The sequence below is a fragment of the Acomys russatus genome, chromosome 31 (assembly GCF_903995435.1).
Source record: "Acomys russatus chromosome 31, mAcoRus1.1, whole genome shotgun sequence".
In the NCBI taxonomy this organism is placed as follows: Eukaryota; Metazoa; Chordata; class Mammalia; order Rodentia; family Muridae; genus Acomys; species Acomys russatus.
The window spans coordinates 31,646,346-31,776,800 of record NC_067167.1 but is presented as its reverse complement, the minus strand read 5'-3'; the positions used below and the strand labels follow the sequence as shown (position 1 = coordinate 31,776,800).

Sequence of the window (130,455 nt, the reverse complement as noted above, 5' to 3'; positions counted from 1 at the left end):
TTGCCAGCTCCGAGTCCATTTTAATATATAGTTGGGAAGGGTACCTGAAGCACAAGATGGGGTGAAGGGAACATGACAGTGCCTCGACTTAAGGAAGACGTCTAAAGGTTAAAGGAGTCAGAATGGTGGGAGAAAGTCGAATATAAGGTCTACACCCCACCACCTCGCTGCGTTAGAGGACATATTCACCCCTAAGGCAGAAATTCCCCAATGAAGGCACCAGAGGCCTCTCTGAGATATTCAGTGGTGGCTGTCTACTGTGCTTGAGGCTCTGCCATAGAACTGGACTTCATCAAATGAATCAATAAGCATCCAAAACAGCGGAGGCCAGATGGCAGCCTTTGACAGACAGAAAGTGGACATAATTACAGTAATGAGCTGCAAGGCCAGAGGAGCAAGCCGAGCGCCTTGCCCACGGGCTTCTGAGATAATGGCTAACAGAGCAGTGTTCCTTGGGGAAAGTCGAACGAACATCCAGTAGATAGCGTGCTATCTGACCTACATACGTAACTGAAAAAGTGGACCGCCAGAGAGCCCAAGGCCCAGTGCCGTTCGTCTCCACGGAGAATTGCAGCCCCTTCCCCATCCCACGTCTAGCTTAGCTCTGGACCCGGAGCTCATCATGTGAAGGAAAAGCTGAGGAAGTGTCTTGCAGTCGTAGCATAAATATATATCCTGCGGATTCTTCCAACAATCCTCCAAATGACGTATGTCTATTTATAGAGACGGTGTGTTGAGAAAAGGAAAGCGCGCAGACATTTCAAGGCTTGCTGAGCTGCCAGCATACCGGAACGGAGCGTTAGAGGCACCTCTCATAGCCTCCAGGTTAGAGAGGGAATTCATGGAGACCAGCTGGCCTAGGCGCACTTCACAGCGGTCCAGGCGAGTGAGAGTCTTCCCACATTTCTTCTTCTTCTTCTCCTCCTCCTCCTCCTCCTTTTTTTGGTTTTTCGACGCAGGGTTTCTCTGTGTAGCCTTGGCTGTCCTGGACTCACTTCGTAGACCAGGCTGGCCTCGAACTCACAGCGATCCACCTGCTTCTGCCTCCCGAATGCTGGGATTAAAGGTGTGCGCCACCACCGCCTGGCACATGTTTATACTTCTAAATGTCCAGTTGAAATGTGTATGTATAGCACCTGCCAGAATTCTTGTATTGTTTTCCCTATTGTGTAACAAAGAATTATTATTATGGGGGGGGAGGGGGGGTTGGCGGGCCATAGGAAACCTTTAAAACAGCATACCTTTCCTGGGTAAGACAGTTTGTCAGAGTGACTACAACAGCCCAAGGGGAGACAGAGAAATTCGTATCCCTGTGGAAGACTTACAGCACGTGGGTTTGTCAGTAATCAGCATATTCTTGCTCAAGCTAATTATTTAGCCTGCTCAGGCACCTCAAAACGCAAGCTCCCGTCAGAGAAAGTCATGGCGGACTTCTGGAATTTATCCAAAGGGCAACTCCAATCTCTGCTGCTCATCTGGGTGTGGACTCCTTACAAGAAAATAACAGTCTGGCCTTTTGTTGCCCAGCATGTGGTTAATGCCTTAGGGGGAACAGATTCTTCTCAACCCTGTCAATAAAGAGGGACAGACGCTGCCTTTCACGTAGGAGGGAGAGCCCTATATGTGCACTTCAGTGTCGCGGAAGTTGGCTAAGGTTCCTGTCCTCTGCCACCATATAAATAGTTCCCAGGACTTGGAGCAACATGGGATTTTGTAGATTTTCCTGTGACTACAACAACATGATGCTAATTGGGCCTCTCAGTATGACTGTGCTGAAGGCAAGAAGCGCTTCTCAGGAAGGCTAATTGCTCCATACCCTCCAAGGCAAAGGACAACCTAGCAGGCCGTGCTGAGGAGGGGATACACACCAAGCCCTAAGTGCAAACCGCGTCAAAGGTTGTGCTTACCCCTCCAATACTACTATACTCAACTCTTTCCACTGACATTTTCAACCACAACCTTGAAGGCCCCGTGACAGACTAGCAAAGGATACAAGCGGATTGAATAGTACACGGTGTGGAACAGACCAGAAACCTCATATCCATTTTGTATCCATAGTTACAAGTTGAGCCAAGATGACACAACAGGTGATCACTGCAGTAGGCATCTTTTGTTCTGTTTTTTATTATTTTTATTTATTTATTTATTTTTTACCCTAAGGCTTCTTTTGTATGTAAACATCAAAGCCTAAGAGCTTAAGATAAAGAGAGCACTGAATGATCTCTTGTTGGGGGATGGTCTCATGTATTTTGATGGTAATTACTGTTTGCTGTATAAAAAGCCATCCTGCCTGGGCAGGACAAAGGAGATAGGTGGGGCTAGGAGAGAGAGGGATTCTAGGAAGAAAAAAAAGAGGGCCACGAGGAGAAAGGAGAGAAACCTGAAGTGAAGAGAGGAAGGCCACCATGGGTTAGCTGGAGGAGAAGCACATGGCCAGCGGCGTGGATGGAGAATCCGGCCCAGATGAAGAACATGAGCAAGTATTTGGGATTATGGATGGGAGGTAGCTTGATAGAAGTTATTGGAAGCAGATGGCATGGGATTGAGGCAGGAATCCCATGCCTGCCCCACTATGGGAGGTAGTTTAGAGAACTGATATCTGCTCTGTCCCAGGTTAGCTAAGGCTATTTTAAAATATAACAAGTGTCTGTGTCTTGATTGATTGCTAGCCGGGCCTATAGATAATACAGATAAAAAAACAAAACAAAACAATAATCTCTCTTCTTTGAGAAAATCATCCAGAGTTCTGGATCCGTTGACTCTCCAGGAGGATGGAGTCCTCTTACATAGACAGGCGTATAGGTTCTGTAATATGCTGCCCATTTCGTTTTCTTTTTATGGATTTTTACCCTTAATCTCCCATCCCTGATTTGTGTTCCCTGAAATAGTGTCACAAAGCAAATAAATGTGAGGAAGCCTTTGTTCTGGCTTCCTTCCCACCCCAAGGAGTCCTTGCACAGATAGCAAAGTAAGGTAGAACATAAGGGGGTGTTCCACACGGTGTTTCAAGGGCAACAACGTGTGAGTTAGGCCTTAGAGTTTCACCTAAGAAGTTGGTCAGGTAGGCAAGAGGGAAAGGTGTTCCAGGCAGAAGCAGTAACATGAGCAAAGGTCAGGAAGAGTCCTGGTGGGATGCAAAGTGGAAGGAGCATCATGGGTCCTGTGGTTGAGATGTAAGGAGATGCTAAAAAGGTAAGCAGGGATTAGGTGCAAGCGCCTGTGCATACAGTGCCGCCGTGAGGGACTTTCTCTCTTGCCAACGTGGCATACCTTGTCCTGGAAGTGAAGCCATGTGAGCCAACTCTTTCCAGCGGCAAGACATCGAGAATTGGTTCTTCACCGATTGAAGATTCCAGAGAAAATGTGTGGCAACATAAACACACATCCCATTACTGACTCCTGTCCGATTCATTTAGCTCTCCTTCCCAGTCTTGCTGGGAAGAGCTCAATTTTGTTTGTCCCTAATGACCACATAGCTTTGTGCGGGAACATTCTGTGTCCCTGATTGATACTGCAGATGAGGATGAGTAACCACTTCCTGTGAGTAACCAGACTAGTAAATACTTCAGGTTTGTGAGCCCCATGGTTTTCCACTGTAACTATTCACCTCTGCCACTACTGTGTGAAAGCATCCTTTAAGAACACCTACGCAGTACCTATGGACACTGAACTTTGCATTTTGTATCATTTTCCTATGTCCCAGCACATTACACTGGTGGCTCTAAGACTCCTATGGATGAAACTATGAAGACTCAAGGAAAATGGCATAGTGTCTGCCTGTAACCTGCACACAGCCTTCAATAAATGTTGTCACCTCTAAATTGCTTGCAATGCCCAGTGCAATGTCAACTCTACATAAGTAGGTTTTTTTTAAAAAAAAAGATTTATTTATTTTACTTATTGCATATGAGTGCTTTACAGAAGAGGGCAGCAGATTGCATTATAGATGGTTGTGAGCCACCATGTTGCTGGGAATTGAACTCAGGACCTCTTAAAGAGCAGGTGGTGCTCTTAACCACTGAGCCATCTCTCCAGCCCCCTCCACATAGGTAGTTATACAGTGTTGTTTCAGGAGTGCCAAGAAGGGTGTACACATGTTTAGCACAGATGTAATTTTTTTCCTTGGTAAATATTTCCAGGGCCGGGCATGGAGCCGTACATCTTTAATTCCAGCAGTCGGGAGGCAGAGGCAGGTGGACCATTGTGAATTCGAGGCCACCCTAGTCTACAAAGTGAGTCCAGGACAGCCAAGGCCACACAGAGAAACCCTGTCTCAGAAAAACAAAAAAACAAAACAAAACAAAAAATTCCAATAGTTGAGGCCACAGATAGAAAACCTATGGTCCTGGTCCAGTGTGGTGGCACATGCCTTACATGTATGCAGGTAAGATTTATATATACACACACACACACACAAAAATAAGTTAAAAAAAAAAAAAAAAAAAGAACCACACACACAAGGAGACAGATGCAGCCCATAAACCCGTCTGCTGATCTCCTGTGTATTCAATGTGGTTTCAGTTCCTTTGCCAAAGATTGGCTTAGCATACACCTGTATTTAGACCTTGAGCAATTAGATCTGGCTCAAAAAAGAGGCATATGAGAAGGAACAGCCGTTTTATTGCCTGTGTATGCTGCTATGGGATGAATAATACCTACAGCTGCTGTAGTCATGTTGAGAACAGGAAAATTCTCACTTATCTGAGAAGAGCAAAGCAGAGAAAGGAATTGCACAGAATCTTCATGGCCTTTCTGAGCTACTGATCTAGCCTGAAAAAAACACTTGGGTTGTTAAATGTCATCAGACTGTTGCACTACACCGACTCTAGACTGCTAAGCAAGAAATAATAAAGGTTTGCCAGGTATGTGTGCCTTTAATCCCAGCACTTGGGATGCAGAAACAGGTGGATCTCTGTGAGTTTGAGGCCATCCTGGTCTACAAAGTGAGTCGAGGACAGCCCAGGCTACACAGAGAAACTTTGTCTCGAAAAGCCAATAGGGGAAGGGAGTAAGGGGAGTAAGGGGAAAATGGGAGCAGGAGGAATGGGAGGATACAAGGGATGGAATAACAATTGAGATGTAATATGAACAAATTAATAAAATATATTTAAAAAAACTATTTGGAAGAAATTAAGGAATCAAGTGTAGCCCACGGGAGATGCACGAGACAGCTGATGGTGTCACTTGGCATGCTGTTTCAGTCCTTTTCCTTGTAAGCGTTATGAGTACGTTCTACAGAGTTAGAGAGATGGCTTGATGGTTCAGAGCCTGCCTTTAGATCCCTTTCCTCTAGCTGGACAGCTTTGTCTAGCCTCAGTAGAAGACGCGCCGGGTCCTACTTGATATGCCGAGGGGAGGCGGGCTGATATCCGCGGGAGGTCGCCCGTTCTCTGAGGAGAAGGGGGGAAGGGTAGGGGGAGGAGAGGGGGGGGGAGGGGAGGGGAGTGAGAGAGTGTAGGTGTGTATTTTTAAAATCTATTTTATTTTATTGGGGTTTCTTATATCTGTTTCTTCTCCACCCCAAATCTTTCCTAATACCCTCCAACTCCCCAACACCAGCAGAGAAGGGAAGTTAGTGGGGAGAGGGGGCAGAGTTCTCTTTTGCTACTTGCTCCTGGTTAGGGTCATTGGGTTCCTTGGGGAGAAGTCCAATCCTTGTCTCAGGAGATCTCCAACTTCCTGTCAAACTGAATCAACAGCAACCAGGAGCAGCAGGAGGAGCACTGGGGGTGGGGGCGGGGAGTAACAACAGCCTTCTTTCTTTCTCGGAGCCCCTCTTCTCTTTCTGGGCTCGGGCATTTATTCCCTCTCTAGAGTCCTCGGAATTAAACTACCTGCAGCTGGCAAAGCCCTTACACGGCAAGTAGTTTGCTGCTGTGGACAATCTGAATCAGCGCCATATCCCACACATGGGATTAAAACAAAAACATGTTTACATAATGTAACTGAGTTTTTATTTATTTATTTATTTATTTTATTTTATTTTATTTTGGTTTTTTGAGACAGGGTTTCTCTGTGTAGCCTTGGCCATCCTGGACTCACTTTGTAGACCAGGCTGGCCTCGAACTCACAGCGATCCGCCTGCCGATCCGGCTGTAACTGAGTTTTTAAAGGCACTAAACTTCCCACTACCACTACAAGGGAGAAACTGGGAGGAGAAAAGGAAGAGAAAGTTCTGATCCAGATGTAAAGTAAATAAATAAATTAGTGAATGAAAAAAAATGGTAAGCCGGGCGGTGGTGGTGCACGCCTTTAATCCCAGCACTTGGGAGGCAGAGGCAGGTGGATCGTGTGAGTTCGAGGCCAGCCTGGTCTACAAAGCGAGTCCAGGACAGCCAAGGCTACACAGAGAAACCCTGTTTCGAAAAACTAAAAAAAAGAAAGAAAGAAAAAGAAAAAAATGGTAAAAGAATGTCCATTAAAACAAAGAAAGAAAGAATAAATTCAGCTGAAGTAATTTTAAAATCTTCTGCTCAAAAAAATTACAAGCAATTGATGAAAGAAATTAAGAAAGACAATATTAAATAGAAAGACATTTATGCATTTACTTTGGAAAAATTAATACTGCTAAAATATCCATACTAGTAAAAATGATGCACAGATTCAATGCATTTCTTCCAAAGCCAATGACTTTCTTAACAAAGTAGATGAGTAAAAAAATCCTAAAATTCATAATTCATATGGGACCCCAAAAATCTCTACATTGTCAAAAAACCTATGAGGAGAGAGAGAGAGAGAGAGAAGAGAAGAGTGGGAACAAAAATGATTTTGGGAAAAGGATATTCCATGTTCAAGAAGAATGAAATTAGGTTCACATTTTGTACAAAAATCAATGCAAAATGAGACGGACACACACTACCCGGAACTCCCCAAACTCTTCCAAGAAAGCAAATGAGACCCTCACTACATCTGGCTTGGTGACAACTCAAATATAGCTTCAAAGCATAAGTAACAAAGGCAAAACTAAACAAGAGGGATTGCATTGAGCTATAAACCATCTACTCACAAAAGTGGTCAGTGAGCAAAGGGGAAAACTAACCTGCAGACTGGCAGAAAACATTTGCAAATCATACTTAAGGGGCCGATATCCAAAACAGCCAGTGAGTTCCCACAACTCAATGTAGAAACCCCAGATGATCCAGGAAAGACTGGCGAAAACATTTTGCTAAAGATACACTAATGACCAACAGTTTTATGAAAGAGGCCCTAAACTGCTAATTATTAGGGATATTAAAATGAAAGGCACACATTGGGTAGGATGGACACCATCAAGCATCAAGAAGGAGCTCGGTATAGTGGCAGTTGTGCATGATCCCAATGTTAGGATTGATGCAACAGAACTGATATGGGGAGAGAGGAGAGATGGAAGAGGGAGGGATGCCCCAGGGGGACAGACAGAGACAGACACAGTAAGAGAGACAAAGTAAGAGAGAGACAAGGTAGCTGGGCGTGGTGGCACATGGCTTTAATCTGAGCACTCAGGAGGCAGAGGCCTAAAAACCAAAAAAAAAAAAAAAAAAAAGAGGGGGGGGAGAGAGAGAGAGAGGAAGGAAGGAGAGAGGACAAAGAAGAGAGGAGGGAGAGAGAGTAGAGAGAGGAGAGAAGATCTATCTATCTATCTATCTATCTATCTATCTATCTATCTATTGAGAAGATGGCAGGTTGGCCCCTTTATAGTCTTACACACCTGGCAGCGGTAGGCCATGATGTCATAGGTTGCTAAGCAACCTAGAGGCAGGCCACTTATATTCTAAAGAGTGAATCTGAGGACACTCTTGGCTACATGAGACTCTGCCTCAAAAACAAACAAACAAACAAACAAAACCCAACTGTAAGTGAGCGAAGTCACTGATCAGCATGGAAGCTTCTCATAAAACTACCATATGACCCAATTAAAGCACCCTGAGCCTATACTCAAAAAGCACTATACAATACCACAGACACCGCACATCCAGGCTTATTGCTGCTCTAGTCACAAAGCAAGGGAACGGAGGCAGCTTAGATATATAAAACGAATGAACGAATAATGAAAATGTATTTATATGCAATGGAATTTAGATGTAGCCATTAAGAAAAATCAAAATTAAGAGACTTGAGGAAAGAAAATGAATGGAACTGGAAACCATCTTAGTAAGGTAGTCTAGGATCAGAAAGACAGATAATGTATGTTTTCTACCATATGTGAATCCCATAACAGCTTCTCATGGTTAAAAATGAATATGTAGGTGGGAATGTGGGTAGAGGCCAGGAAACTAGAAAATGACCCAAGATGTTAAAAAAAAAAAAAAAAAAAAAAAGGGCGGCTTTAGTGGGAGGAGGTGGGGAAAGCAATAGAGCACTTGGGATATAAAAATGGAAAGAAGACCACGGGAGAGGAACGGTGCACCAGGGAGGCAGCAACCAGGAGATGGGGGAGAGAGGGGGCCGGAGGGAAACTGTGTGTGAAAATGCTAGAAGAAAACTTACAACTTTGTAACCTAATAGATAAATAAAAGACTAGCAAAGTAAAAAACCAACCAACCTACCAGACATAGAAGTTGAAAATGTGACGGATGTTTGCAAGGCTCTGGAGAAACGGGAAACCCCTACTAGGGCTCTTCTTGTTTCTATACTCGGTTAAAGCTGGAATTACCAAAAATCCAAGCAGCTGCGTACAGTGGTGGGGAATTTTTTGTTTTTGTTTTTTTGATTTTTGGAGACAGGGTTTCTCTGTGTAGATTTAGCTGTCCTAGACTTGCTCTGTAGACCAGGGGGGCCTTGAACTCAGAGAGATCTGTCTGCCTCTCTCTCCTGAGTGCTGTGATTAAAGGAGAGCAACGGGGTTTAATCTGGAGCTTTAGGTGTGGAAAGATTCATCTTTAACCTGGGACACACCTTCTGTGGGCAACCTAAAGGACATGGGAGAAGGAACCTGGCTCTCTCTGCCTGCTGGCTCTTGCTCTCCCTGGCAAGCCCACTCCTTCACTGCCATTAGAACCTTTTTCTTAGGAATTCTGGTGTATACTGAAGACCAGCTTAGACATCTGGTCTTGTGGACTGAACAACTGCTGTATTCTTGTACCTTCCATTGGTAGATAGCTGGACCACAGTCTGTATGCTATTTTAATAAATCTTGTGTGTGTGTGTATATAAAATTACACACATGTATATGGAAAACAAAATATTTCTGTACCATTTTGCATTTCAACCAACATTGTTTACAATAGAGAGGATATGAAGAACAAGTGAACAGTCTCTGAGGGCCAAATGGATAATGGAAATGTGCTGTAGAAATACAGTAGAATGGGCCGGGTGTGGTGAACACACCTTTAATCCCAGCATTTGGGAGGGAGAAGTAGACGTATCTCTGTGAGTTTGAGGCCAGCCTGGTCTACAAAGAGAGTCCAGACCAACCAAGGCTACACAGAAAAACCCTGTCTCAAAAAAGAAAAAAAAATACAGTGGAATATTGTTCAGTTTTATTTTGTTAAAAAAAAAAGATTTATTTATCATGTACACAGTGCTCTGCCTGCATGTGCAACTTCAAGCTAGCAGAGGGCACCAGATCTCATTTTAGATGGTTATGAGCCACTGTGTGGTTGCTGGGAATTTTTTTTCCCCCAAGACAGGGTTTCTCTGTGTAGCCTTGGCTGTCCTGGACTCACTTTGTAGACCAGGCTGGCCTTGAATTCACAGCAATCCGCCTGCCTCTGCCTCCCGAGTGCTGGGATTAAAGGCGTGCGTGCGCCACCACTGTTCAGTTCTTAAAAAGAAGGAATTGCTATCATATGCAACAACACAGATAAACCTTGGGATTACATTCTGTTACATGAAATAAGTCAGTCATAGAAAGACTGCATGCTTCTACTTATATAAGGGATATGAAGACAGTCAAACTGATAGAAGAGGACTAGTGTGGTGGTCAGTAGGTGCTGGGGTAGGCTAAAGGGGGGTTGCTGTTCAGTGGGTACAAAGTGTATTCCCTGCAGGATGAGATCTAGGGGTGTGCTGCACAACATTGGGCCTATAGTTAACAGTGCCCTGCCGTGCAGCTAACAGCGCAGCTCTCCAGTTAAATGCTCTTAACATAATTGGGGAAACAAAGCAAAACACTGAATAGGGGCTCAGTGGTTAAGAACATCTTCTGCTCTTCCAGAGGACAGCCTTCTGTAATTCTAGTGCCAGGGGCTTCGGTGCCTCTGGCCCTTATGGGGCCACTCACATGCACATACCCATGTATAGACATACATACCTACACCTAATTAAAAAAAAAATCACTTAATAAACCAAATAGTTCATTGCAGATAATTACAACAGAAGAAATAAGGGATGGCGGTGAAGTCGTAGACCGCGATGCTCAGGCGGCTTCCTGAGGTGATTCCGTTACAGCCTGGTTCTGTGACTTAGGGTTAGGGTTTCTAAACTCCCCATCCTTTGGCCATTTGTAAAACTGGACTAGCATCAGATGGCGGCTAAAGTTGTCTTCAGCGTGAGTTGTCTCTCAGGTTGCCTAGAAACCATATCCACACCACTGGAGCCTGATTGTTCCAACCTCCCTGTCCCTAGTCCCACTTCACTGTTCTGTTTGTTTGTTTGTTTGTTTGTTTGTTTGTTTAAGACAGGGTTTCTCTGTGTATCCCTGGCTCTCCTGGACTCATCTTGTAGACCAGGCTGGCCTCGAACTCACAGCAATCCGCTTGCCTCTGCCTCCCGAGTGCTGGGATAAAGAGGCGTGCTGTTCTTTCCCTAACAAGCACTTGAACTTTGTCCTTCTTTCTTTATCTGGGAATGCCATTCTTCCGTCATCTACGCCATCAGTACCCTTACTGTTGTATTTACTGTTCCTTAAAAATGTTATCTCAGATCTAGGATGCATAGATAAGAACCCTGCAGTTAACAAGGTGGAGTCTGATTAGAGGCGACAGTTTGCTTCATTTTGGCCCTTACTAAACCTAGTCCAATTTGACATGCTTCCCCAAGACCAGCTGCGCTCTTTCCTTTTTGTTTCTGCTGCTGTGTGAGACCGTCATGCAGCCAAGTCCAGGCTGGAGTGTGCCACTGTGTGGAGTGAGAGTACCTGCTGGATGGCCAGTTGGCCCTTTAGGAATGATTTATTTCAGCCTTACTTTGGCGAGGAGGGAAGACACAGATTTTTTTTTTAGTGTTGGTATTTTCCTCTAGAAGGAGATTTCTCAGAAGTTACAAATAGAAATGTCTGCAAATAGCCAGTCAGACAATGAGAACAGGTAAAGCACGTCCGTGTCAGGCAGTGGCGGAGCAAGAAGGCTCGGGTGCCCCCTGATTTCCAGGTAGAGAGTTGGACTTTTTATTTCCCCAGAGGAGGAAGTATTTATTATTTTGGGGGTTTATGTCAGTATTCTTTGTCTTCATTGATTCTGGGGCTGAGTCAAGCGGAGTCAGGGTTGTGGGAGCAATGTGGAGGTCGGTCAACTCCTGGTGGACAGAAAGGAGGAGGAGCCCCCAAATCTACAGTCTTAACAATGGAAATCTCTTGATTTACTTAGTCTTGGTATTTAGTTAAACTACATGTTGAAAATTACCCAACTACCATGTGGGCTACATGGTAGATTTTGATGACTCAGTTTGACTTTGACCCTTCTACCAAAGCCCTCTCTGTGAGCCCAAGGTTCCCAGGCTCAACAACTCTTTTGTGAAAATTCTCCCACAGACCTGCAGTAACACTTTCAATCTATGGCCACTCTCGGGGAAAAAAAAAATGTTTTTGTTCTCCATGCCTAGTTTCCTCATTCACCTCATTCAATGTGAGGTTTTGTTTGTTTTAATGCCACAACCTCTTAACTGTTTCTTTCACCCGACTTCCTTTCTTTACTCTTTTCTCTAGATTTAAATAACTGCAAAAAGCAAAGAGATTGCAGCCCGGAAAATTCCAATAAAAGAGAGTTTGTCCATGTTGACATGTGATTGAAGACAATTTTGGCGCTGTAAACGGAGAACTCTAAATTCCGTTTAGGTTTGCATGATTCCTGGTTTCTGCCAGGACTAAAAAAATGAAAATCAGACCGTTCCGGAAGGAAAAGCCGTGCTGAGAGGATACACACTGAGACTGCCGCTCCAAAAACGAATACAGATCGTCTTTTTTCCCCACCAGAAACAGCTAAAAAATAGCATAGTTATGCTTTTCTGAGCGATTACTGCTCTTTACCAACGACTAGGTCACTGTCATTTACATGTTACTGGGAGAGCCCAGTTATTGAATTGTCCTAGCCTCATGACCGCATCCAATGACTTGTTACTCCCCGTTTTTCCTCACCTCTTCAGAACCGATGTCCAATCCAGAACCGATCCAGGCTCTCCCTAGACCCTCCTCATTCTTTTGGCGGGAACCGAAACCTTACAAAGGGGTTTCCTACCTTCTCCCCCCATTATTTTTTTCCTCTGGCGTGCCTTCCGATTTACCTACAGTTCAATCTGGTGTTGTCCGATATCATGTTTTTTTCCTGGTGATCTTTAGCTGATCTGGCTTTAATAGGAGACTGGTTAGTGCCAGGATCCCTAATTAGTCGCGTTTCATGATTGCTCTCAGCTAAGTGTGCCCCAGCGCTGTAGAGATTTCCAATCTCTAGTAGCCCAAACCAGAAACAAATCTTTTCTACAACTGGTCCATCAGTCCGGTCCCGGCCCTAATATCCTCTTAAAGATGGCTTTAGTCATTTTTAATCTAGGTCACTCTAGTGCTTTCGGTTTAAAAGCTTTCAGTTCTGAAATTCCTGGGTCATATTAAAATGTAGCAGACGAGAACGTGTGTGTGTGTGTGTGTGTGGGCTCTGACCTTGTAAGACAATTATTTAAAAAAATGTACTAGCTCAATCGCCAATACGGCAAGGGCGGGATCACGCAACAAAAGCTTTCCGAGGAAGCCAGGTTTTGTCCTTGTTTCTCCGGGCGTCCCGGAGACGAGGGGGCAGGAGGCATCTTTGTATCTCGGGGGTCCGGGTCGTGCACCGCGCAGCCCGGGGACTCGCTCCTAGCTCCAGATCCTCCTCCTTTCTCGGGTGGCCGGTGCCTAGCAGCTCGCTCGCAGGACCCGCTCCCGGGTCCGCGACGCCCACGCCCAGCGCGGTCCGCTGCTGCCCCAGCGCAGTGCAGCAAGCGGGCCGGGACCGCGCACGCGCACCGGGACCCGCGCCCTCGGCGGCGGGAGGGGCTGAGAGGGGCGTCCCGGGGGCTCGGTGGGGGGAGGAGGAGGAGGAGGAGGAGGGAGAGAAAGAGGAGGCGGCGGCGGCCGCGTCGCCCTCGTCCCGGCTCGCGCTCGCCGAGCCCCGCGAGGCTGAAACGCTTTCTCCCAGCATGCAGCGGGAGGAGGGATTTAACACCAAGATGGCGGACGGCCCGGATGAGTACGATACCGAAACGGGCTGCGTGCCCCTTCTCCACCCCGAGGTGAGGCACCGCGCCGAACCCCTCTCCGGGCCCTGCGGCCCCGGGGTCCCGCTCCCTCAGCCTCACCGAGGGGCGGCAGCCGAGGAGAGGCGTCCTCGCGGAGGGAAGGCGGTGCGGAACCCCCGGGGAGGCTGAAGGAGCGGGTCCAGGCCCGGGCGCAGCGGCGAGCGGATAACGGGGGAGGAGATAGCGGGGCGGGCCCGGCCGGGGCGGGCTCAGGGACGCCGTCCCTGGCGGTGCCTGGAGGGCAGAGGTGGGGATGTGGTTGGTCCCGTTTTGTCGCTCCGCTGCTTGGCGGGTTGCAGAAGCGACGGGGCCCTGCTGACACTTTGGAACCTCAGCTGTTAGCCCCTTGGTCTCGCTCCAAGCCTCTCCAGGGAGGGGAGGAAGCGTATCTGTTCTTGTTTATTTTATTTTTTTCCTCCTTTCGTCGTGGTGAATGGACACTGCCACCTTTTCCAGTAGTCCACTAGTGGCGGGGGTGGGAGGGAGAAGGAATAGTAGGTTCTTGGGCAGAGGGATGTCCTTCCAGGACCTGCCATAGCAACCAACTCGCCGCTCAGGACGTCGAATTTCGGTGTTTGAGTATTTGTCTTTAAGCCATTCAGGGGGAGAAAGTGGCGGGGTGGGTGGGTGTCAGAACTTGCGGGAATAAACCCACGCACACACTAGCTTGCCACAAAGTTACCGCTGTTTTAGGAACCGGGGTGTGCGTTGGGGAGGGTAGCCAGGGCAACACGTTTCCCACCATTTCTTTTGTATCTTGTCATGAAAGTGAACAGTTTTCTGTTCCAGATCAGTCACATTCTGTAGTTGTTTACCATCCGGTTTGTGGCTGAGTTTGTGTTTTGTTCAGGCCTGGAAGCGCTTCTTCATGCGTTCAGGTTTTTAACGGTGCACGGCGAGATGCAGCGAGGGGAGGAAAGAGCAGCGCAGCTTCCTGCAGAACTCAGGTCGTGTTTTGAGATTTGAGTGTGCTGTGCAAATCTGTAGTGTTCACTACAGGGTGACCAAACGTGGTTACTTTACGTTTGATTGATTTTCTTTCTTTCTTTTTTTTTTTTTTTTTTTCCTTCTGGTTTTTCGAGACAGGGTTTCTCTGTGTAGCCTTCGCCATCCTGGACTCACTTTGTAGACCAGGCTGGCCTCGAACTCACAGCGATCCGCCTGCCTCTGCTTCCAGAGTGCTGGGATTATAGGCGTGCGCCACCACGCCCGGCTCTTGATTTTATTTTTTTCTGGAGTTTGTATCTTGCGTTTTTTAAAGGACCACTTTTTCATATGTTAATACTCTGTCATCATCTCATTCATAACTTGGTCACATATACATAAACAAAACTAGACGGTTTTTTAGAAATATATGCCAGGACAAGTCTCATTAGGAAAGGCTATTTTGGGCTGGGCGTGGTGGCACACGCCTGTAATCCCAGCACTCAGGAGGCAGAGGCAGGCAGATCGCTGTGAGTTCGAGGCCAGCCTGGTCTACAAAGGAAATCCAGGACTAACACAGGCTAACACAGAGACCCTGTCTGGAAAAACCAAAAAAGAAAAAGAAAAGAAAAAAAAAAAAAAAAAAAAAAGGCTATTTTGGGTTTCTTACAGAACTCTAGTAAGAATAATTCTTGGGGGCTGGGGCGGTTCTGAGACATGGTTTCTCTTACACAGAACCCTGGTTGTCCTGGACTCTCTTTGTAGACCAGTCTGGCCTCGAACTCAGAGATCCATCTGCCTCTGCCTCTGCCTATCGTGTGCTAGGATTAAAAGTGTGCACATGCCCGGTTAAGAGTAAACTTAAAAAAAAAAAATGAAGTGGTAACCGTCTTAGAATTGGTATTAGAGATATTTAAGATTTATTTATTATGTATACAACGTTGTGCCTGCATGTACACCTCCACGCCATAAGAGGGTGCTAGCTCTCATTATAGACGGTTGTTTTTTTTTTTTTTTTTTTTTTTTTTTTTCGAGACAGGGTTTCTCTGTGTACCCTTGGCTGTCCTGGACTCACTTTGTAGACCAGGCTGGCTTCGAACTCACAGTGATCCGCCTGCCTCTGCCTCCCAAGTGCTGGGATTAAAGGCGTGCGCCACCACGCCCGGCTCTATAGACGGTTGTTAGCCACCATGTGCTTGCTGGGAACTGAACTCAGGACTAGAGATATTTCTTTTAGTTTACACTTAGGCCCTAAAGATGTCCAGGAAAATTTCAGATTTTTCTGAAGTTGTAATTGGGGCTAAGGAATCTTTCTATGCATCTGTACCTGTGGGTATATTTCAAGCACTTAAAAGTATTATGTATTTTAATGTACTGTGACAGTCAGTGGCAGGCAGTTTGGAGGTGGAGGGAGGGGGATTAGGAATTCAAAGCTCTCCTTAACAGCTTGACGAGTTGAAGGTCAGTTTGGCCTAAATAAGACCCTATCTCATTGAACTTGGAGGCATATGCCTTTAATCCCAGTAAAAAACCAGACCAAACTATAAACAACACAAAAAACATTTTGCTTTGTAAACGTGTATGTTGTTTGTTACCCTAAACATAATGTTGCAGGGTGTGGCAGTCCCAGTTCTGGGAAGGCAGAGTCAGTAGTGTCTCCTGAGTTTGGAGCAGACTGCTCTACGCAGCAGGTTCTGGGCCAGCTAATAAATCTAGCGATCGCTCTGTGTAATAGAGAGCTTGAGGTTTAGGTGTCCCTTGCCCGTTATTTAATATATGGTATATTACTAGAAAATCAACTTCCTATTTTTCAGAGTTGAAATTGGGGAGGTAAGTATTCCTTTTACCAAGTAAGCACAAGGTCTAGTAAGGCTAATTCTGGAACTTCGGGGACTGACTGAAGTCACTGTTTTCTGTCCTTAGTTTCCTTTTATTTTTTTAGTTTTTTGAGACAGGGTTTCTCTGTGTAGCCTTGGCTATCCTGGACTCGCTTTGTAGACCAGACTGGCCTCGAACTCACAGGGATCCGCCTGCCTCTGCCTCCCGAGTGCTGGGATTAAAGGCGTGCGCCACCACGCCCGTGTCTGTGGTTAGTTTTTTGCACCTGCTGTAGACCTACTGTTGTGTTCCATACAGTGTGTTAAGTGTTGAGCAGGGCTTTACTGTTTCTCTAGAGTTTGCGAAATTGGGATGTTGATGATGATACTCAATTAATGGTTCATTAAAGAGATTAACGGAGATAAAGGAGAATACAGGTTTTGACTTACACTGACTAGGATTACCATTCTCCTGTTGCTCCTATTTTATCTTCTTCCTCTTCTTCCCCTTCTTCCTCTTCCAGGCTGGATGTCTTATGGCTCACCCCCAACTCCCTTTGTTCCCCCCCCTTCCCCCCACAGGGTTTCTATGTGTGTAGCCTTGGCTGTCCAGGACTCCCTTTGTAGACCAGGCCGGCCTTGAACTCACAAGCAATCCACCTGCCTCTGCCTCCTGAGTGCTGGGATTAAAGGTTTACACCACCACGCCCGGGCTTCCGGCTCCCTTTGTAATCGAGAATGACCTTGAAGTTCGGATCCTCACCTGGGCCATAGTGGTGTGCCTCAGTGCCTTGTGCATGCTAGGTGAGGGCGCTCCACCACCAGAGCCTCATTCCCAGCCATCCGTTCCAACCTGGAATCCTCAGTAATTAAATATGAAATAAAAACCTCTCAGCTTTGTTAATCAGAAAATATTGATGTCCAACTGTCAGGCAGTATAGGTCTTTCCACTCTCACTACCAGAAGAAGTGATGCTTTCTTTTTGAGTTATTTAAAAATTTGTGTTTTGTTTTTTGGGTTTTAGACAGGGTTTCTCCGTGTAACCCGGGTTGTCCTGGAACTGGCTTTGTAGACCAGGTTGCCTCGAATTCTGATCAAACCGCCTGCCTCCGCCTCCCAAGTGCTTGGGATTAAATTGACCTGGTTTAGTGAAATTTTAATTTATTGGATTTACATTTTGTAGAAATGTTTCATTTCACTTTTTCTTTAGATTTAATGTCACAAAAATAGTTTCTAAGTATTTGTAAATTGGTAAATAATTTGTAGGAGATAGAGTGTAACTGGTGCCAAATGCGGTAGAACACAACTTAGTACAAATGCTTGAGCAACTGAAACAGGAGGGGTGTGAGCTCCGAGCTATTGAGAGGCGCAGCAAGACTGTCCCTCCAGAGTACATGGATGGAAGGCCTCGAGATGGGTAGATGGAATCAGCTGTTGCCAAACCACCATTTGTATGTAAACTGTCCACCATTAAAACTCCTTTTAGGGGGCTGGAGAGATGGCTGCTCTTCCAAAGGTCATGAGTTCAATTCCCAGCAACCTTATGGTGCCTCACAACCATCTACAATGCGATCTAGTGCCGTCTTCTGGCCTGCAGGTATTAGATGCAGGCAGAACTCTGTATATATAATAAATCTTTAAACAACAACAACAACAACAAACCACTACATCAGGAAATGTCACTTAAAAAAAAAACTCCTTTTAGACATATAAAACAGTTCTGGACAATGAAATGTTTTTAGAGGTATTTCTGGTAAGAAAACATTACTTTTAAAATGAAATGCCATTCACTTAGTGAGTCATGTAGATACTTGTTTATCAGAGTTGGCCCAGGTATGGTACTGAATTCAGTGTGTGTGTACGTGTGTGTACGTGTGCGTGCGTGCTTAAAGTGAAGAAGCACCAAAGGATACCTTTTAAGTGTGGGTTCTGCAGTTTACTGTCATTTAGGTCAAATTATGTTTCCTTCTATTGTAAAGTTGGGTTGCTATTACCTACTTTCTATAGTGGTTGAGTGTTAGCATTAGAAAAGCTACTATTTGTAAGTCAGCCAGCCTGCGTTTGGGCTGACAAACACGAAAGCCTTGGCATATCATATAGTGAGTGCTGAAAGGAAGTTGATGTTACCATTGCTCTGTTGAAATAGTTCATTTTTTCACGGAAGAGGAATTAGAGGCTATCTGGGAATAGATAGACTGGCCATCAGGAGGTTAGGGTGCTGGTCCTGGATCTGTACCCCTGAGTTAGTAGATGCTTAGCTGCTCTTAGTTTCTTTGCTTTTCAGTTAAAGGCTAAACTAGATGATCTGTCCCCAAGATTTGTTTGAACTTTGATACTCTGACTGAAGTTGTGATTTTTTTTTTTTTTTTTTTGGTCATGATAATCACCTTGAACATCTAACTGGTATGCACACAATAATATTTTAGATTGTATGAGTTAAAATAAAGTGAAATGAGTAGTATGTTTTCAGAAAGTAATAATCTAGTTGGAAACTAAATGTCTGAAAAACCCGATGGAGTCCAAGTCAGTGCTGAATGGAGTCGTTGCCTGTTAGCAGTGTCAGGTTCCCGTTGCTCTGAATAACCGGCCAGAAGACTAGAGGAGGGACAAAGGCCATGTGCTCACAGATGAGCTCAGCCCTTCAGGAGAAGATGACAGACCCCCTCTGCCAGCTGTCAAAGGAGGGAGGAGCTCCTGGTTCACAAATCTGGCAGCGTTGGATTGGCTTGCCTGCATTATCTGGGCTTTCACTTACTGCTTTCTTCCCTTCCCTCATTTTCAGAACCTGATACTGCCTGCACTTTCCCCCCACCCCGTGTGTGTGTGTGTGTGTGTGTGTGTGTGTGCGCGCGCGCGCGCGCGCGCTTGCTTTAAACAGTGACACTTTTACATTTATCTATACCCATTTTCTTTTCACGGTTTGTCTTGGTTGAATGTTGAAATAAAACATTACTATACCTGTTGTCTCACAGGCTTTCTTCATAGTCTTTCTTTTCAGACTTTAGTAGTGATGACTTTGTCTTTTTTCCATTTGTACTTTACATCCTATTAAAGATACATTTATTTATGTGTATAAATTAATGTTTGCAGACAGGAAATTTCTTTCAAACTTGTTTTCTTCTGTTAGGCTACTGGCAACTCCCTCAGACTTGCGTTTGCATGTGTTAGTATGCCTTAGGATGCCTTTTCTTTTTAGTTTTTTTTTTTTTTTTCAATTGGGTGTGGTGGCCCACACCTTTAATCCCAGCCCTGGAGGTAGAGATACACAGATCTCTTAAGTTTGAGGCCAGCTTGGTCTACAAAGTGAGTTCCAGGATAGCTGTGGGTTATGCAGAGAAACCCTGTTTCAAAAAACAAACACAGATGTATTTTCATTGTTTATTTGTGTGAATGTGTGAGTGTGTGTACATGCTTATGGAGGCCAGATGAGGGAGGCAGGGCCTCCTTGAACTGGGCAGTTGTGAGCTGCCCCATGTAGGTGCTTGGGACTGACTGTGGGTCCTCTGGAAGACCAGCAAGTCCTCTCAACTGAGCTGTCTTTCCAGCCTCTTTTCCTTTTTTGTTTTGTTTTGTTTTTTCGAGACAGGGTTTCTCTTGTAGTTCTGGCTGTTTTGGACTTGTAGACCAGGCTAGCCTTGGACCCAGTAGAGATCTGCCTGCTTCTGCTTCCCAGTGTGAGGATAAAAGGGCTGCGCCACCACTTCAGCTTCTTTTTCCTTTTTAATTGAAGCAAACATGCTCTAAATTATGTAATTGTAACTTAGATTTGAAAGGCATAATAACTACTGAGTCTCTATAAAATGAAGATAAGACCTTATGGAGACTAATAAATCCAAAGTTGAAAAATACTAGCCCAAAGCCTTACTTTATTTGATGGGAGAAATGCCATTTTTCTTTTTCATTTCTTTTCAGTTTTTTGAGACAGGGTTTCTCTGTATAGCCTTGGCTGTCCTGGACCCGCTTTGTAGACTGGGCTGGCCTTGAACTCACAGCAATCCACCTGCCTCTGCCTCCTGAGTGCTGGTATTAAAGGCATGCACCACCAAGCCTGGCGAAAATGCCATTTTTCTGTCCCCCCCCCCCCCCCAAGATAAGGTTTCTCTGTGTAGCCTTGGCTGTCCTGGACTCACTTTGTAGACCAGGCTGGCCTTGAACTCAACAGATGTCTGCCTCCCAGAGTGCTGGGATTACAGGCATGTGCTACTACACCTGGCATTTTTTTTCCTTTTTCAATTTTAATTTCATTTGTTTTTAAGACAGGGTCTCATATAGTCCAAGATGGCCTCTGATTCACTGTGTAGTTTAGGGTGAGTGATCTTGAGTTCTGGATTCTTTAGACTCCACCTCCTACAGTGCCTGGATCACAGGTGTAGGCCCCCATGCCCAGGGCCAACTTGACACAAGGCAGACTCACCTGAAAAGAGAGTCTCATGGAGGGACTGTCTAGCTTCGAGTGGCTTTGGAGGGTTGTCCTGACCACAGTAATAGATGTAGGAAGACCCAGGCTGAATGTGGATGGTGTCTTCCTGGGGTCCTGGACCAAAGAAGCTGAGCAGTACACCTGCAGTCCCAGCACTTGGAGGCAGAGGCGGGCAGATCTCTGAGTTGGAGGCCAGCCTGGTCTACAAAGTGAGTCCAGGACAGCCAGGGATACACAGAGAAAACCTTGTCTTGAAAAACAAAAACAAACAAAAAAGTATTAAGAGTGAACCCTGGAGTGTGTGGATAGAAAAACATTAAGCATGAGCAGTGAGTGATGTTAGGATACTTGTATTCAAATCCTAGGTCCCTTACTCACTAGATGTGTGAGCCTGGTAAAATTTGAACTCTGTGTTTCAGCTGTGTAAGCTAACACCAAGTTGTAATAGGAGGTTATTGTAATAACTAAACGGGATAATTTACGCAAAGTTCTGTGTCTGGTAGGTTTTAGCTATTAATGTAATAATAGATAATATCTTAAGTTGACAGTTTGAGCAGTAGTGGCGAGTGTGTGTGTTTGTGTACATGTGTACGCACGTGTTGTCTTAGAGATAACAGACTGACTGAGTGACTACAGTAAGTAACACAGTCAGTACTGAGTTGTCTCAAGGGTGGCAGAAGATTTTTATGATAAGCCCCTTTGTTCTTACTTTATTGTCTTAGACAGTGTTTGTAGAACTTCTGAATATGATTTTGACCCTTTGGTAAGCACAAAATGGTGAAGTTTGCAAAGTAACACATGATTGGGCTGGAGAGATGGCTCAGAGGTTAAGAGCACTGTCTGTTCTTCCAAAGGTCCTGAGTTCAATTCTCAGCAACCACATGGTGGCCCCCAACCATCTATAGTGAGATCTGGTGCCCTCTTCTGGTGTGCCGGCACACATTGGGGCAGAATACTGTATAAATAAATAAAACTTAAAAAATAAAAATAAAAAGAAACAGAAGAGTGTAGGTTTTCAGATATTTCAGGGTAGATGAGGAGTGAGATTGTGTGTTTGTGTGTGTGTTAAATTCAAAACTATGGATTGTAGGCTGTTAACGTTTGTTGAGGGTGCTGTGGTGGGACAGGTAAGGCATCTTAAAAATACAAGGTGGCTCAGCAAGTAAAGACACTCACTCAAGTCTGCTGACCTGAGTTTGACACCAGGGACCCATATGGTAGAAGGAAAGAGCTAAGTCCTGAAATTGTGCCCCACGTGAGGGCTGTGGCGCACACACACACACACACACACACTCAAACACACACACACACACACACACACACACACACACACACACACCTCCACAAAATAATAAATGTAATAAAAAATGTAAAACACACTAAATATAAAGTGCTCTGTACAGAGCTTCGAATGATGTCAGTGCCAGTCACAAAGGGGTTGTGCTGTTCAGATGCCTACGTTCTCTTTAAAAGGGTCACACCGTGGTGTTACTGTTGTAGATGGAGATTTTAAGAGTAAATAATCAAGTATCTTTGATGGTCATGCTTCAGGATGGCATGTTTATACATTATATGAATGAGAATTTACAGCCAGTGGCTTATTTATCCAGTTTTAGGACAGTGCCTTCTTTTAGGGTTTTGTTAAAAGAGAATTATATTAGTAGTGACTGAGTTGAAAAAAGGTGCAGTGAAACCTCAGCCTTCTGCGAAAGGAAATAACTGCAAAGAAGATAATACTGTGACTTGCAAAGACTTAAACGGTGTTTTTTTTCCGAACGTGGAGAAGTTGCCAAAGGAATCTCTAGTACCACCGAAGAGTAAATGTGAAGAAAACCAGAGAACTTTCCAAATGAATTAATCTGCTTTCTATAGAGTTAACACACGCCAACTAGAGTGTTTCTTTGATGGTCAGAATGTACCTCACAGTGGGCTCCTGAGTATCACTGAGTGTTGATATGCAAATGAGATAGCTGAGTGGACTGGAGCGTTTATGCAGTTGCCTTACTCTAGGGAAAAACAAGTGAAGAATATTCTGATTATGAGCACTTCCAAATTTATGAAGGATTTAATGAAAGATAACAGAACTAATGTGATTATCTTAATTTTCAAAGGGGAAAAACCCTGTTTATATACTGATTATGGAGTTACTCGAACTTTGTTAGAAACTTCTGGTTACAGATGCCAACAATTCAATGTTAGTTGTGTAAAAAGGAGTATTTAATTTCCTTTCCCAGATACCTGGAAAGGCCATGTCAGGGTGCAGCCATAGTCCGGCCAGAGCTGCTTTTCTCTTTGCCTTCTTTCAGCTGTGTTCTCTCCGAAGTCTGTGTGATGCAGACATGGATGCCAGGTTTATTTATTTGTATATTTTGGCCACACTGCTCAGACCATCTCAGTAGAGACAGACTGCACGTTGTCCACTCTACACTGAGTGGTAGTGTTGGACGGCTCAGATTTAATTCTGGGTCTGTGTAAGAGCACAGCACAGCAGTTGCTGGTCAGGATGACTGATGGGGCTGGGGAAGGAGGAGCTGGGCAGACAGGCCTGCTGCTGACTTAGCACTCTGTGGTTCTGTCATTTCCAGCTGTCACTTGTCTTTCACACGCATACTCTAAGAGGTCTTATTATAACTTAGTTGTGCTGCATAGTACAGTGTCCAGTGAGCTGCTGAGTGGCATTTGTTATGAATTACCTAGACACGGAATTGGTAAACCTTTTTGTTTAATGCCACATAGTTAAAATATTTTTAAAATTTCAGGCTGTACAGTTACCCTAGCAGTTTCTGGACCGTTGCTGCTGTGTAAAAAGTGGCTGTAAACAACAGGCATGCTGGCTAAGCATTGTTCTTCACATTTTACACGTTTATTTAACTTCACTGCTTTCAGTGTCTTTTTCAAATGAGATCGTTGATATATATGGAAATCAGACTTGCTGGAAAATGGCAGAGCTATATATAAACCCAGGTTGCCCCTGTATTTATATCAAACTTTAGTGTGATAGAAATGATAGGTACAAAGTTGTTATTTGGTAGACTCTGGACAGTTGTGGTTGCAAATGTCTTCATCTATGTTGTTTTTAATCTTCTACAAGTTTTTTTTTTTTTAGGTTTAGTTTAAGTTATATTCTATAAAATTGGCCAGGAAGTACAGTGAATTCCCATAATTCCTTTTCCCCACTTTATAATTTTCCTCATTATTAGCATATAGCAACAGAGAGGTATATTTGACAGTATTTCTGCTTATATTTATGTGTCACTGCCACTGAAAAATACATATTTTATATTTAAGGCTTACTCTTGGGGTTGTACAGCCTATGGATTTTAACAGGTCTGTGTTTGCCATAATAGAAGACTCCATAGCATTTCATTTTTACTTACTGTGGAGTAAAAGTCACATACATTTAGTAGAAACCACACTTCACGTTTTGTTCCTCGGGTAACGATATACAGATACTCTGTCGTGGTGCTGTTTGTAGTCATGAGCCCAGTCAGTCACACAGTCACTATGGCAAAGCAGCTCCTGTGCTGTAAGCCCAGAACTTAGGAGGATATGGCAAGTGGGTGTTGGAAGTTCGAGGCCAGCCTGAGTTATGTCCCAAGCTAGCTTGGGTTCCGTAAGATCCTGTCTCTGTTCTTTTTTTTTTCTTCCCCCTTTTGTTTTTCTTTGTTTTTTGAGACAGGGTTTCTCTGTATAACAGCTCTGGCTGTCCTGGAACTCCCTCTGTAGACCAGGTTGGCCTCAAACGCATGGAGATCCACCTACCTCTGCCTCCCAAGTGCTGGGATTAAAGGCCTGTGCCACCACTGTCCAGCCCTGTCTGTTCTTAAAAATGTGGAAGACTATTCAGCGCTAAAGAAAAATGCGGTCACAATATTTGCAGGACAATTCATAGACTTAAAACGTACGATACTAAGTGAGCTCACACAATGTCAGAAAAAAAAAGTATGATCTCTCCCATATGTAGGATCTAACCAACAATATAGATATGTTATGTAGACAAATGTGCATGTTGGTACAGTCTGCCTGTCTCTGCCTCCTGAGTGCTGGCTCATGATGTTTGTTTTTTACAATAAAGTTTATAGAAGTCTGTTAAAAAGCAACCAGTATGCTCAATTTGTGTGTGTGTGTGTGTGTGTGTGTGTGTGTGTGTGCACACATACATGTGTTGTATGTGGAGACCAGAGGACTGCAAGGTTGTTCCTCAGGAACTGTCCACCCCCCCCCCCCCCCTTTTTTTTTTTTGGAGAAAAGGTCTCAACGCCATGGAGCTCAGTGATTAGGCTAGGCTGCCTGGCCAGAGCACCCCCAGAAATGAACTCTCCTATCTGTGTCTCCCCAGTTTTAGGCTTACAAGTACATTCATGGTTCTTAACTTTGTTAGGTTGGGCCTGAGGATCTGAACCCTGGATTTTATGACTGATGGCTTGTATTTAACAACTGAGCATGTCCCAGCCCTAGTCGCAGTTTTAAATTTGGTGGTGTTGAGATTTAAAAAAGCCATGGATGCTGATGATTGAAATTTAGGTCCCTTTGCTCATGTAGCAAACCCTGACCAACCGAGCAGTCCTCCAGCCCCTGATAACACAGCTACAGTAACAAAATTACAGAAATGGAGAAGAAGCCATGGCTACCAGGGCCGAATCAGGAGGCTAGGTGCTGCTGCTGCTGCTGCTGCTGCTGCTGCTGCTTAATTTATGGGTGCTTAAGGCTTGGTCACTTTGAAGAGTTCCCTGAGTTGTCATGTGCACGAGTGATATAAAGATTTGTTGTCAGACTACATTCTTGTATGTAAGAGAGTGTTGACTTCAAGACTTCCAAATGCCACATCCATCACTAGGAACTCTGTTCTTGGGCACATCGCTTTTACCTTGGGTGTCTTCATTTTCTTTCCTGAAAAATGAAGATAATAGGAAACCTACATTTTTTTAATGTTTTTTTTAATTGAAAAATAAAATCATTCATATTACATCTCAATTGCTATCCCATCCCGTGCATCCTCCCATCCCTCCCTCCCTCCCACTTTCACCCCATTTCCCTTCCCTATGACTGTGACTGATGGGGACCTCCTGCCCCTGAATATGATGCTAGGGTATCAGGTTTCTTCTTGGTAGTCTGCTGTCCTTCCTCCGAGTGCCATCGGGCCTCCCCATCAAGGGGACATGGCCAAATAAGGGGCACCAGAGTTCGTGTGAAAGTCAGTCCCCAGTCTCCACTTAACTGTGGAGAATATTCTATCCCTTGGCTAGGTCTGGGTAGGGGTTTTATGATGACTGCACATATTGCCCTTGGTTGGTGCCATAGATCGAGCAGAACCCGTGGGCCCAGATCTGCCCATCATAGTGTGGAAACCTACATCTTAAGGGCTCCTTATAAAATTGAATGTGTTAACGTTTCCAAACTTTGAAATTGAGATCTGTGTTTTGCAGTGAATGGTGCCTTTTGCTTTGGCCAAGTAGTAGTAAATGTCTAGTCACCACTAGGCCATGGGCTTTCTTTGATTGCTGCTGACGGCATAGTTGTACATCTGCAGCCCGTCAGAGCCATGCTTTTCTTAAGGCTGAGCCCCTTCTAGCCTGTAAATTGTTTCCCTATGTATTTCAAGATGAGTACACTGCACATAGATGCCTTGTTAATATTAATTTTCTGTTGTTTTCTAGTTGGAGATTTTGTTTGTCCATGTACCTTCTCTGAGATTGTAAATATCACTCTTCTGTGTTTTGTGGGTATAATTATGACTTATGTATGTATAATTGTAAACACTGATTTATTTGGAACATTTGAATACCATAGTATAGATATACAAACTCTTGTTTATTTAAAAAGCAACTTGATTTCAAAAGTTCCAATTATTAAAATTTTTGTGTATATGGGAGGCAAAATCTCATTTAGTTTGGGCTGGCTTTGAATTTGTGAAATAATCATGGATGATCTTGAACCTTTGATTCTTGTGCCTTAAAGTGCTGAGATTACAGGTGCTCAGTACCCAGGATGTGTTGGGGATTGAACCCAGGCTTCAGTGCATCAGGCAAGCACTCTGCCAGCTGAGCTGCATTCCCAGTCCTGTGTGTAACCGAGTTAGTCTAGTCCAAGGAAAGAAGTACCCGTGGGAGGAGAATGGAGAGCCTAGAACCCAGCTTAGCATAGCTGACTAGATATGAACTTAAACATTTTTATTGGATAACATATGAATTTTCAGAAGATGAAAATTTAAGCCACAGAACTTTTTGGCCTTTCGAGACAAGATTTCTCTGTGTAGCCTTTGCTGTCCTAGACTCACTTTGTAGACCAGGCTGGCCTCGAACTCACAGCGATCTGCCTGCCTCTGCCTCCCGAGTGCTGGGATTAAAGGCGTGGACCACCACTGCACAGCTAAGCCACAGAACCTTTTAAGCCCTAAGAATTAATGATCCGGGCAGTGTTTTTCTAACCCTCTATAGTTAATCCTATGGTGCAGTAGCTACCAGTGGCATGAGGCTGTTTGTATAAGTAGATAAAATAAAAATTCAGATGTCAGTCATAAAACAGAAATCTTGAGTGTGTGTTAGTTTTATGTGGCTAGCAACTATTGCTCCTGACAGCACAAAATTTAGGGCTGTGTCTTCATATTGCACAAATTCAGCTGGACAACATTTTCCTACGCATATCTGCGTCTCTCACAGACATCTATTGGGGCTGGAGACATTGCTTAGTTGGTAAAAGCTGTGTGTGCAAGGATGAAGACCTGACTGAGATTGATTCCCTAGCACCCGTGGGTGCTAAAAGTTGGGCTGAGCAGTAGGCAAGTGTAATAGTGGAGCAGGGGAAGCAGGAACAAGTTGATTCCCAGAGCTTGCTAGCCAGCCAGTGTAACCAGTAGTGAGCGCCAGGCTCAGAGAGAGTAATGTGGTTAAGAGCGTTCACTGCTCTTCCAGAAGACCAGCGTTCAGCTCCCACCGTCTACATTGGGTGGTTCACACTGCGTGTAACTCCAGTTCCAGGGCATTTAGTGCCCTCTTTTGGCCTCTGAGGATGCCATACATAAAAATAATAAATTTTTAAAAAAGAAAAAAAAGATGGAGAGCAATTGAGGCAGACACCCCATGCCAACTTTTGTTCTCCAAACCCATACATACATCTGCATGCATACCCACGCATGCACACATGTGATCATATATACACAGGTGAGCATTACATGAATGGAATCATTTAGTATAAGCCATACAGGATTGATTTGATTTTTTTTTTTCCCACTCAGCATAATTCCTTGGAGATTTGTCAGCCATTTGTGGTAGTTCAATCCCTTTTGTTACTGATTGCTGGTCCCTAGTATGAAACCTCCATTTTATACATACATTGTACATGTACCTGACTTGTTTCCAGTATTTAGTTATTATAACGAAGGTGGCTTTAAATATTGTACACAGATACTTATGTAAACATAAGCCTTTAATTCTCTGGGGAAATGCTCACGAATGCAGTTAGTGGGGTCACATGGCAGTTGCATATTAATGTTTTTAAGAAATCAAGCTGTTGGCTGGGCATAGTGGCACACACCTTTAATCCCAGCACTTAGGAGGCAGAGGCAGAGGCAGGTGCATCTCTGTGAGAGGCCAGCCTGGTCTGCAGTAAGTCCAGGACAGCCAAGGTTACACAGAGAAACTGTCTTGGGAGGAGGGGGAAGAAAGAAAAAGAAAGCAAGCTGTTTCCAGAGTGGCTGCGCTCTTTATTTTACGGCAGCTGAGTGTGAATGATGTAACCCGCATGCTCACTGGGTCTGATGCTGCTGTATCACTTCATCGCTCTCCCTTCTTCAATCTGAATTGTTTGTTTGTTTGTTTTCTGGGACAGGGTTTCTCTGTGTAGCCCTGGCTGTCCTGGACTTGCTTTGTAGACCAGGCTGGCCTCAAACTCACATCAATCGGCCTGCCTCTGCCTCCCAAATGCTGGGATTAAAGGTGTGTGCCACCACCGCCCAGTTTCCAATCTGATTTTAAGGTTACTTTTGTGATTAGATTGCCACTCAGTAGGAGAGCCTTCGCTCTGGTGGGGTGCAGGGGCGAGGAATTAGGGTCATGTATGTATTAGGTGAGACATAAATGCATGAAACAGAAGAAAATTGTAATAAGTAGGAGAGGTTAAAAATGAATTGGAAGTAGAGGAGACCGTTTCGAGGATCATGAATATGATAGCCTTGTACATTGCTGGGGAAGGGCAAAGTTGTGGATTTGCTAGTTAAAATTTCTTTTTAAGGCCGGGCGTGGTGGCGCACGCCTTTAATCCCAGCACTCGGGAGGCAGAGGCAGGCGGATCGCTGTGAGTTCGAAGCCAGCCTGGTCTACAAAGTGAGTCCAGGATGGCCAAGGTTACACAGAGAAACCCTGTCTCGAAAAACCAAAAAAAAAAAAAAAAAAAAATTTCTTTTTAAATTATTGAATGTGTGTACATGATGTGTGTGTGAGCAGCTTAGTAGAGCTGAGTCCCCACCGTACTGGAGGTTCCAGCAGCTCAGCTCAGGCTCCCTGGCTTACCCAGCAAGCACCTCTATCTGTGCAGCCATCTACTGGTCCCCATTCATGAGGATGGATGAGGAGCTTACTTACATGGTACTGAAAACTGACCATTAGGCTGTATCATGGTTAACAGCTGTGGGATTGTTTGGTTTGGGATTAGGGAATAAGGAACAAGCTATATTGCAGTCACTCAAGTAGGGGAGGTTTTAACGGGGCCGAAGATGACAAGGCGTGACTTGGTTTCAGATATTTTATGTCAAGCCTAAAAATAGATGTGGAGGCAGCAATTCTCTTAAATTATGACTTTCTTCTTTTTCCGTGTGGTGTGTGTGTGTGGTGTGTGTGTGTGGTGTGTGTGTGTGTGTCATTGATAATAGCTTTCTTGATTGCTTTCACTTTATATGTTGAGGTAGTTCCTTGCTGAACCAGAGCTCACCCATTCACCTAGCTTAGCCTAGCTAGCTTGCTGGAGAACCTGCCCCTACTTCCCAAGGGTTGGGGAGTAAAGGCAAGTTACCATGCCCTTCTGGCTTTATCTACGGGGCCACCTTCTCAGCCTGATCCCTACCCCCTTCTCTTAGACAACACCGGCCTATGCAGCTAGTCCATGGTGGCCAGGAACTTGTGATGCTCCTCCCTCAGTGCCCTGAGTGATGGAGTTACCGGACTGGTGTGGGCAACCACACCTTTGACACTTTTAGCCTATCCTAACGGCTTGTGTTGATAAAGCCACCACCTGCTAGCCACTTTTTGAGTGGCTAATATTAAGTATCCATTCTCTTGTATATTTTCACTCCTGTATTTTTGGTGAACTACCTCTTGTTTGTACGTTTACTGAGGCTGCTGCTGTAAAATAACAGACTAGATGGTTTAAGCATAGAGAACCTTCTCTTCAGTTTTGGAAGTTAGAAAACAGGTCCAGATGCAGCTGTTGACAGGTATGCTTTCTCCTGAGGGATCAGCAGCTTTTAGGTGTCTGGTCTCACTGCTTTTTTAAAGTCTATACTTTTAACATTTGTTTTGTAGTAATTTGAGTTAATTTTTGTATAATTTGAGTTTCGAAAGTTGGGTTGATTTTTTTTTTTTTTTTTTTAATCTTAGTTTTTGTCTATAGATGCCCATTTATTAACAAAAACCCTTTCCTTGAATTGGTTAAAAATTGTTAAGCAAATATATGGGCTTTAATTTCTGGTGTTTTTTTGTTTTGTTGTTGTTGTTCTGTTTCTCTGGTTTCTATGTGTCTAAAACCAAGTCAGTCCTGTGCAATGTTGATAACTTTTGCTATGTAATAGTTCTGAAAATTGACTTTTAGAAAATAACAAGTGCCTTACCATATAAATTTAGAATAACCTTGTCTGTAGCTACAAAGAATCTTGTGGGATTTTGATAGAAATTTGCAATAAACTTGTATATAAATTTGGGGAGAATGGACATCTTTATGATTATGTTTGTTTATCCAGATTTTTATTTCTTCCATTAGCATTTAACAGAAAATGTTGCATGTGTCTGGCAACACTGACTTGTGTCCCTCATTCACTGGAATTTCTGTTCACTTGTGCATCATTAATTCTTGGCTTTACCACACTGTCTCTATTAGTGAAAAAAAAATTCCCAATTTTGAAACCAAACCAAACACTATTTTTTTCCTTAGGTCTCTTTTCTGTTCTGACTTCTGCTCTTATTTTTAACAAAAGTCCTTAGAGTTGCATGTGTTCTTTGTCTATAACTCCCTTCCGCCCAGCCTTTCTTAAACCATCTTCAATCAAGCACATGACCTCACCTTGTCAGAATAATCAGTGTTGTTAAGACCTAGGGCCAGATTGCTGTCCCCACTCTTCCTGCAGCTTTGATGGAGTTGTTTGCTTGATAAGCTTTCATTTTTTTTGCAGGGAAATAGGAACCAAAGTGTTTAGTGTTTCTCAGTTCTCCCCAAAGATGTCTGATGAATCCATATGTATTAATAACTGAGAAAACTACAGACAGTGCCAGGTCTGCCACTTGGACTCCCAGAACCAGTAGCTGTTTCCTCTCAAGGAAAGTCTTTGCAGAGATGACTAAGGATCTAAGATGGGGAGCTGTTCTTGCCTTTAGCAAGCAAGAACAATGGTTTTGGGTTTCTGGTCCAGAAGCCTAGATAGTAAGTTTGTGTTGCCTTAAGCCACTAGGTTTGTTCCAGTAGAAGAAAACAAACTAACGTAATTCCTTCACGTGATGCCTAATGTTGTGTTTGCATAGTAAGAGGAGCCTGGGGCTAGTGCGGCCAGCTGAGTGTCTGCGGGAAACGACGCTGGTGCTGGACCTGTGCCTTGAAAAGGTTCGCCTAAGCCTGAGCACACCTTCTAAGTCGGATGACTTTCAGGAGCTAGTTTTAAAGTACACAGCTTGCAGATGTAGAGGACGGTTGGAGGAGAATGGTAGATAGATACGAAGTTACAAAAGGAAGCTGGGACAGGCCCGCGGAGAGTTTGCATGATTGCTGAAATAGTCTCGTTTTCTTAATAAACCTGATCATAAAAAATTGAAGAGAACAATAGGGGCAGTAGGTATGTAGTGTTGTTACAAGGGGCACACAGAGAAAGGAGCCAGTACAGCTTTATTTAGAGAAAATAATTCGTGACGTTTTGGGATCAAGAGTCAAGGTTGAATGAGTTTCCTAGCTAGAACGTTTTGACACAGGGTTCTCTGTGTAGCACTGGCTGTCCTGGAGCTCACTTTGTAGACTAGTCTGGCCTTAAACTCAGAGATCCACCTGCCTCTGCCTCCCAAGTGCTGGGAGGCACCAACTGGCTGCTAGGACATTTTAGTAGATAGATTTAGCAAACAAGAAAGGCTAGGAATGTAGCTCCGCGATATTTGCTCAACACAAATGGGGTGCCATTAGTCCTTGCCCTGCAGGACAGGAAGGAAAACTAGACTGTGGAGGGTGCCAGAATCAGATGCCTTCTCACTAGCTGGAAGGATTAGCTGCTAGTTCCTTCTTAAGCCTTGCTGATTGAATGCTGTGGCATATTGAGTTAGTGACGGCTTTGTTTATTTTCAAAGATTTGAGTTTTACTTTCTCCTAAGAAATTACTTAATGCTTCTTAGGACCTTTCACCCTGTTTCTGCACCACTCAGGTTATTTTTGTTGTGTGTATGTAACTCTTACATTTGAAAAGGAAAGACAACTTAAAATGTTTATCCTTTTTTTTTTTTTAACTTAAAATGTTTAAAGGGCACTTTCTCAGCATCATTTTGTGTCTGACCCAGTGTTTTGGGACTGATTGGAAATGTTTTGAGGACTTGAGTTTAGGATGCTGGTAAGTGCTGCTGGTCCAGAGGGAGGAAAGGAAATGTCCAAGATTAATTTCAGTCCAACAGGGAAATGTATTATAAGGATGCTTTTCAGAATCTTGAGTTAAAAGATAAAATGATAATCACTCTAAGTGAAAAGCCAAAAACGTAGTTCTCACTCAAAAAGGAGTAAGAAATAATTTATTTTAGATCCAAGCACGAGTGACTGTAGCTGGGAAATACAGATTTAGGTTACCCCAAGTACCCAGGTGTTCTAAAGTTGTAACAGACCTCATGAGTTGTTACAGGAATAGAGCAAAGAGAATCATAAATGAAGACACTGTTTCAGTACACTGTGGGTTCAGCAGGGCCATCTTCCCCTTAGGCCTCAGATACTGTTTAATGTCACTGATGGAAAGAAACCAGGATTCTGCTAGTACATTCCAGAAAGATTTACCTATGTTGAAAGGTGTTAGTGCTGTAAGGAGCCATTGAGAGAGCTAAGCTAAGATAATTTGTCTCAGGACACACAGCAATCCAGTTCCACACAATCATTGATTAGAATTAGTCTTGTAAAATGTTTGATGTAGATATTTAATATTTTTTGCTAATGCAATGGGCATAAAAATGAGAAAATAATACCACCTATTTTTTGTTTTTTGTTTTTTTTTGGTACCAAGAACACTCTGGTTTGTTTTTGTTTTTTTGAGACAGGGTTTCTTGGTGTAGCCTTGGCTGTCCTGGACTTACTTTGTAGACCAGGCTGGCCTCGAACTCACAGCAATCCACCTGCCTCTGCCTCCTGAGTGCTGGGATTAAAGGCGTGTGCTACCATGCCCGACACCAATTTTTTTTAAAAAAAGGAAATTAGATTGTACTTTACACTATTCAAAGAGATAGTTTAAAATAATTTATTGAGGGCCACATATAAGAAATCTGTGAACATAAATTAGCAAAACAATATAGTAGTTACAGTCATCTCTAAAATAAATATGATTTCTAGAGCTCTGTCTGTATAGTACTTCCCAAAATATATGGCTCTTATGATTATATTAGAATAGATAGGTTTCTGCTGGAGTCTCAGCCCTGAAGCGTTAGCGGCTTCACGTTATCAGTTCCTGCTACACATGTGTTATGGGGCAAGCAATGGCAACTTTTGGACCCAGAATCACCATTTTTACTCTTTAAAAGGATTGCCAATCTCTGTGACACAGAGAAAGTAAGAGTGAGGAACCATATTTTCTGGCGTATAAGATGACCCCCAACTTTAACTTTAACTTTTCCAGTTAAAAAATAGAGATTGGAATATACTTGCTGTATAAGACTACCCCTCTTCCGGGGCACACCTGTGCTGCAGACTTGGACTGCAAAATCTATATTTTAACTTGAAAACTTAAAGTTAAAGTTGGGGGTTGTCTTATATGCCGGAAAATACGGTATATATTTGTTGTTCACATTCAGTCAAAAATAAAAACCCATGACGTACGCATACTATTTTCAAATGGCTGGGGTTGGACAGTCTTCCTATGTGCCTGAGAAGTGGGAATATTTGATAAATAGCATTAATGACTGCACTTACATTTAAATATAAGTCAGAGAAGCCCAAGGAAAAGATTAATGCATGTGACTACTAATGTCAGTAATACATTAGAGCCACAAATCAGCAATTCAAGAAATGAGACAGATGTTTTTAAGAAAATGGGTAATATCTAGTCTTGCATACACAAATCTAATTCAGACAAGTCAGATGAATCTCAGGATTCCAGTAAAGTTCTTATACAAAGTATGGGAACAGGAACCACCTCCCCCATACAGTAGGGAAATACTTTATTTTAAATTAATTAATTAATTATTTATTTTGTAGACAGTCTCTATGTAGTATTGGCTGTCCTAGAACTGACTTTGTTGACAGATTGGCTCAGACTCACAGAGAAGATCCACCTGCCTCTGCCTCAAAGTGCTGGGACGAAAAACATGTGCCACCAGCTCATCATAAATGTTATCTTGGGGGCTGGAGAGATGGCTCAGAGGTTAAGAGCACTGACCACTCTTCCAAAGGCCATGAGTTCAATTCCCAGCAACCACATATTGGCTCACAACCATCTATAACAAGATCTGTATCCATAATAAATAAATACATCTTTAAAAAAATATAAATGAAAGTTTTTTTAAATAGGGGAGGTTTTAAAAATAATGCCCAGTGTCATGGGAAAATAGTTAATAATATATTGTTGATTTGTTGATGGGATTACAAATACAGTCTGTTAGCTAGAAATACTTATGCCCTCTTGATGAAATGAAGAAGTGTTAACTGAGTTAAAGTTTTTGTTTTGGTTTTTTCGAGACAAGGTTTCTCTGTGTAGCCTTGGCTGTCCTGGACTCACTTTGTAGACCAGGCTGGCCTAGAATTTACAGCGATCCACCTGCCTCTGCCTGCTAAGTGCTGGGATTAAAGGTGTGCACCACCAGTCCCAGCTAAAGTTTTGGTTTTTTTGTTTTTGTTTTTGTTTTTGTTTTGCTTGTTTTTTTCGAGACAGAGTTTCTCTGTATAACAGCTCTGGCTGTCCTGGAACTCGCTCTGTAGTCCAGCCTGGCCTTGAACCTGCGGAGATCCACCTGCCTCTGTCTCCCAAGTGCTGGGATTAAAGGCATGAGCCACCACCACCTGGTTTGTTTGCTTTTTTAAGACATGGCCTCTCTAATGTGTAACTCTGGCTGTCCTGGAACTTGTTATGTAAACTAGGCTGGCTTCACGTTCACAGATGTTGCCTTTGTTTCCCTGGTGTTGGGATTAAAGTGTTTTTCAATATGAGAAAAAAAAATCCCACCCATGCTTTTATTTCCTTTAAGGGCGCCAGTACAGATGCACACGGTGGCACGTGTCTAATACTAGCACTTGGGAGGTTGAGATAGGAAGATTGTGAGTTTGGGGTCAGTCTGGGCTACCTAGTGAGACCCTGTCTTAAAAAGAGGGCACTAGTGTCATGCTAGGCTCTGCTGTGCTGTAGATACTTGGCAGATAGTGTTCTTATCCTGTCATATTTTAAAGTCTAGTGGGGAGAATTTAGTGGAGTATGTGGAAAAGGAGCTCAGTGCAGAACATCAAGTTTAGGTTAGCAGGGCTAGCCTGAAGGTTCAGCCATCAGAGAGACAGTGCTGCAGGGTGTCAGTGTATGGAGTGTCTATAAGACATAGGATAGTTTTATGGGGTACAGGTTTGTGTGGTCTGTTGTTGACTGAAGTGTTAGGGGTTGCATGGCTGTGTTCAGGCAGATAGACATTCTGCTAGTGGTGTTTATTTACCTAGAAAGGTTTAGGAGAAGCTAGTATCTGAGAGTAGAAGATTTTTGTCTTTTGTTTTGAGACTGGGTCTCTCTATGTAGCTCTGGTAGTGTTCACTATGGAGCTCACTATGTAGACCACTGGCCTTGAACTCATGGAGATCCACCGGCCTTGGATTAAAGGAGTGTTGTGCCACCAGGCTTACATGTATTCCTCTAAGAGACCATGTGAGGCCTTCCCTTTGTTAGTGTATTATAGTTTGTCTGGGACATAGTGTTTGTTGGTGCTCAGGTTATTCTAGAATAATAGAAATGTTGGCACAAGAGAAAGAAACTTTCAGAAAAACCTGAGATTTCTAAGGTATGAAAGACAGTTGCTAATTTATCATTAATTTCTAATTTCAGAGCTTTTTAGTTTTGGGATGTGTACATGGGACAGACTTATTTGACCATACTTTTTCTCTAGAATATAGATTTTAAGTAAGCCAAACGTAATTATTTCAATAATGAATTATTTGTCAAGTAGCACAAAAATAAAAATACTAAAATATTTTCTGTAGTTGTTCATTTCTTGCTTATGTGCCTTTTCTCTTTCACAGGAAATCAAACCACAGAGCCATTATAACCATGGATATGGTGAACCTCTTGGGCGGAAAACTCATGTTGATGACTATAGCACATGGGACATAGTCAAGGCTACACAGTAAGGTTTTGTTGTGGCTGTTTTCTTACTTGAATATGAGTTTTCTTCTGAATATGAGTTACATACTCTGTTGCCTTGGGGGAAACGTCAGGGTCTCAGTTAAATTATCGTAGTTCTCATCAGCAGTTTGCTTTAGGTACTTGCAATTTTGTGGAAGCTTATTGTTTTACCTTAAGAATATTGAATGTGGGGCTGGAGAGATGGCTCAGTGGTTAAGAGCACTGACTGCTCTTCCAAAGGTCCTGAGTTCAATTCCCAGCAACCACATGGTGTCTTAGAACCATCCATAATGTGCTCTGGCGCCCTCTTCTGGCCTGCGGGTGTACATGCAGGCAGAGCACTGTATACATAACAATAAATAAATAAATCTTAAAAAAAAGAAAGAGAAAAGGAATATTGAATGTGAACAAATGGAAACCATTTCCAACTTAAAAGTACCTTTGAGTTAAGAACATGGGGCTATCCCATCTTCCCCAGCCCTTACCCAGGGACACAAACATAACGTGGCTAACGTTATATATGCATATATCTTTACTAAGGCGGATAGCCCAAAAATGTTCAAAACGCGGTCTTCAAAATGTCAGATTCTATTAGTCTTTGAGATTGGATAAGGAAATGATGAATCTAATTTTTTTTTTTTCTTGTTTTGTTTTGGTTTTTTGAGACAGGGTTTCTCTGTGTATCCTTGGCTGTCCTGAACTCACTTTGTAGACCAGGCTGGCCTCGAATTTACAGAGATCCACCTACCTCTGCCTGCCGAGTGCTGGGATTAAAGGCGTGTGCCACCACCGCCAGACTGAATCTAATATTATAATTAGAATCCTGTGGAAGTTGAAATACAACAGGTGTTTTATCTGTAGATAGGAGAAATATGAATTGAGTCCATTAACATTTTAGAATTGTCTGATAGTTAAGTGCATATAACACTACTAATAATCACAGTATACTTGCTTTGATCATTTGTATATGTCAAGAAGAAAAACCATTAGTATATATTAATTGTATAAGGTAATAGATTTCATTATATTTTCATGCATCCATATAATGTGCTTTAACCCTGTATTGGCTCTCATCCTGTCCTTTTTCTTCCCTCTGGTCGCCTTACTAATGCTTTCCCTTCTTTTTTAAGTCTAGATATTGTGAATGAGAGGAAAAAGACTTTCTGTTTTATTTTTGAGACAGGGTCTCACTATGTATCCTTGGCTGGCGTGAAAGTCACTATGTAGACTAGGCTTGTCTTAAAACTCAGAGAACTGCATTCCTTTGCCTTCTGAGTACTGGAATTAAAGGTGTGTACCACCACACACTGCCTAAAAGGTCACATTTCAATGTTTCAATTTTTTAGAGCAGTTTCATATGTGGTAAATGAAACTTGATGAGCACGTTACTCCAAAACTCTGCCTCTCTAGCATGTTGACTAATTTGAGTTAGAGGCTCTTGAAACTTTTCAGATGTAGGATGATCTCTATTAAATGTCTTTATGAGCATATACTTTTTATACTAATTATACATAGTGGTGTGTGTGTGTGTGTGTATGCGCACGTGGGTGTGTGTTGGTCATAGTTACTTCCCCTCCACTACCCTCTCTGTCCCTCTGCCAATTACTCTGTCTCTTTTCTACATTCATCCGTGTGTGTGTGTGTGTGTGTGTGTGTGTGTGTGTGTGTGTGTCAGAATGTTTCCTTAGGGTTATTTAAAGGAGCGTAGGTGTGGGCTACTGAGTGAGGTGTGGACACTCACTGGAGGCTTCAGTACTGAAGAACACCGTTCTCCCTCCCCATCATCAACTACCTGTAGGCCCTGAGGGAGGGTGATAGGAATTCCTGAACAGCTCCATGACAGAATGCTGATGGGCCAGGTCTTGTAAAAATCGCTACTGTGAACTGGACTCCATGGCCATTTTATGCCTGAAAGATAGCATTCCACTTCATCCTCTGGCTCTTACGTTATTTCTGATCTCTGCCACAGTGTTCTAGGATCCTTGGACAGGGTAATACAAAGTGTCATTTATGCCTGAGTATTCAACAGTTATTTATTTTTATACAAATTAATTTTAACACTATTCAAAAATGTGTTCTGAGCCAGGCAGTGGCACACGCCTTTAATTCCAGCACTTTGGAAGCAAAGGCAGGTGGATCTCTGTGAGTTCGAGGCCAGCCTGGACTACCGAGCGAGTTCCAGGATAGCCAGAACTGTTACACAGAGAAACGCTGTCTCAAAAAACAAACAAACAAACAACCCAAACAAACAAACAACCCCCCCCCAAAAAAAACAACAAAAACAAACAAAAATATGTTTTGGAGCTGGCAAGATGGCTCAGTGGTTCAGGTGCTTGCTGTCAAGTCTGATGGCCTGAGTTCAATCCGTGAGACCCATACCGGGGAAGGAGAGACCTGACTCCTCCTGGTCTCCAAAGATGTGCTTGGCACACGTGCATGCACACATGCTAAGTAGATAAGCTCAAAAAGAGGTATGACTGTAGCTTTTTCCATACCCCCTTTGCTTGTTAATTTTACAATAGTCTATGTCAGTCTGTCAGTCAGTCTGTTTGTCTGTCTGTCTGTCTGTCTCTCTCCATCTCCCCCCCCCCCAAAAAAAACCCAAAACTGGACATTTGAATTTAAACATATAGTAACCATGGAAACCAGCACTCCCGTTTTCTCAAGGTTTGCTGTTTTTGGTTTTTGATTGTTGCTAGTGGTCTCATCTTGTACCTCAGCCTGAATATAAATTTAAGATCCTCTTGTGTCTTTCTGAGGCTGTGCCTTCCCTGGACACTCCATTGTCCCTCTCCGCCCCCACTCCCCAGACAGGGTTTCTCTGTGTAGCCTTGTTGGTCTGGACTCTGAGGACCAGGCTGGCCTCAACTCACAGAGACCTGCCTGTCTCTGCCTCCTGAGTGAGTGCTGGGATTAAAGGCATGCGCTACCACACCCAGCTCCATTGTTATTTTTTAATTTTCTCACTGTATGCACTTTCCTTTGAATGGCTTAACTTTCATTGTTACCTTCAAAACACTGGCCCCTTAAGTTAGAGCAAAGTTAGAGCAAAGCCGTGGAGCCTGAGGGAGACTGGAACACAGCAGGCGGTTACTGATGCCTTTGTCTACACCTGTGAGGTCTGAGGCAGCAGCCAGGACACAGGCCCTGTTCACCCACCTGACTAACGTGTTGTTTTGTGGGTCCCCCCCCCCAGGCTCCCTGCTGCCTGCCTGGGGATGGATGTTAGTGATTGATGTCTGCTGCTCTGCTAGGACGTGAGGTTAATCACAGTGTACTACCCAAGAGCTGACCGTGAGTTTGCAAGTCTGGTGGATTCCAGAATTCTAGCATAGTTAGAGCACACAGACTAATCAGCACAGGCACTCGTAGGTGGACATGTTTCTGGTGCTCCCTATTACGCCATCCTCTGAGGATCTTTCCTTGTCTGCTGACTTTTTTCTTGTATACTTTTAAGCACAAGAAGAAAGCCAGTGATATCTGGATATAGTTAAAAGGATTTTTTGGTCTTATATTTTATTCAAGGTAAGATTCTGCTGTTTATACTAGTATGCCTAGAGCTGGTGGTGTAGGCCTGTACTCAGAGCCACTTGGGAGGCTGGGGCAGGAGGATTTTAAATTCAAGGCTTGCCTGAGGCTAGCTGGACAGTATAGCAGGGTCTCATCTCAAAATAAAAAGTAAAGACAAGGCAAGGGGTGGCCAGTTCTAAGTACCTTTAAAAATACGCTAGATATAAACAGAACATACAACCTACCCAGGTTATTTTACCAAGCAAATGGAAACAGCCTTGTGAAAGAGAGCATCTTGGCTAGCATTGCCGTCCTCATCTGCTCTTCACTAGATTGTGCTGTGTGTGTGTGAGTGTGTGTGTTTGTGTGTGTGTATGAGAGAGGGGGCGTGGGATAGAGAACCAAGGATGGCAGCAGTATGAGGGCTCTATAAATACGCGCACATCTTATTTCTCTATTAGGCACAATGTAAATAGAATTAGAAGTGCTAATGTTTGCTGTTAGTGTTGCCTTAGTGCTCATTCTCTTCCCTAACCATACTCTACAGAGGACCTTCCCCATTTTGAACTTGACTAAGAAATTATACGGGTGTGGTGGCACATACCTTTAATGCTCATGTTAGTGCTATTTGCACAGGGGAGAGGCAGGAGGGTTCTGTGAGGTCAAGGCCAGCCTGGGGGGGCCAGGAAGAAATCAAACAAAAACCCCCAGAGAAGCAAAGGTTGTTAAAGCACAAAGGCTGTTGGATTTATGTAAGTTGCTTTTGTGTTAAATAATTCCAGAGATATAAAATTTGGCTAAAAAAAAATGATGCTATGTAGCTCGATGATAGACTTGGTGACTTATTGTACTTTTTTCTATTTTTGTTTATACTTGATAATTTTCATAATTAAGTGGTGGCTGGAGTGGCTGTGGCTGTGGGTGACTGGAGAGATGGTTCAGTGGTTAACAGTATGCTGCTCCTGCAGAGAGAACCCAGACGTTGGTTCTTAGCATCCAGATGGGATGGCTGTAACTACAGCTCTGGGGGGAATCTGATGCCTCTGGCCTTGGCAGCACCTGTACACATGTGTACATACCACACACACACACACACACACACAAACACAAACACAAACAAACACACACTATTAAAACTAATAAAAACAAGTTTTTAGTGAAAGAAGGCCTTAGGGGGCTGGGTAGATTGGATGACATTGGGTAAAGCCTGGTTGTCACCAAGCCTGACAACCCAAGTTCCCGAGTTGTGTCTCTAGGACTCAGAGAGTAGAAGGAGAGATTGACTCCTGTAAGCTGTGCTCTGACTTCCTCACATGCACTGTGGCGCACCTATCAGTGTGCACAATAAATAGAATACATGTTTAAAGTGATAATTAAAGTTGTTAACTTGGGCTGGAGAAGTGGCTCATTGGCTAAAAGCTCTTGTCCTTCAGCAAGCCAGTAAGCAGCATTTCCCCATGGCCCGTGCTTCATTCAGTTCCTGCGTCCAGGGTCCTGCCTTGAGGTCCTGCCCTGACCGGATGGACTGTAATGTAGTCTCTGAGCTGAAATGCACTCTTCTCTCGAGTTGCTTTTGGTCAGTGTTTAATCTTAGCAACAATCAGCAATCTAAAATAGTGTTATTGAAATGTAAATATTTTCTTTAAGCATTAAAAATAAATGTTTTTCTACCTTTTCCTCTTTGATTAAAAACCAATAACTCCATATTCATATGGATTATTGTCTTGGTTTAATTTTTTATTATGATTTTTTTCCTACTCACAAGACTTCTTTCTACTAGTTAAATTAAATTGACTTTATTCTTGCAAAATACTTCTGAATAAAAACCTTCTTGTGGGGGAGAGCTCTTATTCTGGCTTTCAGGGCCCACACACTTGCTATAGGTACAGACATGTAGGCAAACACTGAAAATAACAACAAATCTTTAAAAAAGTAAATTTTGCTGCACAGTGATGAGGATCAATCTCTTCATTTGTCCCTTTTATTAGATGTGATCCCCCCTCCCCCCCCTTTTTTTCCCCCTTTCCAGACAGGGTTTCTCTGTAGCTCTGGCTGTCCTGGAACTCTTTTTATAGACCAGGCTGGCCTCGAATTCACAGAGATCCGCCTGTCTGCCTCCCCAGTGCTGGGATTAAAGAGGTGCGTCACCACTGTGCCTGAGATGATCCTCTTCTTGGAGCTTTCTAGTGGACTTCCCCTGAGTTTTTAACGGCTTGACTTGAATCACAGGAGTTTCCCAGGTCCTTCCCTACTCCAACACACAAAGTTGTATTTGCCTTTAGAAATATCAGCTAAAAACGTATCATATAACACAGCCTTTCTTCATGGTATTTCTCTAAGGTCTTATGTATTCCCTGTTACTTATTTTCTTAATACTTTAATGTTTTTTAAAACATCTGTATAGTTTTAAAATCTGCATTGTTTTGTGGACTAAGTTATAAGAAAAAGAAATTTGCAGCTGGGCATGGTGGCACACACCTTTAATCCCAGAACTTGGGAGGCAGAGGCAGGTGGATCAGTTGAATTTGAGATCAGCTTGGTCTACAAAGTGAGTCCAGGACAGCTAAGGCTACACAGGGAAAACCTGTTTCAAAAAACCAAAACCGGGTGGGGAGAGGGGGGAAACACGAAGAAATTTGCTGACTCACGTTTTTTTCTGATAATTTTGTACTTCATGAAATTTTACATGGTTATAAGCGAGATATTTTAGAATGGCAAGAAATAGTAAAAGCTGTTGAAATACTGATTTTTCAAAGTAATGATGTATGTGGGAAACTAGTTTTAATTTCTAAGTAAAAAAATGAAACATTAAGCCAAGTATGATATCACACGTGTAATTTTAGCAACTTGGGAGCTAAGACAAGAGATTGTTGTGTGTTTAAGCCAGTCAGGACTGTCCTGTCTCTAAAAAAAAGGGGGGGGGGGAGGGAATACTTCTGAAAATACTAACTCAGCTTTAAATGTTTTAAGTAGCGGTGTTGTCCCTTGCTCTCTTTTCCAGGTATGGAGTATCTGAGCGCTGCCGAGAACTGGTGGAAGCGGGCTACGACGTACGGCAGCCAGACAAAGAGAACGTCACGCTTCTTCACTGGGCTGCCATCAACAACAGAGTGGATTTAGTCAAGTACGTGCCGTCTATGCGTTTTAATTAATAAGCTTCTGCTTTTTCTATTGCTACGAAATTGTAGAATGTAATTATTATAAGAACTAATGATTTCTAAAATCCATAGTTTTCATGGTATATATTCTGTATACCTTAAAAAAACAAAACAAAACCAAACCAACTTAATATTTAACATATACTGAATGCTTAGATGAGTTGAGTCCTATATAGTACTTTTCCATATATATATTTCCTTTATCCATCATTGTTGAAATAACCTCATTTGAGATAATAATTATGAGTGAGGAAATGGAAACAGAAAGCTTAAATATGCTACCCAATATCACATAGTTAATAAAGGTTAGAACTAGACTTTAATTTAGGTAACGTCACTTGGCTCCTACATTTTGAATATGGTTTCTAGATGGGAAAAGCAGCAAGGAAGGATGTGTTAAAACAGTAATAAGTGGTGTTCTTCTCATTCGCACCAGGGCTGGGCGATAAGTACCTCACATTCTAGCTATAAAATGGTTTCTATTCTTGAGTGTACGTCTGCTGGATTATCATTACCAAGAAAAGGATCATAGAGAGCTGAGTGGTAGGAGTCTGTTAGTAATCTTTGATACATTGGACGTAAACTTTTGAAGGTGAGGATATGAGTCTAAAACAAACACAGAACAGAGGGCGACAGATACTAAAGTCAGGGAAGACCTCGCTGCCACGGAAGTCCTAGGTGAAGATGACACAATTGACAGTCATGAAAGTCCTGATGTCTCTGAGGGCGGCTTCCTGTAGAGCATGCTCTGCTAGCTCCTTCTTCCCTCCTTCAGTTTTTTGACTTTGCCCAGTCTTCAGTATACTTCTCATATCTCAAGTTGAAGATGAAAACTAAATTACTACAAATGTTTCTTCCAGATACTATATTTCGAAAGGTGCTATTGTGGATCAACTTGGAGGAGACCTGAATTCAACTCCATTGCACTGGGCCACAAGGTTTACATTTACTTCTATGTCACCCTTCCCCTTAGGCGTCTTTATCTTTTTTTTGAAAATGGTATGCTAACACTTGATATAGTTAACCGGTTTATTTACTGCTGCCCAGTCTTGTCTTCACTGGAAACAAGTTACAAGCTGTCTTGAGGGAAGCCTGGTAGTCCAGTTGTGAGGGTTGGTTACATTTTGAATTTGTGAATGTAATACCTTGGAAGTATGTGTGTGTTTACAATTAAACAGGTTAGTTGTTGGGATTTCTAGGATCATATTGGAATGGAACTAACTCAGTAATTAAGGTTGTTTTCATTAAGTTATAAAAGCTGTTGTTCCATTTAAGACTTTCAGGAGCCAGGCATGGTGGCGCATGCTTTTAATCCCAGCACTCGGGAAGGAGAGCAGGTGGATCTCTGTGAGTTCAAGGCCAACCTGGTCTACAAAGCGAGTCTAGGACAGCCAAGATTAACACAGAGAAACCTTGTCTTGAACCCCCCCCCCAAAAAAACAAAGCACACCAAACCAAACCAAACAACCCCCCCCAAAACTCTCAGGGACCGTAAACTCCTGCATCTTGTTTGAAAGCAACACCATAAAATACATGATTTAACCTCCCACCGTTACCTTCCTCAAGTATACTCTTTTCCCGAAGACTTTCTGAAATAACTTTATGTCTAAATGTTTTTGTCTTTCTATTTTTCAGACAAGGCCATTTATCCATGGTTGTACAACTAATGAAGTATGGTGCAGATCCATCCTTAATTGATGGGGAAGGATGCAGCTGTATCCACTTGGCTGCTCAGTTTGGGCATACCTCAATTGTTGCTTATCTTATAGCGAAAGGACAGGTAAAAGAAGTCTCAGCAGTGTGTGTTTTAGCCTTGTATTATTCATGACTTAAATGCCTGATATTCACAGCATTACATCTGTAGTACCTGGAAATACTTAACTAGCATTTTCTGATGAATGAAGAGAGTAAATAAATCTATTTATTTTCATACTGAGTTTTTAGTGTGCTTAAGATAGAAGCAAATATGGTCACAAATATAGATAATTCTCCTTTAAGTTGGTTTTTAATTTGTAAGTGTGATAGAAATGAGTAGTGAAAAGTAAGGGGAAAATATATAATCTATTTTTAAAAAAATATTTCCCTTAAATATTGCCTTAATTAGTATTTCTGTTGCTGTGATAAAACACCAAGATTTAAAGTGACTTCAAGAGCAGAGGGTTTATTTTACTTACATTTCACATCATAGTTCATCATTTAAGGGCGTCAGGATGGGAACTGATTGAGAGTCCATGGAGGCGCACTGCTTACTGGCTTACTCCTCATGCTTTGCTCAACCTGCTTCTTTATAGCAGCCAAGACTAAGAAGCAGCCAGGCATGGCACCGCCCACGGTGGGCTGGCCCCTCCCACAGTCCTGCTTACAGTCTCGTGAAACATGATTTCTTTTCATGTGAGGTTTCCTCTTCTCCACTGACTATACTTCATGTCAAGTTCACATAAAACTAACCAGAACAATTTCCCCCTTGTCAGCTTGACAAAGAGTCATTACAGTTCGACTAGAACCTTTTCTTTATTTGTCCCCAAGATGGTATGTTAATATTATCACAGTATAAAACACATTCCAAACTTCCAAAGTCCCACAGTTTAAAAAAAAAAAATCACACTTAAAACTTGTGTCTCAAAGGCAGGCGTGGTGGCACACACTTTTAATCCCAGCACTTGGGAGGCACAGGCAGGTGGATTGCTATGAGTTTGAGGCCATCCTGGTCTACAAAGGGAGTCCAGGACAGCCAAGGCTACACAGAGAAACCCTGTCCTGAAAAAACAAACAAACAAAGAAACAAAAAACCAGAACAAAACAAAACAAAAAAAGAATTGTGTCTCTTTAAAATATAGAAGGTCTCCTAACTATGGGCTCCTGTAAAATAAAAATAACAAATAAAAAACTTTCTAACTTCAAGAAGGAAGAACCAGGACATGGTAACCACTGAACACAGCAAATTAACACTGCCAGTGTAAAGAGCGCAGGGTCAGACATCTGGGGCTCACTCACAACCTTCAGTGGGCTTTCACAGCTGCCCACAGCCCACAACACACGGCAGCTTCAGGGGGCTTTCACAGCTGCCCACAGCCCACAACACACGGCAGCTTCAGAGGGCTTCACAGCTGTCCACAGTCCACAACACACGGCAACTTCAGGGGGTTTTCACAGCTGCCCACAGTCCATAACACACGGCAGCTTCAGAGGGCTTTCACAGCTGTCCACAGTCCATAACACACGGCAGCTTCAGAGGGCTTTCACAACTGTCCACAGTCCATAACACACGGCAGCTTGTTATGGCAGCTATCGAGGCTTTCTTCACTCACACCTGCTGCTGTCCCTGGTGGTTCTTCCATGGTGCTGGCATCTCTTAACTACCACAGGCTCTGGTGCATCTGGGCTGCACTTAAACCATTAGCCTGTTCTGGTCTCTCTTCCAGGACTCTAGTCCCACCACATGGTGCCAAGCCTAGGTTGTTTTCTGTGACCCCTTCATGCCTTCAAAACCAGCACTATCTGCATGACTTTCAGACTACCGAGTTTAGCTGCCAGCATAAGATGCACCTTAGCTCCCTCTGGACCACAGCTTCTGTTTGCTGGCCCAAGGCAATGCTCCTAGATTTACTGTCCTCAGTGATGCTGCTTTTTTCTTAATCACCACTCATTTCTCAACTCCAGCTAACCAGTGTAAAACATTCTAGTAGAGCAAATGTTTTACTTCAGCATGTCAACTCTTTAGTTCCTGTTGACTGGAACTATAGACTTGTAAAATAGTGAATGGCCCTCTACGTTACTTAAAGATTCTCAGAACTTCCTCTGAAATTTCACAAGCCAGGCCTTCATCGTGTGTATTTCTTTCAACATTCTTATCTTCCAAGCTCCCACAGATCGACCCACTGAGCTCTCAACACTTAACGATTACTCCAGCACAAAGTGCCATGTCATCAGTCCTCCCAAACTCATGATCAGTCCATCACAGAAGTACCCATGACCACCACAGTCCTCCCAAACTCATGGTCAGTCCATCACAGAAGTACCCATGACCACCACAGTCCTCCCAAACTCATGGTCAGTCCATCACAGAAGTACCCATGACCACCACAGTCCTCCCAAACACATGGTCAGTCCATCACAGCAGTGACCTGGTACCAGTTTCTGTCTTAGTTAGTGTTCCTACTGCTGCAATAAAACACCGAGACCAAAAACAAATTGTGGAGAAAAGCATGTAGTTTGCTTACACTACTAGGCAGCCGTCATCGAGTCAGGGCAGGAGCCTGGGAGGCAGGAGCTGATGCAGAGGCCATGGAGGAGAGGAGCATTGCTTACTGGCTTGCTCCTCGTATCTAGCTCAGCCCGCTTTTTTATGACACCCAGGGCCACCAGCCCAGGGTGGCACCAACCACAGCCAGGAGTTTCAAATTAATTCTCAAATCAGTCAGGGAACTGTACCACAGGCAAGTGTGAGGTATTTTCTCAATTGAGGGCCCCTCTTCTAAAGTGACCCTAATTTGTGTCATAGTGACCTGAAACGAGCCAGCAGACATTGGAACTTATGTAAACTTCTGGGTTTTTAATTTGCTTGTTTTGTTTTTGTTGTTCTTTGTGTTTGTTTGTTTGTTTATCAAGACAGGGTTTCTCTATGTTATCTTGGCCATCCTGGACTTGCTTTGTAGACCATGCTGGCCTCAAATTCATAGCGATCTGCCTGCCTCTCCCTCCTTGTGTAAACTTCTAAAGCTAATTTTATTGCCTGATTATTTTCTGTTTTAATAACCCATTGAGGAGAATGATTAAAGAAAAAGCATGTTTTCTCTTTTTGCTGCATCAAATAATTCAGATTCTGTCAGGGCACATGGACTTTAAGTTTTTGTTTTTGATTTTTTTTTTTTGAGTGTGCAACAGTGACAATAAAATCACATTAATTATATATATTCATCTTAGACATATATTTTGGTAAGAGAAATAATGCTTAGGTCGTCGTCTTCTTCTTCTTCTTCTTCTTCTTCTTCTTCTTCTTCTTCTTCTTCTTCTTCTTCTTCTTCTTCTTCTTCTTCTTCTTCTTTTGTATAGACTATGTTATGTCTATATGCCTTGTGATTTGATAGAATAGCTAGAGGCCTGTTCTTCACAAGGATGCTAGGACAGCCAGCCCTTGCTTTTCTTTATGCTCTGTCCATATTCTGCAACACCACTCTTCAAAAGGGGATTATGTGGTACCACAGACTCCCAGAAAAGCAAAGGCAGGAGCTGTTCTGCTGACTTAGGCCTTAGGCCTTGAAACCACAGAGCAGTGTTCCTACCAGCTAAAGCTGGGGCAATCTAGCTCAGGTTCCGAGTAGGGGACGTCAGCACAGGGTGTGAGCACTTTTGGGGAGCATCTTTGGGACCAAGCACAGGAGACTACCCTTATTCCAGTGCTTGCTTAGACCTGGGTTGGAGAATGTCTCTTTACTTACTTTTTATTTCCCCTTTTAACTAGAAAGAAAAAATGATGTAAATATTTGAGTAGTCATTGTCTTTTTGTTAATGCAATTGATTTGGAAGTTTGGCTCATTTTGTTAGTCTTTTTAAAACCTGGAGAAGTATGTAGGTGTTCTTTTTAACAAACTTTCAAAAAAGTTCAATAGATGCTGGAGCCAGCTGGGCGCGGTGGCACACAGCTGTAATCTCAGCACTCAGGGAGGCAAAAAGCAGGTGGATCTCTTGAGTTTGAGGCCAGTCTGGTCTAGAGTGAGTTATAGGACAGCCAAGGCCACACAGAGAAACCTTGTCTCAAAAAATAAAACAAACAAAAATTGTCAAGGAAATTATGATATAAAACTATGGTTTATATTTTATCTTCTGGAAAATGAAGACTGCCAAAAAAAATTAATATGCCTTGTTTCATCCTGTGAAAGACTAGTAAAAATTGTCTTTTATTCTAAACTAAAATTGTGTGGTAATAGTGTTTGAAGACCACTTAGAATTCTAAAATTGCAAAGGTCTTTAAATGAAAAACATTAGTGTGAAAGCATAATTTGTAAAGCAGTTGGGCTAGTTAGTGGCAGTACTTAGTTATAGTGAAAAGTTAAGAGAGAAACTTACATAAAGCATTCTCAATTGAGTAGCAATGTACTAGGTTGTGTGATGTATACTTAGATGTTTCCAACTACTTTTGGTTAGGATCTTAAAATGTTCTTTCTGGCTTTATTATCAGGATGTAGATATGATGGATCAGAATGGAATGACACCTTTAATGTGGGCAGCTTATAGAACACATAGGTATGTAATCGTTGTGGATGACTTCAGCATAATTCAACATGAAAACAAGGGTTAGGAAGAGTAGTGATCTTACACCTACTGCTGTTCACAGCCTGTGTAGCCTGAACAGTGCATAGCAGAAGTTAGTTACCCCTGGCTGTTCTGCTGTGTATACTTTGGCTCAGTAATCTATTAGTTCTGAGAATGGAAGAAGAGTACCTTTTTTGAAAAGTAATTAGCCTTTTCATGTGATTGTACTGTAAAGTTTTATGTATTCATTTGTAAGTTGTCTTAAGTCATTTTTGGGTTAGTTTAAATTGAAATAAAGTAATTTTTATTCCTTAAATGTATAGACGTTACTAGCACAAGTTCTTAGATTAAAAGTAGGAAAGTTAGGACCACATGGGCTGTCTCTCGGCACCATGTAACTTTATACAGGCTTGTGCATACATGACAGTCTGTGTTAGAGTACCGTTTAATTGCTGACTGTAATATTATCAAGGTTAGAGTAGATGTGTCCCAAGATGGGATGAGAATGCAGCCACGATCAGTGCAGTCTCTGTAATGATTCCGATAATTGAAATTAGGGTTGTTGTTGTTGTTTGTTTGTTTTTTTCCTTTTCAGTGTGGATCCAACTAGATTGCTTTTAACATTCAATGTTTCAGTTAACCTTGGTGACAAGTATCACAAAAATACTGCTCTGCACTGGGCAGTTCTAGCAGGGAACACCACAGTCATTAGTCTTCTTCTGGAAGCCGGAGGGAACGTGGATGCCCAGAATATCAAGGTAAAGGCCCCTGGTGCTGGTGGAGGAGGAAGGCGCCAGTACGCGCTGCACCCTTGTGGGAAAGATGGTCTTGTGTGTTCAGTCCTTTTCTTCTGTCACATAATTTGTTTTCAAAACTTGGGTCATTAACTATCATCTTAGGATACTAAATTATGTTTTAGTTTTTGGGTGGTCTTTTAATTAGTAAATTTGTACTGAATTTTAGAAATTCCATGTTTCTGCCTTCTACAACAAATGAAGGACATAGTTTTCTGGTTTCTTTTTTCTTTCTTTCCTTTTTTTTTTTTGATTTTTCAAGACAGGGTTTCCTTGTGTAGCCCTGGCTATCTTGGACTCACTTTGGAGACCAGGGTGGCCTCGAACTCACAAGGATCCACCTGCTTCTGCCTCCCGAGTGCTGGGATTAAAGGCATGTGCACCACCGCCCAGTGCTTTCTTGTATCTTAAGAATATCATCACATATAAGTTTATAGTTACAAAACACATTATTATCCCATTATCAAAATGGCACAGCTGGTAAAAACACTTGTTTGTAAAGGCTGGCAACCTAAGTTGAACTCCCAGAACTCACCATGTAAAGATATGGAAGGAGAGAGGCAACTCCATAAAGGTGTCCTGACCACATGATGCCACGGCACGTGCACCCACATGTGCATTGTGTCTTCATACACAGTGATAATAGTAACAGCAGCAGTAAAAACACATTCATAGTGAATTCTAGTAATTCTTTTGACTTGGTCATTTTAGTAGCATTTCTTTAAACAGGACTTTTAAATTTGATGACACCCTTTATGATACTCATCGAACAATGCTAAATTAACCCAGGATGAGTGTACGGAATTCATCTAAGAGCCAAGTACAATTTAACTTGTGCACTTTGAGTTTTTAGAATTTGTAGACACCATAGAACAACTACAGATGCAACACTTTGCTGGGGCTGGCAAGGTGACGCAGTGAACAAAAGGCAGGAGCTGCCAAACCTCACTTCTACCCCCAGGACATAGTGGAAGGAGACTGACTCTTTCAAGTTGTACGCTGACCTCCACGTGTATCCTGTGGCACATGTGCGGTCACACTCAAACACAGCATCAAGAAGTGTCAAAAAATGGTTCTGATGGCAATCTCAAGTGTTTGGTTAATCTTTTGCATTCCTAAAGGCTTAGGAACCACTGTGCCCTTCAGCAGAAATCTGAATGACTGCGGTTACTGGCAGGAATCACTGTCTTTGGACAAATATTTTTAAGGATTAGCCATAATTTGTAGTATTTTTCTGAACCAAGTTTTAGAAGTGCCTAGAGGATATCTGCTAATTAAATGTCAAGGGAGTTTAAGCTCTATACTAACCTGAAATAGCCAATGAAAAAGTAGGTATCTCTTGCTGGATCAAGGCATCTCTATGTTCTAATGAGAAATTCTTTCTTTACTTAGTTACTTTGAGAAGTTTACACTGTTAAAAATGGCTTGGACTTCTATTTTTAACTTCCTAGCTTAGTGAATTTTTAGAAACTGGTCTAATTACAAATTTTGAGTTTAGTTTAAATATTACAAACTGTAAAACTGATAAAATCGTATGTATTTATTTATTTATTTTTACATCTAAGTCTTGTTCCTACCCAGGATGATGAGAACAGCCCACTAAACACATGAAAAGGGAAGTTGGCATACTGTAGTGACTGGCAGGTGATGAGCACTTAACAACTATCTGTTGATTAAAAGAATGGACAGCAAGGATACTGTTCTGCTACTTCAGATATGATAGAGAAATGTTTGCCTTTGCAAACAATGTAAAGAGAATGCTCTGAAAATTCTTAACAGCGGCATCAGTGAACTATGCTGAGTTCAGGCCCGAAGGCTGAGGAAGATGCTTAGCTAATGCTGACAGTGCTCCCTGGGAAAGCCAGCTGACACCGCCCTGCCTGCCTTCCCCATTCCTTTCTATCCTACTCTCTGTAGCTTCCAGGGCATTTCTAACATTGCTGAAAAAATAGAACTGATTTCAGTACAGCAAGTAATTTAAACTCAGTTTTCTTTCTCCTAACTGCTAAATTAATGTATTTAAATTACAGTATACTAAATAATTATGCAAACAAGATAGCTATTCAGTTCTGTATAGCTTAGTCACGATCTTTAGTTATTTGCAGTGTGTTTGAAAACTTAAACATCTTTTTCAAATAATTAATGAAAAGTTGTGGTTCCCACTGACTATTGCATAAACCTTTAATGTTGGTAAGATAGAAAAGTCAATAATGAATTTCAACAGAAAGGTATGATAAGAATAGAGATTATGAAAGTATTCACTTTTTTTTTTTACCTTTTTTAAAAACGGAGTGTGTGTGTGTGTAATTAGTCACATTCTTTTTATTGATAATTTTGTTTTATCTGACACAGATTCAAGGTTGACTTGGTTAAAAAAAAAAAAGTCCCCATACCCCTCTTAGAGCCTGAGTCCAGGACTTGAAGTGTGCTAGGCAAGCATTCTACCACTGAGTAGTAGCCACCCTCTGTCCTGAACAGCGATTTCAGGTGTGATGCTCTTGATGCCTCTTGGAGTAACATTATAACTCAGGAAATGAAGGCTAAGGGAATTATTCATTTGCTCCTGCAACATTTATAGATATGCGGGGAAGCTATCTCTGTCTGCTCTGCTTAGAAAGATGCTTGTTTCTACAGTCTCTTTCATCTAATCAAAAGAATAAAATAATAATTAAGTGATGTTTCTATTGGGATCTAGCACTCACTGTGTACTTGAACTGCAGTTACGACTTCTAATAGAAGCTTTTTTCCTCATTCAGTACATACTGGTTGGTTGGTAGGTTTTCTCAGTGTTCAAGACAGATTAAGGTCTGGGTTGTCTCAAGACAGATCCTTTGAAGAAATAAAATAGTAAATAAATGAAAGATCAGATGCAATTGAGTGACAGGCTTGAGAAGGTGAGAATTCCTTTGAGATTTTTTCTTTGAGGGTCATGAGGAGAAGGAGTCAGCTGTGCCATCACAAGGCCCAGCAGGGCAAGGTTCCTGAGGGTTAGCTGTATAACTGAGGCGGGCTTACAGGGCCAGTGAGCAGGGGCGACTTGTGTGATATGAAGTCCTAGGAACAGAAGGGTTTGCGTGGACTGCCATAGGGTGTGCTTTTTTGGTTAGATCCTATTTTGGTTGAAGAAGAGATTGAGTCATTCCGACAGTAGAAACGTTGGAAGATGTGTTAGGCTGCTGGGTTTTGTTGTTGGCTTGGCCGTGCTAGCGTAGCCAGGGACTGGCAGTGGAGACAGTATCAGTAATGCTGTAGGGCGGGAATGACAAAGTGGACGATATTTCAGAACAAAAGGAAGCATTATTGATGGTGCAGGTGTGTGTCGTTAGCTTGTCTTTTGACACGTGTTGAGGCTGTGCATGCGGAAGGGAAAGTGAAGATTGTAGGAATTCGCTCTTTTGATAATATTTAACATGAAGTAATGCTTTTCTCTGTGCACCATTTAAAGCTAATTATTTAGGCCACTGCAGATTTTGAAAAGGAAAATTTCATTAAAAATCTCCAACATGGGCGGTTAAGAACCTGACTGCTTTTCCAAAGGTCCTGAGTTCAATTCCCAGCAATCACATGGTTCCCTCCCTCTTCTGGTGGGCAGGCATACATGTAGGCCAAATACAGTATATATCATAGATAAATAAAGCTTAAAAAAACTCCAACATAATTCTTTTGTCCATAATTTTGACATTTATTTATTTCATTTTTCATCTTAAGTACTAGGAAGGATCATTTTATTAAAAATGAATTGTAGGGGCTGCAGAGATGGCTCAGCATTTCAGAACACTTGTTGCTCTTGCAGAGGACCTGGGTTCATTTGCCAGCACCCCACATGGTGGTTCACAACCATCTGTAACTCCAGTTCTGAGGGATCTAACACCCTCTTCAAACTTTGGCAGATACCAGGCATGCATGAAGTGTACAAAGTGCAGGCAAAACACTAATACTCATAAAATAAAATATCTTTAAAAAAAAATTGAAGTAGGGGCTGGAGAGACGGCTCAGAGGCTAAGAGCACTGACTACTCCTTCAGAGGTCCTGAGTTCAAGTCCCAGCAGCCACATGGTGGCCCAGAACCATCCATAATGTGATCTGACGCCCTCTTCTGGCCTGCAGGTGCACATGCAGACAACACTGTATATTTAATAATAAATAAATAAATCTTAAAAAAAATTAAAGTAAAAATGAATTGTAAAGGTAGGATATAGCTACAAATACAGCTTTTGATTTTAAAAACTATAAAAAGTTGTATTCTTCAGACAACATAAACATTTTCTGCTATAATTATTTAACTATATGGTCCTATCCTGAAATAATTATTTTAAAAATAAGCTTAAGTTTCTTTTAAGTTTCTCTATGTTAGCTAGAAATTGCTTCTTTAAATTACTTGTCCAAAAAAGAAATTAGAGTCCTTTACTATGTAAAACAAAGTTCTTTCAACAAAACAAGACAATTTATTGTGAAGACTTTTTAATAATAGATAACTTTAAAAATATTTTAAAGTTGATATTTGGAAATAGCTAAATACCCCAATGGATGTAGGGTGCAGGGCGCAGGGCGTTTGAAATACTGCTTGTGACAGCATTTTTTGGGGAAGAAGATCATTCATTGTCTTTCATCTGATAAATGTCAAGCGAATTTTATAGTCATAGCCCTAGGTTCTGGTTAAATGGCAACCATAGGGTGAAAGAGTAATTTGTGTACTAAGAATTTAAAAAAAAATTGAATTTATGGCTTCTGTCATAATTCTTTTTACTATGGTGGTTTTGTTAATTTTTAAAGATTTTTGTCCTGTAGTTATAGTTACAGAAGGTTCGCTATTTTAATTTTGGGAAGAACAATTAATCTGAGTGCTACCCAAGCTTTTCCAATCTTTCTAAAACTGACAAAGCAAGTAAGGATCTCTTGTAGCTCCTTGGAAGGAGGTGAAGACAGTTGGTCACTAGCTCCTGAACACCCGACCTCGATGGTCTCTGGCTAGTGTTTGTTAGCTTGACAGTGAGATCGAGCCCCACTAAGTCACAGTGTCAGGTGATCTTCTACCTTAGCCATGTTTATTTGAACAAAAGTCCTGAAGAATATCTGCTCCTTACCACCAGTGGCGTAGTCCATAATACTCCATGTGGACTCTTGCTGATGTTCCTTTTGTTAGTGTTTCTTACTATTTTGGCTGCGACATGGAGTAATCAAATAGACTTGATTCCGAACCCTGTTTTTAATATAACTCTTGAATTGTTTGTTTATTTTACCAGCCGAATAAAAGAACTATACTAGTCAGGTGACTAGAGGAGTTGAAAGGTGTTTAAAGCTCCCTCAATCTTTCTGTCTAGGCAATCCTTAGGTGTCACATGGCCCTCTAGTGGAAGGGGTGCTCAGCTGGACCGAGGCAACTGCAGGATATTCTGGGAGTTGTTCCCCAAGGGATTGCTATTATTCAGGTAATATTTATAGTTTGGATTAATTAGCTAATTCTGAAAACTCAGGTGATGGAATTCTGGAATAAGCAAGGAATATCTAAATAAATATCCCTCTTCGTGGAAGGTCCACCAAGAATAGCCATTCCTTATTAAATACCATTGGGGTTTGTATTAAAAATCTGCTGGGCCTTTTGAAAAAAAATTTTTTCCTGGTTTTTCAAGACAGGGTTTTTCTGTGTAGCCTTGGCTCTCCTGGCTGGCCTTGAATTCACAAAGATCTGTCTGCCTCTGCCTCCCGAGTGCTGGGATTAAAGGCATGTGCCATCACGCCTGGCTACGAATTTTTATTATTATTGTTTGTTTATAATTCTTTGTTGCTGTATGGTAGTATTATGCTTAGAATTTGTTTTTTAAACCATGTTCCATACTTGACAAGTCATTATCTCTACCAAAAGTGCCTTAGGAGTCTGTTTATTTATTTTTAATCCAGTATTTTTGAAGTAAAATTTCAATGGTAATTTTTTAAAGTTACTTGGAATATCATTCTTCAAATTTTGGCAAAGTTTTAATTTGTCTTTTTTAATTTAAAGAGTCAGATAAATAGAGGACATTAAATAGATTGGAAATTAGATGTCTAATTTACAGAGAAATAGAAAATTAATAAAAGCAAAAAGGAACATCTAGGACTTCGTTGTGCACGTCTTGTTTCTTGACTTGTTACTGTCCTCCTGGCGTTCTTGTCTTAGGAGTAAAGGGACCTCCCAGCCTCTAACTTGAATGAGATGGGTTTCTCTCAGCCGCTCTCTTGTTCTCTTTGGGGATTTCAGTGTGGGTGGATGCGTTGATGGTGGCTTGAATGCCAGTACAGTGGGAGGAGACGACACTGCCTTTCCCTTTCTTCCCTATTCTCTTGTTAAGGCCCTCACCATCACTGAAGTAAAACAGACTCAGTATTGTTAGGAAGCCTATAAGGAATGTCCACTGATGAGCTTAATGTTAGCCTCTGATCCAGCAGGTACTCAAATACCTACTTTTTGATTTGCTCTCTAATTTGTCAAAGTGCAAGCAAAAATAGAATATATAGCATAAGATGAGAAAATGTATTGTATTTTATGTTATGTTTTGAGCAGGAAGTAATACCAGGTATGTAATGATTGAGGTTTTTAAAATTGACTCTACCCCATGTCAGAAACCGTTGTCAATGAATTTATATAGTCAATGTATTTTATGGAATGTTTAAAGTTATTAATGAAAATATGAGTCTTATTTTTAATGTGAATTGCTTCTATTTACATTATCAGGGTGAATCAGCACTTGATTTGGCAAAACAAAGGAAAAACGTGTGGATGATCAACCATTTGCAAGAGGCAAGGCAAGCAAAAGGGTACGACAACCCTTCTTTCCTTAGAAAGCTGAAGGCTGACAAGGTAACTTGTGGCTGAAGGCTTTCAGCCTTCAATCTGTAATTCACTTACCTTAATTTTTACAGTTCCCACTGTGGCATTTAAAACATTATTTCAGCCAAAATAAGATGAGAGTATTTGGCACAGCTGATTATGGTCTGTCCTGTATAATACTTAAGGAGGATGGGTGCACATAAATGGGTTAAATCCCCATGGACATGAATTCCACTTACCTGCCTTTAGTAGATAAAGCATCCTCTGTATGTGTGCATTGCTTGCTGTGAAGACAAACTGAGGGCCATGTTGGTCTTTGTAAACTGAGTACTATAGCTCTAGTTAATTGAGCTTTTTATTTTTTTGTGATGCATTGTTACTTTTAGAGGGAAAGCTTCCATTTTGGGCTGTTTCATAGCAAGTTCATTTTCTCCCATGAGCCTTCAGTTTTAAATGTATGACTGCTGGCTTAACTGCCTGGTTATAATAGGATTTTAAAACTTAAAACATTTTCTCAAATTCAGAGTTTATGTTTTAACAGTTCCACTAAAAGGAAGAAGTTATTTAACTGGCATTAAAAATATATATGCTTAAGTAAGTAAATAATAACTTTATATTTTAGCTTGACAGTAATTCCAACGTTAAGTGATACTAAATTCGTCTTTGTTACTAATATTTATAGAGAAATCAAGTACTTAAGTTTTACTAATGGCAAAATTAAAATGCACAGACATTAACATTAACCCACCTGCTGGTGTGACAGAAGTCAATATAGTGTGATAAACTTGAAAGCATCAGCTCGTTTATTGACAAGAATTCAACCTCCCATACTGAGTGGAGAGTCCTTGTCCATCTCATTGATACCAAAATAGCTGTATTTGTAGTTTAGCTTATACAGGAGTTCTGAAACTTCACAGTGAGGCAAACGAATTATTTTTGCATGTGATGTTAATGCTTTTAGTCATTTAAGAGCTGTGATAAAGAAACTTACTTATGGGGGCTGGAGAGATGGCCCAGCGGCTAAGAGCATGGAGTGCTCTTCTAGAGGTCCTGAGTTCAATTCCCAGCACCCACATGGCAGCTCACATCTATAACTACAAGATCTGACACCCACAGACATACATGCAGGCAAAACACCAATGCATATAAAACAAAAATAAATAAATTATTAAAAAAAACTTACTTATTTTGATTTCATTCTGTTGGCCACACTTTCTTTTGTTTGTTTGTTTTTTGTTTTTGAGACAGCGTTTCTCTGTGTAGCCCTGGTTGTCCTGGACTCGCTTTGTGGACCAGGCTGGCCTTCAACTCACAACGATCCACCTCCCTCTGCCTCCTGAGTTCTGAGATTAGAGGTGTGTGCCCCCACAGCAGGCTCCTTGCCAAACTTTACAGCATCTTGTTCCACACAGTGAAAAGTGACTCTGGCACTATTTAGTCTAATAGTAAGAGCGTCTTGACTTACTCTAGATTTTACTGAATCTAAGTATTTTAAACTTTAATTTTTTTCTATAGGGTCAAATGAAGTTTGTTTTTAATTTAAAGATGATATATGTTAATATAAATTTCCTTATTAATATATTTGAAGTTATGTACTTGGGTATTGCTTCTCTGTAAAAAGAGAGCTTTGGGGCTGCAGAGATGGCTCAGTGTTCTTGAAGAGTACCTGAGTTCTAGACCCAGCAACCCCATGGGCAACCTGTAATTCCTACCTCTCTGGCCTCCAGAGGCACCTGCAGTCATTTGCTTCCTCTCCAACACTGATAGACACTGAAAGACTAAATCCTAAAAACAAGAGAGAAAGAGCTTCGGGGGTTGGAGAGATGGCACAGCAAGTAGAGGGCTCGTCTCATAAGCATGACAACTGGACTTGGATCTCTAGAATCTACAAGCAGGGTGGGTGGGTCGTGTCCCCCAGCCCCACAATCCCAGTGCACCAGAGCTGGGAAACCCACTGAGCAGGCAGTTAGTCAGATCAGCAGAACAGTGAAGAGAGGTCAAAGCGATAGAGGAAGACATCTGATGTCAGCCTCAGACATCCACATCCACAGGAACACAGTGCCTCCCAAGGGCTTAAAGTCGTGTGCCACTGCACCTGGCTGGGAAACAGTTTTAAAACCACTTAGATTTTTGTGGGGCAGTGGTGGTGCATTCTTTAATCCCAGCACTCGGCGACCAGAGGCAGGTAGATCTCTGAGTTCGAAGCTAGTCTGGTCTACAGAGGAAGTCCCAGAACAGCCAGTATTACACAGAGAAACCCTGTCTCAAAAAACAAAACCAAAATGCTTAGAGTTTTAAAGCTGGAGGGTTTTGAATGTGTGTGCGTGTACAGGCATGAATAGGCAGGCATATTAGACATGTGCAGCATGGAGAGGCCAGAGACTGATGGCAGATGACTTCTTCTTTAGTTGCATTTATTTATTTATTTGTATGTTTGTTTTGGTTTTTGTTCATTGTTGTTGTGTTTTGGTTTGGTTTTGGTTTTTCGAGACAGACGGTGAATAATCAGCCCCACAGGCTCTCTAGTTTTCACCTCAGTGCAGGGATTAGAGGCATATGCGACCATACTTGGCTTTTTAAAAGTGTAGGTTCTGGGCATTGAACTCAGGCACTCAGCGCTTGTCTGGGAAGCACTTTACCAACTGAGCCATTTTCCCAGGCCTTAAGTTAGAGGACTTAAGCCAGCAGGTTTATGCTCAGTAAGTGAACTGTATAAGGATCAATTGGAGAAAAATATTAAAAATATAGATCTATGAAAATAGAATAATAAATATTATTAATTTTGAACATGTTGTATGTTTTATGGGAAAACGTGATCAGCCCAGATAAGTCATAGACAGCTGGCCAAAGAAAAGATTCCAGTCAAGTTTAGTTTGGTGACCCAGTGAGTTTATTGGGATTGCTTATAAGAAGGAACATGGATTGAAACCCTGTTAAGAAAATAAAAATCAACAAGCTACTAACTGTAAGATCTTACTGACAAGTCATTTGTAAAGCAAAGACTAACATACAGACTGTAGAAAGAAATCTTAAAGCCCAACAATGAAGATTTGCTAGAGAATCTAATTTTAAAGTGCGCTAAATGAACATGGTGATGTACATCTGTAATCTGGGACTTGGGGGCGTTAAGGCAGGAGGATCTCGCTTTCCAGGCCACTGTGTGACACGGCAAGATTCTGTCTCAAGTATACACATGCATAGAGAAGAGAGAAAAAGAAGCCATAAGGCTGATGATGCACAAAGACTGGATTACTCACAGGCTTGCTGGTGGTGCTGTAAAATAATACAGTATGTCAGAAAAGAGCTTGTGACGGGGGCTGGAGAGGTGGCTCAGTGGTTAAGAGCGCCGCTTGCTCTTCCAGAGGTCCTGAGTTCAATTCCCAGCAACCACATGGTGGCTCACAACCACCTATAATGTAATCTGATACCCTCTTCTGCAGATAAAGCACTCATATGCAATAAATAAAATAATAAATCTTAAAAAAAAAAAAAAGGAACTTGTGACGTGTGTAGTGCAGAATTGCAATTATCTCAGAGGCATGGAACCTTAAGCTCACATAGAAGTCTATAAACCACTGTTTAATTGCATCTGTATTCATAGCTCCAAACTGCAGACAACTTGATGCTCGCTAATGAGTACCTGGTTAAACAGACTGTGGTGCATCCATACCACGACCGTTAGAGCACATGGAAGCCACGTGTGGCGGCTTATACGTTTAATCCTAGTACCCAGGAGGCAGAGTCAGGCAGATCTCTGTGAGGTTGATGCCAGCCTGGGCTATACACGAGATTGCCTAAAAAAGAAGGAAACAAAACAAAAAACAAATTCACAGTTAAGTATCTCTATGTCGTTTGGCAGCTAAGATGATTTGGGCAAATGCTGAGGTTTGTGAGGAGCTATTCTGCACTTGACCTTAGCCAAAAGGCCAAGACGCGATGTGCAGAGCTATTCTGTAAACAAGACAATAAGTATTGCTTATTGCTGCTGTGAAGGTACAGTTGTGGTAGGTATTCCAGAGAGGCGTGTGGTCTGACAGCCAGCCCAGCACACACAGTGCAGAGTGCCTCTGCTCCTGAGCACTGACTCTGACAGGAGGTTTTCAGGGCCTGTTCTTCCATTCTGTGTGCTGAGAAGCTCTACTGATTTTGTGTGTGTGTGTGTGTGTGTGTGTGTGTGTGTGTGTGTGTACACACTCATGTAGTTGCACACACCTTTTCTGACATGGTATATGTGTAGAGGTCAGAGAACAGGGTTGGAGGAGTCACTTCTCCCCTTCACTGTGGTTTTCTACAATCAGACCAAAGTGGTCAGATTTCTGTGGCAGGCACTTTTATCGCTGAACCATCTTACTGGTCTTGGCTTTATTCTTTATTTCATTTTACAGTTTTAATACACTGTTAATATATGTAATTTTGAATGTCTTCTTCAACTTAAGCAGCTTCAGTTTTCTACTGTGTGATAAAGTTATTAGACCATAAGTGGTCCTTCTGTTTGTCCATGTCATTCTGTTAGCAATTCCTCTTCTGCAGTGAGACGGTGAGCCGTGAGCTGTTTTCTGGCTGCCCACACTAAGCTCTCCGACTGTCTGCTGTTTTCATGTGTGCCTAGTAGAACTCACTCCCATAATCTCACCTGCTCATTCTCCACATTTTAACAGACTCCCTTTACATGTTGTTTCTGTGTGCTACCTGAACACAGTAGGCAGATTTGATTGGACAATTGATTCACTCTTGGTGGTATACTTTGATAAGCATAGCTGTGGCTAATTAAGACTGACATCGTTTGAAACATACGAAACCTTTTTAATTTTTTTTTTTTTTCAGGAATTTCGGCAGAAAGTAATGCTGGGAACTCCGTTCCTAGTGATCTGGCTGGTCGGGTTTATAGCAGACCTGAATATCGACTCCTGGCTCATTAAAGGGCTAATGTATGGTGGCGTTTGGGCTACAGTACAATTTCTTTCCAAGTAAGTGTGTGATTTTTAGCTTTACCTTTATGAAAGAACATAATTTGTACCCTACTGTATCAAATTAATGTTTTCTGTGTTTAGAATATTGGCATCAGTAATTCGTGAAATTTGTTAGTTTTTTAGCATATTAAAATTGTTCAAAACTTTTTTAATGACAAAAGTCCAGCATGTGGTTTTTGAAGGTAAAGTACATTCTTTGTTTTATTTTGCTTTGTTTTTTCGAGACAGGGTTTCTCTGTGTAGCCTTTCCTGGACTCACTTTGTAGACCAGGCTGGCCTCACAGCGATCCACCTGCCTCTGCCTCCTGAGTGCTGGGTTTAAAGGTGTGCGCCACCACTGCCTGGCAGTAAAGTACATTCTTAGAAGTAGTTAATATATTTTTTTAGACATTAACTTGAGTTTGTTGAACTGTAAGTGTGTTATATTGCTAACTGACAGGTAGGCATTATACTTGCTTCTCTGTAGGGATTGCCTTTGGTTGTCAGCGCCAGACAACCAAGACATCTGACTCTACAAGCAGAGCGACTGTAGTCTACACTGTCACAAAACAGGCCTAGTTTTTCTCAAAGTTTTCCCTCCATTGCCTTAAGCCCTGACTATTTCCTTTCTCATTGAGTCTTTTTGCCATTAAAGTTGCCTAGTTGAACAAACCTAGGAAAATGTCTGTGCTCCAGATCTTACTGCATAATTTGCCACTTTGAAGCATCTTATTTTCCCTGGAATTTTAGAAAGACTTTGGAAATAGTTCACACAGGGATTAGTAGTCGTACAGTAGTGTTAGCTCTAAGGAGGGTCTGACTGCTGGTTAGTTCATCTCTGTAGTATTTCTAGGAGCTCTGATTGGTTATGAAACATTAAATAGGAAAATATCAAGACAAATTGATCTACATGGATAAAGGGCCCTGTTTGTACCAATGAGATTTTATCAGTTTTTTTCTTTTCCTGCTGCTCATTCTACTGAAAAGATGTGCCCTAGCCTTAACTGACCTGGGTAGAGTAGAGAGATGAGCACTGTCTCTTTGTCACTCCCAGAATTGTAATGTCCTTCAGCAGTGAGCTAATGGCGAAGCTGCTGTGTATTAAAGGAATTGCTTCAACAAGTGGGGACACAGAAATTGTGAGTTGCAAAGTACGTGGAAAATGGTTCAGTTATTGGTCAATTAAAAGAATCTTGCTATACTTGTTATTACTGTGAAAACAATCTCAGTATTTAAATATCTTTGACTTTTTAAACTTTAATCTCAGTATTCATCTCATAATGAAATATAGCACTTATATTTTATAAAATGTATGTTTTACAGGTCCTTTTTTGATCATTCAATGCACAGTGCATTGCCCCTTGGGATATATTTGGCAACCAAATTCTGGATGTACGTGACGTGGTTCTTCTGGTTTTGGAATGATATCCTTTGCTGCAGAAGACTGTGTGTAAAGCACAGTCTCACCACGCAACTGTTAGAGGGTTTGACATCAGAACTTAGCTCATGACTTAGTAGAGCAAAGCGGCATACCTAGAAAACTGAGCCACTGTCAGTAATGTTTGTGAGTTCTTTATGCTTAGTGTCTTTAACAACCACAAACAGTATCAACCAGTATTAACTCAATTAAAAACACATTTACCTATATCCTGTAAGCTAGTGTTATTTTATTGATGGAAAAATTCAAGGCTTAGAAGCCCAAGGCCTTATAGCTGGTCTTTGGTAAAGCTAGGATTGAAAGCTGTCAAAGTGTTTTTTCAAAGATTTATTTATTTTTTTATTAAGTACACAGTATTCTGCCTGTATGTGAGCCAGCAGGCCAGAAGAGGGCACCAGATCTCATTATAGATTGTGTGGGCCACCATGTGGTTACTGGGCGTTGAACTCAGGATCTTTGGAAGAGCAGCCACTGCTCTTAACCTCTGAGCCATCTCTTCAGCCCTGTCAAAGTGTTTTTAACCTTTGTATCAAACAATGATTTTCATGTTTATAGTGTCCAACTATTTTCTCTAAAGATCTCTCCCAGTCTCTCTCTCCTCTCTCTCCCAGTCTGTCTGTCTGTCTCTGTGTCTCTGTCTCTGTGTCTCTCTCTCTCTCTTTCTCTCTCTGGCTTTAAACTCACCTTAAACTCATGGCAATCCTCCTGCTTCAGCTTCCCAATTGTTAAGATTACACACATGAGCTACCATAGTGACTTCTTAGGCCTTTCTTAATCTCACTTTAAAAAAAAATTTTTTTTTCAACTTAGTAGGAAGCAGTTTATTTCCCTTCATTTTCCTTTGCTTCATTCAAAAAGTCTGATTAATGTATCAGGCATGTGCTAAAATCAGCAAATTATCAACATAAAATCCTGTTTTTCTTCTTTTGATTTTGAAACAGGGTCTCTTTAAATAACCTTGGCTGTCCTGGAACTCACTCTGTAGACCAGGCTGGCCTCAGACTCACAGAGATCTGCTTGCCTCTGCCTCTGCCTCCTGAGTATGAGAAGATTAAACCAAACATAAACATGCAAAATCATAGCACACTCCTCTGTTGCCCACATGGGACTAATAATCGCTGCTGTCCTTTAGAGCCCCACCCTCCATTCCCTAATCTGACTGTCTATATTACCCTCACAGTCTCAGTGTTTATTATCCTAATAACATTTCATTTACATCAGTCAGCTCAATTTCACTTCCTTGAAACAAAATGCCCATAACTCTGACACAGCACTTTGGCGGCTGAGGTGGGGTGGAGGGTTCAAGGACAGCCTTTGGGTACTATCTTTATTTTTTCTTACGTTATTGTTAGGTAATTCAGGTTTTTGGTCTTTGTTTTATTTTTAGAGGCACTCTCTTTATCTGTCTTATTGCTATAGCCTTAAATTTTTATTTGGTAGGGTTCATATTTGAATCTACATTTTGCTTTTTACTATCATCACCATCACCATCGTCATCATCATGTGGGGTGTGTTCCTGCTGTGGTTTGTGGTTGAGGTCAGAGGGGCACCTTTGGGAGTTTCTCTTCTCCGTGTGGGTTATGTGGGCTGAGCTCCGGTGCTTAGTTTGCACAGCAAGTGCTTTTGCCCACGGAGCCATCTCACAGGCCTCCTGTTGAACCCAGGTATGGAGCATTGTCCCTTTGCTTTGGTCCTTAGGCGTGTCGTCGTCTTCAAGACTGGGTTCTTTGGCTTGTGGCTGCTATGAACTTTCTCCTTGGAATTTTTTTTTTGAAAGTATGCTAGCATAATTGCTATGCTATTTCTATTCATCTTTCATCTTTTCTATGATTAACTGAAGTGAATTTACTCAGACTTTTCATGTTTTCCCTGATAGGCTGTGGGATAATTGTGGGTTTTCATGTCTGCTTTGCTGTCAGGATGATCTGGCTGTCTCTGTCCATCTTTTCTTTGCCTAAGAGAAAAGCTTAGCTGTGATCCCCGTAAATGAAACTCTTTTTTTTTTTTAGTGCTGGATGTCAAGCAGTGTGTTGCTAATGGCCTGTACGCTGGTCTTGCTTAGCAAGTGATACTAATGAATCTTTCCTTTCTTTGCTTCTCTTGTATTTGCTGTGGTTGTTAAGTGTTCAAATATTAAGCATGTGTAGGATTACTTCATTCAAGTTGTACTTTTTCTAACTGTTCTTCATGAGAAACATAATCAGTGTGTGGACATGTCAAAGTGAAAGCTTTCAGTATTCTTTTTTTTTTTTTTCCCTATTTATTTATTATATAGTATTCTGTCTGCATGTTCACCTGTAGGCCAGAAGAGGGCATCAGATCTCATTATAGATGGTTGTGAGCCACCATGTGGTTGCTGGGAATTGAGCTCAGGACCTCTGGAGGACCAGTCACTGCTCTTAACCTCTGAGCCACTTCTCCAGCCCTAGCTTTCGGTATTCTTGTATGTTAATTTTCTCTACATCAGATCTTGAAAATTCTGTGAGTGAACCAGATATTCTATATTTCAGGACTGCAATGCTTTAGCAACCTAAAAAATAATTTTGACTCTTTTATGTTTATAAATGCCTAGTACATTTGTTGCATTTTTCTTAGGTTAAATCTTTCTATTTTAGGAAGGTTTAAAAATATGTTTTATAAAACCAACATCAACTTGAGTGTGTTCAAAAAAGGCAAAGGAGAAAATTGATAGGCTTTCCTGTAGTTAAATGTAGCCTTTAGCTGTATAACGTTGTTATTCTACTGGTTTTGTTTCTGTTTCTCTGGTTCCTCAATAAAAAACACCTTGAAGTAGTGAGAGGGATTACTCTTGCTATACTTCCAGAAGGTCAGAGTTTGGTTCCCAGCAATTAGGCCAGGGGGCTGCGCAACTGCCTGTTAATTCCAGCTCCAAGAGATCCAGTGCCTTTGCCTGTCCTGCTGCACACACGTTCTTGCACAAACTCATACATATGTACAGCCACATGTAATTTAAAATAAAAATTAAAAGTCTTTTTTAAAGAAAACAATGCAGAGGAAAAAGGGTTCATTTTAGCTCACAGTTCCAGGTTATAATCTATTACTTTGGAGAAGTCAAAGTGGTAGAAGCTTGAGACAGCTGATCATAGCCACATTCAGGAACCCAGAAACATGCCCACGTTTCCTGCTCCCGTGCCCAGCTTGATGTTTCTACCTTTACGTTGTTCAGGACCCCTGCCTGGGGAATGGTGCTTCCCTCAGTGGGCTGGGTCTCACTGTATTGCTTTATTTAAGACAATTGGGGCAGTTAGATGACTTGGTGAGTAAGATACCAGCTTCCAAAGCTGACCCCACTGTAGAGGTCTGACTCCTACATGTTGTTTTCTGAACTCTGTGCAAACATTAGAGAGCTTTAAAAAAAGACAGTCCCCCCAGAGGTGTGCATGGGCCAGCCTCATATAAATAACCCCACATTGACGCACTTGCCAAGTGACTCTTGGTTGTATCAAAGTTGACAGTTAGAGTTAATCACTACAGATGTCTAAACAGTTTGGTATCTGTGTGTATTTATATAATAGAAGGTTTGATGCAAGAAGAACAATATGTATCTATCTTAGAATGTGAAAATGACTTCCTTTTTTTAAGAGCAATATTGATCATTTAAATCTTCTGAGTTTTTTAATGTTTACTGACTTTTAGGTATATAGGGCTTTGTGACTTAAATTTATTAGAAGGTCATATTTTTTCTTTTTGTACTTAGTTATAAATTATGGAAATGTATATTTTGAGTTAGAAAAACTTACCATTTTTGTTAGGAGTTCTTGTGTGTAAAACAATATGGATTATAAATCTGTAAATAAAAACTTATTTATCATTGCTCTTTTTGATTCCTTAACTTTGGATACATCTCAACTTTTTATTTATTCACCTTCCCTTCCTTGCCAATAGTGTTGCACTTTTCTACAATTTTGGAAAGTCTTGGAAATCAGATCCAGGCATTATTAAAGCTACAGAAGAACAAAAGAAAAAGGTGGTGATGTACCCAGTTAACTGCCAGTTTATCAATATTTATAGCAGAGAGTTCAATAAAAGGAAGATACTTAGACTCAGTGCCATCTTAAGCAGAAGTGTGCTGGTCCATATTTCATGTGGCACTGCCCCTGGTGCCCTTGAGATACCTGGCTTTATATTTTATGGCCTAACATTTCTTTCCCTTACCAAGGAAGCTCTGGTCATCTTCAGAGGTGAATGTTAGGCTGGGACATCTCTTTAACCTCCATGCCAAGGGCAGGCTTGTTGCATTACCCATTAAGCTAGAAAGCCAGTAATTAAGAGTCTTGCTACCCCATCCCAGTAGCCAGATGCTGTCTGTGACTGATGAAGGGCATCCTCTTCTTTTGATCCAGGGGCTAGAGACTAAATTCATGTGCTCTGTCAGTAGGGAATTGGATTAGGTGTTTAGATTATTTAAAGAACGACTTTAGCTGGTGTGGGGGGACCACCACATGTAATCTCTACACTGAGGAGGCAGTCACAGGGTAACTAGAAATTCAAGATGTTTCTGGCCAAAGGAGACCCTATCTCAAGAAACAACAAGAAAATAAAACCACAATTAACTGACATTAGCAAATTCTGTGGTAGACTGCATAGAAATTGCTGTGCTGATGTTCCTCAGCTTTCATACAGTAGTGAAATAGAAAGAATGAGTCAGTCAAGAGATTCAATTGAGCTTAAAAAGATGGAGAGGGGGCTGGAGAGATGGCTCAGAGATTTAAGAGCACTGTCTGCTCTTCTAGACGTTCTGGGTTCAATTCCCAGCAACCACATGGTGGCTCACAACCATCTATAATGAGATATTGTGCCCTCTTCTGGTGTACAGGCATATATATGTGTAGGCAAAACATCATAATAAATAAATAAATCTTTTAAAAATTTAAAAAGATGGAGATGGCGTGTTTATTGAATCATACTAATAGCAAAAGAGTTGGTAAGTACTATTCAGTTTTGAGTAAAACAAGTTTTTTGATTTTTAAATTCACAGACAATAGTTGAACTCGCAGAGACTGGAAGTCTGGACCTCAGTATATTCTGCAGTACCTGCTTGGTAATGTTTATTGTTTTCTCTTCTTTCTCCCCTCTTCCTCCTGACAGCATCATAGGATAGACGGAGTGTTGGGTGTGAGAATGGGTCTTACTACCCCTGAACACTGCACACATTGTGGAGTCTGTGATGGGGGAGAAGGTGGGCACGTACGTCTCTGTGTGGCGTGGGGCGGTTCCTGTGGCAGACCCTGGCTTCACACCAGAGCCATGCACCTGTCCTCATTTTCTTTATCCTTCAAAATGGGATTCAATGAAAACACACAGCTATTTTTAAACTACAAATTTTAGCTGCAGTTAAAAAAAAAATTCTTTTTGAATTTAAAAGTCAGAGTATGAAAATTGCGAGATTGCTTTTCAGACAGCACAGTCTTAAATACAATCTTGAGTATTTGTCTGGAAGTGTCTGTGTAACTTGGAGTACTGTAGCCTCATTAAACTGAAAAGTGATTATTTTCAGTCAGGTCATACATTAAAAACTTGAAAGTAGTGTTTATGAAGTCAGTTATAGACATTTAAATTTAATTTTTTAATATCTTAATTATTTTATTAGTATTTTCACAAATACTATAAACATTGCCACAATGGTTAAAATTCCCTAAATTATACGTCAAAGTAAATTTAAGTTATACACTATAAGTAAACTAATGTCTTATTATTAGTACATAATAGTAAGCAAATAAAATATTTGATGTAGTCTGGGATTGTGGGGAAGTTTTAGACAGCCTAGTGTCCATTTCTAATTGGCATGTTGAGTGTGTGCCCTGCTCTGCTCTTGGCACTGATTTTTGGGCACCACTACATTCTTTTGTACATTCAGGAGTTAGTTTACATGTTTTGTTTCTGTGCTTTACCATGAATACTGTTTAAGACTGTCATTTCATGATACACTGCTGTACTGTGGAGAGAATCAGGGTCCACAAAGTTAGTCATACACCCATGGTTGCATGGGATACACAAACTTTATAGTCAGTACAGAAAGACGTTTCCTTGTTAAATAAATACTGATGGCTTCTTGTCATTGTGGCGTAAACCTATTATTATTAAATACTATCAACCACGTGCTTTTGAGTAGATACATCCCTATTGTAAAGAGCATACTCTGTTATAGAGACATAACTTTCACCATATGGGTGTCTTTCACATTGGTAAATGAGTTCCTAAGAAGACTGTTGAGGATTTTGGAGGTGAATTAGTGTTGGTAACAGGCCAAGGGTAATTATTGTGTTCAAGAACCTGGAGACCAACTAACCCCTAACTTATTATTCTTGCTCAGATTGTTTCTATGTTCATTTTTTTATTTGAAAATATCATTTATTAATGGAGATGTGGCCAGTCTTTACAGCCAGATTACTGCCCCACCCCCATGTGGCTAATGCTATCTGAGGGACGGTCCTTCAGTTGGGGAGAGAACTGTATGTAGGCTCAGCCTCATGGGCATATCACAGGCAGGCCCCCCACCCCCCAAGGAAAAAGAAAACAAAATCTAAAACAAAACACACAGTTTTTCAAAATATACCCACTTTCCTACTCTCTCCTTTTGTTTTAGAAAAACTTTTGACCTCCATTCTTCAGAATTCATTCCCCCAGCACACACACACACTATACATGCATGCATCCACATACACACATACATACACATGCACATGTTACATCCAAAAACCTGAAGTTCAAACACACAATTGAACTTAAAGTGGGGGATATCTGAGGTTTACAAAGGAACTGGAGGTTGGTGGACCCTAGGTCAAACTGACAGCTATGTGTGTTGGGGGGCACACATCCACAAGATAAAAATGTAGAAAAGGTTCACTCCTGTTTAAGTGTCCCAGTAATGTGGGGGATGGCTCTGTTGCCCAAGAGCAAGTGCCAGTGGGCCAGTGTGGACTAGCATGCCCTCCCCAGGGTGTGGCTAATGCATTCACACCCCATTCTAGCTGCAGGCCTGCAACCCTCGGGCTAGGCCTGGGGAAAAGACTTCCAGGGTTGTCTCTCTGGGCCTCTCTCCTGTCACCCACTCCAGTTCAGATCTGTCCGCTCCCCCTTCCCTAGAGAATAGCAGCCACTACTGGCTCAGTCAGGAAAATGGAAGCTATAAATAGTCCCCCAAGCCCCACTGGGAAGGAAGGAAGGAGGGAAGGCACCAGTGGGGGCAGTGACCAGAGAGAGGGTGACTGGTGCCCTGTCCTTTTCATTTTCTCTCAGAAAAGGGGGCGTCCACACCTGACAGGAGACAGCTACCTTTCTCCATGTTCTCCATTAAACTAGTTTTTGTGGCAGATTGCTCAGATTTTTAAAGTGACGTTGCCTAAGGGAAAATGTAGCCGAGTGCTGGGAGTGGGGGTAGACGTTTTGATGCATTCTGCTGCCCTCTAATTAGATGGCATCACAGCTATGAGAAAGGACAACTCATCCTCTTCTTTGGTCCACAGGTCATTCATGTTAGCACAAGAGTTGCGGTTTGCTTTTTTGTGGCTCCCTCAGAATAGTATATAACCTGTACAAAGTAATGGGGAGACGGTAGGGTTTTACTGAACGTTAGTGTGACCGATGAAGGACATTAGGACATTTGCTTCTGTGCTGGGTCAGTAGCTCTAGCTCTTGTCATAAATTGAACATTGGGGTTGGAACTCTTTGAAGCACACCGGTTAAGTTTGTGTGTTCCCTTGGCTAATTTAACATACCGAGAGAGAGAGAGAGCGTTTGAAGACATTTACAACTGGCACTGTGAATAGTATTTTAGTGCTCGTCAAGGCCAAGATAATGGCTTTTCCTTGAGAAGTAGCGACTTCATAAACCCTTAGTATCTTCAGCTTTCTTAGCTATGGTCATCAGTTCTAGCAGAGAAGAAGCTGCCGGAGGCAGTTACAGAGAACAGTACTGGCTTCTGGTAGATTTGTTCATTTGTGGAAGGTGCCTTCATTACGTTTTCTGATTGTAAAACTGCTTTACTTGGTTGTTGTTGTCTCTTGCCATCCTGTTTTGTGCCCCTTCCCTCACTCCCATTTCTCTGTGTAGCCCTGGCTGTCCTGGACTCACTCTGTAGACCAGGCTGGCCTCGAACTCACAGATCCACCTGCCTCTGCTTTCCAAGCGTTGGGATTAAAGGTGTGCGCCACCCCGGCCCAGGTGTTTGACTCAGTTTTAACACGACTTTCCTTTTGTTTAAAAAAAAAAAAAAAAACAACAACTTTTATTTATTAAGACTAACCAGCATCATGATCATTAATCAAATGAGTTTTTATATAGAAGTTTAGAAAGGCCGATGTTTGTTTCTCTGTAGCCCTGGAACTCTCCTGTAAACCAACCTGGCCTTGAACTCAGAGATCCACCCTACCTTTGCTTCCCAAGTACTAGGATTAAAGATTTGCACCACCACCACCTGGCTTAAGGCTGATGTTTATATTATTTAGAAACTTGAGTCATATGAATTAAGTGTGTAATTGTAACGAATTGATCTTTACTTTTTTTTTTTTTTTTTTCTTTAATGTTTTTTGAGACAGGATTTCTCTGTGTTATCTTGGCTGCCCTGGACTTGCTTTGTGGACCAGGCTGGCCTCGAACTCACAGCTATCTGCCTGTCTCTGACTGCCAAGTACTGGGATTACAGTGTATGCCACCATTCCTGGCTGATCTTTACTTCTTAATTTTGGAGAGTGAGCACAGCAGTAGAGCACTTGTCTTGCATATAGTACTCAGGCTGAGAGAGACAGCATTAAGAGCTCAGTTGTTACCTTCTGCAACCCATTCTCCATTCTTTTCTTTAAAAAAAAAAAAGTTTAAAATTTCATATTATGGAGTACTTTTGCTTCTTTGTTGCTATAGTTTTTGTTTTGAACAAATTAAATGAACAGTAATTTTGTTCGGCTTTTTTGGTTTGGGAATGTTGATAAAATTTTCAAAATATAGTATTATTTTTTAGTTGTATTTTGAAAGTATAAATTTTCTGCTTTCTTTTATATATAAAGTGTCTTTCATAATACTTTAATGTACCTATTAACAGATTCGTAAGCCGGTGAGGTCCAAACACTGTGGTGTGTGCAACCGCTGTATAGCAAAATTTGACCATCATTGCCCATGGGTGGGTAACTGTGTAGGTAAGTCATGTTGTCAATCTCTAAGTATGTTGTGAGTTTAAATTACTCTAGGTAACTAATGGCATCAGTATTTAATCATCTATATCACAACTCACTGAGGTGTATGTACATGTATGGGGTATAGATGTGTGTGCAAATCAGTCTGAAAGAGTCTAGTTGTTTCACTCTGCATTCTTTGTGTCTGCTTTGTCCTCCTCTATTGAGTAGCAGTGGCATTCATCTGATGAGGCGGATAATATTTATTTAAACTTTGAACTGGAGAAAGTGAGGCAATAACAACATTTGAAAAGATGTGTGCAAAGGCGGAGAAGAGAGGCAGACAGGATCACACCCCTCAGTGTTGATGCTGCAGTCTGAGAGCATTTGCTCTGTGAGCTGAAAGTGGCTTTGGAGATTAATGAGGTGATAGAAAGGAAATATTTACATGACTGTTGAAGAGAAGCTTTTGAAAATCTCCATTGTAAGGGTTCTAAAAGGAAGACAGAGGTTTATTGGGACCCTCACAGCAAACTGAAAGCCACAGTGACGTTTTGTGTGACCTTGTGGGACTCCCTTGCCTTCAGAGTGAGCACTGTTGTTCTCCTCACATCAGGAGTGTGATTGCAAGCATCCTCACTTTAAAGCTTTTATTAAAATAGTTTTCTTGAAAGCTATTTCACAAAATAAATAATATATACGATTGTCATCCAAGTTGTAGCACTCCTTTCTTAGCAGGCCCAGTTGTTTTTTCTTAGCTGAAAAAACTTACTTCTGTGTTGTTTCAGGTGCAGGCAACCATAGATACTTCATGGGCTACCTGTTCTTCCTGCTCTTTATGATCTGCTGGATGATTTATGGTTGTGTTTCTTGTGAGTACAACGAGTTTCTGCCTTCTTAAAACATATCTGTTTATATAATTAGCTTATGTTTACTGTATCAACAAATTAATGTAGTAACAGATCTTTTAACAAAAAAGTTATTGTTTGTGGTGTTTAATGAAACAAAGGAAAAAGTGAGGTACCTACTTATCAAATGGATTCAGTGTCGAGCACAAGCAAACAGTGGTCAGTGAGCACCTTTTTGTGGGGATGTCCTTTGTGGTTTAATAGACTTTGGAAAGCTGGGTCAAATACAGCAGCCGTTCATAGTCACATACTTGCTCTACTAACCAGAGTGGATCTAGTGGCTGTACTGGCTCCTCTTACCACCAAATGCCTGAGAAAACAAACTTACAGTTAAGTTTGCATAAACTTGAAATACTTTACAAAATGTGGTATAAGTTATTGCCTACTGGGCAATGTTAGCAGGTCTCAGAAATTACTTTTTGTTTTTGTTTTTCAAGATAGGGTTTCCCTGTGTAGCCTTGACTGTCTTGAACTCACCTTTGTAGACCAGGCTGGCCTTGAACACACAGATCTGCCTGCCTCTGCCTCCCAAGTGCCGGGATTAAAGGTGTGCGCCACCACCACCAGAAGTTACTTTTTAAAGATAAATTGTCACTTGTCTTATCAATGGGCTCAGGCCTTGAGAATTGAGAGGAAGATGCTGCTTCTCTGCTTCTGTGGGTGGAAGTTGTAGCATAGATCCTGGTTTGAAAGTCAAGCTCAGAAAGACTATTAGTCCTGTCTGCAGAGATAAGAGTAAATAAAATCCCCAAATAGAGATGGAGAAAAATATTTGCTCCAGGAACTTTACCTAATTTTCAAGTCCACATATCTAGCAGGAAACAGTTTCCTACCAACAAAAGTCATGCTTCTGTTCTTACGCCAGATGTTGTGTTAGAGAGGCCCCACCTTACTGAGTTGCTGTTTATTACTTATCTTTTCTCTTGTTAAAAGATAATGCTTGCTTCAGTACTGGCAACGTGCAATAGCATCTATTACTGCTTATTCTTAGCAGACAAAAAATTTTTTTTTAAGTTTGGCAGCTGTTTTGCTGGTTTTTGCTCTGATAGATATTTTTATTGATATACTGTAGAATTGCTAAGATTACAGAAACATTTGCTGTTCTATCTCATGAGTTAAATCTAGACTGTTAGATCTGTTTCTAGTGGGGTCAGCATACACCTGAGGTGACTAGAAGGGTTAACGTGTGTCACCTGCCTTCTGATTTTAGACTGGGGACTTCACTGTGAAACCACTTACACGAAGGATGGGTTTTGGACATACATTACTCAGATTGCCACATGCTCCCCTTGGATGTTTTGGATGTTTCTGAACAGTGTGTTTCATTTCATGTGGGTGGCCGTGCTACTCATGTGTCAAATGTACCAGGTATGTGCAAGCTGTGTGAGCTACAAAACTCCTCAAACTTCTCTTTCCAGCCACTCAGGCTTAGTGAGGATCACTTCTGTTTTTTTCATTTGCCTTTTCTTTTTGGGTCCTTTCTCCTTCGTAGTCTGCTTTCAGCAGAAACTTTTACTCCTGACTCAGATATTTGCACTTGGACATGTGTGAGCTTAATTTTGTGTTCATTTTGGTGTTACTGACTTAGCTTGTACAAATACTAGTGTACTATAATAGTAGTGTGTCTAAATGCTTTGACTTAGGAGTCTTTGAGGGATCTCCTCCTCTGTTTTTGGGGGACGGTATCCCTTTGTAGATAAAGTTGATTCTGAATTTGGTATCTTCCCTCTGTAGCTTTCTGAGTGCTAAGATTATAGGCATATGCAGCTTATTTTAAAAGAATCTGTTGGAGCCGGGCGTGGTGGCGCACACTTTTAAACCCAGCACTGGGGAGGCAAAGGCAGGTGGATCTGTGAGTTCAAGGCCAACCTGGACTACAAATCGAGTCCAGGACAACTAAAGCTACACAGAGAAACCCTGTCTCAAAAAAACCAAAAAAGAGAGTCTGTGGGGGGAGGCTGTCTGTGTTCATAGTGTCTGTTGCTATATGTGTTGTGTTCATGTTCTATATATGCTTTCACATTTAACTGGCTACTTTTCTCATTTGCAGTGGTACTGTATAAACTAGCTTGATTGCATCTTTAAAAAAAAAATTTGAGGCCAGCCTGGTCTACACAGCGAGTCCAGGACAGCCAGGGCTGTTACACAAAGAAACCCTGTCTTGAAACACTCCCCCCAGCCCCCCCCAAAAAAAATTCTGTGCAAATTGTCTTGAGAATTTTCTGTATGTTAAATTTCAGAAAGGATAATGAGCTGCTTTCTCTTCTTAGATAACATGCTTAGGTATTACGACAAATGAAAGAATGAACGCCAGGAGATACAAGCACTTTAAAGTCACAACAACGTCTATTGAAAGCCCGTTCAAGTATGTATATATTACAAACGTAATATTTTCTTTTGTTGCATGTTTACTTTGAAAGCACACTCAATATGTCTAGTGAATACATCAAAGGGAAGTGTTTTCTATAGAAGAACCTCTGAAGCAGGGATGTTTCTTTTAGCTGTGCTTAGACTAGATTTAATTATTAATGAGTTTAAGGTTTTTGTAGAAAAGACAGTAGTCAGCTCATCATGATGACAAATCTGTCACATTAACTGAATATGCAGTCATGCTCTTACTGGAAAGTTTACTTCAGGCCTGATGCTTAGAAGTAATAATGCACTAATTACATGAAATACTTAAAGCCCAGTTTTGTGTAAGCTGCTTAGTGACTCCAAATTTATTGTCTACTTCTAAAAGGGAAACCAACTTCTTCTAGAGGTTCAGTAATTACATATGAGGTGCAAAATGGATTGCTTCTCCAGGTGTCATTGAGGCCTCAGAGTCCCTGAACTCACCTTGACGTTCTTTACAGATGATCACTTTTATTAAAGGCCATTCTCACATTCAGACTTGTATATAGTTGTATAATTAATTGTTATGCTTTTACATCTTTTATCAATTTTGGACCTAGTTTGGTTTATTGGCAAATAGCCAGTAATCAAGGAAGGAGTGTGTGTGTGTGTTATAGACGCAAACAGTGTATATGGTGCTAAAATGAAGCAGGTGGGTATAAAGTATAATTGTGTAGTGTCTTAAATTAGCAAAAGAAAATAAATCCTGGTAGATATATAAAGAAGAATGAAAGCATGTCTATTTTGCAGTGATAAATTACTTCTTTCTTGCAGCCTGAAAATTTAAGCTTAGGAAAAAAAAATGTTAATATGAACACTACATAGAAATCACATAAGTCATTCATCCTAACTGAATTCTCCTTTCTCTTGGGGTCTGATTTTAGCCATGGATGTATAAGGAATATTATAGACTTCTTTGAATTTCGATGCTGTGGCCTTTTTCGTCCTGTTATTGTGGACTGGACCAGACAGTATACTATAGAATATGACCAAATATCAGGATCTGGGTACCAACTTGTGTAGCAGCGTCTTCATCCTGTGAAACAATGTTGCTGAATGGTGCCTGAAGATCGTGTCTGTCCTGTCTCTCTCTCACTCGAATCCACATCCTTGGAACAAATAGCATGCTGTACGTAGGGCTAACAGTGAATTGTACAGTCTTTTTTTCCCGTACTTTTATTAACAAAAGCAAACATGGACAGAACACACTGCCACTTCTAGGAAGAATAAAGATCATAAAAAGAATTTTCATGGTTCTTAATATAGGAAGTCACATCATATTCACCTTTTGTGTTTTGCTTTCATAATATTTTTTTCATGAAAAAGTGAACTTACTCTGTTACTAGAGATGGCATACCAAGGATAAATGTTGTTATAACTAAAATTAAATTTATGTTATATGGCTAAATTGTATTATGCAATACTTAAGAGTATTGCACCTAATTCCAGGAAAATTGTCTTAAATTGATGACTAGTAGTATTATGTGCATTTTCGATGTACATGTAAATACTGTGATGAAAATCATGTGGTTTTATTAGAGCTCTACTATGCTGTGCTCCCAAAGGCACAGGAAATGATGTTCACAGAGATGTGCTCGCTGTTGTGTTGCCACCAGCTGCTGCAGTGCTGGTTCATTTCTAGTTCAGTGAAATAATTCAACCTAGTGACCTTGCTCTGCGGTCTCACGGTCTGGTAGTAAAGCACTTGCATGAGTATACTAAGTCATAATATTTTGTTGAAATTTAAAGCCCTACTAAGTGCATGATACACTGCATAGAATGTATACTCGCAGATACTGTCCAGTGAAGCATAAATTAGGATTTAATTTCATGCACAAAACAGGCCAATTTTTTTAAAGAGTTGAGGTGGATTTTCAACAAGAGGCAAAACAAATAAGCTAATGCAAAATTCTTTATTAATAGAGATAAATGGATATGCTTCTTTTTAAATTCTGAGCTGAAAAATAAATTATAGACAAAATAATGGAGCATAAGCTAAAGGTGGAGCATGGCCTCTGTACATAGCTCATGTGAGTAAAGGAAAAGCTGACAGAATAGTCTTTTTAAATGACCTATCAGAAAGAAGATTTTAGCCCCAGGGTTGTTTTAATTTTTCCCATATTGAATATGTTTTGAAGTTTAATACTTTCTGAAACATTCTCAGATTTTACTGCTAAATGTGATGCACTGACTAAGTTCTGTTGCGGCATTTCCATACCCTCATGAGCAATTTGTCACTGCTTCCATGAATATTGTTTACAGAGAGACTTGGCTTAGTCCTCTTAAATGCTGCAGCAAACTGTGGTTCGAGGAACCTGTGGGAGGGGCTGGGGGAAGGGGTCAGAAGGACAGATCCTAGGCCAGTGTAAAGAATGTGTATCTGTATATAAATAATTTATCAAATAGTTTTCTCTTTGTGTCTATATGTATTAGTGTTTTTAAAGCTGCTCATTTCATTTTGTCCAACCAAAAAAGAAAAGGGAGATATTAACGAGCTTCTAGTGATGTTCAGTGTTGCTGTTAATAGGCACTCTGCCCTGCAAGCCCACTGCATGTCCAGTGCTAGGTAGGATTAGGATTCCCTGTAAATGCTGGCAACAGGTATTAAAGCAATCTAGTGGTATACCCGCCCTGCCTTAGTAAGAGGAGCAGCGGACATGTACATAGTTAATGCTCAGTATTTCCAAGTACTACCATTTTATAGTAATTTCTGTGACCATAAGTCACCCCCCAAAACTACCCTTATTGTACTTGAGGGTTTTAATATTAGAATTGGCATATGTACTTTATTTTTGAAAAGGGAAGAGATGGGTGTGGGGAGGTAATAGCATTGTACCATTTTGTCATAGAATGTAAAAAATTGGTCAACTGTATAAATGTCTCTGCTAGTTTTGGCTATTAATGGGGGGAAATTTTAGGTAATTTTTAAATTCAAAGGTTATTTATAAAATGCTAGGATGTTTTAATTTTGTATTTCGAGTCACTTCACAGAAAGACTCAGTTGCAATTTTTATCAGATACATTTTTATCAACAGCTAATGACTTTGGTGGTCCTCTCAGTTCGAGTAAGAATGTTGTTACCATGTTTTCTTTGTGGTACAGTGTTCTTTCACTGCAAGAGATGCTTCTCAGTAGAGCAGACAAACCCCTGTAGATGGGTAACTCCATGGAAACATTTGCAAGGAGATGCTTTAGCTCCGGCCATTTCATAGTGTCAGTGCACCTGTAACAGATAGGCAGATGGTCTGGAGGCAGCTGTGCCCCACGTGTCGTCACTTTGTAGGTCTTGTGTGTAGAGCCAGTTTAACCCAGCTCTCAGGCTGTGTGTGGAGGTGGCCCTATGAGGGAGACTTCTTACTGGTTAGTTGGATTCCTTTAGGAAGGAGGGACTAAGTTCTCAGCTCTGAACATGAATTCTTTGGAGTTTTTCATCCAGATTTTTGTTCTTTGTAGTTTATTTCAAATACGAGGCATAAAGAAGCATCCTACTTAAGCTATGAATATTTTGATTTTATATTTTCTTTATTTATAACTGTGCCAAGTATTATTTTGCTACTTACTGTGTTACTCTGTGGAAAGAAAAACTTGTAAAGTGTTTAATAAATTAGTCCTCTTACATAATTTAAACCTGTCAAATTTTGTAAAATATTAATCAAAATAAATATTGACTCTTAAAGATGGTGTCTTCTCAATTCATTTTGAAGAAATCAATAAAAGTATGATATGAAAAGATTCTCTATTTTTGTCATAATCAGATTGAAGTCAAGTGCAGGATTTTATAGGAATTTGCAAAAGTGAAACTGGTGGTTATTAAGTGTCTGGTTCCGAGTGTGTGTCTTAATTATTTTTCAATAAAAAGATACTTTTTTTTTCTTAGTATATTTTGGATTCCATGGAATAAGGACTTCAAGGGAATATAGAAATCCAAATGTTCAATGTAAGTATGTCTAAAGCTGTATAATAGCATTGCAAAATGATACTTACCAAACGTGGAAGGAAAAATTATTCTGATACTCTTGCCTGTCACCTGTGTGGTGTCCTGTGGCCTTAGGCTGGGATCACTCATCAGGGGTAGTTTCAGGTGGACTGACATTAGCATATGAAATAGAAGAACACAGCACTGTCCGTAGCTCAGGCCACAGAGTACTTTGCTCTCTAGTTTTATGTCGTGCACTCTTCTCGTCACTGTTCATGTGTGCGTGTGTCCTTGCCACATGGTAGGCCTTTTCTGCGAGGTGGATGTCCGGTTCTAGCTTGTAGAGATATCTGAAAAAGTGGCACATTGCAGGACAGAACTTGTCAGGAAATCAGCCCTCAGCTTCATGAAGTGTGTACACATTTCATGAATACCTTTGTGGCTTTAAAAAGCTGCAGGTGCCAGTAGAACATGCAGTGTTGGTCTATGTCAGAGACCAACTCAAGGAACCAGATCTGCCCTCAGAAAGCTCTTGGCACTGAGCGACGCGCCCTGCTGGGTAGGCTTCACTCAGCTTGCTCTCAGCACAGGTGGCCATGAATCCGTCTGCCTCTGCTTCCCGGCTAGCAGGGCTTAGAAGCATGCCTCCCCACTGCTGTCTTGAAGTTTAATATGTGACAATATTTTAGCATCACTCATAAACATCCACAACATCAAAAGGTTTGTTGTGGCTTAGATCTGTAGATTTACAGCTTTACCAAGTTTGGAAATTTCTCAGTCATTCTTCAAATATTTTTCTGTTTCTCAAGAAATTTCAGCTAGGCAGTGCCTGCTACTCACTTGGAGTCGCGGGGTAGCAAGTCCTGTTTATGAGACTGTTCTCTACATGCTCTTTTCTGTTTGGACAGCTTTTATCACGTTCTGAGGTTTTTTTTTTTCTGCGGAGTCTAGTTTTCCATTACTATTAACCAGTAGTCCATCTTGTACTCTGTAGTTCTTCAACTCTGATACCTGATTTGGAAGTTTGTTCTTTTCTCTACTTTTTGAAAATACGTGTTCCCATAACCTCCAGGTGTTTTGCTTTGTTTTTCCCCTCACATCTTTGCCAGTTCTGGTGGCTTTTGAGTTTCCTCCCTCTTATAGATGTTTGTGCTTTTAGTGCACCCCTCCCCCTTTTATTACTGCTAGATATTTTTGTATTCAACATTTTGGGCTTCGTTCTGGAATTCAGGTAAGAAACTTGGAAAAGCTTATCTTTTTTGGTCTTGAGTGTTGTGTATGAAGTGCATGAGCCAAAGCCCCAGAGATGCTTTATAGCCCTGCCTGTGGAGAGTGGGGACCTCGCTACCCCACGTGAGCAGCGGAGGCCAGAGGTCGGTGTCAGGGCTTTTACCTGATCACCTATTTTTGAGACGTGGCCTCTGAACCTGAAGCTTTTCAGCTCAGTTGTCCTAGCTGGGTCAGTAAGCTCCATTGGGGTTACAGGTGTGCACCACTGCAGCAGCGTGTATGTGGGTGTTGGGGACCCAGCCGGCTTCCTAGCCCTCCCAGTGATATTAACATAGTTTCCATCTGCACTCTGGGGAGCTGTCCTGACAAGTAACGCCCACCAGGCTGTGATAAGGCAGAAGGAAAGTGGGGCTCAGTGTTGACCACCAGCTCTGAGGAGCTGAATTGGTGATGGTTGTAGCCTGTCCCCCACGAGTTGAGGCAGCTTGACAGCTAAAAAGAGCTGCTCATGTGTGTATGGGAGCGGGACCATGAAACCTGCCAGTGGGCACACCTTCAAACAGATTGATAGCCTCACCTGCCTGCCCACTCCCAGCAGCTGTAGGCTACCTGGCAGTAGCTCCCCAAGGGGCACCGATTTGAGGGTAGCAGCTTAGGGGTGATAAGATCGCATTTTGTTGTGTGTATGTATGAAAATCTCAAAAGTAAAAATGATTTTTAAAACCCCTTTTCTACTCCCAAAGTGCAGATGCTATCCTACTGTAGAAAGGAATTGCTATTTTAACAACTCAATTGTTTCTATCAGGTGAGTGCTGGAGGATTTTCCACTTCCTAAAGTCACAACAGCTCCAAAAGGCTAATTAAGAGACGGTACCCAAATCAAGCTGAAATTTTATTTCAAACATAGATGCTTTTAAATGCTGGTGAGTAAGCGGGAGAGTGCACTGCTGTCGTGTCCAGCCTGCCTGTGTAGGTAGTGGTGTGACGCACAGCACTGGACACTGGCAGAGTCACAGTAGTGAGTGCTGGAAGGCCACTTGCGTTTGGTAACGGAGATCCTGTGCGATGCTGAGCTCTGTGTTTACACCATTACTGAGCGTGGACAAGAGCCCCTGCTCCTTGGCCATAGCCAAATCCCTTGGGCCCAAAGTTCTTTGCATAGCACCCTACAAAAGGAAAGCGAGAATCACTCAGGGCTCATTAACTGCTCCCACTGCTAAAGACAAATGCCCACACATTGAAAAGCAAACTGGAGACTCTGCCAGAGGTCACTTTAAGATATAAGATGTGCTTTGTCACAAGCGCCCTAGTCTGAAGCAAGCGCAGGAGCGTTCCCACTGCAGTGTGCGGCACAGTCCTGCTGAGTGACAAGCATGAAATCCAGCTAAGTTATACGTCTGTGACTGGCATGTGCTCAGATGCTCTGCTTAAGGCAGGAAGTCAGCAGACTCCTTAGGAGGCAGTGTGAGCATGATTCCCAGCCCTGTGGGAATTCCACATGGGAATGACAAGCAGTTAACACTGCACTATGGCTCCTTTCTGCCGGCCCTCCCGGAGGGGGAACGCTTTTATGTCGGATGCCTAGTTAACTAGTAGGCTAGCAGGAACAAATGCACTTTACCTTTACAATAGATTTCGCCGTCTTTCTCAGTCAGAGTTGTAGACTCAAGACTCTTGCCACACTTGGCACATCGGAAGCAGTTTTTGTGCCAGGGCTGGAAGAGAGAGCTGCGTTAGGACGCCGAATTGGCCTGTTTCCTTTGGTATGGTTTAGATGCAGCAAGTGGCTGCGGAAAGTCAGCCCAGGGGCGACCTCCTCATGATACAGTTTGGCTCAGCTAGACAGCGAGACACCCCCACCCCCACCCCGGTCCATAAAGGGGCTGTTTGCCCATGAACCCAGCCTGGTCTTTGGAAGTTGCTGCCTTTCTGGCTGAAAATTTAGCAGCTCAGTGTTAACTTTTCCAAGGCCAGGTATCTAATCATCTGGTGTCCTGGCCTTGAATACCTTGCAGAACCTGTACATAGCAGGTTGCTCGCAGCTTCTGCCTTCTTTAAGGAAGCATTCCTGGGGCTTGGAGAGATGGCTCAGTGGTTGTCTGCTCTTCCAGAGGTCCTGAGTTCAATTCCCAGCAGCCACATGGTGGCTCACGACTATTTATAATGTGATCTGGTGCCCTCTTGTGGTGTACAGGCCTAAAAGTAGGCAGAAGGCTGCATATGAAAAAAAGTGTTGCCGAGGAAACCAGGTTCCTTCAAACACGATGGTTGAGCATGGCGTTCACTTTAAGAAATAAATGATTCTGATGGAAATTCAGTTGGAGAAGCCCAGTCTTCAGCCAGAACACACTAAACGGAAGTGTGTATGTGAGGCGAGACAGCGCAGTTACCAATCAGAGGCAGTTTACCTTTCCTGCTCCGATGATCTTCTCAGCAGCATAGACCGAGTCCCCACACCTGGAACACTTCTCCGCTCCTCCATATTTCTGGGCAAATTTAGAAGTGTTTGGATTTGTTGTAGGCCTGTGAGGCTGAGCACTAGAGGAAAGGCAGGGAAATTGAGGCAGTATTTTCCCAAATGTTCTTGTAAGCTAACGGGAGGTGCGAACTTCACCTGTCCCGTGGCAGTGTCAGAAGCGCACAGGCCACCTCAACAGGCAGGATAAAGAAACAGCCCAGGCGCTGGCTTGCAGCTGGCCTAACTTCACCTGGGTCTGAATTCATCAGTAGTAGAAAAAAATCAAGCCAAACCTGAAACTTAAATGCCTGTCCCTCTGAGTGTGAACAGAATTTATTTAATCCCTAGCACTGCCTTTGACTGCAGTTACTTCTCCATAGTCCTATCAATGCAGCTTAATCATAGCCAGCTTTGTATTTCACAGGAGATTGCAGAGTCAACGTTAAACAATTCTGGCATTAAAAATACCTGCAAACACATTGACTGACTTAAGTTGTTCACAACTAGGGAAGGTAGGTGTGTTTTACAGATTATTTGCTCAGTATGTCATTAGCAGGTGAAGTGTAAGTCTCTGTTTTCTTCCTGGGTAACACTTCTGGAGTCTGCCTGCTGTTCGGATGTTTTGCTTTTTGTTTTCTTGTGGCACAAATGGTACATTTGTCATTTATGGGTTTATGGTGGTGAAATCACACTAACGGATTGCTTTGCCCCCATTCATAAGCAGGCACACTAGAATACACACAACATCCTGGGCTACAAGGCATTTCAGAGCCTGAAATCGGCAGGTGCGCTGCATGACAGCTGCACTGTTTAATACATTGTTAAAGTACACATATAAGTAAAGTCAAAAAAATTTTAATACTGATTTTTCACTGAGTACTTTTTCTAAGATCTCACCTGCCCCTTCATCTCTTCAGTCTGTGGTTTCGAGCTTCCTCCGTGTGTGTGTGTGTGTGTGTGTGTGTGTGTGTGTGTGTGTGTGTGACCGATTCAGAGTGTGAATTCACAGTATGTCTCGTCAATTGTATCTTACATTAATGTGTGTTCAAACCCCTTTCACAGCCTGCTGATAATGACTGCCTTTAAAGTGATCTTTAAAACTTGCTAAAGTGACACCTAACACTTGGAGATCAGAGTTCCGAGGGGACTTTACACGGTTCACCTCCCTCTGGCCTTTAACACCTTCATAGGATATGGACACTTCATATTACAGATAAAAAGGGGGGCTTGGATGTTATCTTGCTGATGGGGTCACCTGAAACACTGGTCTGCTTTAATGACTGTTCTTCACGTGGGTGCTACCTCTCGGGGAGCCCCTGTGAGGCTCTTTACTCTGTATCGAAAGGCATGCCATAGGTGTTGGGTCGTTAAGAAAGGCTTCTGGGAAAAGGAAGTCCTTAGGCTTGGTCCTAAAGGAAGAGAAGAACATGGCCTGGAGGAGCAGGCAGGGTTACAGCTGGACACAGGCCGCGCACAGAGCTTGCTTATTGCTGGAGGAGGTGGAGAAGAAGCAGAAAGAAAGAGCAGCCTCCCTCGGCATCGTGATATTCCAGTTACAGCAGCAAACGCCTTTGGGGTCATGGACAAATTTAAGTTTTCATTGACGGGAAGGTTTAGTGGTAACACATAATTTGAAAAAAAATTGAAATTACACCTTTGGAATCAGGAATGAACTTAGAAGGAGAGTATAAAAAGCACAGACGTTTTAACAGTGCCCACTAAGTCTATCTTGGCAGTTCCTGGGCCACACCAGGAGACCCTATTTCAAAAACAAGGAGGAAAGAAGGAAGGAAATGGGAAGTTCCAAATGAAATTACTGAATATGAAAATGAAGCACCAAGTTACTTGAACAGATAGATTTAACACTCTGCCCCCTGGTATTGGTACTGAAGGCTAACCCTTCGCGTTTCTCCCTCAGATGATCAGAAACAGCAAGCTGTTTTAATTTGTAAGTTAAAGGACAGTAACTTCCCGAGGAAACGGGTGACTAAGGACTCTGCAGGGACGGCTTAAATGCACACGAGAAGGCCTCGTGGTTCAGACACACCACGATTCTTGATCTCCAAAGTGCCATGGAATGTCAACTTAAGTCACTTTCCTTGGTATGTTCTCCTGATACCAGTTAAAAGGCAATAAAACCAGGGCTAGCAGCCCCTGCAATAATCACAAAGCGGGCACTATTTCGAATGTTAAAGCATATCATAAAGACGAGTAGTCTGCAGTGGCGGCTACAGCAGATCCCGCTTGTTTAGTTTAAGCTAAGTGTGTACAGGCCCCCGGGCTCCGGGCACCTGAGTGGCAGCAGCAACTGTTCTGCCCACTCTTAGGACAGTACCATCCTCACCTCTCTGGCTTGATGCCCAGCCTCTCGCCGCGGTCCATGTTGAGCGTGCCAGCGCCCTGGCCATACCCATAGCCTTTTGGTCCATACTTCTTTCCGTAGCAGGATTTGCAGTAGATTTCTTCATCATGAATTGCCACTGTTGTGCTGTCTAAGTTCTTCCTGCAAACCACTAAGCCCCGGGGAAACGTAGATTTTTAAACACCATTTATGTATATATATATATACACACACATATTCCCCCACCCCCCTTAAAACAGTGGTATCCCTAAATGACAAAGGTTGTCTCTGTCGTGCAATTTATCCTGTGGTTTCCCGGAAGCCATGAGCGAGCATGCGCACAGCCTACTGCATCGAAGGATTCGGTAGCCGGCCTCTGTGGTACGTATGATAGCTGCTTCACAAGAATGTGAAAACTGCAAACATCAGAGACTCAAAAACTTTTCTGTGTAGGACCTGCCTGGTGACAGAAGAGCAGGGAGTTTTAGAAGTGCCTATTAGATGAGTGAATTAATAATGCTTTGCTGACAAACGCTTCCTCCCAGCTTTTAACACTCGTTCTTTCTGCCTTGTCACTCCAAAAGTGGGTACGTGATACAGAACTAAAGAGTGCCTTGCAGTTGCCTCTACAGCGTGTCCCCCCCCCCCAACAACAACAACAACAAATAGTCTCTGGATAAAAAGTTTTAAATTCAAAGTTCTAGTTTTCATCCCTACTCTAGAATGAAAAACAAAAACAAAAACAAACAAACAAAAAAAAACCATGCCCTGTCTCCCAGCAGCCTTCCCAGCGGTGCTAAGTGGCTCCGAAGGCCAGCAAGTGGTTTGAAGCCAGCATTTGCTTTCCCTGCCTCACAGGAGACCGCATTCTTTCTTGATGGACTTCTTACCACAAGATGTTTCGCGTACCTCACTTCATAAAAGTGCCAAGCGTCATCATGCTTTAGCCAGACATTATTTCACTTTCTAAAACTTCAAATCAGCTTGAGAAAGAAAGGAGGAGAAAACCCCATTGTGAGCAAGCTCACCGGTGGCACAGTTGGGTGGGGCTGGAAATCAGAGCTTAGTAGAGAAGAGAGAGGGATTTTACCCCCTTAAAAAGAGGGAGGTGGGCAGACAAAAGAACAGCTGGCTGCCTGGTTTAAAATACAGTTAAATACCAGGCTTCTGATGTCCTAGGCTAAAGTGTTCTCTAGAATAAATGGCAGCTGCTGTGGACTACCACACTGAAATGCTATTTGCTTAAAAAGCTAATAACCTCCTGTTCCATAAGGCCAAATAGTCTTAACACACTGTAAGTGCACATAAACTCTGTTCTCAAAAACCTTTATGTTAGGGCTGGGGATGCCGCTCACTGACAGAACATTTGCCGAGCAAGAACAAGATCCTAAGGTCAAACTCTAGACTGCAAAACCAAAACAGCCCGTGCGTGTTACCACAGCAGGTTTAAACAATGACTCTCCGTGCTCTCAGCCCTCTGCAGCCATAGCCTCTAGCAAATTCTCAAAAGATCCCTATGTGACTCTGAATCACGTCGTGAGGACTTCAGACAGCAGAGACAAGTCTTAGGAAAGAGGAAAGCTGACAGCGAAGAACCTGACAGTAAATAAACACTGATTTTGTTATGGTACAGCCAGCGGGCCTTAACTCAGAAGAAAATGGGAACTTCTAACGTATTTGCCTCTCAGATTTCCAACATTTTGCTTAAACCTGCCTGTTCAAATACAGAGTCCCTTAAAAAAAATTCACAAAGCGGAAAAAAAAAAAAAAAAAAAAGCTGCTACCTGGGGAAAGAAACAGTTCAACCAAATCTGAGGAAGGGTAGCCATTCTAAACTCACCAAAACAAAAAACAAAAAACAACCCACACATGTAATAATGTTACTTTTGTAGCCACAGCTTTCTGTTAGTTTTTGCTGTGAGTAAGCAGCCATGGGTCCAGGCAACTTGAATGCTGGCACGTGGAAACAAAAGACAAGCCACATTCGAAGGTTTTGGGTTGTTTTTTTCCCCTAAAGTTTAATTCTTAAGAACTAAGCAATTTTTTTGACAGCCGTGGTTCTCAATTTGTTGAGACACGGTCTCAATGTCTTCTCAAGTCACCTGGCTGGCTTGGAACTTGATCTGTAGACCAGGCTGGCCTCAACTCAAGAGCTCCCCCTGCTCTGTCTCCCCGGTGCGAGCAACACCCCACACTGACCCCACAAATTTATGTTTAAAATATAGCTGCTTACAGTACTTCTCCCTGTATAACGCTATACAGGGCATGGATTATTAAGGAAGTTTTGCCATTTCCCTCATGGTAGTTGACGAGGGGGCCTTGCCAAGCCACGGGGCTACTGCTTTGAAACTTCCGACTTACATGCCTTGTGAAGAGGGGTTGTCTCTTGTTTCTCTCATGGGTGTTTACTCTTTAGAACATACAGATACACATGGGTTGTTTCATGACTTACTTCTACCCCACACTCCTAACAAACAATGACACTTCCCAGGGGATCCTACACTCTTCTCCCAAATGAAGAACAGCAGTTAAAGCAGTGGTTCTCAACGTGGGGGTCGCCACTCCCATTGGGGGGGTGCGGGGGGGACGACACAGCAGATATCCTGGCTATCAGATAATTACACAACACTTCATAACAGTAGCAAAATTACAGCTATGAGGTAGCAACGAAAATAATTTTAGGGTCACGTGGGGGTGGGGGTGGGGGAGTGTCACCACAACACGGAAGCTTGAGGGCACTGCCATGGGCGTTCAGTTCTGAAGTTCTGTAGGGACTAAGTTTGTAGACTCGGAACTTCAGTCCTCGGTGTGGTAAGAGTTTTTTTTTTTCTTTTTCTTTTTTTTTTTTTTAAGAGTATGCCAGAGAGAAAACTGGAAAGATCAATTTCTCAAAACCAAGCCAAACACATGGAGTGTGCCAGAAACTTTTGGTAGGTGACAGACTGCCCAACTACCTCCAAGCCCTCACTGCAGCCTGGACGTGTGTGTGTGTGTGTGTGTGTGTGTGTATGTGTGTGTGTGTGTGTGTGTGTGTGTGTGTGTGTGTGTGTGTGTGTGTGTGTGACACAAATATAAAGGCCAAATGGCAGGAATGAGGGGCCAGGAGCTCTTCCCTCTGGGCTTGGTCCTCACAGTATTTTAAGACCTAAGACACACAGAAACCACCTGTCAGTCTAAAAGATCACTCTTAGCTATTTTTGTTATTTTTCTTCAAAAAGTTAAACTCCAGCTTTTCACACGTCGTTTTTTGAAAGGGGGCGCGGAGGTGTGTATGTCGCCTGCAGCGATACTCACTGCACAGAAAGCAGCAGCGGTGGAAGCTCCGCCCATCACACTGCACCTCCTCCGCGTGGTAAACGGTCCTCCCGCAGGCCCCGCACTTGTTTCCACCGCCCCAGACAGGCATTCTGCGGGAACAAAGGATGCATTAGGATGCCCTATGCTTGTCCTACAAGCTCCCCACGGGCTGTTTAAGCCCAGGAGACCTCGCAGATCTTGCTTCTTCATGAACAATCCAAACTGCATCTTTCAAAGGCATAGCCCCATCTCTCCTAAATGATAGCTGTCATTAGGAAACTGGCTCAGGCAGCCTTTTCCCCCTAGAAGACAAAGGACTTGCATTCAGTGGAACAGACAGGTCACCGAAGTACAATGGAGAATAAGCCACTAGAATGCACAGGAATTAATACGAGACCAGAGAGGCAGACACTGCTCCCTCCCACACCCACCTCTTAACCAATCTTTTAAAAACTCAGCTGGAAACCTTACATTTAAGTAGAGTCATTTGCTACGTGTTTAAGCCACTGTAAAGACATTAAATTCTTAAACACTTAATGTACATAAGCTATGAACATACTTACATATGTCTGCTAGCGTTCACGGTCCAGTTACAGCTCAGATAGCTGTCTATGGCTGGTACAACCTCCTAGGACCCCGGAGGTCACCACAACAAACATGTCCCCATGGCTGCCAAGTAAGTTGCTGTGTGCTTCACTAACCCCAAAGGCCCCTAGTCCAGCCAAAACAGTTGGTTTCCCCCCTCAGACAGGCTTGTCAGGCCTACAGAAAAATGCTACCAAGTCCCCCTTTCAGCAGTGACTGTGAAAGTATGTGGGAACAGCCCCCAAACATGGGGAAATACAAGGTTAAGCCCTAGACTGTCTATGATGAAGGGGCAACATCCTCTAATCCGGCTAACAAGCTAGCCTCCTGGGACAGCTTTAACTGGCTGGCTTCTGAATGCCAGCTTTCTCAGGTGCCTGAGCCAGTACACCAAGTTGGCCTGCTAAGACAGGAACGTGTTTCCGTGGCACTACCCCCTTTCCCAACACTGTTTTGGGGCTTGCCTTCTGTGAGGGATATTTGCAGCCATTGCCTGCTAGGTTTCTGGATGTGTCTCCTGCCTTTCTAAAAATGGCTGGTTATAAAAGCTGACGTTTAATATAAACCTATGTATAAATCAGAATACATGGCAGTGTTGATAAAAGGGGTAGATCTTCATACAACCATTAAGGTGGACCCGGAACACCATTACGTTTACTGATGAGACATTTATTCAGTATTTATACAGTTAATTTCTGCAGTGGGCACCTTGTCCCTAGGCTTTCACCCAAAGTAATGGGGAGGGAACATCTCTCTTAGCACACATAGGCTTGAAATGAGCACTTGAAGCCAAAAGTCAGGTGAGCATTTAGACACTTGAGTGCCGTTAGTGTCCACAAAAACTCATGCAGAGCCAGACGGCGGTGGTGCACGCCTTTAATCCCAGCCCTTGGGAGGCAGAGGCAGGTGGACCGCTGTGAGTTCGAGGTCAGCCTGGTCTACAATGCGAGTCCAGAATAGCCAGGGCTACACAGAGAAACTCTGTCTTGAAAAACAAAAAAACTCATACAGAAATTTAATTTCTCCACATGACAGCATTAGGGGGCTGGGCCTAGTGGTAGTATTTGGCTCTGGGGGTTCCACGGTTCCACATACATAAAGGGTGCATTAGTTATTGGCAATAGAAGGCTGCTAGAATGCACCTCCCACGCTCTCTGTAGGAACACGCCTGTTTTACCCTTCCACTTTTCTACCACACATGGGACAGCACATAGCTCTGTGGTAACCAATCTTAGACTTTACAGCCACCACAACAGTCAGTCCAAACAAGCTCCTTTATAATGTAATGCAGCTTAGGGTACGTCAGAGCAGAAGCAAATAGACCTAGGCGAGGACTTACTGCTATGCTACAATGACCATGAGCCTGCGGAGCCAGTGAACTCATCTTCAGGTTCAGAAAAACCTGCGCCTGGTACATGACAACACGTCACCAAAAGGGCCAGCAGGGGGTTCATGGGCAGAGGCATGTCTTTGGCAACAGCAAGAAAGGATAAGCCCCACCCCCCCCCCCTTCTCCCACCCACCCCCTCCACCCCCACCCTCCTGAGGCAGGAGGAAGGGCCCTTACATGCTGAGCTAGACAAACATGGGCTCTGGCCAACCAGAATATATCTGGATTTTCTCAAAAGCCCTGACATTTGCAGTGTCTGCTAAGAAACCATCCCGGCCTCCTAGTGTATTTGTTTAGGCTATAGGTGTTTGGGATCATGCCAGGCCATTTGCTGAGCAAAACAGGTCATGTCGGTAGGGTTCCTGCACAGAGCATTCACCACCCACAGCTTGAAAGCACTGATTTCCTGTGTTGTGCTGCCGAAACAGATTCCGGCTGGGCAGTCTCTAAAGGACAGAGATGGGTTTCTTGGAGTTCTCAAGGCAGGAAGTTTCAAGACCAAGGCGCTGGCAGGCGTGGTGTCTGGTGAGGGATCCTGGTCTCTGCTTCCAAGATTGTGTCTTCAGGTGAGGCACCATCCCGACATGGCAAAAGAAGAAAGGAACCCCCTGCCCACGAGCCCCTATGATAGTGGCATTCCTCCATTTAGTCCTCAGTTTGCTGCACCCTGTCTCCCATCAGCCTTGCTGGGAGACAGCCCAACCAGCAACCCAAAATGGGGTTTGGGTTCTAAACAGGCATTCTGGATAGAACCAACCACTCACATTATGACAATCCTCAAGCATGTATGAACACATCGCCTCCTCCCGCCAGTCCGGCTTAAGTGAAAGGTAAACCCAGAGCTGCGCTTTAGGACGGGGTGAAGAAGCTACTGTACCCTGTGATGCCAGCACAGAGGAAGAGAAGCATGCTGAGCCTCTGAGCCCCGGATTCGTCTGTACAGAACTCCTCGGTTATATCAGCCACTGAATTTGATTTCCAAACCATGTGAGGCCAGAGCCTGTCCCTTGAAATGAACAACATCAACACCACTCCACACAAAGACCTGACTGAAAGCACTAGTTAGCACTAAAGTCATGGGTATCCATTTGCAAAAAGAAACTACTTCTGGGGCTGGGTGTGGTGGGGCATGCCTTTAATCCCAGCACTTGGGAGGCAGAGGCAGGAGGTTTGATGTGAGTTCGAGGCGAGCCTGGTCTACAAAGCGAGTCCAGGACAGCCAAGGCTACAGAGAAACCCTGTCTCGAAAAACCAAAAAGAAGAGAGAGAGAGAGAAACTACTTCTGCCAAGCCAGGAGTAAGAGCATTCCAGGGGTCCACAGGTGCCACAAGGCTTGCCCTGAAGCCATCCACTCTCCCAGCCCCCCCCCTTGATGTTGCATCAATCTTTCTTTCATTCCCCTCAGTGACAACAGGTGTCCATTGTTTAAACCCCCAAGTGAAACTTAAGCCCAAGACACACAGTACTAGCTCTGACAGCCTGCATTGGCGTGAGTTGGAAGCACACGTAGTGACTGATGCTGACTGCCCTGGCCTCGGAGGTCACCCTCCCGTGTGTTCCGCAGTGCTCAAGTGTGTTAGACACATCTGCTGGAGGATGCCTCATGCGCCCCAAGGAGACCAGAGGCCAGGTCCAGACTTACAGGTAATCACATGGCTGTTGAGGCACACCTATTATCAAGGTATGTGACCTATCATATTAAACACAAGCAATTTGATAGCAGCCTGGTAGCCAGCTTTCTTTCATCCTGGCATCCATCTCTGGAGCATACTCAATGAGGAAGGACAGCTCCCTCAAGACCAAGCTTAGATCAGGTTGTCCTTGAGTGACATTCAGACGTATTTAAGAAAGAAACCTAACTGACCATTTCTGTCGTTCTTTCCAGGCAGGCAGTCTGGATTTAGTTTGCTTAAGGAGGTTATGTTCTCTTTCTTGCCCTGCTGTGCGTGCCACTGCGGCCAAGGGTCAGTATGTCTCGTTTCAGGAAATGCCTGGGCCTTCTGCCACACTGTGCTTGCTAAGCTCCTAGCTCTTCCGCTTTGACCACATCTCAGACTTCTCCCACCTGCCACCAGCTCACGTGGCTTGTATCTAGACATTAAAAGTCCCGCCCATCTCAGGGGCTTTCGTTAAGATTTGGAAGAGCCCTTTCTTTGCTATAGGCAAAACTATCCCCAGGGCGCCTCTGTGGGGTTAGTGTTCTCCGTTCCAGGACAGCCGATGGGCAGGGAGAGTCAGTCGCTATCTATGTGTTTTGTATGTATACCCGATCCATGATGGAAGAGCAGAGAGAAAGAAAAACTGTTTTGGGCCCCTTTGCAATGCTGGGCTTGTCTTATAAGCCAGGAACGGTCAAGTTTCCATAGAGAGGAGCTGTAAAGATAAAATCCTCCGTCAGTAAGAAAAACCAACAGAACAGCCTCCAAGCATAGCTGCAGAGCCACAGAGAGAACCCTTAGCTGACTAGTCACCTCATTCCTGGACCTTAACACCTACAGTGCTGGCTGTTCATCTTCACGTGTTCGGTGTGAGCCCCGATGGACGGGACCTGGCTCTGGCAGAACACACGACAACCTCCCATTCCTGTCACTCCTGGCATTGCTGTGCATGTTTTTAAGGAATGCAAGGCTTCATTTTTTTCCCCCCTCTGAGCCTTTGGCCGCGCTCCTCCGCAACAGCTGCCATTAATCATAGCAGCCTGGCTCTGCACTGAGCAATCTGGGCTGCGTGCCTTTTCCCCAATCCCATGCGCTCATTTACAGAATGTTAAGAGCACAAATAAAATCCCACTTTCCGCACATTTTGCAGCGTAGGCCAGACACTGGCCTTTTCTGCTTTTAGTCTTGTTCATGGGTTCTCAGTGTAATTTCCAGAACTAGAATTGACCCATCATACCTGACTGAAGTGCTTGGCTTACATGCCAACACACAGAACATGTCAGCAAATATGTGAAACCTTCCCTTCCTGCTTCTCCTAAGTCTAAAAACCCAAATCAGAGAGAGTTAATCTCCTGGACATGGCTAGAGGCTAAATCTGATTCACCTGTGTGAAGATGCTCTTTAGTTAACTAGTGAGACCTGCACAGTGACCACAGGGGTCAAGTCACTCTTAATGCTCGCGCATGCGTACGTGCGTGTGTGTTTAAGATCTATTTTTACGGGGGCTGGAGAGTTGGCTCAGTGGTTAAGAACACTGTCTGCTCTTCCAAAGGTCCCAGGTTCAATTCCCAGCACCCACATGGCAGTTCACAACTGTCTGTAACTCCAAGATTTGACACCCTCACACTAACGCACATAAATTAAAATTAAATAAAAATTTTTAAAAAAAGAAAGAAAAAGATCTATTTTTACTTCATATATTTAGGCATTTTACCTGCACATATGTCTATGTATCACATGGGTGCAGTGCCTGGACAGGCCAGAAGAAGGCAACAGATTTTTGGAACTGGTATTACAGCTGGTTTTGAGACATCAAGTGGGTCCTAGGACCCAAATCCCAGTCCTCAGCAAGGGTAGCAAGTGCTCTTTTAACCAATGAGCTATCTTTTTGGCCCCATGGACCAAGTCATTGTCACACTACTAGTTCTGTATCTGGCCCCTCAAAAGAATGAACCTGTTGTACTGAACGTGTACATGTCCCCATCTGGAGCCGAAGTCACCTGATGGAATACTAACGGTTCAGAGCGGCTCCGTGAATAACTCCAGACTTCAAATGCTGCCAGCTTCCACATGGCCACATAAAAGGCTTCACCATTACCCTGGAAACCTGGCTGTTGTCTACTCTCTCAAAAGGGGAAATTTTTATAAACCAGCTTCATCTTGAGCCACCTTTGGGGAGGAAGAGAGGCTTGTTAAGGACTGTAATTAGTGGTACTGTCCCTAATATGATGGCCCTTGGCAAAGCTTGTATTTGAAAGCTGTAGTTAACTAGAAATTAGCCTGCACCCCCTACTAGTCTGAGGCATTTTCTCTCTTCTGCTCTCCAGCTACCTCTGGAGTCTAATTCTCTTAGCTGGTAAACACAGCAGTGCCAAGAGCGGAGCCTCCGTGTCTTGGTAACCTGCTACCCGTTCTGTCTGGCTCCTTGTAAGAAAGCCAAATCTTCACCCGTGCTCTCCAACACTAACCCTGAGTAACCATGCAGTGAGAGCCCGGGCTGTGTAGCCAACAGTATTTGTCATTCCCCTCCTGAAAAGCGGGGACTGCAGTCCCTTCTTTACAGAGCTCTAAGAATTCAGTAATCTCAGAGCTAGGGGTGGGAGGAGATAGGAGGGTCTCAGGGGCTCTCCAGCCAACCAGACCAGCTAAAACAAAAACAAACAAACAAACAAACGATGAGCTCCCTGCCTAGTAAGACCTTGTCTCAAAAATAAATAAATAAATAAATAAATAAATAAATAAATAAATACATTGTCGACCAAGGGCAATCCCCTCCCCCAACAGAGTACATGTACACACACACACACACACACACACACACACACACACACACACACACACACACACACCAGTTATAAGGGAGAGAGTCTGTTTCTTAGGGTCTTGTCTTTTGGTGGTAAAGATAAGTAAATAGGCCGGAGAGGTGACTCGGTGGTTAAAAGCACTTGCCGCTCTTCCAGAAGATCTGGGTTCGGTTCCTAGCACCCAAACAGCAGCTCACAACCTTCTATAATTCCACATCCAGTGGATCCAACCCTTTTCCTGGACTCCTTGGGAGCCAGGCACACCTGAAGTACACATACAGGCATGCAAGCACCACATCCATATACATAAAATGATTTTTGAAAGTATGTAACCAGGGCTGATGAGACAGTGCAGTCTGTCAAGTGCCTGGCTGCACAAACTCATGAGGGCCTGAGTTTGGCTCTCCAGTATGGACCCCAAAGCTGGCCACAGCAGCGTGCAGTCTGAACACAGAGGAAACAGACAGGTTGATCTTTAGAGCGCATTGGCTAGCCATTGTGGCTGCATCGGTGAGCCCCAGGGGCAGGCTAGTCGTTATTAAAAACAAATGAACAATAGCCAGGAGGTGGTGGTACCTTTAATCCTAGCACTCGGGAGGTGTAGGCATGTAGATCTCTGAGTTTTCAGGCCAGCCTGGTCTCTAGAACAAGTTCCAGGACAGCCAGAGCTACTGAGAGAAACCCTGTTTTGAAAAACCAAAATAATCAAACAAACAAATAAATAAAATTAAAGTGATCAAGGAAGACTCCCAATATTGACTTCTGGCCTCCAACCATGCGTGTACACACGTGCGAATGTTCATACACACACAAATGTGTTTACACCACACATACACACATACACACAAATGTGTTTATAATACACACACATGCGCGCGCGCACGCACGCATTTATACCAGATACACACACACAGAGACAAGTATGTTTACAACACACACACACACGCGCGCGCGCGCGCGTTTATACCAGATACACACATAGAGAGACAAGTATGTTTACAACACACACACACACACACACACACACACACACACACACACCTAAGTAAACGCATTTTAGCATGGCTTTAATTTTATCGAGATGGTAAAACAGTTTTATCCTGTGTATCCACTGATAGTGTATGTTCCTTGAGGAGGAGTAAGTTCAGCCCAGGCTGTGCACTGAGGATTACTGGAGCAATGTCTGCCGTGACAACGGAAGCACACATTACCTTGAGGCCGCTTACTGACACTCCTCATGCGACACAATGAGTGTGGAAGTTAGGATTTGAAGTACTTGGGTCTGAAAGCCAGCTACCACCTCTGTGACCCTAGCAAAGTCATAACCCCTTGACCTATAATCTGAAAAAGGGTGGGGTGGATTTACTGAGAGAGCAGGTGCGAGTAGCCACCTTTCCTTCAGGAACACCCCCGGGCGTGGATGTGGCACCACGTCCAACTGCACGTGCCTGCTGAAGTCACTGACCTCCAAAGGAGCAAAGCAGACTCACGGTTTGAAGCTGTCCCCAAAACTCCCCTGATTTTTTTTTCCCCATTTAAAGGTTTAGCTCACCAAGAGTTCTCCAGCTTTGAGTTCCCTGTTACAAGGTCAGGAATGGCTTCCTTCCTGCCCACCCAGCACCCAGCACCCAGCCACGCAGTGAAGTCAGTGCAGGCTCAAATTGTTCCTTCTCTGTGCTGACAAAAGGTTAATTTCACCATGGAAAGAAACCTCCCTTCAATGGAGCTGAACTTGGCCTCTCCATTTTAACTACTGTGCATGTTGTTACCACAATGCTTTTCAACGGGTGTACCGCAAAATTCTTGGCATGGATGTTGGGGCGGTACCTGCCCAGTCACATTCTGTAATTAAAAACAGCTATGCTGTAAATTTAGTAATCTCTGGACCCAACTGTATTCCATAGTAATCTCCAATCTATGAATATAACCTGATATTTCATTTTTCAAACAACGCAGAGTCTTCATAACCTTTACACAGAGACCTACATTTAGATGCCAAGACTCCTGCTTACTTGACAGATAAAAAAGGCTGATTATATTTTCCCTGCTAGTTCTCTTGTTTTACAAATGAAAACCATGCCAGGTGCAGTGGCATGTGCCCGTAATCCCAGCGCTTGGGAGGTAGAGGCAGGTGGATCTCTGTGAGTTTGAGGCCAGCCAAGGCTACACAGAGAAACCCTGTCTCAAAAAACACAACAAAAAACCCCAGACACACAGGAAAAGAAAACGGTCCTAAGATTAAACAATATATGCAAAACACCCTTACAATAGTGCCTGTTCCGTAACAGGTGGTAATAATTACAAAACTCCTGTAATGTTTACCATATTCATTTTTTAGGTAGTTTATTAATTTAACCTCCACAGCTTAAGTAGGTATTTCCATGACTCCCATTTTATGGATGGAAACTCTGGCAGATATTAACTTTGAAAACAAAACTACCAATTTGACTTAGGACAGCAATAGAGTGCACCACCAGCCAGAGATGCTGTGGTGGCATTGTCTGTCATCTGTGACTACAGCAAAGGCTCTTAGTATTTGCTGTACTGGATTCAAGTGTCTCTTCATTTTTCCTCTTGGGAAGTCACCAGGAAACCTCTCTACAGTTAGCTGCCAGGTCCCTTCACCTTCAAGTATCATAATCCGCCTGATCTTTTATTATTAGCCAAAAGCAATTAGTACTGTTGGCAGGAGGAACTCATAAAAAAATGTGAGGACCAAGCTAGCCTAGCTCTGCAAATGAATCACACACAATAACACACGATGCTTGTTTCTTCCTCTACAATTTACCACAGAAGGATTTAACATTCCAAAATTGTGCCTTGTGCCCCTAGAATGTGGAATGAGAGACATTCTTCTGGGTCTTGATTTCTAATGTGAGAAATACAATCCCTTTAAATCTGGGGCCTGGTGAGCTCAGTCCCCACCCCACCCCCACACTGTATTTTATATATTTAAAAAACGTTTTTGACCAGGCACAGATCAGCAAATCCAAGCTCGTTGGGAGACTATGACAAGACAATCTAAAGTTCAAGGCCAGCCTTGGAAACTTTTCAAAACCTTGTCTCAAAAAGAAAAAAGAAAAGGGCTGATTGTAGCTCCATTTAGAGTCCTTGCTTAGTACTCACAAGGTCCTGGGTTCAAATACCCAGGACTATGAACAGCGTAAAACGAAAAAAGCACACACATCTGGAGAAGAGGTCCAGATATTTCACAGGACTGTAAAAAGACCTGTGGCACAAAAACAGAATCCCTAGGAAGTCAGCAGAGAGGGTGCTTGCTGATACCCAACTCAGAGAACCAAAAAGGTGGCAAGCCAATGCCAGTCCAGCAGGGATGGAGCACCAAGGAAACCTCTGAAGGGCTGCGGACAGAGGGAAGGCCCAGGAGAACCACGGCACCTCAAGTTTCAGAAAAGTGCAGAATGTGGTGTAAAATCCCAAGGAACCCACCACACACACATCCCTGGGGCTGCACCTTGAACTTACACACAGACACACACACACACACACACACACACACACACACACACGCCACTCCTCCCCTCTCCCCCTCTCAGTATTCTATTACACCTATTTTCTAAGACAGTAAGTTAATTGTTAATTTGTTAAGGGCATCAAACCAATGGGTACTGTCTTGGGAATCACACTCCAGACTTCATCTCTGCCCTCCCATGCTACGCCTCCTCGCCCTTAGAGGCCTCCCTCTCTCCCCGTGTCATTTGATTCATCTAATTTGTAACAGGACAAAAATTAAAGACTAGCTCTCCGGAGTTAATTATCGCCAGGGTCATGCCTGGATCTGGCACCTCGCTTTCTGCCATCCACGCACTTGATACCAACATTTATGCAATCTTTTCGTAAAGATACAATTTGCCTCAAGTTTACCATTGTGCAATTTCACCAGGACGGTCATCCAATCAGTACTGATCGGAGCGTGGTCTTTGGCATATTCCATTATCAGCCAAAATTCTGAAAACAAAACTGGGAGGGATCTGCTAACAATTTATGGTAAAAATTTTGAAGCCGGGCGTGGTGGCGCACGCCTTTAATCCCAGCACTCGGGAGGCAGAGGCAGGCGGATCACTGTGAGTTCGAGGCCAGCCTGGTCTACAAAGTGAGTCCAGGATGGCCAAGGCTACACAGAGAAACCCTGTCTCAAAAAAACCAAAAAAAAAAAAAAAAAAAAAATTTTGGATAGGCCGGAGAGATGGCTCAGAGGTTAAGAGCACTCACTGCCTGCTCTTCCAGAGGTCCTGAGTTCAATTGCCAGCAACCACATGGTGGCTCACAGCCATCTATAATGTGACAATAAATAAATCTCTAAAAAAAAAAAAAGCTTTGGATAAAATGTTAGAGTTCTATCCACTGCTTCCCACAACAGCACATTTGTTCTTACCTCTTTCCTCAGTTAATGAGTGCTAAGGTGTGCACCAAACATATTGAAGATAACTAAACAAACAGTGCCCCAAGGAATCGTGGGATGTATACTTCTATGGCAGCGTGGCTATAAAAAGAATGCATGGGACAAAAGGCCTTGAGACGTAGTGATAGATTTATCAGGAACAACGAAAGAATGGCAGAGAATGGGATCACAAATACCGCTTGTCTGCAGTTTTGAGACTGTGCGATTCTTTCTTTTGAAACCCACCATTTAACTGTTTCTTGAGGCATCTGGGTCCAAGTACAGGGCACCTTGTCGTCCTTTCTGGATTCTTGGTTTTTACATAAGTAGAGATTTAGCACACATAAGAAAAGCCACCAATTAAACTATTTTTGCTGTCCACGTTAAAAAAAAATTACTACATCCAATATGGATTTTTTTTTTCTGTTTTGAAAAGCATTTATAAAGTAAAAGTGTACGCGGTATGCTGCCCAAACAAAACAGGCCAAACTTTTGAGTAATCATTTAAACAAATAGAGTTCAAAGTCCAGCCTTCCAGGGGCAATGATTCCCAGAGCACTCCCCTCACCCCAGGGATGCCTACACCAGAATCCAGCTCTGAACCCAGATTGGGACTTCTAAGACCTGTTGCAGAATTTCAGAACCAAGCAACATTGCATCCCTGTTTGTACTTGAAAGGTAGAAAGGGAGGGGGGGGGGGAAGCTAGCAAGGTTCAACCGGAATTTTACTGAGGTTTCTTCTACATTTAGGATTCTATGCCTGGTGGGCAGCGACAACCAAACAAAGGCGATGGCAGGAGCTCCGTTTCGCCGCAGGGAAAGAATTGGGGCTCGGCCGGTTGTGGAGACGCCCACCACCCCAAGAGCGCCCACCCAATTCCCAAAAAGGTCGTCGGGGTTGGGCATGCAGACACTTGGGGTACAGGAGCCCCAAAGCATCTAACTCCCTCTACCCGAAGACAAGGGAGAATTGGCCCCGGGTTGAAAGCTTGAGACTAAAAAAAGAGGGACTGGCGGCCACGAGAAACTCGCCTTTTCCTCAGAGAACAGGATCGGTGATTAAAGGTCACCGGGGTGAAGGTGATATTTTACCTGCCCCAAGGACTCAAGGTCCCAGGGCCGGGATGGCCTAAGGGGCGACTGCAGGTGTGCCAGATGAACCCCGCAATGGGGTAGAGGTGGGATGATGGGTGGGAGCATGGTCAGGAGCAGGGGTGTAGATGACAGGGACCGCGGGGCGCAGGCTGCCTAGGACTCACCCGAGTGGGAGGCGGGAGCACGCGGCGGGCGGAGCTAGCGAGGCCGGGGACGGAAAGAGGCCGCGGGCGAGTCGGAAAACTGGCGGGAGCGCGCGCGCCGGCTTTTTAAAGACCTGCCGTGGGCGTGGTCTTCTTGGCCACGCCCCTTGGTCTCGCTCTAGCTGCGGGATCCGAGTCTTGGCCCCGAGACAAAGGACTGGAATCCCGCCTCTTCCTGCTGCTTCCCGCTCGCGGGCGTCTCTCCCCTGTGTCTGGCTTCTCCTACCTTGCGAGCACTCAGGACGCACCCTCGTCCCACCCGGAGCCACCAAGATCCGGTGTCGCCCTATGGGGTTCGCGCCACCCTCTAAGGAAGCAAACGCCACGTGATGGACTCCCGGGTGCAGGATTCCCCGGTGTGCAGGATAGTCTCTGATCTGAGTTCCAGCTTCTGGGACTCACAGCTTTCCTGTCGTGAAAGAACAGCATTCCTCATCTAGACTAAACAAATGACGTTATGAAAACACCTCATTCCTCTAGTGTTTTGCTTTCCCCACCACTCATTGCTGTATGCTGTGGGGGTAGAAACCCACAACCCACGCAGAAACCCTGGCGCCAAAAAGGCTTTGGGGTTTCGGTTTGCCAGTGTCAGAAAAGCCTCTGCGAGCGATGACAGCAGAAAGGACCTAAAACCTGGGCTTGCGGATGACGTATTGCTTTAGACAAAAAGAGAAATAATGCCATATCTGTCTGCCTTGAATTCTAGGACATCTGGCGATCCGCTTCTCTGTCATCAGTAGTGGGTTGGCCTGAGAATTAGTGTTTGAAGAGTGGTGACCCCAATAGGCAGCGACTAAAATGACTCCCTCCTGTCACAAATCAATCACCCCGTTCATCCAAGCGCAACATCAAGCTATTAACAGGCTCACGTTGCTACAATTAAAAAAAAAAAAAAAAGTGTCCTACTCACATTGCCAGAAGCTCTGGGGGAGGTCAGAGTTGAGGAACGATCTTTTTGGAGTATATGTCTGAGACTGTTTTATGCTGTATTGTTAGCTGGGCTCAATCCAGAATAAGATCATAATTGCAGCCAGATCCTCTGTCTACCAAGTGCTGTGCAAAAACACCGCAAGTAGTGATTGACATCTCCCGAGACTGCAGATTGCGGCAAGAGTTTGAAAGTGTGGGAGCCTGCTGTGAGCTTTTCCAAACACAGCCACTTCTCGTGTTCATGAGTCCAATCTGTTTGCTTTAGCTCGGCAGCTTACAGCACGTCTCACCTGAATGAGTAGCTTATGTTTTGTTTCCGCTGAAGAAAGCTGGGTAGCTCATGTTATGTGGACACTTATGTTTCTTTCTTTTTCTGTTTTTTTGTTTTTTCGAGACAGGGTTTCTCGATGTAGCCTTGACTGTCCTGGACTCACTTTGTAGACCAGGTTGACCTCGAACTCACAGCGATCCACCTGCCTCTGCCTCCCGAGTGCTGGGATTAAAGGCGTGCGCCATCACCGCAGGGCTATGAAACCATCTTCCTTTTTCTGCTACTTGTAAGGTCTACTAGAGTCTCTTTGTGGAATGGGCCTCAGGACCTGATCTGTAGCCTTTCTGTCAAACTATTTACTCTAAGTTCAAAACCTGTATCATGTGGGGGCTGGAGAGATGCCTCAGAGGTTAAGAGCACTGACTGTTCTTCCGGAGGTTCTGAGTTCAATTCCCAGCAACCACATGGTGGCCCACAACCATCTATAATGATCTGATGACCTTTTATGGCCTTCAGGCATATATGTGGGCAGAGCAATGTATACATAATAATAAATAAATATATCTTAAAAAAAAAACCTATCATGTGAACCAAAGCTGTTTATGAAACTTGTGGTAGGTTTGAATGAAAACGGTCCCCATAGGCTCATAGGAAGTGGCTGTTAGGAGGTGTGGTCTTGTTGGAGTGGGTGTGGCCTCCTTAGAGGAAGTGTGTCACTGGGGGTGGGCTTTGAAGTTTCAGAAGCTGCAGCCAGGCCTAGTTTGTCTCTTCTTGCTGCTTGTTGATTCAGACGTAGAGCTCTCAGCTCCTTCTCCAGCATCATGTCTGCCTGCATGCTGCCATGCTTCCCACCATGATGATAATGGACTAAACCTCTGAACTGAAAGCCAGCCACAATTAAATGCTTTTCTTTATAAGAGTTGTGGTATCTCTTCACAGCAATGAAGAGCCTAAGCCAAAAGTAGTTCTACTGCCTGCTCTCTGTGTATATGTCTCAGTGAATCTAGGAATGGTATACATTGATTTTTAAAAATGTATTTGTATATAACTATCAGTATTTTAAGGTATTGTTTACTTATTTAAATGCTTAAACTTGAATTTCCGTTATAAACATGAATACATTATTTTTTAAGATTTATTTTTATTTATTTATTGTGTAGACTGTTCTGCCTGCATGTTTGCGTGCAGGCCAGAAGGCATCAGATCTCATTATAAATGGTCGTGAGCCACCATGTGGTTGCTGGGAATCAAACTCAGGACCTTTGGAAAAGCAACCAGTGCTCTTAACCTCTGAGCCATCTCTCCGGCTCCTTGAATAAATTATTTAAGAAGACAGAAATGGTGGTGAGAAAAAGTGTGGTTCTGGGGTGGAATGTGTGGTTTCAACATTCATTCAGCTCTGCGGTATGCCAGCTTGGTTCTGAAACAGCATCAAAGGCAGTGGTTCTCAGCCTTCCTAAGGCTTCAACTCTTGTTGAGATGACCTCCAATGTAGGTTTAAGGTTATCGTGTAATTCAAATGCTGACTTCTCTACCACTCCTCCATATCTGGTTACAATCCTTGTTCTAAGGATCTTCTGCCTCAATGTTGTATGAACTCTGCTCCCCAATTGTGCCCTGATAGGCCAATAAAACTGCTTACATCCAATCACTGAGCAGGGGAGAGAATAGGGCTGGACTTCCTGCTTGCCAGGGGAAGAGGAGTTAAAGGAGGAAGTAGGTGATTCAGCTCTGGGAGAGGTCCAAGAGACATCAGGAGGATCTGCAGCAGAAAAGGTACAAAGTGCAAGTATCTCTGGGATGTATGCTGGGAGGAAACCATGTTAGTTTAGAGGGTTAAGAATAGAGTAATAGGGGCTGGAGATATGGCTCAATGGTTTAGAGCACTGACTGTTCTTCCAGAGGACCCGGGTTCAATTCCCAGCACCCACATGGCAGCTCACAACTATCTATAACTCCAAGATCTGACATCCTTACACAGATATACATGTAGGCTAAACAACAATGCAGATAAAATTAAAATAAATAAATTATTAAAAAAATAAAGTAATAACTGCTTAGTTATTGTGTTGGGAAGCTTATTATTAAAAAATATAAAAGACTCAGGTGTGGTGGCCCACACCTTTAATCCCAGCACTCGGCAGGCAGAGACAGACAGGCAGATCTCTCTGAGTTTGAGGCCAGCCTGGTCTACAAATAGAGTCCAGGACAGCCAGGGCTCTGTATAACCGAGAAACCAGGTCTCAAAAACAAAAGCAAAAACAAACAAACAAACAAACAAACAAAAAGAGTCTCAATTATTTGTGTGATACCTGGGTTAAGAGAGAAAGAGAGAAACAAACACAGTTTTGTAAAAATAACATTGACACCCCAAACCATAGAATTATTTCAGTGCTACTTCATAACTGTAATTTTGCTAGTTATTAATCATAATGTGAATATCTGATATATAACCCTTGTGAAAGAGTCATTTGACGTCCCCAAGGGGGTCAGAACAGATAGGTTGAGAACTGCTTCTCTAAGGCCTGAATTAAAGGCTTCGTGTTCAAGCCAGTGTTACTGGGACAAGGTGGAACTTACAAGATGTGGGACCTAGGGAAGGTCTAGGGTGATTAGGGGCGTGCCCTCAAAGGGGTGCCCTCAAAGGGGACTGCGGGTCCTGATCGCTTCCTCCTCATTTGTTTCCCAAGATGCCCCGAGAGCATGGTGCCTTCCTTTCCCACATGCTCTGGGCTATGGTGTGCTGTGTTGTGTATCACAGCCCTAGCACTGTAAGCCCAAACCTTTGCTGCTTTATTTTGAGACGCGGGGAATCCCATCCAGGGCCTTGCCCATGCTAAGCATGTGCTCTACCACCAAGCTGCACAAGCAAAGTGCTCCTCTTTGTAAGTCGATTTATGTCAAGTATCTACAGTGGGTGACCAGCCACGTGGTAACTGAGAGTTTGGGCCCAGTCTTTAACCTATTGCTCCTGTTTCTTACCTGTTGTCTTAGTCACTGTTCTACTGCTGTGAAGAGACTGTGTGACCAAGGCAACTTTTATTTTCAAAAAAGCATTTGACTGGGGGCTTGCTTACAGCTTCAGAGGCTCAGCCCCTTTATCATCATGGCAGGAGCATGGTGCCAGGCACTTGTGGTGCTGGAGGGGTAGCTGAGAGATACATTCTGATCTGCAAGCACACAGAGAGAGAGAGGCACACTAGGCCGGGCTTGGGCCTTTGAAACTCCAAAGCCCAACCCCAGTGACATACTTCTTCCAACAAGGCCACACCTCCTAATCCTTCTCAAATAGTGCCTCTTCCTGATGACTAAACACTCAAATATATGAGCTTAGTGGGGGCTATTCTTTTTTTTTTCTTCAAGACTTATTTATCAATTTTGTGTATCTGTGTGTACACCTGCACACCAGAAGAGGGCATCAGATCACATTATAGATGGTTGTGAGCCACCATGTGGTTGCCGGGAATTGAACTCAGGACCTCTGGAAGAGCAGCCAGTGCTCTTAACCACAGAGCCATCTTTCCAGTCCTGGGGGGTGGGGGTGGGGGGTGGTGCATTCTTATGCAAATCAACATATATGTAAAATGACACTGTGCAGCTAATAGGAGAAGCAATCACTTGCTGTATGTAAAAGACTAAGCACCTGGCCCGTGGATAAATACTTGACAAATGATTGTTGTATTAGGAATGGATGTTATAAAATCCCTTTTTTTTTTTTTTTTTTTGAGAAAGAAACAGATGTTGTCCTTTGCTAACCAGCTATGATGCCTTCTGAAAGGTTTTCTAGCAGAAATGTATTAAGTGCTCTCAGAACTAACTAAGGGAATTCAGCAGAAAAAAATTTGTGTGTCTGGAGAAGGTCTAGTTGGAAAAACTTTTCCTTTGTGGGCAAGTGTAAGTCCTTCTTACTGCCACAGAGCTCTTTTCTGTCTGACCCCTTCAACCCTGCAGGCAAATGGAAGGTTAAGAAACATCGAGAAGGAGGCTTCATTTTTCCCACTCAAAACACAAGGTACCTTTGTAACAGATCCTTCAATATCTGGGACCAATTTTCAGTCCAAATTCTCTGTCAAGGTCGGAGTCCTGAGGCAACTTTATAACCTTGTGCCTGAAGCTTAGATTTTTCAAATAGTTCTACTGTTTTCATTTCTGACCACTTTTCCTCAAAAACTGTTGGTCGCATGGCCATGAATAGAAACCCAAAGCCTCTTTATTTTAAGGCTACCAAGGTCTTTCCTAGAAGCCAGCTAGGCTACATGGAGAGGAACTTTTTTAGCGCATACTCAACAAAGGGGAAAGTTCTCATTTTGCTAACGGACAACACAGAAAAACAAAAACAAAACCAGCTGCTCATTGTTTAGTCAAGGGTTATTAGCAATGGTGGGGATTTCAACAGTTCATACCCAACAGTGACACTCTCAGAGGCCTTTTCTGACAAAGAAAGCGACTTTCTTATGTTTAAATCCTGAGAGCAGAAAATCTCATCCTATGTACTTGTCATAACTGTGTGTTTTAAAATCTGCCACAGACTCCTGCTCCTTCATACACTGCTCTCTTTCTAGCCCTCTCTCATCAGGGGATACAAATTTCCTTCTGTAGTTATGCCTTCTTTTAGGCTAGGGTTCCCTAGCTTTTCTAGACTGTGCATAAGTTTTGAGTTATAATTGAGTTTTTCTAGCTCTACACATGTAAGAAGGCAACTCGTTTCATCTGTGTCATAGGCCCTCAAATGCTGGGTCTCTTTCCTGTCCTTTCAATTAGCAGCTTCTTCATTGGCATTCAAGGTCACCAGACAGCATTTCCCCAGCTTTCATCCATGTTGTCTCAAAATGTCTGCCTAACGTTTTCTCTAGAGTTGGTATTTACCGTCCCTGCTTTTGAGAGGAGGATGTGTGGCTTTCCCACTTCACAGACACTCTTTCGACTGTTTCAGTGGTTGTTGTCTGTGTACAGACTGGTGGCAAGTTCCTGGGATTAAGTGCTCCTTCTCCTTAATCTCCCAAGCTGGCGTTACAACTGTATACCATCATGCCTGGTTTATTTTGTATTCTTTAATCCTGGGCCACTCCTTGCTTTTCAACTTCTGTTTCTCTCTCTTCTTTTCAGGTATCAAACATACTATCTATCCCATAGTCTTAAAAAAAAAAAAAAAAAAGAAAACCAACAACAAAAGTGTCCTCAAAACTTGTGTTAGATATTTTGGTTTCATCTCTGGATCCATTCTCTGCCTCCCCCAGTTGGGTCCACATGGTTTTGGGGAAGTGATTCCATAGATCTCATTTAGGGTGGAGCAGTGGCACCAACCAGGGCATCTCAGCCACTGGTTTAGGTGAGGATGTCTCCATCTAAGCCAATAGATGGTGATGCGTGCATTCAGGAATCCTAGGGTCGTTATGGACTTCTAGGGAGCTATAACAATAGAAAACCGGCCCAAGGATGAGTCTACACAGAAACAGAGCTGAGAACAACTCCTCAGAAAGCTTACCTGCCTGCAATGTCCCTTCCTGAGGACAGCCGACGAGTTCCCATCATTTAGTCCCTGTTTTGACGGGTTTCCAGATATTTCAAGTGAAGGGTCCCAACTAACTCACTGTGGTGGCTGAAAACCACATCCATACTTTTTTTTTTCAACACCATAATGTATGTGGTTCTGAGATATGAATAAGGAAGACTTTATAGCTAGGCATGGTGGACGAGCCTGGAGAATGGAGGTGGGGCAGGAGGGGGCAAGGGGTGCGGGGTGTGGGGGGATCAGTTCAAAGTCAGCCTCGGATGCATGCATGCAAAGCCAGCCTGGATTATGTAAGATGTCACATCAAGGTAAACATGCAAACATAAGACTTTATCTCCATTCTTCCCCTGTGGTCTTATTCTCTCCCCAACAGCTCTTTTCTGGTCTTATAACTGAATCCACTGGGTCTGTATCATATTTGGGGTTATGCTTAGCTGATCAGCATGGAACCCATTTTCAGAAAGTTAAAATGGCAGATAAGAACACTTTTGGGTACGGTCAGCCTGCATCATAAAGACAGGTGACGGAAACACGACTGTACACACTCAGTTTGCCTTACCAATGTGTTAGAAAGAAGTGACTCTGAGCCGGGCGTGGTAGCACACGCCTTTAATCCTAGCACTCGGGAGGCAGAGGCAGACGGATCTCTGTGAGTTCGAGACCAGCCTGGTCTACAAAGCGAGTCTAGGACAGCCAAGACTACACAGAGAAACTCTGTCTCAGAAAAAACAAAAACAAAGAAAGAAGTGACTCTGGGCATGGCCAGCCTTCCCCCCAGAAATTTTCAGTTGAAAAGAAGGAAAGGATACCAAAAGGAACATTAATACAGGAGTTAGTGCTTAATGGTGCCTTGCCCTGCTTAGAGATTGGCCATGCTCCTTGCATTTACCATGGGAGAGATGAGTGTCTGTGTTTGGAAAACACTTGGGTAGCCTAAGGAGGGTTCATGTAGTGAGGGACAGAGGGAGGCCCCTAGCCAATGAGGACAGAGATGTCGTAGCCCTTGGTCAACAAAAACAAGACTGAGCTTGAAAGACCTGGTCCTGGCTAATGTTCAACAGCCTTGGGAGGGCCTCTGGGCCCCTTGTCAAGCCCATCCCAGAGGTCTTGGCTGCCAAACCAGTTGCAGTTTTCAGTCCTTCCTCTACGTGACTCTTTCACTCTTCAAGAACGTTGAATAGATACACGATTGACTGGACATGCTCTTCATGAGTTTCACACAAGTGTTAACATCTATCTTTAAGTACTGTTTTAGGGAGACATGGAAATAAATTCCAACTACTGGGAAACATGCGCCTTCCCCTAAAAGATCTGAGGGATAGAGGATGCTATCTTATTATCTTATTACTAGAAACACCAGGAATATTTTAATGATTTTTATTTTACTTATTTTATGGGTGTCTGGGCTGCATGTATGTCTGTGTACCACATGGCTGCCTGGTGCCCACAGAGGCTGGAAAAGGGCATTGAATTCTCTGGAACCAGAGTTACGGATGCTTATGAGCCACCATATGGGTTCTGGAAATTAGTCACAGGTCCTCTAGAAGAGTAGCCAGTAATTTTAACCATGGAGTCACCTTTCCAGCTCCAAATAGCCAGATATTTTAAGAAAGATAAAAATCACTTTATTTTGTTTTACATTACAGTTTTTGTTCATACTAAGATTAAGATGTGCATTTGTCTTCCAACTTAAAAAAATATAGAATGTGCAACAAGGCTTATCACACAAAAAGTATTTTTCCCCATTCAGGAAAATACTAGAAGAATCACTGTAATTCAGGATTTTAAAATTAACTTACAGGTGTATGTTTCATTTTAAATTTAGGTAATGAGATTTCCATATGTCTTGGCCACTGAAACAAAGATCCAGAGAAAAACTTCATAAAAATGTCCCCTTAAAGCCGTGTGTGTGTGTGTGTGTGTGTGTGTGTGTGTGTGTGTAGTGTTTCTGTGGGAACAAAGGTAGAGAAAGTTTTAAAAACAATAATGAATTATGTAATTAATAAGTACTTTATCATTACGGCATACCCCTGGAAGGGTTTTTGTGCAATCCTCACACACAGGATTAAAGAGTCATTTGTAAAACCTTTTTTTGTACAAGAAAATAAAATCTGTCACATCTACATTAGCTCTCACTTCATAAGAAAAGTGTTGAGCTGTGAGAGGAAAAGTTAATGCTTTAAAAAAAAAAAAAGCCTCCTATAAATTGTGCAATTATAAGCTTAAAAAAAAAAAAAAAACCCACAGGCTTAGATTTTACTTTGCTGTTGGACTACAGTGTAGGACAGTGGTTCTCAACCTTCCTAAAGCTGTGACCCCTTAACACAGTTCTTCATGTTGTGGTGACCACCACCTATAAAATTATTTCGTTGCTACTTCCTAACTGTAATTTTGCCACGGATATGAATTATAATATAAATATCTGATGTGAAATCCCCAAGGGATTGTGCCCCACAGATTGAGAACCACTGGTATATTCCTATTCCCAATTCTTTTCATGGGGACTTTTTGTTTGTTGGCCTCGAACTCAGAGATTCGCCTGCCCCTGCCTCCCAGGTGCTGGGATTGGCAATGCGATCTCTGCCTGGGCTCCACTCCCAATTCTTAATGTTATACACTGAAATTCTCCAGTTTTTTATTTCCTCGTCCTTGTGCTCACCTCATTTACACAGCTTGAGGCTCAGTGGTGAGCCCAACATGGGATTCCCAAGGGTGGATTGGCTGTGTCCATTCTGTGCTTTTGTAGCAGGACACCTGAGGGACAGTAATTTATAAAGAAACAACAACAGAGATGAATTTCTCACAGGTGTGGAGGCTGGGATTCAAGACAGAGGAAAGAGAGAGAGAGAGAGAGAGAGAGAGAGAGAGAGAGAGAGAGAGAGAGAGAGAGAGGAGAGAGGGAGGTGGGGAGAAGAGGTCCTAACCTGGGCTCATTTTTTATTTGTTTTGTTTTGAGAGAGGGTTTCTTGCCCAGGCTGGCCTAGAATTCACAGCGATCCACCTGCCTCTGCCTCCCAAGTGCTGAGACTACAGGCGTGAGCCACCGTGCCTGGCTCCTGGGCTCATTTTTTTTTTTTTTAAATCAAGAACTTACTCTTCCAATAACTAACACACTCTCAAGATAATAACACGAATTTTAAGAGCAAAGCCTTCAAGACATCATATCCCTTCGACTTCCTGAATCTCCAGAAGCCTCCTTGTAACATTCATCACACAGGACTATCCCTCAAAGCCAGTTGGTTCAAAGGTGTTGGGCTTGCTTGCTTGTGACCTACTTCAGCTGTCAAATAATAAATGAGAAAGGACCCAAAGCCACATCATCGGGTGTTCTTCAAGACAACAATATTTCAATAAAATTACCAAGGCTACATAGAGAAACCCTGTCTCGAAAAAAATTTACAATAATTATTCATCAAACGTTGCTTTGCAACCGGGGCACAGTAGTACACACCTGTAATCCCGGCACCCAGGGAGGCAGAAACAGGTGTATCTCTATGAGTTCAAGGCCAGCCTGGTCTATAAAGTGAGTCCGGAATAGCCAAGGCTACACCCTCGAAACCCTGTCTCGAAAAACAAAATTGTTGTTTTGGATGTCAAACATCGTAGGAATATTTTCCATAGTCCTCCCAGTGGTCTTGTAAGTTTATTATTATTTTACATAAGAAAGGTGAGATATCAAATAACTTATCCAAGTTCATAGTAAATAAGGGGCAGGACAGGGATTTAAGTCCACTTTGGATCTAATATTACATTCTTTCCACTATTGAACCCTTTCAACAATGGTTCTTTGATGTCATACTAGAAGAACTTCTTAAAAGAAGTTAAATTCTTTTTAGCTCAAAGAACTTATTGTAGAGCTCAGCTTCTTGGGAACATGTCTTCTGGCACACGGAGCATAGATCCTACATAGGCCTCTGTGTGATGCGCTATAGTGCTGAGGACCAAGAGACACTGATACGATGCAGCCGTCTAGGTAGGCTTCAGAGGAGCAGGTGTGGAAACAGGGTGGCCCTCTGCTGAGGAGGAGGAGGTGGAGGAAGAGGAGAAGGTAGAGGAGAAGGAGGAAGAGAAGGAGCAGGGGGACAAGGAGGAGGAGGAGGATAAAAAAGGAAGGGAACTCATTACAAAAGCATCATAGTCTGTCTATCCTCTGACTACAGCCAGCAAGACAATACATTGTTTTAACACATAAAATCCCAAAGTGTAACTTAGAGCACAGCTGACTGGTCATTTGTTTCACCTTCTCTTTGGGCAAAAGATTCTATAAATTCTTTATGTAGAGGCAGAATAAGAAGGCCATATATGGTTTTGCCTCTGTCTCCATTTATGGAAGCTTAGGTAAGTTGGGTTTTTGTTGTTGTTGTTTTTTTACTTGCTTTGGGATTATTTTCAGTAGAGTTTATTACTAAGGTTCTTCTTAGCTTTAAAATTCTGCAGTTCAACTAGCAATGCTAACTATACAATATTATGGTCATGGTTTTGGACAAGAGCATGTGCTTATACGAACCCTGTTGGAGGTTGGTCTGATGCATTTTGATGTTAATTACTGCTTGCTGTCTCTGTGACCCACCTTGCCTAAGAGCCTAACCTGTTTTACCAATAAAAGGCCATCACACCTGGGCAGAGCAAATGGGATAGGTGTGGCTAAGGTTCCTGGACTTGGGGAGACAGAGAGAATCTTGGGAATAAGAAAGACCGGAGGAGAGATGAGGAGAAGAAGTTGCACCATCATGGGTTAGGTGGAGGAAAAGCACATGGCCTATGTGGATGGAGACTTGACCCAGATGAATAACATTAGCAAGTATATGGGATTATGGATGGGAGGTAGCTTGATAGAAATTATTAGAGCCAGATGGCATGGAATTAGGACAGGGATCCCATACCGGTCCCACTATGGGACGTAGTTTAGGGGAATAATATTTGCCCTGCCCCAAGTTAACTAAGCTATTTTAAAATATAGCCAGTATCTGTGACTTGATTGACTGCTAGGGGGTTAGAAAATACTGCCGTAATAATAATTATAGGCCTGATAATAAACATTAATAGGCTTAGCAGTAACCCAACGAGGTTCGTGGTTGTAGATTATAGAATTACTGTAAACAAGAAAGCAAATGATGGGCCGGGCAGAGCGGTGCACATCTTTAGTCCCAGCGCTTGGGAAACAAGAAGCAAGCAGATCTGTGTGAGTTCAAAGTCAGCCTGGTCTACATAGCAAGTCAGGGCTACATAAAGAGATCCGGCAAGCAATCAGGGTCCATCCTCAGGGAGAGGCTGCTGTGCACGCCTGACTCTCGTCAGTGATTAGGCCATATCTAGACAACAGACCTTTACTTTAGTTACTGGAGATCCACCGTGTTTGGGCATGACCGCCATTTTATGTAACTCACTCTCCTTCTAAATGTGCATCAGAGTAGACAGGCCTAGGTGAGAATAGGTTACACACGGAACCTTAGCTTCAAGGGAGTCTTCAAAATGTCTGCTTTCCCATCCAGTCTTTGTAGCATAGAAGTTGTGTTAAGGTGGGCATGTGGTGCACGTCTCTAATCCCAGCATGTGGGAGGCAGAGGCAGGTGAATCTCTGTGAGTTCGAGGCCAGCCTGGTCTACAAAGTGAGTCCAGGACAGCCAAGGCTACACAGAGCAACCCTGCTTAGAAAATCCAAAAAAAAAAAAAAAAAAGTTGTGCTTTTAAAGGAGGAGTGTATGTTAAGAAAGCAGGTGTGCAACGTCTATGTGTTACAATGATATACGAAAAAGGGGAGAAGTATACATATCATAGTGTATTTTGACACAAATGTCATGTTTTATTTAATGATTAGGTTATATTTGGAAGAGTACATAACTTGCTGGTTTCATTGCATGCGCATGGTAAAGGGCAAAGTAGGATACCTAAAATGTCATCAGGTATTACAATTTTATTAGAGCATTATTATATATTTGGAGCGTCGTTGACTATAAGAAATAAACATTGCTATGTGACCCATGATTATATAGAAACATATACAGTTTAAGGCTCCATACTCAACTTGCAAACCTGCAATTTTAGAAGCACAAAAAGTCTGATTTTCTTTAAAAGTATGAATTAAAATTTTTAACAAAACTTTCCTCTTAAATCATAAAACTTTGGATGCTTTAGCTTCTCGGCATTGGCTGATTTTTTTTTTTTTAACCGAAAATATTGCTTGGGGCTTTAGTGATGGCTCTGTGTTTAAGGGTGCGGCCTACATTACAGAGGGCACAGGTTCAGTTCTCAGCGTCCATGTGGTGGTTCACAAGCATCTGCAATCCAAGTCCCCGGTGACCCCGAGGCACAGGGATGCCATCCACCCTCTTGGGTCTCTGGTCTGGAAATGGGATAATCCCCATTTTGGTCTAGGGTAGCCAGAGGGTGGATTCGGACAGAAGCAGCATCCTACATCAAACTGGGAAGGACACGGAGATGGCTAGCATGGCAGCTGTGCAAGGGTGACACGGATTCGTGAGTCATTTCATAGTTTTCTACTGAAACAAACAAACAAACAAGACCAACAAAACCAAACTTATGGTTTAGAAAACATTGGTCTCCCTGTTGGGCTAGTGTCCAATTATAAGTGAGTATATACCATGTGAGTCTTTCTGAGTCTGGGTTAACTCACTCAGTATGATCATTTCTAGTTCAATCCATTTGCCCACACATTTCAGGATTTCCTTGTTTTTAATAGCTGAGTAGTATTCCATAGTGTAAATGTTCCACAGTTTCTTTATCCATTCTTCAACTGAGGGACATTTAGGTTGTTTCCACCAGGAGACTCTGGTGCCCCATATTTGGCTACTTCCCCTTGGTGGGGAGGCCTGGTGGCACTCAGAGAAAGAATAGGAAGGCTACCAAAATGAGACTTGATATGCTGTGACCACATGGTGAGGGAGAAGGTCCCCTTCTGTCACAGACGTAAGGAAGGGAAATAGGGTTAGAGAGGGAGGGGGGAACGGGAAGAGACAAGCAAGGGGATAACAATTGAGATGTAATTTGAATAAATTAATTTTAAAAATGGGAAAAAAATAAAACATTGGTCTCTGTAGTTTCTAAGGTGTTGGTTTCCTGGATTTGCCTGCAGGAGGAGATGGGATTGTTCTCTGTGTTTTCCACTGGAGTCCAGCAGCACTGTAGGTAAACCTAGGGCTGTTTGACTGTGACACGCTTTGTCTTGATTTGACTATGGGTATGTATGGCTCACCCTCTACTGCCCATATTTTGATGAACGTTGAGTTGAGTGGTTTGATACAGTGATTCTCAAAGTGTGATCCTGAGCCACTCAGCTTCCAAATCCCCCAAGAACTTGCTAGAAACTTGAGTACAGGCCCCACGCTTGCTTGGGTAGCAGTGGAAGGTGGCATTGCTTGTGGTCATTTTGTTTGTTTTGCTTTCTATTCTGGGCATCGAACCCAGAACCTTGCTTAATGTTAAACAGTCAAGGCTTCAGCACTTGTTGCTCTTGTGGAAGACCCAGGTTTAGTCCCTAGTCCCCACACCATAGCTTGCAATATCCGTAACTCCAGTTCCAGGGAATCTGGTGCCCTCTTCTGACCTCTGCGTACTAGGCGCGCGCGCACGCACACACACACACACACACACACACACACACACAAATCTTTTAAAAGGCAGATGAACAGTAAAGCGCTGTAGTCCACACAGAGGAGTAAAGGGTAGCAATGGTGTAGAACATCTTGTCAGAAACAACTTGCTGGGCGGTGGTGGCACATGCCTTTAATCCCAGCACTCGGGAGGCAGCGGCAGGCAGATCTCTGAGTTCAAGGCCAGCCTCATCTACACAGAGAAACTCTGTATTGAAAACAACAAAAGAAACAACATAAGAGAGTTCAGAGGGGAGAAATAACTTTGTTGAAGGAAAAAAAATAGTGTCAACTTAGATTTCAAAACTCAGCAACAGTGATCTCAAAATTGAAGGTGAAATACTGTTTGTCTCATTTGCATGAATGCTGAAATAATTCAACACAGCACAATTGAAGTATAAGCAATGATTAAAAAAAAATTCTTCTCACCAGAGGAAATTGATCCTAAGATGTCTGTGCCCACAAAATGAGCAAAGGGTCCTGTTTAGAGAGGAAAAAAAACAAAACAAAACAAACAAACAAAAAACAACCAAAAAACAGATAAAGGTAAAAATAACGCATTGATTTTCTCATTAAAAATAAATTATTTCAAAGGTATTTGGGCAGATTGAACAAGAAGGCTCTGAAAATGTGTACAATGTCTTGTATAGAGACTTTATAGTGTAACGTAAAATGTAAATTTAAAGAGAGATGTATGACAGTGGCTTCAGAAAACCTCAGAGGTGGAAGGAGAAAGGTTAGAAGGTCTTTGTCCTATTTACGCAGGAATAACATTGTCATTTAAGGTAGGTTGTAGTAAGTTTAGGATAAACCCAAAAGCGATCACCATCACCGGACAACACAAATAGTTTTAGCTAAACAGGCCACCAAAAGGAGTAAGGAGAATCACAAAAATATTTACGTCATCCAGAAGAAGGCAGACAATCAGGAAAAGAGCACAAAGAAGAGATGAGTCATAGCAAAAATGGCCAGGGAGATGAGGCCGTGGACCACGTTGCCGGGGCACCAGCCTGAACTCCAGTCAACAGGCTGACTTTGATCTCCTCTCTGCATCAAATTTCTCTTCCACAGTTGAAGAGCAGAGGATTAGAAACTTGAATTAACCGTGGTTACAACAGCAAAACTTGCTCCTGGCAGTGATTTCTCTTCTGACCTCAGCATTTCACGGAAAGATGTTAGTTAAAGCAGATTCAGCCAAGAGCCGCACAGAGTCCTTCCCTAATTCTGAGTCTTATAGCAGAACAACCCAGGCAGGGCTCCAAAGGGAAAGCTTTTCCCTCTACCCTGTTGAGGTTTTAAGAGACCCTGTAGACCTTCTGGCCAGACAATTGTTTTGTAGGATAATGGCTGCTCTTTTGTAGGTCACTACTTACGGGGGTGGGGGTGGGGGGAAAGAGGGTGGGGTGGTGACCCCTAAGGGGCCTTCTCTGTGCCATGCCACCCTCACTTGGCCTTCTGAACCCATTCGTTCCCTTTCAGCTCCCGGCTTCCCCCAGTGCCAGCGTCTTATCTAACGTTGGCGTCTGCTTCAAAAACAGTTTTTAATCTCTTCCCATCTCTCTCGTTTACTTCAAACCCATTTGCTCTTCACGTCTTCTTTTGTGGTGTTGAGAGCTCGAGCAAGGCCTTGCACAGTAAGTACACGCTGAACAAGCTCTACAACTGCCGGGGCTGGATCACAGCCCATCCTTGGCATCGTAATACAAACCTGCCTCTGCTCAGCCAGATGGGTATCACAGTAGAGTGTGTAGCTTGACTGGATGTCCGAAGCGGAGGCAAAGCCATGCCGCCACAGGTTGAAACAGTCTTCCGCCTCCAAGCCTCTCCTATGGCCACTGTTTAGGAAAAGTGGTGGGCTACTTCATGTAGACTGGGTAAATCAGTGAAGGAAAATGCGAGAAACCGGAAAGCTTGGAAACCAGAGAGGAGAGTGCGAGGGGCTGAGGGAAAACCGACACCCCATAAATGGCGGGGGGGGGGGGGGGGGGGGGCAGGCAGCAGGTATGTGAATGAGGGTTGGAATGTGGGCAGGGCCTGGATTATATGATGTTTAGGGGGACTCGCGGGGGGGGGGAGGGGGAGAGAAACTCCAGGATATGTAGGACTTTGAGAGTGAGGGAAAAGGAACATTGGACAACAAATGCGTCCCTCAGAGACCCAGGAAGGATAGAAATCCCCTCAGTTGAATTTTGGTTGTTGTATTTGCCAGGATAGTGAGCACAGACTGTTCCCCCCCCCCCCACTAGGGGGCACCGAAGTGGACAACTAGTGTGTTTGGTGGCTAATGCCCGTTGCCTTGTCTCCATAAGGCGCCTGCATTCTCTTTTAGGGACTGGCCCATTTGCCAGGGCTTCTCATGGCATTGGCTTGGCTTCAAGCCAGTTCCAGTGAGCAGCGTATGACTTAGACCTGCCCAGTCAGAGAGCCACACTCTACTAGCTCGGAGTAGCTGGGAAACTATGCGTGGGATTTATTTTGAGCTGGTAATAGTCACACTCAAAGCAGTTGAGAAAGAGAAAGTCTGCTGAGTTCAGAATTTGTCCATGATAGTAACTACAAAGGGAGGTGAGTAAGGGCAAAAATTGGAGGAACCAGGCCTCCCTCCCAGTGACTCGACAAGCTCGATGCTAGCCCACAGTGCAGCAGACCTTTGGCTTTTAAATTAGATGAGTCAACAGCCTCCTCCCCCCGCCCCCCATCCCACACATGATTAGATGGTGGAAGCGGAGGCACTCCCCCGCCCACACTTTTGGTTTATGTAAGTCTGAGCAGTGTGAGTTGGGTTTGAGCCACTTGGAATGCAAAGATGTCTCAATTATACCACATTGGCCTTACCAAAGCTATATAACATTTATGTCACCTATGATAATGACATGTCCCCACAATAAATATATCACGAGGACACAGGAAACTTATCTTTATGTGCCCCCCTCGTATATCCCCCACCTCTTAGTGTGATATCTGGGATACTTTGTGTAAGTCATTAAATGCAGCCTAATCAGTTCCTTATGTTGTGCTGGCAAGACTCTTCTCAGAGTCTCTGGATTTCTTTAAGGAGAAAATATCCCTAAAAGTCCTAGGGGGAGACAGTAATGGAATCTTAAGTCTGCATGACACTGGAAGTTTGTTCTTTTCCCATCCCAAGGACCTGGTGATCTTTCCTAACATAGAAGGTGGGCGCTTTTCTGCTCACAGTTTGAGAATACAGTATGCTGTGGCAGCAAAGTCACGGCTGCTGGAGCTTGAGGCGCCTGCTCACACTGTGTGTCTTTTGTTTTTTGAGACAGAATTTCTCTTGTAGTCCTGGCTGTCGTGGACTCGCTTTGTAGATCAGGCTGGCCTTGAACTCACAGTAATCCACGAGCCTCTGCCTCCTGAGTGCTGGGATTAAAGGTGTGTGCCACCACACCTGGCTCATCATCTTCGTTTTATCCAGCCAGACCCCCTCTCCCCCGCCTCTATAGAATGGTGCTACCCCCATTTCGATCTTCTCGCCCCAGTTAACCCAATGTACACAAGGCTGATGTACGTGTACTCACAGACGTGCCAAGCGACTGTCTCCAGGTGAGGGTAGAGCCTTAGATTGGCAATCCATCTAAGTCACCAAAGACTTTTTTCTTGAAGGGCATTTAACCGACTATGACATACATAGTCTGTGCATTTACAGTATCTGGAGAGACAACCGAAACAACAGTGGGTTTCACAATGCCTGCGGAGTGGGGTCCCTGCCGCCAGCCAAAGCATCTCCTTCTATAAGAAGCTCAGCCAAGCCGGATGTGGTGGCGCAGGCCTTTAATCCCAGCACTCGGGAGGCAGAGGCAGGCGGATCGCTGTGAGTTCAAAACCAGCCTGGTCTACAAAGTGAGTCCAGGACAGCCAAGGCTACACAGAGAAACCCTGTCTCGAAAAACCAAAAAAAAAAAAAAAAAAAAAAAAAAAAAAAAGAAGAAGCTCAGCCAAAACCAAAGCAAAACCCGAGGGGAAAAAGCAAAGAGGGAACATAGCAGGGCTTCCCTTGGCCAGCTTGTCCTCTCCTCTCTAATCTGTTTGTCTGCTCCACACTTTGTTTCTCTCTTTCAAAACAAAATGGTCAGCTAAGTTCACAGAGTTGAGCCTGGTGTGCATAGATAGCTCATATTTCATTTGTTGGTTTTTATCAGTTAATGAAAGCACTGTGGTGTTGGAAGCCATGGCTCGTCAGTGCGTAGTATATTGAGTTTAGTAAGCAATTTCTGTAAATGCTAATCTGCCTCCCCCTTTTTGGTATCTTTTCCTCCTTTTCCTCTTCCTCCTTCCACCCTCCTTACTGATATGAGTAAGAGGACAGGATAAGATCTGTCCTAACAGGGTACCTAGACAGTCCACAGATATCTGGACAGCCTTCCTAACATTACATTTAAGCATTAGCTAACATAATTATAGTGGCCTTAGATGTCAATATTGATGGTTAAGTCTCACAACTCACACACAGGGAATATTGGTTCTTTGAGCAAAGTTTTGCAAATTAGCAAGGAGTGACCTTGATCAAGCTGTTTTAGTCTTAGCCAGTAGGTCAAAGGATTTACCTATGAGAGGGAGATGGGAGTTAGCCACTCAATTATCTGGGGTGGTTTTGCTTGATTAGTGGAACTTTGAGACTTTGCAGTGATTAAAATTTCCCCCTTAAGCTTATAGTATACTTAGTAGTTTCTCATCTTGACTTTGGCCGTGTAGATTAAGGTACAAGGAGGACCGGGGATGTGGAGATCGCTTTTCCCAGAGATGCCCCTGCACGCCATCGTCCTCCTTCGCAAAGTGATGCTGACACTCCTACTCTTGGGAGGTGAGATTCAGTCTTCTTCTTCTTCTTCTTCTTCTTCTTCTCCTCCTCCTCCTCCTCCTCCTCCTCCTCCTCCTTCTCCTTCGTGTTGAACCCCGACTAGTCTGAAAGTGACCCCATGAGACCTTATAGGTGAAGTCACAAAGGTGAAGTAACTTGGACTTCAGGCTTTTAGACTCAGGATCTTCAAAGCCAGCCACGACTTGGTGAGAACACACACAGGACTGTAGGGAGACAGCTCACACCCCAGCTCTGGCTGTGATGTAGAAACTCTCAGAGTCAATGAGGATGTGAACAAGAATGATTTAAGTGCTTCTAGCAGCAAAACCCAGACTGGGCATTGGAAGAAAGTCCGGAAGAGGTTGCCTAGCTGGACTAAGTACTCCCCAGAGTTTTAGGAGCTGATAATGGTTTCCAGATGGTTGTATGTCAACTTGAGACAAGCTAGCATCATCAGAGAGGGGGGAGCTTCAAATGAGAAATGCCTCCATAAGATCGGGCTGCAGGGAAGTCAGTAGGCATTTTCTTAATTAGTGACTAATGAAAGGGAGGTGCCACACCTGGGCTGGTGGTCCTGGGCTCTATAAGAAAGTAGGCTGGGCAAGCCAAAAGTAACGGCACTCCGTCATGGCCTCTGTATCAGCTCCTGCCTCCAGGTTCCTGCCCTGCTTGAGTTCCTGTCCTGACTTCCTTCAGTGATGAACAGTGCTGTGGACATGTAAGCCAAAAACGAACAAACAAACAAACAAACAAAACAAAACAAAAACAAAAAAACAAACCCCCAAAACAATCCTTTCCTCCCCAAGCTGTTTTGGTCACAGGTGTGCCATTACAGCAACAATTAACCCTAACAAAGACAGAAACTGGTACCAGGGTAGTCAGAGTATTGCTGTGACAGACGTGACTTGTTTTTGGAAGGACTATGCAAGAAATCTGGAACTTTGGGCTAGAAAAGCTATTGCTTCTTCGAAGCTTGGTGAGCCATTCTGTGGGAGCTTGGAAGATAAGAGTGTTGAGAGCAGAGATGAAGATGGGGGCTTGGCTTGTGGGGCTTCAGAGGGAAGTTTGAGACTCTTCTAAGGATTGTATCAGGACCCTTTGTTAATCTGAGTTAAGAATCTGTAGTTCTGGTCAGCTGGGGCTGAAGACTCAGCTGTGGTGAACAAGAGACCAGAACCACTAGAGTGAAACCTTTGCTGTGCCAGGATACTCTATGCTGGTCGGCTGGCACTGAGAAGTTAGCGGTGCCTCGCTGAGGTGAAATCTTCTGGAAGGCGTTTCCTCAGAGTCAGCACACAGCAGCTGCGTTTCAGATGTGGTCAAGGTTGTACCTTGCACTGGCAACTGGACGTGGTAGAGTCAGAGTCACCCAGGTGGTAAATAGTTTTGAAGGCATCATCAAGGGGTCAGTGGAGAGAAGCTAAGGCTTGGTGCTGTGTGGCAGGGCTGGAGTCCCCGAAGAGAGGCTAGGAGAGGCTACTGCTGAAAGTGCAGCCCAGTTATAGCAAGAGACTCCAGCATTTCAGCGATGCCTGAACCATGGGATACCAAGAGCAGCACTGCAGAGGTCGGGTAGAGCCAACCAAAGGCTAGAAGACAAGCTGTGTGTGCGGCAGAGGGCGGAATTCAAGAAGTGACCCAAGCCCTGTGGAGGAATGCACAACATTGTGAGTGGATCCCAGACACTGGACACTGTAAAAGTAACTTTTACTTGCCTATTTTAATTGTTGTCTGGGAGGCTCACTGCCTCCTTCTGCTAACCTAGGTTTAGTCCTGGAAGCTTCTAGCCTCTGTACAATCTAACCTAGGCTTAGAATGTCTTCAGCCTCTGAGACTTAGTGCTTAATAAGCTCACCCTCACTTGTTCTTTCTGAGCTCTGGGCTGGCTGGTTCAACTCAGCTGTTCTGGCTCAAACTCTTCTCCCAGCTGACTGATTTAATCTGGCTTCTCTCAGCCTGGAATTGCTCTACCTGGCCTCAAACTAACTCCAGCATTCTTTTCTAATTTTCTGGCTTCTTCTCACTTTAAGGTTTGTTCTGTCTTCACCTGTGTCTAGCTTGTTGTCTTAATCAACCTCTGTAAAACTCCTGGTAAAACTGCCTCCCCTCTCCCCTCCCCCCTCCCCCTTCTCCTCTCTCCCCTCCCCCTTCCCTTCTCCCCTCTTCCCGTCTCTCTCCCCAGTGCCCCTTAGTAGCTTCCCTTTCCTCTCTCTTGTGAGAGTTGGGCGTATGGGCGTATCCTATTTTGTCAAATCTCTTGCTGATTCATCACCTTTTCTGCCACTCAGTGAGACATCCCTTTCAAGCATGGGTGCTTCCTTCTACAAACTTTTACCTTCATTGTTTGGGATTAAAGTCATGTACCACCACACCTGGACCTAAGCTTTTACCTGAAACTTGCTCTATATTTGCTTGCCTGTCTCCCAGATTAAAGGCATGTGTGTGTGTGTGTGTGTGTGTGTGTGTGTGTGTGTGTGTGTGTGTGTGTGTGTTTGTGTCTGTCTGTGTGTCTGTGTTATCGTACAGACATAGAAGGTCTTCAGATGTGATCTCTTGACAGAGCAGCCATGTTCTGAATTAAAATTCCTCTATAGGACACTGAGTTATTTACACAGAAGGAGTTGGGGTTTTCTTTGTTCAGACTGTGACTGTGCCTTGCTTCTTTCCTCTTGAAATAAGGAAGTATTTGGGTTATTTTCTTATTTTACAGGAGCACACCTGAATGACATCTTTTTTGTTTATGTGTATGTGGCTTTTCAAGACAGAGTTTCTCTGTGTAACATCACTGGCTGTCCTGGAACTTGATTTGTAGATCATGTTGTCCTCAAACTTACAGAGATCCACCTGCCTCTACCTCCCAAGTGCTGAGATTAAAGGTGTGAGCCACCACATTGGGCCCTCAGAGTGAATGAATTTTTAAAGAGATTTTGGATTTCAAGAAAGACTGATTTAAAAACAAAACAAAACAAAACAAAACACTGAGTTTAAAGTATTTGAATTTGTAAAGAGTGGGCCTTTTAAAGTTTGTAAAGTGTTTTACATTTTAATGACAATATTAATGTGATCTTGGGCATGAACTTAAGTGGAAGGGTTATTGCTTAATAGTGATATGTTTGTGGGTTGGGGTGACATGGGGACAAGTGTGCAGTTTATCAACTTCCTACAGCTAGAGTCATCTCAATAAAGAAAATGCTTCTCTAAGATTGGCCTGTGGGACATTTTTTTTTTTTAAGTTGGAGATTTATTCCACCATCATGGCTGGTGCCTTCCCTAGGCTCCTGGTCCTGGGTTCTGTAAGGAAGCAGGCAGAGCAAGCCAGTAAGCAACACCCCTCCATGGCCTCTGCATCTGCTTCTGCCTTCCGGTCCTTGCCCTGTTTGAATTCCTTTCCTGACTTCTTTCAGTCATCAACAGTGATACGGAACTGTAAGCCAAATAAACCTGTTCCTCCTCCAAGATGGTGTGTTCTTAAGCTACTAAGTTTTAGTGGGACACATTATGCAAAAAAAAAAAAAGAGGTTCCTGGAATGGGAATGGTGTTCTCGTTAGACTCCTGAGTAGGCTTTTGTGGTCTACAGCAGGGTTTCTTTTGACCACACAGCAATGCATTCTAGAAGGAGACATTTACTGAGGCTATTATGTGGCACGTAGTAATCATCTAAGCCCTCAGCTCCATCAAGCCTGGTGAGAAAAGCCACCAGAGCCTGACAAAATTAGAGCTACGCTTCCAAAATCTAAGACGAAAAAGCCAGTTACACACTACATATAAACATATGATATCATATTTGACTTTTAAAAATGTTTTTTTGTGTATAGATGAGCTTGTTGTGGGCATAGATTTTTTCTTTTTTCTTTTTTTAGTGTTCTACCCTTAAAGCCTAGAGGAGTGCCTTGCACAGAAGCACAATAAAAATACGTTGAATGAATGAATGATCATTGTGGTGTTTAGTGTTAATTGTTAACTTGACAAAAATCTGGAGCTACCTTGGAGACAGGCTTCTGAGAATTACCTTTTCTCTGCTATTACACAACAGAAGGGATTGTGTCAGTTATGTTAATTGAGGTGGGCAGCACCATTCCTTAGGCAGGGGATCCTGAACTGTGTGAGAGTGGAGGAAGTAGGCCAGGTGCTAGTGTGTGTGAATTCATTGCTCTCTGTTCATGATTATAGATGCAGTCTGACCAGCTCCCCCAGGCTCCACTGCTGTGACCTCACTGCTCTGATGGGCTGTAACCCGGAACTGTAAGTTAAAATAAACTCTTTCTCCTCTAAGTTGTTTTTGTCAGAATGCTTTATCACAGCAACAGGAAAAAACAAGACAGAACAAAACTAGGAAAATGTTGGTATCGGACAGAAGACACCAGAAAATTTATTTCTGGAGAGTGGAACTATATGTGGATATTGTTTGCTTCTTTCTTCTTTCTCCTAATTCCTTGACAATGATCATCTACTCCTCGCAGGCCATACTTATAAAATACAACGCTGCTTTGTTTTAGTATAACAATAGCCTTAGAAAGGCCCCCAGGAGAGTCTCTTCCTCCTGTAAGTTTTCCTATGTAGAAAGGAAAACAGCTCAGTTCCCATGCCAGTTCTGATTGATTGTTCCTATTCCTGATTACCTAGCAAGCTCAATGGAGGATTTTAAAGCTACACCTGGTTGACTAGTAATGTCTGCTGTGGAGCAAGTATGGTGGATAGGAAGGTACACTTGCCTTGTGAGTACATGCAGTTATTGTTGTCATGTATCTTTACAAAACAGTGATTCTGATGAGCTTTTCAGGTGAACTAAAATTTTAATAGGGGTTAGCGTGTGTGTGTGTGTGTGTGTGTGTGTGTGTGTGTGTGTGTGTGTGTGTGTTGAACTAGTAGACAAAGACATAAAGCAGATTTGAGAATAAAACCTCTATTGTAATCCAGAACTCATGGCTCTGTATGAGTTTATATATATATATAAAAGAAAGAGCATGACAATCAAGACAGTTCAGTATGATGATGCTATTGATAACCAGGTTGCTCTAAGAATTAAGAGCTGATGATTTAAAAACAAAGAGAGGCTAGAGTGATGGCTCATTGATAGAGACAGTGGCTCTCTAACTTCCTAATGCGACTCTTCCTCATGCTGTGGTGACCTCTAAACATAAATTATTTTCATTGCTACTTCATAACTGTAACTTTGCTATTGTTATGAAATGTACTGTAAATATCTGTGTTTTCTGATTGTCTCAGGTGACCCACTGGTTGAGTTCATGTATTGCTCTTAAAGTTGACCAGGGTTCAGTTGCCAGCATCCATGTTGGATGGCTCCCAACTACCTGTAACTCTAGCTCCAAGGGAATATGTCACCTCTGGTCTCCATGGTTACTAACACTGTCATTCACATACCTAGCGGTGACACCACACATATGCATAATTATAAATAATAGAATATTTTCAAAGAAAATCATTGACAATGGTGAAAAGCAGGTGTACTGGATCAGCATTCCAATTTTCAGATAGTAGATGAATATTTGACCTCATTTTTTTAAAGGCAGCCTACATCATAGTCCTTGGACTTGAGATACAGTAATCAGTCTTGACTGTCCTTGCATTGTTGTTGCTATGTGACTGCATTAGGCCATATGACAAAGTGAGATTAGGAGGGTAGATAGAGTAAAGATGACAATCATTTAAGATTAAAGTAGAACCTTGTGTTCCCACTGAAATCACTGGGGTCTCTAAAGGTAAAAGAGAAAGGCAAAACAAGCCAACAAAACTCAGCAAAGGTGATGACTTTTCTAACTGGACAAGAGAACCAGGAGGGAGCTGGTAGCCTGAGCAATCGCTTGAAGGCAGATAAGGGGAGCCAAGAGTTAGGGGCCAGAGAGGCTGGAAAAGGCCAGAAAAGTTTATTCCCAGTACTAGGGAAGGGACTATAGGCTGCTGCCACCTTGGTGTTAGCTCTCTGGGATCCATGTCAGACTTTTAACCTACGGAGCTACGTAGCAATAAATGTGTGGCATTTAAGCCACCAAGGGACTGATTACAGCTGAAACAGAAAACCGGCCTATGAAATACGTTTGTTTTACTTTAAAAAGGAAATGGCTATCTCACAGCCTCTTCCAGCTGTTGACCCTTTGCCCTTTGTAGCTCTCCCTTTACAATTCATCTCTAGTGTGTTCTGAAAATCTTAGGAAAAAGTTTCTCAACTTCGCTGTATGAAAAGAAAGCAGCTTTGAGCCCTGCTGATAAATGGTCTTTAACCTGCTTTCCTCTCAAATAATTTTTGTCTATCCAATAAGACCACAAGTCATTGCATAATCGCAGTTGTGTGTTGCTCATTGATGATGGTATGCTCTGAAGATGAGACATTACTTAATTATATCATTGTGCGAACAAGAAAGCATGCTTATCCAAGTTATGGGGCTAAAATGTCACAGGTGGTGTCCTCCTGGGATCCCACCATTGTGGATGATGTTGACCAAAACAATGTTATTTGGTGGGTGACAGAGGCATCATGTTTACCTGCCGACCAGTCTCACCAGCTCAAAGGGTTGGTTCTTAAAGGTGCAGTAGTCATAATAGTTTCCGATAGCTAAAGCGATGTCCGTAGCATTGCTTCATTTTTTTGGGTATGTATGTATGTATGTATGTATGTATGTATGTATGTATGTATGTATGTACTTACTTACTTTCAGGCAGGGTCCCTTGTAGCCCAGGCTGGCCTCAAACTCCCTAAATCGCTAAGTCCTTGAACTCCTGCCTCTTCTGCCTTTTCCTCAGAAGTCCTGGGATTACAGTTGTATGCTTTACTTACTTTTTGACTATCTGTTTAATTCAAAAACAAGACAGTTTTGTATAAATAAATATACAACGGTCATAATTTGTGCGTATGCATAGATGCATACACATATTCAAACATTATATATATATATAAACTGAACATAACTTCAGAAAGCAAACCAGCTAAAGGCCAAGAAGTTATCTATCCAAACTTTAGTCTGAAATTTTAGAGCACCAGAAGGTTCCAAGTCTAGAATCATGTTAGAAGTTTAAAAAAGAAAAAAAAAAAAAAAAATGCTAGTATCTAAATTCACTCCCCAGAATCAGACTTAGTTGGTGTGAGGCATTGCCTAGACACTCATTTTCACAATTTTCTCTAAAATGGGATAAACAAGCAAGTCCAGGATAGCCAGGGCTACACAGAGAAACCCTATCATGAAAAACAAAACAAAACAAAAAAAGTAAAACCAGGAATATACCCTGTATACACACTACACAGTTGCTTTACCACTTACTGAGAAATATTCATTTGCAATTCTTTTATTGCTCCTGTTTCATTGTCTATATTACTAAAATGTATATATTTATATTACTAGTTTATATCTAAAGACTCTCTCTAGTCTATTTTTGTTGAGCCAACCATATTATGTTGATACTAAGACAAAAACTCAGAGGCAGGAAAGCCTTTTAAACTGAACAGTAAATAAAGGAAATCCCCACAAAGAGGATTCCAGCCTTGTGACCTCAGTTCTTTCAGCAGGGCCTGGAAACCTCCCATCTCCTGGGGCTAAGCAGGAAATCCAAGTAAACAAAATGGACCTGTGTGCTTGAGTTGCGAAGAAGAGGGCGAAGACAAGGTAGACAGTTTGCTAGACAGTCCACTTTTAAAAGAAGCTAGTTAAGAACCCATTTAAAATATTTCATCATTCAAATCAAACGTGTCTGGGCTTGGGACTTGGCCCACCGACGTCCAATTTGCACGGTTTAGCCACAGACCATGGTGGATGGGTGGGTACGCATCCTCCAGCTGGTCTCCTTTGATCCAGCCTTGATTAGAAGGACAGCAGGTGGTGTAAGCTTGCTATTATTATTATTGTTTCTTTCCTGAAGAAACAAGACGATTTGGGGCTCCTTGACATCAGCTGTGAAAATAAAGATTAGTTTATGTGATTATTTATCACGCTCTATTTACGTTATCACATAATTCACCCACATCTTATGAGATGTAACTATCTCACTTTATAACTAGAAACGCTATCCTAAGCCAGAACGCTTTGTGTTTGGTTAATGGCAACTCCTGGAGCACTGACTTGGCCTGTTCTGTGTAGCTATTGTTTATTGTCTTTTAACAGTTAGTTGATAAGAAATTAAGGATAAGCCTAGCCCACGCCATGGTCAGAATAGCAGTATAGGCCCCATTAAAGAAACACGCAGCAGTCAAAAAAGCAGAACATCCGGCCTGGGTAGAGCCACCAGTTAGGTGGATTCACCTAATCAGTACCAAAGAGGCAAGACTCAGGCCTTTGATGAGGTACCGTAATTCTCTTACTCCAAACTCCTACCCACTGGCACCATCCCTAGGAGCCACCTTGAGTTTGGCTGGCTCTGTCCAACTTTCTGAGGACATCGGAAAGGCACAACCTTTGTTTTTTGGGTTTTGTTGTTGTTTGCTTGTTTGTTTTTTTTCCTGTCTCTTTTGGACGCTGGCCAGACCTAAGTATACTTTTGCTGGTATTTTGGGCTTCATTACTTGCTGAAATATGGTGTAAGTAGGGGTCCTTTTCTAATCTAGCTCCCAAATACTAGACACAAAGACCTATTAGATTTATTAATAAGCTTAAAAGCACTAGAGCTGGGTAGATATCCGTCCACTCTAACCTGTCTATGGTAACCTTGCTATTTCCCGGACGTGTGCCGGTTACTTGCCATATTGGTATTGTCTTGGCTGCTTTTGCTCCATCTGAGTGTCTTCACATCGCAAGCTCCTCATCTCTTTCTCTCTCTCTCTCTCTCTCTCTCTCTCTCTCTCTCTCTCTCAGTTTTAGGAGACAGGGTTTCTCTGTGTAGCCTTGGCTATCCTGGACTGGCTTTGTAGACCAGGCTGGCCTTGAACTCATATCTATCCACCTGCCTCTGCCTCCCGAGTGCTGGGATTAAAGGCATGCGCCATCATCTTTTATACTCTTAATAACTGTGATCTTGTGCTTCTGTTTGAGTCCATTTTAGAACTGTTTTATCAATGTGATGAAGAACCCAAAGAGGGGACCCCAGTTCATCCCCTGTGTGATAATGTAAGATCTCATGTCATTGTGGCAACAGTGGCTTTTGAGAAAGAGTAATTGCAGTGAGAGTAGGTTCACACATGGGCAAGCGAGGCATGTGCCAGAGCAGGCCTTGTGATACCTCCCTTGAGAGGCTAATGCTGAGGGTTGCAAGTTCAAGGCTAGCCTGGCTTACACTGTACACTGCAGTTCCGGGACAGCCTGGATTGTACAGGGGGATTTTCGTCTCGGGACTATAAGACAACAAAAAGTAAAAAGGTAGTGAAATTATTCTCTGAAAAGGGGTTCCAATGGGGGCCGGAGAGATGACTCAATTGTTAAGAGCACATATTGCTCTTCCTGGGGACTGAGTTCGATTCCCAGCACCCACATTAGCTGGTTATACTGCCTATAACCCCATCTCCAGGGGACTCTGATACCTCTAACCTCTGTGGGCACAAACCACCACCCTCACATACACATAATATAAATAAATTTCAAAAAAGAGGTTTAAGCATGGACCTGTTGCCTTCTTTTTAGTCTTTATCTGTCAATATAGGCACAGGCATTCTTTTCCTCTTGTCTCACTATCTGCTCAAATCCACTGCTTCTCTGACCATCTCTCTTTTTTTTGGCTTTTCCTTTCTTCGCATTATTCTTTGAATGAGGTGGAAGGATCTGTACTGACTATACTTGACGGATCTGACACTCTAAACAGTGTTCATATAAGCTACCTGCCACCCAGTTTTGTTAGAAATCTAAGAATTTTTTTTTCTACCCACTGACTTGCCAAATGCTGTTTCTCAATAAACATCCTGCTACCTTCCTTTCAGCTTAACCTGGTGGGCCAGGCTCCTGAACCGTGTTAAAGGTAAACTTTTAATTCCGTATCATACACACAATCCTCAGAAAAACCAGTTTGGTTTCCCCTTTTGTGATAAACAAGGAAGCAGCTTCCAAAGGTGAAGTGGTGTTGATGACCTTGTTTTCTACTGTATAGCTGGCAAGGATTAAAGTTAACCAGGAGAGTCCTCCTGTTTACAACCTGGGCGAGGGCTCGGTGACAAAGGCTGTAGAGCTGGCCAGTGACTAGCATCTAACTCACGTCTTGACTAATACCTTACTCTGGAGCCCCTAATATAGGTTTACAGACATTTCTATGTTTGATGCTGTAACAAAACGTGCATTAGGCAGGTTGAGACTCACCACCATAGCTTAGACATTATAAAACTGAATTTCAAAAATAGAAACTATAGACCAAAT

General features: G+C 42.9%; 2 protein-coding genes and 1 non-coding gene across 3 annotated transcripts; 2 read left to right on the top strand and 1 right to left on the bottom strand.

Annotated features, from left to right (window-relative positions):
- Positions 1–13,264: 13,264 nt before the first annotated feature.
- Zdhhc17 (zinc finger DHHC-type palmitoyltransferase 17) lies at positions 13,265–79,438 on the top strand. Its single transcript, XM_051139931.1, has 17 exons — positions 13,265–13,401; positions 36,211–36,314; positions 42,825–42,947; positions 43,842–43,919; positions 44,617–44,761; positions 49,160–49,224; positions 49,829–49,991; positions 56,737–56,862; positions 61,657–61,799; positions 63,105–63,207; positions 67,085–67,207; positions 68,219–68,281; positions 72,278–72,371; positions 73,136–73,219; positions 74,466–74,623; positions 75,526–75,620; positions 76,534–79,438. The coding sequence occupies exons 1-17, from the start codon at positions 13,309–13,311 to the stop codon at positions 76,670–76,672; spliced, it is 1,899 nt and encodes a 632-aa protein (XP_050995888.1). The 5' UTR covers positions 13,265–13,308; the 3' UTR covers positions 76,673–79,438.
- A 2,231-nt stretch (positions 79,439–81,669) lies between these two features.
- Positions 81,670–101,151, bottom strand: Csrp2 (cysteine and glycine rich protein 2). Its single transcript, XM_051139667.1, has 6 exons — positions 100,991–101,151; positions 88,889–89,001; positions 85,598–85,766; positions 83,204–83,333; positions 82,417–82,510; positions 81,670–81,961 (listed from the first exon to the last, which is right to left on the bottom strand). Exons 2-6 carry the CDS (start codon positions 88,998–89,000, stop codon positions 81,885–81,887), a joined length of 582 nt encoding a protein of 193 aa, XP_050995624.1. The 5' UTR covers position 89,001; positions 100,991–101,151; the 3' UTR covers positions 81,670–81,884.
- A 23,858-nt stretch (positions 101,152–125,009) lies between these two features.
- LOC127183845 (small nucleolar RNA SNORA40) lies at positions 125,010–125,135 on the top strand. Its single transcript, XR_007830089.1, has one exon. It is a non-coding gene; the product is annotated as a small nucleolar RNA SNORA40 (small nucleolar RNA).
- Positions 125,136–130,455: the final 5,320 nt, after the last annotated feature.

What these genes read in the sequence shown, in the direction of transcription:
- Zdhhc17 (XM_051139931.1), top strand. Translation starts at nt 13,309, where the DNA reads ATGCAGCGGGAGGAGGGATTTAACACCAAGATGGCGGACGGCCCGGAT. An exon ending in ATCTTATAGCGAAAGGACAG is followed by an intron (nt 44,762 to 49,159) that starts GTAAAAGAAGTC and finishes CTTTATTATCAG; the next exon opens with GATGTAGATATGATGGATCA. An exon ending in ACAGTACAATTTCTTTCCAA is followed by an intron (nt 61,800 to 63,104) that starts GTAAGTGTGTGA and finishes TATGTTTTACAG; the next exon opens with GTCCTTTTTTGATCATTCAA.
- Csrp2 (XM_051139667.1), bottom strand. Translation starts at nt 89,000, where the DNA reads ATGCCTGTCTGGGGCGGTGGAAACAAGTGCGGGGCCTGCGGGAGGACC. An exon ending in CCGCTGCTGCTTTCTGTGCA is followed by an intron (nt 85,767 to 88,888) that starts GTGAGTATCGCT and finishes CCCGGGGCTTAG; the next exon opens with TGGTTTGCAGGAAGAACTTA. An exon ending in CTGGGCATCAAGCCAGAGAG is followed by an intron (nt 83,334 to 85,597) that starts GTGAGGATGGTA and finishes CCTTTCCTCTAG; the next exon opens with TGCTCAGCCTCACAGGCCTA.